This window comes from Dermacentor variabilis, chromosome 4 (genome assembly GCF_050947875.1).
Source record: "Dermacentor variabilis isolate Ectoservices chromosome 4, ASM5094787v1, whole genome shotgun sequence".
Lineage (NCBI taxonomy): Eukaryota > Metazoa > Arthropoda > Arachnida > Ixodida > Ixodidae > Dermacentor > Dermacentor variabilis.
The window spans coordinates 47,000,829-47,145,007 of record NC_134571.1 but is presented as its reverse complement, the minus strand read 5'-3'; the positions used below and the strand labels follow the sequence as shown (position 1 = coordinate 47,145,007).

Here is a 144,179-nt window from a genome sequence, read left to right as displayed (position 1 = left end):
GCTATTGGCTATGAGGAATGAGTAAGTCTTCGGGAATGCGACGCCCATGTACATCCGGCACGCCCAAGTTTTTTTGTTTCTTCTTTTCCTTCTTCTTCGACGGGAGAGTTCGGTTAGGATGTCTGGCCACGTGAACATCATCGGGAGCTGTTGAAATCCGTCTCATTTCATTGTAGAAATTTGATGCAAGTCAAATCAATAACAGGTTGACCTTATCGAAGACTACTTGCTCGCTCCCTGGTGCGAGAGATGTCGAAGAGCAAACTCACTCTCCCTCAAACGAGTCACTCACGTGGTCTGTTTTTCGCTGAAATAAGCAACATGGGAGCCACGTAGACCGGGATAATGTGAGCGTATCTATTGTAACTCTTTTCCTTTCCTCACTTCGCCAGTGCTCGGACCGGCGCTGCACCCATATCACCGCGATCAGCCGGCTGTGAATGCTGGATGATAAGAACGCAATAGATTCTCGAGCAATGTGAATCCTTACATTACGCCGGTCCTGTTGTCACTCGCTCGCGCTCTGTCTAATGCAATTAGAGAGAGGCTTGATCCACTCGCACTCTCCCACTCCTTCACCCTCTTGCACACTCGCGTCACCGTTACGCTATAGGTGCTCCCTTTCGCCTCGCTTAGCTTCATCGTAAGTGTTGCGCGAGCAGGCAGGCACGCACACCAAGCCGCTGAGCAATAAAAGACGCGCGGCCATTGGCTTTAACGTTGTTCGACGTGCTTCCCGGGCGGCTTTAACGACGTGCCATTAAGGACCCGCTTGGGGCGCTATAGGCCTATAGGTTTCGACAGCTGGTACTCTGTGATACCTTGCAAAAGTCGTTTGAGCTAATGGGTCACCAGGAAAAACATAGCACGCTTTTTGTTCCCAGTGAACCAAATGTGCAGAGGCGTGTGCGATGTACTCATTTTTTTTTCTTGTCTTCGTTTTCTTCTTTCTTTTTTTTTTTTTTTTTTTTTTTGAGCGTGGCCTATAAGGTGTCCTAATCGCCGAGAAGAATAGCGATCGCAAGTTCTGCGCAGATATTTCGCACAATGCCCTCGTCTAAAGTGGAAGCCGTGTTGCGCCTCAACTCCCTTTCAACTGCATGACCAGATTTCTGGACTATGTGCAGTATGCTTGTGTCGAATACAGCGATTTTGCAATGAAAACGACATTAGCACCGGAATATGAATGGCCTACTGTTTCTTGTTTCGTTTCTCTTCCTTTCTTTCTTTCTTTCTTTCTTTCTTCCTTCCTTCCTTCCTTCGCGCATTTTGTTGGTTTTTTTTTTTTCCTTCTAGAGACCGAACATTATGTCTGTGATTTGTTCTCGTTCTGCAATAGAGCCTTCCAGAGATGAAGGTCAGGTCATCAGCACAAGAAGAGAGGACTGGGTTAGTTGGATTACGTTTCTGATGTAAGCATGCGAAGTATGGACCCGGACGGGGAAGATGCGAGGCTTCAAATTGTAAAAACTTGCAATTTCGATGTTTTGCCTACATTTCTAGACAAGGATGCGTGCTAGGTGTATGTATCGAGATCAGTTAAACCATTTTGGATGTCTCTTCAGGGCATTCTCACATAGCAAGAAAACTGTTTGACACTATCGTGCTTAAATGCTGCACTGTCGAGATCATGAACCCGTACCATGCAAGTTAGTTTACTATGTGCAGGTGGAGCGACTCAGTTACTCTGGGATTGCCCGCGCAGTGAACGCGTGCACTTTAATCTATACTTGGGACACCTCAGTAGTGACCGACTGACGCCACACCAGCCCATGTGACCGCGTTGACGGAGCTTAACACGTCCCTTGCGCGCACTTCACCAGTAGAAGCGCACCAAGCCCAACCAAGGGTCGACGACATCAGCATAGCACTCTCACTCCGCCTCTCACCATCACACCAAGGCCCAGTAGCCCCGGACAAGGGGCTAAAATGAAATAAATGTTCTCTCTCTCTCTCTCTCTCTCTCTGTGTGTGTGTGTGTGTTTATCTCTTTCTCTCTGAGATATTGTTTGAAAATATAAAATTCGCTGGACGGAAGCACTCTAATGAATTCTTCCTTTCCCGAAATAAGGACAAATATGCAGTGATTGCGTACGTGCGCTCGGTGTCATACCGTCAAAAAAAAAAAAATGAAAGTGCCAAAAAAGTTGAGGTCTCCACCTTCAAAAAAAAAAAAGAAGAAAGGCACTTAGCCACACTTTTGCTTCCATTCAAAGAATGACTAAATACAGCGGGGTTGGTCAATACAGTGGAAGGTTTGCTAAACACTTTGCCAGCTCTACGCCCTACAGTGCCGGCGTTATCTGCAAGTGCCTGCTTTCTTGTGGTAAGGTGTACGTTGGGCCTGTCTGCGTGTTGCATTAAGGAGAGCACTACAACTCAGTAAAAGATACATCTCTCTTTAATTTGTCTAGTTGATTAATCGCTAGGGAAGTGGGGGAAGAAGGGAGGTCACAACACCCCTCGCTTCCGTCGGTGCGCCACAATTGTCAGGTCTGTGTTACAGTGTTCATCTGGCACAACTGCGGTTATTGCTTTGGCTGCCATGTGAGTCTCAATTATATATATATATATATATATATATCCTGAGAATTAACATCGAAATTTCTGCAGGTATACTTGCGCGTAGGACGGAGTTGCTCAGTCTTTTTCCGACGAAACTAAGTTCAGCAACATTAGGATTTCTATCAACGAAAAAATGTACTTGTGCTAGAACTGTTTGTAAAAGAAAGAAAGAAAGAAAGAAAGAAAGAAAGAAAGAAAGAAAGAAAGAAAGAAAGAAAGAAAGAAAGAAAGAAAGAAAGAAAGAAAGAAAGAAAGAAAGAGTACTTACGCTTCAAACGTTCGTAAGAGCAGATGCAAACCAGTCGCGATGAGAAGTGTATCATCACCGAAAGCGGCTTGTCAGTAGTAAACAGCTCCCACGGACGAAATGGTTTGGGAACTGGGCTCGTGGTTCCCGGGGCTCAGAAGAAAAATGCGTCCTCTAAACTTCTCACTGTCTAACGGCGTGAGTTCGTGCCGCGGGCTTCACCTATCTGAGCTGCCTCGTCAGCATCATCGTAACCAACTGAATTGAGCCTATTACGAAGTTCCAAAAGGCTACTTGAATGCGAATAATCCCCACTTACCCACATCTTACGTATAGTAAACCCGCTCCGAATTCTATTTTTTTTTCCTGATCTCATCTTTGTCTTCGACTTCGTTTCTCTTTCCTTAGCAGAAATTGCACCATTGCTTCTCGCGTACATCTCACAGTTGAGTTCATAAACGCAGAGCATAATTAAAATTTTGTCATCGTATTTATTCCTGAGCATGACATTTTTTTACGCGCTAAAAAAAAGAAGGCAAGGAAGAATTTCCGCTATGGGGAATTGCCGCACTTCGGGATCTCTTAATTGATATTGCACGGTGTGGACGGCGGGAAGTGCCTCGCATTATATTGTAAATATTTACGCTCATTAATAAACAAAGATGTTAAAATGCACTGGAAGAAGAGGACGTGGAGATTTCTTTTGCTTTTCGCGCTCTCGCTCATCATATGTCAGCGAAAACATGCCCACTTTACTGTTCCTCCACTCTTATTCCTGATAAATATGTCCGCTGTCTAAAAGTAAAATCCCAACAGTTCCTCACAACACAAACGTATTACTGTAATGCGATAGCGTGTTATGAGAACCGACCCACGTTTTACAAAACCAGGTTTGCGAGGACGCACATCAAGCAATGATATCAGAATTGGCCAACCCAGGTCTTTGATTACGTTTCCTTCGGAATACACTTGATATAGTTCGAGGCGATGGCAACAACGAAGTCCGGTAAATATCTCGCCTAATGCAATTACGTTATTTTTTTATCCATGTCCGACCTTGCTTTTTCTACCTCCCCTGGATGTCGTGTGAGTGAGTATAATTCACGCTGTATGACTCCGGTTTATGTAGCACAGACTTTTTAACCAACAATGCAGTGCTTGTGATGACATCTGGCTGAGCTCATATAAAAGGACGAGGCCAAACAAAAATAGAACACATACGACAGGGCGAGCACTGTTCATTTTGTTATTTTCGTACTCGTCACTGTCAAGAGAAATCAGCTCACTCAACTCAAAGTATAGTTGACCGCACTTCTGTTCCGCATACTGGAATTTCATGACCAGATGGCGTATTTGGTCGATCATTTCTATTATGAAACCACTGTTCATATTAAAACAGGTAATTGTTTAAGCATGTAGGATAGTAAAGGAATTTTATTCATCTACTACAGAGATAACAGCTTTTTCAATAAGCGATAAGCAAAATAAATAATCATACGATGCATGAATAAATATGTTTGGAGCCCCGTAGCTCTTTCCTGTAAGAAGTTCCATCAACTCGAATAGCCGTAGCAATATTCGACGCTTCTCTCTCTCTCTCTTTTTCTCTCTCTCTTTTTCTCTCTCTCTCCTTCCTTATTTGTATTCATAGTTTTAAGAATTCTGCTGAAACTTGTTTTCCGAACTCCTGTTCCGAGGACGTGCATGTCGGCATTTGTGCGTATAGCTTCGCGAATGCTCAACAGCAACTAAACGTGTGCGTCAGCAACGACGCCCCCAATTAGGAGCTAGGAAGAAAGCAGCTATCACCCACGCCCTTGTCTCACAAACTCCGCGAAGTACAGCGACGAACCGTGTTGCAAGCTTCTCCAAAGCTCACGTCACGTTCAATGCATGGATGCCAGAAAGGGCTTCTCATTCCTTTCAAGTTCCCAGTTGATCACCAACGATCTTTAGAAATGACATTCTTAAACTTTGCTCTACAGCATACAACGTGTAGCCCGCGGCTATATTTCGCTCGGAAGCAGCGATAATTGTGAGATGGCAACGTCGTGCGTGCAAATGATACTCACTGTGTCTGCTAATCTACTCTGGCTGGGCAAGTGAAGCTTGAAAGCGTAAAGCTCGGCGCTGAACCTTCACTTGTAGAGCGAGTGTAGATTAGCAGAGGCAGCGCGTATTTATATATATATATATATATATATATATATATATATATATATATATATATATATATAGAGAGAGAGAGAGAGAGAGAGAGAGAGAGAGAGAGAAGTAAGTGCACATTCCCCCCAGAAGAAATATATTGATAAGTGAGTGTTGGCCAACCTGTTGCCCATTGCCTCAGTGCGACCTACAATCGAACAGCGAAGTTTTACGTACCTCCGCTTCTATTCTCGCGACTACGCTAAGTGCAAGCGCGCTAATCAAATGTTCCACACATTGCACACACAGTGTAGCGATTTTCGGGTGGGCACGCATGCCCCGTAAGCCCACGCCGAGCAGGTCGAGCAGGTGTTCCGCATTCCGCGCTTATCGACGCACAGCCCGCGAACGCTCGCGAGACGCGCGAGCTGCATACAAAAGAGGTCGAAGCGTTTTGCGCCGCGCGTTTTCCTCCCCGCACCAGCCTCGGCGGTAAAGTGACCTCATTACGTTGCGCAAATAGACCACCGTGTCATTTGCGTTTATTCACTCGCTTGTTCATTACGTAACGCCTTACGCGGCTATTTTTAAAGTGCAACTGTAGTGAGTTTTCTTTTCTTCTTGTTCCGTTCTTTAATTTTTACACGCAACCGCATATGTTATACGTGCGTCTCGCGAGCGAGCGATCGTTATTATTATTACTATTTTTTTTATTTCCTTCCTTCGGTGAAATAAAGTATATGACGGGGCTCGTGTACTGAATATTTCTGGGACCACTGTGTGCGTGTCTGGCGTTCTGCGTTATATAAGCACGTTTGTCTGAGACGCGTACGCCTATCAGTTCTCTTAAAAGCACTTATACCGCATACGCAGCTGCATTACAAGGTGGTGGTGCTGGTTCAACAGGTGGTGTTACCTTGGCCCACTTGATAGCAATTCATTCTGCCTCTTAGTTACTATTACATATGGTATTGAACCTGCTAATGGTGTGCCCTCGGGCAAATCTCTCCAGGGAAATTAAAGAGCTCCTCTCCCTACCTCTCTCTCTCTCTCACGTTGTTAACCTTTGTGTTCAATCAACCATTGATCAACTCAGTTGTCTCGAAAGAAGGCAATCGACAGGCGTAGAACGCCTTTCCTGATTTCTCCACACGCTTCAGGTAACACTACGGCTTAGATGTCCGCATGGGGCAGACCCCCACCTCTGTATAGGCCTCGTACCGCGTCTTTAATTTCATGCTAAGCTTCAAGCATATCCAAATTAAGTATTCAGGTGCTCCCCACACTGGCCATTTGTCAAACTCGATCTGCGTTCCACCCGCCGACGTGGCTTAGCGTCTATGGTGTTGCGCTGCTAAGCGCGAGGTCACGGCATCAAATCCCGGTCGCCGCATTTCGATGGGGGCGAAATGCAAAAGAAAAACAAAAAACTCGCTCATTGGGGTCACGTTAGAGATTTAGGCATGTTGTATTTCTTATAAAGGGAGAAGCCACATATCGATACGGTTTAGAACTGTAGTTGTTCGTATAGGTGCGGTCCAAGCGGGCTACCAGTGCTCTTCATCGATTCGATGCCTTCCTTTTAGTGGATTAAACAGCTTACACGAAAATGCGTGTAGCTTTCACGCCATTTTTCGAACGACTGCCTACTCGTGACATCGAAATTCGTCTGTCTTATCGAATTCTATGCAGGAGCAAGCACTATCTTTTTGCTCGGAGATAATGTTCAGGACCCTTGCAAGAGAGAGAGAGAGAGAGAGAAACTGTTTAACGGCAGCTTAAGATGTCAGCCCTGCTATATGCAGGTCTAACGATTAGGAGATTATATCTCCCCTATTCTCGGTTGCAACCGGCCGTACCGTCATGTTTATCATTCTACTGCAACTTCGCTCACTCAAACTACTTCTATGGAGCAATCAAATGAGAGCGGAGGCCAATCTTCTGCGTCCTTTACTTTCAACGTGTTAGGCTGTATACCTCTCTTGTAAAGGGGACATATTGCGCGGCGTCACGTTCAAAACAATAACATCCAATTATATCACTCACTAAAACTTAGGCACATTTAGGTGTGTACTTCTACATAGGTGTGTACTTCTACATTTCGCAAACGCGACGGATGAAGGAAATTGTTCATTTTTTACTGTTTCTATTATTTTTTCTTACACCACGGATTACTCGATTTATTTATTTTTAGTTCGAAAGTTTGCCCTATTACGACATAAAACGAGTGAGTCATCTTATATGTTCTTGCATATATTAGAGAGCTTCAAAATAGGGGCCCCAAACGTTTTGGGGCCCCAAAGAGTGGCGTCGAATCCACTGCACATGCGTAACATGCAAACTGCGTTTGGGTTTTGCGTCGGGCACGCTATTTCACTGATTTAGCGGGAGCCCCAAAAGCTTTGCGTCAGCAAACTTGGCGGCAGCCATTGAAGCGATGACTCTAACCTAGCACCAAACTGGACTCGATTCGTGGTAACGTGTGAAGTTCTTAAGCTAAGAGAAGTGACTGCGGTTATCGCTTTCCCTCAACTAGCGTGTTATGAAGATTGATTCATTAGACGCCACCAATTCCAAATTCGATTGTAGATTTCATAGCTCGTTGGCGTAACACATCTTGGCTGGTGAAAGCGCTTAAAGTTGGTTATTCAGAACTAAGCCCAAGAAATTGCTCTCTTCCAATAGAATAGCCTCTATATTGTAACTAAACGCGAAAACATGAACATAAAAAAATTGCTGCTGTTATCATAAAATGTTGTATTTTATCTAATTATTTATAGTTGGTTTTCTTAGACGCTGTAGTGGTGCTGTAAGCGCAAGACGCTAACCGCAAACGAAACCCTATTCTGAAACTATTGGCTCCTGTATGCCCCAACGCTATTACCCGCAAAGGACCTTGGGGCCCCAAGGTTTTGGGCCCCCTATTCTAAAAACTCTCTGTTATTATGTTCAATAAAGGGCCGCAAGAGTCCAGGGTGTGAATGACGGATAACAGAAGGTAGCCCAATGGGGGGCTTGGATATAGCCTCCGTTTACTTATTCAGAATTCTGTCTATCATGCAGCGTTGATATGCTTAGATACGGCTGCGAACTGCGGACGGGGGTCTTTCCGCAGATACTTTCATCTGTTCGCCCTTATAGTACTTACAGCAACAGAACCTAAAATTTTAACAGCCGCAACATTACGAGCAATAAAACTTTCTGCAATTGGCGACACTTTTGAAAAAGTAACTGAGATAAACTCGCCGTATGTATTTCTTTAGATTTCCTTAGAGCCGTTCGAAATTTTATAAGCGAAGTAGAACGTATATTTTGCTCGCTTAGTAGAGGTATCATGTACAGGAGCATTGGCGTCTCAGAATTTCTCAAAATTGTCGGCGTTATCAGCGAGAGTGAGAAACGAAAATCCTTGCTCATAGAGAGACCATCTGTTTCGTAGTGTGACGTGCGGAGAGAAATGCATATTTTAAATCGAAGAAAAGTACTGAACACATCTCGAGAGCAGCGCGAGACGTGGCAGCCACGCGGCGGGTAACTCGTTACAACGAAATTCCTTCGTGCGTGCTATGCCAGTTCGCTCTCGCGGTTCCCAGAATGACAAGGTGGTAAACGTAGCACTTGCACCGAAGAGTTGCGCACGAAATTCCCCTTTTATCTGAAGTACCGTGTAATACATTTCCTTTCTTCGGTACCCGCAAACTTCGCTATTGCGAGGTTGCGAAGAGTCTCAAAACTCCGGTAGTTTGTGAAACGGGTGAGAAACGCCACCGCGTATACTTACGGCTGGCAACATCCTGGCAACGGCGGCGGCGATCCGACTGGACGTTTCACAACACGGTCAAAGGCAGCGAGTAGTAGTCCACTCTATAGTCCAGCAAGGTGGGCACGAAGCGAGCGGCGTATCGTCGCAAAGAAAAAAAGAAAAACGTCCGTGGGCACAGGATCGGGCGACACAAACGGAGGTGCGGGAAGAGAGCCTTCCTTCGCGAACGCACAGAGTCGAGGTCGACGTGCGAAACGTCCGATCACTGCAACGCGCGTCGGGGCGATAACCGATTCGGCGGCGGCGGTCCTCCTCCTTCGCCGGGGCGGTGAACGATGGCCCGCCGATGGTCGGCGGCGTCTGCTGCGAAGCGTCGACGACGTTGTGGCTCGTCGCAGGTCGTCGTGCGCCGCATCCACAGGGATCAATGCCAAGCCAGCAACTATTTCACCCTGAACTTGTTCTAGATTTTATACGACGGGCGGGCTCGGCCAGAGAGGAGGACTAGTCATGACCTTGTTTCCTTGTCTGCCGAGCCCGACCCCTCCCCCTCTCCTCTTACCCCACACCCAACCTTCTCGCGGCAACCGCCATCGCGCCGTTCGGCGCTGCTCGGGGCGCCGGCTGCCGCCTCGTGTTTGGGATGCCGGCTCTGAGTGGCAGCCGGAGAAAAAGAAAAAGAAATGTAAAACAGCCAAGTGAAAGATGGGCGCGAAGAAAACGCGTGTCCCGTGCCGGCCGCGGGTGAAGGCTCTGCAGCGGCGTCCCGTTGTCGGAAGGCGCCCGCGAGGACGCGCCGTCCCGCCGGTAACGGTTCGCTTATATCACCGTTCCGGGATCGGGATAGTGGCTCGGTGTCAACGGGTATCACCGTGCAATATTAAAATTGCACGCGGGGATTGGGTAAACGTGCCCCGACGACAGGGCCGCGCCTATAATTCCGCGCTCGCGAAATTGCATGCGCGCATCTCTTTGCTTTCGTTTTGTTTTCGGTGCGAGGGTATAGTGTATTCCACGGACGAGCATGACACGCCTGATGGAATTGCTTCTAGCTTCTCCGGGCAGTGCTTGAGTGATGGGTGGTCTTGGTTACGTGAGCGGCAACAAACGTCCTGTATGTTTATGTTTGTATTTGAGGACTACTGGCATCGGCCTACCGGTCTTTTGAAAGTATGTGATCAGAGTGAAGTGCAGTGCAAGAAGCGATCATGTTCTAATGAAGTCGTGTATTATAGTGTGAATGGCTGTTGTAAGCTTCTATCTCTTTGCGCCCTTACGCTATCAAAGTCTTACCAGATTGTAGTCCGCGTGATTTCTTTCAAGTATGACATAGAGTTGTACGAATAGGAATGTCCTCTTAATGAAATACTGCTCGTTTGCGTCTTTCCTTAAACATTATATTTCGCTCCCTTACACCGGACAAGGTGTATACCATAGCGTGTGCTGTATAACAGTGTCGTTTAGAGCTGTTCGCCTTTGTTCTGTGCCGAGTGAGACTTTCTTTTTGTCCTTCAAGTTTTGCCGGAGTGCACAGCTATTCCGGAGTGTAAACGAGCGCCGGCCTCACTCACCCCCACGCAGGAACACCATCCCCAACTACATACAAAAAGAAAACGTAAAGCAGACGCCGTTGCACCGCTTTATAAGCTTCTGGCTTAATACTGACGACTTCATTTCGAGAAGGCGTTTGGCGGCACAGCGTGATCGGCACCTGTTCATAGTTTTTTTTTTCATTTAGTATGTTTCTATTTGAGACGTCAGCAGCGCGAGTCACATCCGCAGAGCTTCTACCTCAGCAGGTTTGCTCAGGCTTTTACCTGCTTTTACTTACAGGATTCCAAACATCACGACGGAACCGGAATTCTTCCTGCTTTCTCTGAGGCACTCAGTGCTGAGTTGTCAATTGTAATCTGAGCGAACTACACTCACCGCTGTTTGCTTCATAGTTCAAGCAATGTGCGTATTCCTCGATCTTCTTGCTAGACGACCAGAAAATCCAAGATTATCGATTGTGCCGCAAGTGAAATTGTATAAACTCGCTTAATAGTAATAGTGTCATTATTTGACAATGGCTCGTTGCATATATAGGCAGCAACTGAGTGGCGTCATTGCTATTTTCCTGGGCTGCTTTGCTACTCTGACAAGTGCTCCTCCTGGTTTATGTAGAGATATTATCGTGCAAATACATAGCCAAGCAAGTGCGAAACTTCTACAACAAATTGTGCACTTCAAGGCCTTACAACTCCTGATGCGCACCAGTATGAGTTTCATATATATCGTACCTACTATAGCGTAGTGGGCTCTGTCAAACGCGACCATTTCCGATCGAACTGACAAACCGTGCTGCCGAGCTATACGCATCTTCGATATCCGGGCGTGAAGCTAAATGTAGCTCCGATTGCGTCATGCGTGGCACGACAGTGGTGCCACCTGCGCACGCGACACATGGATGATCCAGTAATGGGTTCTTTCCGTTACACAACAACATTAATGCCAAAGTAAGGCGCGTGGGTAGTACGGTTGTAAAGATGTAAGTGACGCTACTATAACACGTTTTCCCCACATGTGGTTTTATCAAGCGACCCCCCTCTGACCGACATTAATGATGTTTCACGTTTATGACGAAAAGAAAAAAATAATAAAAAGCTTACGGCCTAGTGGTTAGAGCATCCGGCTCTTTTTGGGAGACCGAGGTTCAATCCCACCACTGGACACGCAATTAACTTTATTAAGGCGAAAGAGGTGGCTTATGGGACAAAAAGAACTTCGATGTCCGGCGTTATGGCACCAAAATTCATAGGGAGTCGAACGTTCGATCTTTGGCGGGAGTCAAACCCACAACCATTGGTGTTAATTAGGGCGAATTAGGCCTTGAATTTTTCTATAAAAAAGCGTGACGCCGAGGCGAAGAAGAAGCGTTAGCACGACCTGTGGTGTTAATTAAGACAACCTTAAATAAGACACAGTTCGTTAACAGGGAGTTCATTAAGGCACTAGAACCCATGACCTTTGGTAGGAGTTAAACCCACTTGGAGATAGGGGGGAACCGGCCATTTCTCCAAGTTGGATTCCAAATGACATTGTGAAAAGGGCGAGAGTCCAACCCTCGACCTCTGGTGGGAGTCGAACCCACGATCTTTGGTGCTAATTAGGGCGAAGTTGATTAAGCCACGTGTACCTAAGACATATAGGCACCCGAACCCACGACCTTTCATGGGAGAAAACAAGTAATAGGAAGCAACAACGCATTAGAATGAGAAATGTCAAGTAATATAATGAATATCTCGTGAGCGGGCAGGCTTTCACCTTTATTCTCTTTAGCATACGCTAAAGTGACTGTCAGCTTTTTTCTGTGTATGAGCGTTGAGCGTTGCGGCAAACTCGCCACTATAGCTCAGTCGCTACTGTAGGCGTCGCGCTGCTGAGCGTGAAGTCGCGGGTTGAATTCCAGCCGCGGTGGCTGCATTCCAGTGGGAGACGGAATGCAAAAAGAAAGCTCGTGAACGGACATTGCGTGCACCTTAAGGAACATCAGCTGGTCAAGATTAATACTGAGTACCCAACTATGGTTTCCCAAAAAACATGATCTGGGTCATGGCACCTAAAACTCTCAAGTTTGATGTATAGATTGATTACTTATGTGCGAGACGCCACCAGCAGCCAGAGTCAGCAGAGTCCAGGAGGGATCGCTAAGGAATCTTCACCTCAAAGGAGACGGATCGTCAAAAGAACAACGAACACAACACAGGCTCCAGGGCGGCTATGGAAGGTTTCTTGTTTGAGGCCGCTCCACGACTGGTCGACCCTCAGTCTCCGCAGTATGATAGCTATAGGTTTCCGCTCGGTCAACTTCAAGCCAACCCGCCGTTATAGTGGCTTTGGTGTTGCGCTGCTATGCACGAGGTCGTGGGATCAAATCCCAGCCGTGGCGATCGCATTTCGAAATGCAAGAAACGCCCGTGTACCGCGCATTGGGTGCACGTTAAAGAACCCTAGGGGGTCCAAATATTCCGGAGACTTCCCACTACGACGCACCTCATAATCAGATCGTGGTTATGGCACCTACAACCATATAATTGCAAAAAAAAGACAAGCCACATTTTCGTAAATGAATGAAGTTTTGTTAAAATTATCACAGACATTCTATACTCTGATTCGTCGCCGTTTGCAGCAAAAGCAATTTCAGCGACGACCACCATTCAATCATGATAGTACACTATACGACGAAGCTGGTGTCGGTCAGTGACGAACAGGGATTTCAGATGCGAAACTTCGTAAATTGAGCTCCTGGTTCAATAACATCTTCCGCACGGGTATGCGGATAAATATAATCATCTTTACTTGCCAAGGCTATACGCCTGAGCTGTAAGGGGCCACCGCGGACCAGACGTCGAAATTATTCTGTGTGCCACATACAACCTACCCTGCACCTGAATCAGAGTACAGAGGGTCCACCAGGCAAACATCACTTCCAGCTTTTCATTAAGATCAGCATATCTCTCTGCTGTGCCTGCGCTTATGCTTTTCGAGTATGGCGCGCATCTCGAAAAAAAAAAAAAAGATGTAGATACGAGTCTTCAATCGCCTTTTGTTTCTGGCGTCAGAAGGAGCGTTAAAGAAGGTATCATTACAAAACAAAAGAAGGTTCGGGGTTGACCAGGGCCTCGATTAACGCATCCACGCTTTTCGTAAATCCTGGTAATTCGTGATTCCTCAGCAGCATGTGTTAGTCATCCGTCTATCGGTTTGAATGGCAGTGAAATTACTAACTTGCTCAATAACAGAAGATAGTGTGTCGATCATGCTGCATTTCTTAATGTTATCATGTGGAATGGATGCTCTGTTGCTCATGCACAGTGATCATGAGACGCTTCTCGAGGGTGTATACGTGCTGTCTTTAGGAATAAATTTCAGTTGTCAACTGCGCTGATCTTTGCGTCCTTTTCTTGTTGTCTTCGTTTAGTGTGCGCAAAAATTTCCATAACGAAAGTTGTTGTTTTGCGAGAAAGTAATGTTTTTTTTTCTCTCTTTTCATGCCAGTAAAGCTTTTTTTTATTATTTCAACGTTTCTGTAACTCACGCATGTCGCATATTCTATGGCGCTGCATGCTACTAGCGTGGACGCCGTGACTTAACGATTTCACGCAGCAAAGTGTCTTTTTTGTGCCGCCGTCCCGTTTGTCGCCCTCGTCTGGAACGACGCGTATTCACGCCTCCCTTCAAAAGAAGTGAGCCGCGCCTATCGTATACGTCTTTTGTGGCTGGAAGATGACGGAAGCGGCGCTTGAAGGAGACGACGCCCCCGTCTGTGTTTCGGTGACGCGAGGTGCGCGTTTTGCACAGCAGTTTCGAGACGCCTAAAGGACGAACTGCGAGTTGCAGCATCCCTTGCTGCAACATTGACAGCGCGCTCGAGCATCGGCGTTAAAGTGACGCGTACAGACGTTACGAAAAGGCCGGTGCTGACGGAACAACTCGTTTACACTGCAAAAGCACGCGAGAAGGCAACTATAAAGCTTAGCGCTGCGTCCCTAGAAGGCTCTGTGCAACTCCGTTTTTTTCGTAAGCTCGTTTTACTCGTACACACCCACAGACGTGCATACGTGAAAGGCGACGTTGCCTTCGCCTTTTGTTCAGGTAAGCAAACCAAAATGAAAACAAAACAAAACAAAAGCATCGGCGCAGCTTTGGCTCGTGGCTTTTCGCGTTCAGGAAAAACAAGGTGCACACTGTATTGTTTCGTTTTGTCGTGTCCCGCATAATATGGCGGATGGTGTCCATCTTTTATTTATTTATTTTTTTCTGCCCAACAAGTTTTCTTATTGATTACAGACATTTCGCCCATAGTGCTCCTTTACCGCTGCGCATATGCTCCTGGGTGTCCGAAAAATGAATGTGTAATGAAAATGGCGGTCTTAAAATTTGAAGTTTCACTTAAAGCAGTGCAGTTAATCCTGTAGATGCTGAAAATGTCTACCACCGGCTCGAAAACATGTCTGCACACGACGCTGCATACTGTTAAACATTGGGTGGAAGGTTGCTGAAGTTAGGCGATGTGCTGGCTAATGACTGCCCGTATCTACCGTGCACCCCAAAAGACGTTATGAGCCGAACTACAGGTCTCGCGCTGCCATATTGCATGTGAACCTGCGATATCATTGACAATTACGATTATATATATATATATATATATATATATATATATATATATATATATATATATATATATATATATATATATATACGCAGGAAAGAGACGACGAACTTTTTGGGAGACTTCTTTTTCTTACTTAACGTTAAGTAAGAAAAAGAAGTCTCCCAAAAAGTTCGTCGTCTCTTTCCTGCGTATTTTACGTCGGGTCCAGCGTGCTGAACTTTGAAGAAAACCCCTATATATATATATATATATATATCTTCTCTGGGAACAGTTACTTTCCTGGCAGGCACGTTTTGTGCCTTCTCTCTCGAGCAGAATGCGAACGTCGCCGGTGACAATCGAACCCTCGACATTAAGCAGCCATCTTTACGGTCAGCCTTGCTCGTGCACACCTTCCGATTCTGTCGCACAAACAGAAAGAAAGTAACCGTGGTCCGCGCCCCTTGGAGAGGCGCCTTCGCACTCTCGCATGATTGCCAAGCAGCGAGAACGCCACGAACCGTATAGAGGCTACTTTTCTTCAAGCGGCACGATGACCGCCCCCGTACGCAGAACAGTGTATCTGTTGGACTTCTCTTTTCCATCACTTTTACTCTTTCGTTCCGTTCGAGCTGGTTGATAAATATGCAGTTTGTTATTTTTCTTTTCTCTTTCAATTCGGGTGCTCCGAATAGGCAAGACGAACAACCCGAGGATGCTGGCAGGCCACTCAGACCATGCAAGTCCCATGCGGCAAGTCCCATACGAACGCCGAGGGTCACGCTCCAAGGCCCACGCACCCACTCGGCACTTGATGAGCGAAAGCGGCGCTCGAGCGATTCCCCGTTATCGCCTTTCCCTCTCTCTCTCTGTTTCGTTTCTTTTTCTTTCGCTTGTTTGTTTTGTCCAGCCTCTTACAAACTTTTGCTCTCTCTCTCTCTCTCTTAATCTTTCTACGCAGTCGTGTTCCCTCTCACACCGTAAATAAGGAATGAAGTTGTGGGGGAAACGAACGTGTGGCGTCCGCATGTGCGCATTCCAGGCAAACTGTCGCACTATGGCCATTCTTCCATCCCTTGCCTCGTATTGCCCTACACCCCTGAGTGACTGCGCCGTAAATCCTTGCCGCGCCAGTGTGGTATCCTTTCTCGGCTGTAGCCGAAGCGGATCGGGTGTCCGTGAAAGAAGCGTATGGGATAGCCCGGCGAGCCGGGACACGCCCGGGAAGTCAGCAGCCGGCGCACACGTCTGGCTTCCGCGTCCTGCCTCGAATGCATATAGCTTCGCTGCTGCCGCTGCCGCAACAAAATAAGAGCCAGGAAGGCGGTCAGTCCGCTGGTGGCGTTTCTGCTGCGAAGATACGGAGGCTGGGAAAGCAAGCTTCCGCACGGATCAGAGGCAAAGACTTTGGGGCATGGCTATGTAGCTTCGTGCGCATACGCGAAACCTTGAGCGAGACGAGACGTGCGCAGAGAGAGAGAGAGGGAGAGAGAGAGAGGGAGAGAGAGAGCCGCCCATTCGTCTTGCACCTGCTCTTGTGCATGGTTTGCCCGCTTCCCGAACAAAGCTCGGCTTACGCGCACAAGCGGGGCGCGACGGGCTCGAAGGCGGAATGTCTGCCCGTCCGTCTGTCGGCAGGAGCCGCTCTGTTAGCCGCCTAGCTAGTCGGCAGCCAATTAAGCAGACGGGCTTGAGGAAAGCGACACGGATAAGTGCGAGACACGCGCGCGGTAGCGTTTGTTTCCGTTTCCCGTAACTGCGCGCTGCAATTATAAAGTGAATTCTACCCTTGATAGGAGTAAGAATTCTATGTATAGCGCAATTAGTGCGGGCACGTGTTGAACACAAGAGGTAGGATATATAGGTGGATGTGCCGTGGACGTCGAGTTTGTAGTTTCCACCTTGGCTTAATGCGTCCTTTAAATGACTTCCCTGTAATGAAAGGACGTGTGCTAGAGAGCAAAACACCGGGTAGGAGTGCGTGCAACGCTTCCCCGACACCCTCGTGCAGCTGGTGCGAAAAAGAAAACAGTATCGTGGAAACGGCGCACGGGTTGCGGAAGCCTTCTGCGTTTTAGGACGGACGGGCGTTTTGCGGAAGCCCGTCTGTAACGAGAGTTAAAACAAAAGCGAGACGTCTTGCCGGGGCGTCGTTCAGTATAATATCCACGGGGATGCTGTGCTCACTCTTAGTTTTGGACATCCTAGGAAACTGGAACGACCCGCTCCCTACTGCGACGGCAAGACCCAGTTCGGCGGGGCGACTGCCGTTGTATATAGGGTCACTGATCGGCACATTTGAAAACCGCAACTTACAGTGCCACCTGTAGCCAATGTAGGCACAAAAAGGCGGCATTAGAAGTGGTTCTAGATTCTTGGCGAAGCACGTGAGCTGCACTGGGTTTGTCGCGGGCAAGCGAAAGTTGTAGATCGCAACGTTAGGTTTCTTGTCCTAACTAGCCGTGACCGATGCATTCCTCTCGTTTAAAGACGTGCTCGCATAGCGAGAGCGTGCCGCTGCGTGAGGCAATCGCGAAGAACAAAAAGGAAAGCATAAATCGAGACATTCGTGCTAGTTGCCGAAGACTGTGACGATCGCTCGGCTGGGCCCATGCGCTGTATAACCAAAGGTTTCAGATAAGAGGGAAAGTAGGGGACCCCACTTCGTATGGCTTATACAGGGAAAAAAGAAAAAAAAGACACATACACACAGCTCGAGGTGAATGCGTTCTTGCTCACTTTCTAAAACGGGCACTGTATAAGAGGATGCGCGCGCGCGCCGCAGCGACCGCGAACAGCGCACCTAGCAGAACAGCAATATTCCAGGTTCTGGAAGAGGTCGTCGCGCGCTGGCACAGCGGCGGTCGGGCAGGCCCGCACGCGCGCGCACCCGGAGCATATATATCTTAATCGGGCGCGCGATCCCTCGACCGCGACCCAAAGCGCCTGCCCGTTGACCTCGTGGGACTCGTGGGAAAGCCAAGCAGTCCTCGCCTTCTTTATTCGTTTTCTTTTCTGTGTGCCTTCCTTCTTGTGCAGAAGAAGCCGCTTTCTGCAATGCCGGTAAACGGAAAGCCGTGCCTTCGGCGCAGCTCGGGTGCCAGCGGACTCTTCGCTGGCGCGCAGAGGAAGAGCGCCGCTGTTGTGGCCTTTGTCTTCCCTGCTGGACGAGACCCGTTTTTTCAGCACCGAATAAACCGAACCTTCCTCTAACAGCCGCGGCAAACGCAACGGCAATGTTGAAGCAACCCTGATTAAGAAAGAAAGGAATAGTAACAGTGAGAAACGTTAATCAGGTTTGTGTCATGCTGGCTGTGCGTAAACACGCGTCGATGTAGAGAGAAACAACGTTGCACTCGCGCGACGTGTTGGGTATCAGGAATACATAGGCGCTCGGCTTTACAAGATCGCGGGTCGGCTCTTTCTCGCGTTCATCGCATTTCGGTAATCACTCAAGGCTCCCTTGAAGAACGCAAGTGAGTAACTAAATAAATCAATGAGGGAGAGAACTTGTCCGCTCACACCAGCACGAAGCTACGATACAAAAACGGGAAGAGAACAGGAGGGGAGGGTATTGCAAGCTGCCGTCGGAGACAGCCTCGCAAAAGCTGTCGCCAATTGCTCCGCCCGAGCGGCACTTTTAGAGTGGGATGGGTGACGTGCAAGTTGTCAACTGCGTCCAGGTTGAACTCCGTCCTGATCGTTGACCTTTCATATATGTATTGTGACGGGCTATGCAGACGGTACCGCGGCGAAAGAAACTCCATGTAGGTTCATCGGAAATAAAGCTTCGCAGCTGAGAGGAAAATATAATATTTCTTTAAAGTAATAAATGGGCTAAAATGATATTGCGAAATGTGATTTAGGTGGTTTGCATCATTGAACATGGGAACAGAGCCTTTCTCGGGCGGTCGCTCTACCATATATTAGCTAATCAGGTAGTAGTAGTCTAGCAGATCACAGAGCGAGGCCGTATCAAACGCATACTCAAAGCACAGATACGCCAAATATGGCGAATCCTTTCTGCGGAAATTTGCAAGGTAGATGAGTATTCATGAGCAGAAATTCATCATATAAGTTCATGGATAAAGATTGATAATAATGATAACAGATAATATAACTTCCCAGGTGCACAGACAGACAGACAGACAGACAGACAGACAGACAGACAGACAGACAGACAGACAGACAGACAGACAGACAGACAGACAGACAGACAGACAGACAGACAGACAGACAGATAGATAGATAGATAGATAGATAGATAGATAGATAGATAGATAGATAGATAGATAGATAGATAGATAGATAGATAGATAGATAGATAGATAGATAGATAGATAGATAGATAGATAGATAGATAGATAGATATGGTGATGAATTGAACTAGGCCGCTCTCACAGATTAAAGTAAAGGGTTTGTTAAAGTATCTTTATATTAAAGCCTTTTCATTAAGCACTCTCTCTCACTCCTTTGGTTGAAAGGTCTGTAGACACTGCTAGACACCACTGGAGATAATCCGTGTTCAGTCAGTGAAGGTTACCCGCGCACAGCGCCGAAGAAACGGCGGCTGCGCCCAGGGAAAGGGGTGGCCCCATACGCGGTTTCAGCAAGGAAAACGATGGAACCGGTTCGCCACTTTGACACTACACAGTGGCTACCTCGTTGCCAGATACTCCTGCTTAGAGTAATTTTTAGACCGCGAACATAATGTACTGTTGTGTACGGTCGTGTAACTACTTTGTGAACAGTGCCTGTGTGCTTCGAGCGTGTGACTCCAATCATGATGTCTCTATTCGCCGCGGCCAGGGCACTACTTTAAAAATATGTTCTACACTCTTGAAATGTTTGAATTAGTAAAGGCAAGCCGCAGAAGACCAGGACTCAAGAAGAAGAACACAAACGACACCGGTCCTGTCGTTTGTGTTCTTCTTCTTGAGTCCTGGTCTTCTGCGCCTTGCCTTCACTAATTCAAGCATGAACCAACTAGCCCAAGCAAGAGTTTTTCTTGAAATGTATCTTGTCACCAAACAATATTCGCCACCAATCTTGGGTAACACTTCCTTTACTTGACACTCTGCGCTACTTTCCTGTCAGAAACGCTATATGCCTCGCTGATACTCGCATGCCGTTCGTGACCTGGAAGCTTAGTGCGGAAGCGTAGCGTTAAGGAAAGATAATGTATACAAAGGGGACAAATCTTAGTGCGCTAAGCAGTTAAGCACTGGATATATGGGTATCCATGTTCCATCTCGGTTCCTTGTCGCACCAGGCCCAATGTTTCAGAAAGCAAAATAGAAGAAAAAAAAATACTCGCAAACTTACGCGGGTTCGAACCGCGAGCACGAAGATTTTGAAGCGTGCGTGTTCAACCATAATCACAAAGCCGCATTTCATTTGTGATGAAGAAATATTGTCTCATGGGCCTACTCTCCCAGTTCACAGACTGGCTTTAACGGGTCGCGATAATGGCATCCGAAAACATCAAGCTATTTCTTCCATGGATGAAATTGTGCCTCTAAAGTACCCAAGGGCCAATCGCCCAAGCAACACTTCGTGTTTTCGTGTTCTCCCATCATCTGAAAAAAAAAAGATTATTTTATAATGTTACTTCGCTATACAACATGCTTTTAACTGGTCACATGGCATGTAGAATAAAAATAATAAAATCCTTCATTATCAATTTATGTTATCCTTTAAAGGACACAAGGACAGAATAAACAATAAACAGCGTGCCTTTCCGTCTTCTTGCATCCAGTCATTCCAGGCTCAATATCGCATGACTGCCAGGTCAGTGTGGCCGATCATTTTATGCCTCCAAATTTACGTTAGCAAAGTTTCAGATGATTATTTGCTTCTCACATCACATTTGCTGTGTTCCAGCCGGTAAATTCACTGGCGTGGTAACTGGGGCGAATAAAAAGAAAGTAGCTGAACCTGCAGCATGATATCCCCCCCCAGGCCCCCGCTAAAGAGAGAGAGAGAGAATGAGTTGCAGTGTGATTGTGCTTTTATAGATCACTACATGGTGACCACACACGAAAAAAGAAAGCATGAAACTGATTTCGTGATTGAAATCAAGCTTTTAAAGCTTTGCTAAAGGAGCGCATGTACTACACGATCAAGCGGTGTGTGCCGAAGAGTGTTAGCCAGTTCCATGGCTTCCGAAACTTCGTCGTTGACTCGATGCTCGCCTCCCATCTCTGGCGTACTTGGAGCGTATACACATACTATATGTCTCCTTTCGATCCAACGTGTACAAACAAAAATATGTGGCCATCACAAGCTCAGCTGTATGTTCCGTTGTTGAAGAGCACTGTGCGGTCCACAGTTGAAGGGAACGCTGTTATGTGCGACTCACTCTGCTAGCGCTGTGGCTGCAAGTGCCTGCTGAAGCTACGTCAATGGTATGTATAAAGGTGCCAGTGCCACCAACGACAACTCAACTACTGCAAAACGGGGGGTTTGTACATCTGCCAGGGGCAAAATTAACACATGTTACACACTAATGTGCTCCACTTAACAGTGCACCGCTATGTACATATTTATCCATCTTTGAAGGAGTTATTCTTGACTGATGCACCTGACTGAACGGAGAACTGCAACTTTCGCCACGTCTCCGATACCCTGAACCTCATTGCACAGTGGCGTTCAAACGACGACTAATCTTGAGCATCGCTTATGTAAACATTCATTTCAGTTGCGTAAATATAGTGTTACTAGGTCACTGGAAGGAGTACAGCTCGGTGGAGCTGCTTAGCGCAGCCATTGACTGCCGAATCTGCGTCGTTTATTTTTAAATGTCGCTTTTCGAGACTGACTCTCTCGTACAACCAAGGAGCGAGAGCAGCTATCATGTAATCCTGTCGCCTATGACAGCAAAGCGCTTGCGTGTATAACTGAGCCCAAAGGGAAGTCGCCCGAGTATTTCCTTTATTTCCTTATTTTTTCCTTTATATATCTCTTCCCGCATCTACTTTGTCACCTAGCGACTTATCCCCGCTGTAATCAGTGTGCCACCGGTTTCAGCGAAGGCGGGCCTGGCAGGGCTGGCCGTCGTTCGGGGTCGCCGGAGGAACGCGGTGCGGTAACTTCCCGCCGCCTCGAGGAGCTGGCGAGGTTTGGCCCGCATCGCATTCCACGCGAGATTGGCATAGCCGGCTAAATAGCGCCGCGGGAATCCTCGGCCGAAGCCGAAACAGAAGCCGCCGCCGCCCCGCGCGCAATCCGCTGCTCGCTCGTCGCAACTGGAGCGCTGCTCGCCCTCCCGCGCGCACTTGGCTGCGTAAGTCCGCCCCGAGGCTGCGGCCGGGATGTGCGTGCGTACCGTTCTTCGACTCCGCAATTCGCCCGCGCTCTCAGGAAAAAAAAAGGGGGCCACGATGCGAGCGGTGGAAGTGTGTGTATATACATCGGCCGCGATGACGACGACGCCTGCCTCACGCAGCAACAGTCCGGAGATATTCTCGTTTGTCAGGAAAGCGTGGATGTAGTGAACGGAAGAGTGCTTCGAGTAAGACAGGGGGAGGAATAAACTTTATCTGTAGAAATGAGCCGACGGTAAAATTGTGCGAAGTGGGCGGCGGCCCTAGTTCAGGATGCCGTGGGCCTGAGCCGGTAGCTTGGACCTTCTCACCAGACGATACTGGTCTTCAGGGCTCGGGCTTGTCAGCTGGGCCTCCCACTGCTCCATGGTTCGTCCTGTGAAGGGTGGTGTCAAAGGGTTGTGTCCACACTTTCATACCATGTGGTAGATGGTATTGGATGCAGAAGAGAAGGTGCAGTTGTAGTTGTAGCTCGTAGGATACATGGCGTGCAGCATGGTGCCGTACGGGAACGCGCAGGTGTTAGTTTCGGGAGCATCACTGTCTCTTCTCTGGTCAGTTTGGGATGCGGAGGTGGGTAGGCCCTCCTACCCAGTCTGTATACTGGCTCAGGATGTCCGTGTATCTTTTCGGGACGCCATCGTGTGGGTCTACCGGGGCTCGTGAAACCGGTGGAACATCCCGGAGAATGTGATCTCAGGCAGCGGCCTGAGCCGCTTGATTACCCGCCAGGAACTCGTGTCCCGGGGCCCAGACGATGTATATTTCTTGAAAAATTTTCAATTTCTCGAGGATGTTCAAGGCTTGTTTAGAAACGCGACCCTTTTGGTAATATCTGCTGCGTAGCAGGCTCACAAAGCAACCTGGGCATTGCCACAGTTTCTGAAATCAACAGGCCTCATGCGACGGATGTTGCTATAATGTCCAGTCTCACGTGCTCGCACTGCTAATGGTTTTCGCGCTCACTTCTTCCCTGTCGTCCATGTTTCTTGTTTTTACCTATGCATTTTCCCGATGCATGGTAGCAAGCCGTACGCGCGTTTCGTTGGCATCCCTGGCTTTTCTTCGTTGTTTATCATCTTCACCTTTCTTGAGCACGCAAGTGATATATCTGTCTGTTCATCCGCCCGTCCGTCCGTCCGTCCGTCCGTCCGTCCGTCCGTCCATCCATCCATCCATCCATCCATCCATCCATCCATCCATCCATCCATCCATCCATCCATCCATACATACATACATACATACATACATACATACATACATACATACATACATACATACATACATACATACATACATACATACATACATACATACATACATACATACATAAACGCATGTATATGTGCAGGCCTACCGCACCACCGACAGTATTATCCGCGCTCTGTTAAAGGGCTACTGTAACACATTACATCGAAGCAGCAGTTTCCTTGTATCGGCGGCATTCCCACCCCTTTCCCAACGCGAGCGCGCTGGTGCAGCGGGTGCAATGACCGCGATACTTGGCCACTCATGAGCAGCCTTTCTAACCTTCTTTGTCACCGATGCGCATGAAAACGTTCGTTGCTGCTGGGTTCGAAACAATATTCAGACAGTGAAAAATTTGACATCCATGAAAATGAGGCCGAACTCTCGAAGCTGTTATAATTCGTAAGAGCTGTTTTCCGGCTGTCTTCGCTTACACAATTGGCTAGCATATATACTGAAAAGAACATCATGTTTAAGCTCATTAACCAACGAGTTCACCTTGATCAAAGGTACCTTCAATATTGGTAACACACAGGGATCTCCAGAGTGTGGGACTGTCGGGGGCTCCCATAGAAGAATAGTATAATAAAAAAAATTACGTGAAACAATGGTTGCGGTAACTTAACCTTCCGTCTGAAGATTTCGCTTCTAGCAAAGAAGTTTTAGCATAAGAACTTTTTTTGTGAATACTGGCTCTGATATATGCAGCTCACATTCATTGCCGAGAGCGATACATGGTTGGACCATATAGGGTGTCTCAGCTAACGTTAGTAGAGCTGTTCAACGAACAAAAAAATATATTTAATAAACATGATGCAAGACACGATTTCAAGACCTACGGTGCTCAGTCATAAGCACTGTAACGACCGAACGCCGTAAGTTTTATAATTGTATCATGCACGGTGTTTTTTTTTTAATCTTTACTTTCGTTCAACAGCTTGGCTAACGTTAGCTGAGACACAGGTTGTAGCCGGAAGTTTAAGGGATGGTAACGACATGCTCAGCAAGTTTTCTCTAATGGCGAAGAAACAATTTTCGGCTTCTCGAATCGCGAGAGAGTCGTGGAAATAACTGTACGCATTTCGCTAACCATACAACATTTCGAAAATGGTTAGTCGTATCAACATCACAGTTCTCTGCAAATTGTAAGGTAGCCAGGATTATTTCGCAAAGCACAGAATGTGAAGGCGGAGCTCGCATGTTTCGCAACGCGGAAGATTATTTGTGTGGGACCCGACACCACTTGCCAGTGTCGAGAGGTACTATGCGCGTTCAGTGACTTTTCCTCAATCGAATGGTGATCAGTTCCGCCAGCGTATTTACCGAATGTCTCAAGGACAGTGACAACACTTCGTTCTCCTCCTTAACCCAAGTCTCCCCAGCCCGTGTGAAAATGTTTGTATGGCAACGCATTCTTTGCCTCATATCAAGCACATTGCTCGTTTTGGGCCTCTTCAAGAAAAAATTAACTTCTCATCGGACGGTGGCCTTCAAACCATAGTCTCCCAGGACAATGGCCCGGCGCTTTATCACAAGGACACAGACGCATGCATTATTCTCCTGTGCCAATGGCAACTAGCGCTTTGAAATGATTGGCGAGTGCATGCGTGCGTGCGTGTTGAACTATGCACAGTTTTCTACAAAGCTTACTGGAGGGAATCTGGCCAGGCTCTGCAAGCATGTCGGTTCACCCAGCTTGAGAGTGATGGTTACTACATAGATGTGCCCAAACACCTTATTTGCGAACCGAACGTATCAACTCCTTACATATTTTCTTGTTACGAAGTTTTTGCTTCTTCCACATGCGAGGAACGAAACTACGTTCTCATTTACATCCGCTGGGACTTGACCATATATGTTCTGCATACGGTTCATCGTCATGGCTACAAAGAAAGAACAAAGTGTCTTTCACTCTTATTGGTTGTTGCATCTCCCCATCAAGGCAGTTTGACTGTGAACGGCTGAAATATATATTAAAAGAAACTGATGGCCCCTAGGTCATCACTGGGGACGTTAATGTGCACCACTTGATTTGGGGAAGCACCAAGATCAATTCCAAGGGAAGGAATGTTGTGCCGCTAGCCTCTGATTGTAACGTCTACATAATGAACGATGGTAGCCCGACGTATCTGCAGGGTCCTGCGTAGAGCAGCTACTTCGACTTGACCTTAGTGTCTCAGAGCGTCACGTCACATGTTAAATGTTTTTGCGACATCGAGACACACGGTAGTGATCACATTCCCACCTACATAAAGGTTAATAGGCTCACTCGGTCTTTCTCTCGTGGTGTCCTGAAGAGCACTGAATGGACTGTGTTTACGTCGCTTATGGAAGAAGCGTGTCGGGAAATTTCACCGGCAACGTCGACGACACCATCGCAGGAGCAATTAGAGCTGCGAACTGTTTATTATCACTGTCGTCAAACCGAACAAATTTTGACATTGAACTTGAGATACTTCGCGTGATTCGACGGCGTGCAGAGCGACGATACAGACACACTAAATCAATTCATTATCTCAGAGACGCACGACGCATTCAGAAGAAAGCGTCGCATCGGCAAACTACATAGTGAGCGATGGAAGACATTCTGTGAATTACTGGACCGCCGCAAGCCGCTATCACGTATGTGGAGGACAGTCCGCGGTCTTCGTTCATCCCCGCAACAACGACACCCATTCGCAGCTTTGCCCTCCATCTTGGCCGAACTGCACTTGGTGTGGCGGAGGAATTCTGTGCAAGAGTCACTGGCGAGCCTGTCAACACCAATGTTGATGTGAGTGACCTGTGTGCGACTCGGGTACCAGAAATGGGCGTGTCCTTTACCATAGAAGAACTCGAAACTGCCTTGGCCGTTTATAAACGACCACCCTATCGAGGCCCTGATGGTGTCCCCTATGCTGCCCTGGGAGATCTTGGACAAAAGGCAAGAAGAGCGCTTCTCAACAGTTTCAACAACTCATGACATAGAGGTACAGTTCCCCGGCAATGGAAGTTAAATCGGCTGGTACATTTGCTAAATCTGAGGAAATCTCCGTTGGACTTGGCAGCATATCGCTCTATCGCTCTGGCCAGATTCATCGGAAAGGTAATGGAAAGGATGGTTCTTGCACGTCTAGAATGATATCTCGAGCGTTGCGCTTCTATGTCAGGCTTTCGTCAGGGTCGTTCCTCAATTTACAGCGTCATTCACCTGACAACGTTTGTGCAACAGGAGAAAAGCCGTAAGCGCATATTAATTGCGCTCTTTCTCGACGTGAAAGGCACGTACGACAATGTTGCACATGACGCCGTCATCTGCACCCTGGAGACAATTGGTATCGGTGGCCGCATGATTCGCTGGTTATCCGACTACATAACTCACCGGCCGTTTCTTTTTTTTTTTGTGCCAACAGAAGATGGACCCACAGCTGAATATTACATCTGCTGCTGCGTGCCTCAAGGAGGTGTATTGGGTCCCGTGTTGTTCAATGTGACACTCATTGGACTAGCTGAAGGTTTACCTAAAACAATCTACCTCTCGATATACGTAGATGACATCTGCATTTGGACTTTTGCGGTCACTCGCCTTCAGGTTCGCGCGCGATTGCAGCGGGTAGGAACTTTGACATCAGCGTACCTTCAAACAAAAGGCTTGACTGGACCGAGAAATGTGCGTTCATTGCATCCACCCGTAAACCGACGACACCAAACCCAGTTTCCATTAATGGACACGTTATCACCTATGTAAACATCCATCGATTCTTGGGTACAATAATCGACCCGAATCTTTCCTGAAGCCCTCATTGCACGTACCTGAAGAAAAAGAACGGTTGTCGATTGGCCAGGTACTGAGATCCATGTGCGCGAAAACATGAGGCACATCTGTACACCCCATGCATAATTTGCACAGAGCTATATTCCTAGGATATATACGCTACAGCTTTCGAGTGTTGTCCAGTATGCGCAAGTCAAATATTCGCTCATTGGAGAGCTTACGGTGCTAAGCATTGCGCACGTGTTTAGGACTTCCTCGCTTTGCGTCAACAGCTGCAACAATCGTGTTCGCCAAAGATCATACCAACCAAACATATGTTGCTGTTGATTGTCTCAGGGCGCATACCCGTCATCTTTCCCGCGTATCCGATCATCACTTGGCGCTCTTGCCATAGCATAGACCTTGTGCAACGTTTTCTTAAGTTATAATCACCCATACAGATTGTCTTCCCATATGATACATACCAGCAGCAAGGCCTTCATTACCCTTGTGATGTCTCCAACAGCCTCAGGTGCGCCTAAGTATTCCGGGTGTAAACAAGAAGGCGAATCACCCAAAAATAGCTCTGAAACAGATGACGCTGCTATTAATCAATGAGACATACGGGGACCGAATACACATCTATACCGATGGTTCGGTCTCACCTACCAGCTCTTCATGTGCCATTTTAATTCCGGCTACGAAAACCACAATGAAATTCAAACTGTCACACATGAGAACATCAACGGCGGCAGACCTTGCTACCCTGCGTGCAGCTGTCAAATACGTCCTGCAAGAGACACCTCAGAAATGGGTCATCTTTTGCGACTCTAAGGCAGCACTTCAAAGCCTGAATTTTGCCCTATATCATCGGAGAAATGAGCAACTGACATATGCAATAAGAGAAGACTACAACCAAGCTAGTGGCTACCTGCAGGTACCGGTATTGCTCGGAATGGTCTCGCCGACGAAGCCGCCCGGTCTGCCTATCTGGAAGCCCGACCAGTTCCAATCCCCTTATCCAGAACCGACGTTGCAGGAAAGCTTCATATCATGGCTAAAGCTACGACACAGAAATACTGGTCTTCTCCCAGCCTCCAAAAGTGCCATCTTCATGGGCTTGATCCATCTTTAAAGTGCCATGAAAAGTTTCCCGCTCTGAGGCGACAGTATTATGCCGCCTCTGGCTAGGGGTGGCATTTGAGAAGGCCTACTCGTTCCGCATCGCAATGAGGGATATTTCCATGTGCGACTCTTGTAGAACTATAGAAGCAATTGAACACATACTATGTATCCGTCCCCACTACGACGTAGAACGTTACGCTCTCCGGACATCATTGAACCAGCTGGACTCTAGACAATTTTCGGAAATGAAGGCCTTTGGACCATGGCCGTACGCATTGATGGCACGGAAAGCTACGAAAGCGTTGCTGAAGTACCTCAAGTCGACTGGTCTTGGAAACCATGTGTAGACTCGGTGCGAACCTTCAAATGTGGACGAAACTGTGCTCTTTCTATCTATCTCCTCTCTCTTCGTCCCCATGCCCCCTTCCCCCAGTGCAGGGTCATGGAGGCTAAGGAGGTTAAGGTCATGGAGTTTAAATTAGGGAGGTTAACCGGACATGCGTCTGGTTAACCTCCCTGCCTTTTCTCTCTTTTCTCTCTTTTTTCTCTCTTCCGCGTAATGCGGAAACAATGCTGTGCCGCTTACGCTTGGGCGTCGCATTCACGAATGCATATGCGTTTTTAATTGGAATGGCTGATAGCGCCGAGTGCAATGCCTGCGGTGTCGAAGAAAGTATAGACCATCTACTGTGCTACTGTCCATCATTTGAAAATGAAAGACAAGATCTCTGCACAGCTCTCAACCAGTTAGATAGAAAACCGTTCACCTTGAACAAAATCTTGGGACCATGGCCTCGCATATCGCAGCTACAAAAGGCCACAAAAGCGCTGCTGCGATATTTGAAAGATACAGGATTGAGTCAGCGTCTGTGATCCGGACTGAGTGACTGAACGATATCCCCGGTGGACTTTCTCTTCTTTCTTTAATCTTTCCGTCCCCGTTTCTCTTTCCCCAGTGTAGGGTAGCCAACCGGGCTCAGTCCTGGCTAACCTCCCTACCTTTCATTTATCATTTGCTCTCTCTCTCTATGTCTCTCTCTCTTTCTCTCTCTTTGAACTTCATCCCCCCGCTTCAAATGGCTTTGTCAGTTAGCAGATTATCATATTCAACAAAATAATGCATTATAAGTTCAAGAAATCGCAAAGAATATGCATGTGCGCAGAGTCTTTGAACAACCCTGGTTTTTCGCCTTTCGTTTTACTGCCTCTCTGATTTTCCCTTCCCTCAATGCGCTACAGCGCCCAAGAATTCACGACGGTAACCTTCAGACCACAGGTTGCGTGCCACGACGGGACCACCGCGTTCGCGTTGCTTGTAATACTAGGACGGTTCGCACGCTCAAAGCTAGCATGCTTCCATATGCGGGTAAAAAAGTCAGCCGAGAACCTTCGACAGAGACCCTTTTCAGCTGTCAAATAGTAAATATGCACGCAACCTCTAAATTCCAAGCTTTCTCAGAGACATGCACTGTTTTTCCCACGACGACAAATTCGGCGGCGGCAATGACCTCTGGTGCGCCTGCAGCAATGGGCCGTAGCGTGCATGCGGGCGAGCCGCGATTTCCCCGCCCACAATGCAAACTCCAGCTGTGGTCCTAGCCAGCGTATGCACACACAGACACGCTAGGCGCCGTTCGCGCTCTAAGGTATCTGCTGCGAGCGCGCGGCACGCCGCGACATAAGTGCGGGTCCGGGGAGGACTTTCTTTCTTTCTTTCTTTCTTACTTTCTTTCTTTCTTTCTTTCTTTCTTTCTTTCTTTCTTTCTTTTCTGAGGAAGGAGTGGGCTTCAAGTAGAAATGATGACAATAATTGTGAAGATGGTGTTGCTGGAGGTGGGGGTTGTGCTTGTTACGGGGATGATGATAACAATCACGTTGATTGCAGTGGGGTGGGGATGATATGCCGGTTTTGATAATGATGACGATGATACAGTTGTACCGGTGGTGGCGGGTATGATGTGGTGGTGATTGCGGTTCAATTATGTTTACGTTATTGGTATAACAGTGCTATTTCTTGCTCGCATTGTACACGTCATTTTTCTTTTATTGAGCTTAAGGTAGATGAAGACGACTTGACACTTTGGCGCCGTGGGCAACGGCTTCTGGCCGACGCCGTGGCTTTTGACCATGGGATTTAGCAATGCGAACTGCAGCGAGCCCAGCACCAGGAACGGGACGTGATCATTGGTCATGTAGGTTTTGGTACCATCGGATGATAACGTCGGAGGCCGGTCGCCAGATTTTTTGCCTTATGGGGCATATAAGGCTTTTTCCTTAATAGGAAGTCTTCCTCTGAAACATTTGCCTCGAACGGATGTTCTTGTACACAGCCACCGCATGTACCCGGGCATATACATAGTGTGCGTGTATGTCATGTATGTGCTATTGCACGTGTAGCATGACAGGCATGTGGCCAGGCTAACATCTGGAACTAGCATTGGTTAAGGAATGCCTATATCTCTCTCCTTCTTTTACGGAATTTGTTGGCTTATAAAAGCAAAGATGTGGCAGGGGTATAGGGGCAGCGGTAAAGGGAAGTGGCTAGAGTTTTGTGGGTAAACTAAGCTATGCAGTACAATACAAACCGATGATACCATCAGACTCATTTAAATGCGTCCCTGTTCGGATCATTTGGAAATCATCCCTAGGCCGGCGTGTTAGTCCTTGAGCTATGCTTTTTCATATTATGCTTGAGACGTTTGAAAAGAAGGTCCTGTAGTGATAGATATACATGGAAGGGGTTTCAAGCATCAAGCTAGACCGAACGACAAAGTATTCCTCGAGAGATGAAGATAAGTTTGTTTCATTTAACGTTAGTATCATCACTGCTGATTCAAAATAAGAGCCCACGTGTCGTGGACCCTCAGTAGATGTGACCTGCATCCGCAGACGGAGGTAGCTTGAGGTTCGTTTTGGAGGGGACTGATAGCCTACGGGGTACACATTTCCGTAGAATATATGCGCTATTTTAGAATGCCTGTTGCAGTGCTTGCACTTCGATTGGGGGATCTGTTACCACAACCGCGTATAAAATTATTATTGGTTAACGTTTGGAAAATACTCGTGTGCTCTTTACGTCCTCTCGCTCAAAAACCCACCAATTTGTTTAGTAATCATATCTTTCCGTTCTATCTGCGCGGGCAGCTCTAAAAGCCGGCCGAAGGTGGCGGGGCCTCGTTTCTTCGTCGGCCGGACGGGGAGAGCCTGCAGCCGGTGAGCCTACCTACACCCCCCCCCCTCCCTTACGCCCCCCTTTCCACCCGCCTTTAACTTCTGTGCCGCCGCCCGAATGTGGGTCGGCCCGCAGCGTCGTCTCCCCGTCATCCATGCCTCGCGGCCGGTATGTGGAGTCTACGCCGCCACCGTCGCCGCGAACGCCCCGACAGTGTTGTGCTAGAGGTTCCTTACTGCGGTTTCCCGGTGCAACGGCAATGGTGGCGGGAGAGGACCAGTCGTTCGAAGAGGTTTGGCTTCGCCGCATTGAAGCCCGCTAATGCCCAAACCTCGTTCGCCCCTAGGGATACGTGCCCGGGGACTTGACAACGAACGCGAAACAAAATAAAGTAGAAATCGCAACTCAGAATTTCTGCACCACGCGCCGCAACTGAGCCCTCCCACAGTGCGCTCTTGGTTGCGCAATTGAAGCCTTGGATTACAAATATCGAAACCTCGTTCATATGTAAACACATCGCTGCGATATCGAACGAATTGTCCTGCCTGGCGTTAGCAAAATGTTTGTTTTGCACCCGAAGTTTTTTTGGGGCTTAAAGCTTACCAACCCATAGTCATTTGTATCTTTCCCTTCGATGCACGCGAGGGCCGCCGCAAAGACATACGACCCGCGAGCCTGGGACGGACGGCACTGTCATGAACGTAGAAACACGTATGTATTAATATGAGTTGTTGAACCTACTTAAGTGAGTCTGACGCATTCAATGGTGAAATAAGTGCGTAAAACTAAATCTCTAATGTCAGATATGCTCACTGCTTCTTAGTCAAGGAGTGAACATGTCGCATTAGATCGCCGGAATGAAGGAAACCAATAGCTATACCTCTATATATCTATATATGAAGGTAAATAACATCTATGCGACTAGCAGTTAGAAGCATCATCATCATCATCATCATTTCATCAATTTAAGACCACCGCATAACAAGGGATGCTCCCGTTGATCTCAAATTTTCTAATCTAATGAAACCTCCTAATCATCTGCGGCCGCCGAGAGCATTATCCTTCTCTAGGTAGTGATCTTGGCATTTTAATCAACCACCGATTATCTGTTCGCCTGCTCACTGCATAACCAACCCAGCTCTACTTCTTCCTCATGTTAACAGCTAGAATATCCGCTGTAGTCGTTATCTTTCTAACTCATGCTACTTTAGAGCCCACGCAGTTAATTCCTTGTGTCACTGCAGATCATATATAGCCATAACTAGGCGATAACCAAGTTGCTTAGTTCCAGATAGAGCGCTGTTAAAATTAAATGCTGGAGTTTTAGGTGCCAAAATAACCATCTGATTTTGAGGCATGCCGTAGCGGGGGCTACAAATTGATTTGGCCACCTGCGCTCTAAAAAGAAAAAAACTTCACTATTTGGGGCGTATCTTTGTCCTACTGCAATCTTGGTCCTACTACTACTCCTACGTCGTAGCCGAAAGAGTGCGTCATGTTCCCATGACGAGCCCCGACTCCCCCTCCCCTTTTTTTGTTTTTTTTTTCTACGTTTTTGTTCAGCTGCGCACTTATAGGGGCGGCATTTCGCGTTCCGCGTTGGACGATTTTCCGAAGTCATGGTCAGTGACGTCTTAGGGAGTGCGTTTTACGTAGAGGCATTTGCGCGTGTGACCTTGGCTCTCTGGCTGGGACGCGCCTCCCTCGAGAGGGGGCTCGCAGCGTTTGGTTTGAAATCTCTGCTGTCTTCGGCACACGCAGCGGTATAATACTTTGCAGGCAAGCTCGTCAGCGCCTGGATTATGTGCTGCGCTTGTCTGTTTCAAATAGCCAAACCTTGTAGAGACCCATTAACGTGCACCCAATGCACAATACATGGCCGTTTTTGCATTTTGCCTCCATATAAATGCGTCTTCCGTAGCCGGGATTTGATCCCACTGCATCTTACTTAGAAGAGCAACGTCTTAACACTAGGCCGCCCGGCGGGTTTTGAACGGAGTTATCGTTATACCTCCATTGAGCATCTCGGCGACGTCTACAGATGCTTATAGTGCTGCAAGTGCTACTGTGCTGTGTGGTGACAGTATGCGGTGACAGTGACCGACTGTGATTGTATGTCTATGCTCCTTTCTTTCTTTATCTCTACTTTGCTATCACTTTACCTCCCCCTCCCCTCTCTCCCCAGCGTAGGGTAGCAAACCAGATCTTCCCATCTGGTTAATCTCCCGAAGTTTCCCCTTTCCTCTGTCTCTCTCTCTCTCTCAGCGACGTCTAGCGTGACTTTTCAATGCAGGTCTGTAGTTGTGGACAGTCACCTTCCTCTTCTTCCTGTTGGCCTGGTATAGTGTGGTGTAAATCGATTAGTCTGCTGGTCGTCAGGCCAGTTCAAATACTGCAGAGTTGTACCGTGGCTACCCGACCTTATACAACACGAATACGGCCATTTTCACAGACGTCACCTTGTTCAGCATTTCTCTCTCTTAGCCATTCCACCTTGGCAGAGTACGTTGCATCTTCGTAGCCTGAACATCAGACATAAAAGCCGGTTATTTGCTCTAGTTTCAGTAGCAAGAAAGAGTAGCTATTAGGCCACATGCTGCACTGGCAACACTTTGGTCATTTCATCCATGTTGAAACAACATGAGCCTTCAACAGCCATGACCAAGCAGGAAACATCATCGCCCATGACAAGCCTCGTCTGTTTTCACATTATGATGCAGACAGAGCTTCTTTTTTCTGTGATTGGCTTCCTGCTGTAGCCTTCTTTTTTTCTTTTTATTGTCTGTTAGAGATCAAACAAAATCCAAGAAACTAAATTGGTAGGGGTCACGTTTGGAAAACATCAGTCATTGTTCGGTTGGCGCGCACTATTAAAATTCGTTCAAGATAGTTAATTATCCGACGGTTGGCAATCATTCCTCTTTATACTTGAGTGTCTTTTACTCTTACCCATAGTTTCTGATCTCGTGCACTTGATTTGCAGAGGAGAAGCGACCACTTTCGATACCGGTAGCGCCTTCCTTTCTTCGAACGGTTATGTTTCATTCTATCGCCATCGTCATATCATAATTACGATCATTTCGGCTTTGGCACACAGTACTGTATAAACAGCTGTTCGTGAATAAGCTTCATCAAAAGACATGATTATGATCATTACTTTTTCTGGACGTCTGGTCGCAAGCGGGGCACGGCTGAACAGCTCTGGTACGGATCTAGCGTGGCATCAACAGCTGTTTGCTGCAATAGAAATTGCCGCAGGCACTGTAGTACGTAGCGCCTTGCAGAGCAAAGTACACTGTTCAGCTGCACATCCTCGAGTCCAGTGAATGTGCTGCCCGGCATAGCATGAGGCCCTTCCTGCTAACGCACCGGTACGTTGTTGTTATCACCTTCATAAAATTTCATCCCTAAAATTAAACAATGGTTACTTTCATCTAAAGCTAACTCAGAAACACGCGGCATTTTCGTTTCGTTTGTGCTCCCAGCGCATTCCACCGACTAAACCCACGTTCCTAAAAGTGTCAATGACACCTCGCGGAGGGCGTGGGCTTCCCGTGCATCGCGAGCGTTTCTCCGTTAACCTTGTTATGCAAAGCCGGCCACGTCTTCTTTCTCTGGACCACCTGGCGGCTCTTCCGCGCCAAAATGTTGCGTGCCCGCTCCGCTCAGCGCCTGTCGTGTATGTGTGTGCGTGAGGGCTCGCAGCACCTCGAGGCATCATCGGGTTTCGCAACAACGCGGCGCGCATCGCTCTCAAACTCTCGCCTTCTCGAGAGCGGCTTCTCACGTGCTGTGGCGGCGATTAATTTGTATATAATGTCCGTAGCAGCAGCGGCAGCAGAAGTAACAGGGCGTAGGCGTTAGAAAAGGAACGGTGCGCACCGAACGGAGCAAGAAACAACGGCGGGTGGTTCGTTGCTGCTGCAGTGGGGAGAGGCTTCTTCTCCCACTGGGCACGCCATACCATGCGCCCTCGGTTTTGCACGCGCGTCGGGGCATTAAGCAGGGGAGTCACGCGAGCCGCTGCTGCTTCTCCTCTGCAACCGCTGCAACGGCGGCCAGCGCACAGGTGCCTAGGTATGCGGTGAAGTGCAACGCGCAGCCACACCACCAACCCTGTGAACTGGGCATCGAGGGCTCCCGGCGGCGGCGACGGCGTCCGCCCCTGAAAGCAGGCGTTGCGTGAAATCGGGTGTGAGCCGGCCCAGAGGCTGCCGCGGGGGCTGCGTGCTGGACGGAGCGCGTAATGGGATAGCTGGCATGTTTGGATGCCGCGCGAGGAGAGAAGGGGGGGGGGGGGGGATGCACCGAATTCGCCTTCGGCATCCGCGGGCGCACCGATGGGCTAACGACTGCGTCCGTTTGCTGCGCCGGCGATATCAGCGCGAGCGAGTGTCCGCTCCCGCATCGTCGCGCTGTAGCGTACGTGCAGTCTTTATCGAAAATACCTGGGCCACTTAGGGCATGGTCGACGGAGCAGATATCCGACAACCCCTGAGGGCTTCTCTAGAACTTGCTGCATGTGCTACGAATTGTGGAAAAGTGAGGAAGAGTGTTTCAGTCGCCATGTGTGTGTTGTCCAACATAGAAATGCAAGGACGCACGCTTTGGAAACGTGACCTCCTTGAACCAGCCCATGGCCTGCTAAATATGCGTGGTGGAAGATAAAGATGCAATAAACAGTTCTTTTTTATATATATACCGGCACTAGAGTGCGAATTTTCAGCTTTGGACATGTCGTGCTGAATACGCTAGATTTTGTCACATCGTTGAAGCCTCAGAGCACTGTATACAGTCACTATTAAAGAAGTCGATTACCTGGGAATACTCTGCGCTGATGCCTTCTTTCCACCAAAAATGTGGTTCGCGAGTCCGCCATGCAGTTACGTAGTCTGCGGGGAGGGATCGCTTCCATGGTCCCACCCAAGGCAGCCGTTTCCAAAGCACGGCACCTCCATCCCCTCCATCTGACCTTCGTATGCTCATCAATCGAAATGCAGACGCATCCAACACGTTAACTGCCGCCGTGGCTTAGTGGCTATGATGTTGTACGGTTGAGCTCGAGGTCATGGGTTGGATTCAGGTCGCGGAGGCCCCGTTTCTATTGCAAGCCCCATGTGGTCAAAATTAATACGGAGTCTCCCGCCAGGTCTTACCTTACAGTTAGATTAACGAGAAGAAAGTGGGTTAACCGAGGGGCCCGATTTTTATTAGTCATATCACTTGTTTGTTGGCTTCTTCTGTTGTTGGCTGTCTGTTGGCATTTGTTTGTTGGATATTAGTCATATCATGTTTGTTGGCTTCTTATGATCTTACAGTTTGATTGTATTGTTGGCACGTAGAACCCCAGAATCAGATTTATTTTCAAACACATTGTATTTGAAACAAAACCACCCGGCTCCTAGAAAAGAAAAATGAAAGCACAACCAGCGACAACCATAACGTGCAATTTATGCGTGGGTGTGTGCGACGGGGACGAAGTGTAGAAGGCAGGCCGTCAGCGCTTGCTGAAAATGTCGGTCAAATGTACAGAACGCTTGAGTGTACGAGCACCCGCGCGCGTACTTTCGCACCCCAGACTTTTGAGGAAGAGGACCGAGGAAACACCTGAGGTCAGGCGCGCTCAATTCGAGCTGAATAACAACTGCGGGAGCGGTATGCCTCCGCGAAAGTTCACTAAGGTTAGTAGGTGCGACATTTTTTTTTCTTCGTGAGTTGAGAAAACGAACGCCAGCCAACAGTGAGAACCTGAATGGCGTACGTTTGAAGAGGGCTTGTGACAAGAAGCGTAGGGGGAAAGTTCTCATTCTTCCGGAGGGAAGAGGAAAGCATCTTTCCCAGCACGATGTGTGTATATATATATATATATATATATATTTATTTATTTATTTATTTATTTATTTATTTATTTATTTATTTATTTGCGTCCTTCCTCTTGTTGCCATTTGCAGATCCCTAAGCAAGGATCATGTTTACCTCATGCTCATTAGAGAAAGACATGGCGACTGAGACGAAATAAAATGCACCTTGAACCTTTGCACTGACGTTGTCAATTCGATATGGACTCGAGCCCTGGCGCCTGCCCGTAGTCGGCGCCTATGACAAGCAGAGTTTCAATGACCTCTCTCCAGGATGTCCAGCACTTCGTAAAGGCGAGTGAGTAGGAACAGAAGCAGGGCGTCGCTTTGTATTCATTCTGCAACGTGAAGCGTGTAAACGGTAATTTAGAAAAGGCACAAAACCGAACAAGCGTGATTTTCTTGAACCACGTCGTTCCCGGTGCGGCACACGCGGTAGAGCGCGTCCACGTGTGGCGTCGCGCCGCACCGAATGCGCATGCGTGGCCGCCTAAGAATGTCAGTCTGTCCGTGTAAAGTCGCCAGGTTCATAAAGCTGCAACGAAGGTCGCTCGTGTCTTCATTTCGTATCTCTAAATTGCGAAAATCTCACTCAAAACATCCCTAAAACATCGAACCGGCTGGCCGGACGGGTCTTACACGAAACGACATTGTTTTACGGCTCGCGACAAAAAAATCCAGCATGGCACACGTGCATGCGGTTGAAGGCGCCCGCCCGAGGCGCCGTGCAAAGAGGAGCACTACGGGAAACGAAGAACAAGAAATACCGCTGCACATAAGCGAAAGATCAAAAGGGGAGCAAGTTCGCCCAGCGAGGGCGATGTACTACCGAAACGACGTTAACAAAAAAATAAAATAAAAGAAAGCAAGAAATCGCAAAGCGGCTTATCAGCAGACCGAACTCGCGCGCGTTCTCTGATGCGTTTCGAGCGGCATGCCGCGCGCTGTCTCGCGACTCTTCGCCTTGCCGTGCCCTGCGGCTGCTCCCCCTTCCATGGCGGGCGAAGGCAGCGGCGAACCGTTTAAACGGTGTACGGCCGAAACTGGCGCCCAGCAGCAGCAGCAGCAACAGCAGTGGCGAGTAAAAGAAGGCGGCAGCGTCGAGAGCGGTGCAGATCGGCAGCACGCGCCGGCTCGTGCACTGCCGTGAAGCTGCAAAGCGCCCATCGCGAGACCCGGAGAAAGAGAAGGGGCCCACGCTGTTCTGCAGCGTAACTGAATCGTCCCGAAGAAGGCCTCCACATAACCGATATTCTAGTTTCCAGTCTCTTTCTGCAACTCTCCCCCCTCCCTTCCTCTAGACTCACCCCCCCCCCCCGCTCTTCAGCTTTTTCTTCTGTATTTCTTAATCTTCGTTTTCTTACTTGGCTTTCTTCGCTCACAGCAGCCACGTCACTGATTGTTCTTTCAGCCTCTTGCGGCCGTATACTATATACCTCCGCGAGCAGCGTTAAAAAAGAAGAAAGAAACAAAGGAAGGAGTTCTGGGAGCAGTGCCGGCGCTTACACCGCGATGCTAGCTGCGTGCCGGCACTGTTTGTTTTCCTGAGCGTCGCCGTTTTCTTCGTGCTCTTTCTCGGCGCCGGCCTCTCCGTGTCTTCAGAACAAAACGACGACCGGACCTGCTGCACTGCTGCGCGGTGCAGGTGAATGGGCGGTGCAGTGCTGGAATTGAAAAGGCGCCTCTTAGCGGCGGAACGTGCGAAGGAGTTCGCGGGAAAAAAGCAAGATCCGCAACAGTGTTCGAGGAACTGGGCCGCCGTAGTATACGTGTAACGCGGTCGAAATGGAGTAACGCTGCGTGCGACAATAGGAACAGCAAGACAAAAACAACATCGACACAATATGTGGCTGCATACTTGCGATCCTCGTGGCACTCGATGCGCGATCAATTGGCTACAAGCAGGATTACGAGTAATCTCCAACTTACAATGGAGTTGTGCGGGAAAACTTTGCTAACGTCGGCCCAATTGGAGCTGCTTGTCCCGCGCTGAGAAACCTGACGCACTATAGGTGGCTGCGGCATTCCGCTTAGTGGGCACGAGGTAGCGGTTTAGATTTAAGACCGTGCTAGTCTCGTTGCTGTGGTGCCGCGCAATGCGAGAAGACGATGTTGCTGAAAAATTGACGTATACGTGGAAATAGTCTCCAGGGAGTCATCCGCTACAGCGATCTATGGCGGTGACTCAGTGGCTATGGCGATATGCTGCCCAGCGCGAGGTCGATGGTTCGAGTTCCGACAGAAGTGACCGCATACCGTTGGGGAGTGGAACGCGTAGATACTCATGTTTCGCGCTTTTCGGCCACCTTAAGAACGCGGGGTGACCAAAATTAATCCGGAGGCCCCAATTAAGCTTTCTCCTAATGTAATTTGTGATAGAAGCACTTTCAGTCTTTCTGTTTGTCTTCTTGTTGCCTTCTGTTAAGACGCCCTAACTTTACCCTATAGCTGGAGCCAGCCTACCTTTGATACGCAGTGTTGGACTAAGCGAGGATGAGCAGCCGTCATCCCCCATGATGCCAAACTCACTTACGCGACGCATAAAATATTTAAAGCTAAAAAGAAAGCAACAGAATATCATGCGCTACTTTTGTAAAGTTCTTTTGTAGATCCTATGTTGCTTTCAGACGTTAAACCCATAAGAACTTTCATGCTCGATTTGGATGGTCACATAAAAAAATATAGTCAATAATACTGCAAGCAAATGCTAAAATATGTAATTATCATCAAAGTAGGTCTGATGAAAACAAATACAAACAGAGAGAGAGAAAAAAAAAATATATATATATATAGTGTGTGTGTGAGAGAGAGGGGGGAGAGGGAGAGAGAGGGAGAGAAATGAAAAAAGAGATGAAAAAGGCAAGGAGGTTAACCAGAAGATAGATATCCAGTTTGCTACCCTGCACTAGGGAAGGGGTAAGGGGAGACAGGAAGATCTTTAAAAAAATTCCTCACAAGCGAAAAAAAAACAAGAAACAAACAAACAAAAATATAACATAGTAGATACGATACCCCGAGCAGCGTAGCTAAGAGAAGAATCAATGAATCTGCGAAATGCAGCTTGAGTTGCCCTGTGCTCAAATGAACAACTCCAAACAGTAGTGTATTAGGGACAGTCGACGAGAGCCCAAGATGCCCGAGTAAAATAATGCGCAAGGTGGTAACATGGCGGCAAGAAAGACGATAATGATGAATTGCTTCTTCTTTGTTGTAAAAGAAGCTACGGTTTCAGATTGAGAAGCCGGGCCGCTAAAAGATGATGATATATGATTACAATTACACTGCGGAAGTTTGTCAGTGTCACCTCACTTTAACGAGGAAGACATGCATTGATCCGCGTGTCATGGAAATTATAGATATTGGAAACAAACCTAAAACATTGAACAGACGTTGATATCACAGTGGTTCTTGTCATCATCCCTGTCGAAAGTTGGCGATATGACTTCATTAATACAATGGTACGAACCTTTTAATGGCCTATACAAAAGCACATAGCCTTTTACACAGCATGCACCAATGATTACCGATTTTCTCTATTCGTTGCAACTTTGGCTGTCCGGTAGTCGAATGTGCCACATAGTGCCCTGCTCGTTCATGAAACATGCATGATACTATTGTCACATGGTATTTCTAGGCCAGCTTACGAGAGGACATCATACGAAAGACATTCGGGCACGACTCTAGGAGATAGTATCTGTCGCTGGCTCCTGTATTTCTTTTGTATTAGATGCGCTCTGGTTAGCTAGCCTAGAAACATCTGGTGGAATTATTCTCCCACCATACGCAGCATCGACTCGATGTTCAAAGAAAAAAAATTATATGGCGTAATAGTTCCGCGGAAACCCGCAAGGTGGGGTAAGTAATTAATAAAGGGAAAATGAGACATCCACCCAATCGTAGCAGTCGCTACAAAGGAAACCAATACGGGTTCCTCGAAAGAAAAGCCTTGCCATCGAAGAAAAATTCGTCCTGGTCTGGGACACTCTAGCTAATGTCTGCGTCCCTGACCAGGACGAATTTTTCTTCGATGGCAAGGCTTTTCTTTCGAGGAACCCGTATTGGTTTCCTTTGTAGCGACTGCTACGATTGGGTGGATGTCCATTTCATTTTCCCTTTATATATAGTTCGCGTCACTCACACGCCTTAAGACTTCATATGGTCCACTGTACTTGTTCAAGAGTTTGTCGCCGAGGCCTCGCGGTCCGACTGAAGTTCAGACCTAAACTTGGTCACAAGGTTGGTAGCTAACTTGCCGGCGGCGAAGATTGTATACCGTTGCGCATCTGCGCGCTGCTGCTGTCCTGTGTGCACGCGGGGCAGTTGTCGCGTTTCCTCGGCGCACTGACCGTTACTCGTCGGTGTCAGGAGTAAGCTGGTCGAACCGGTCGGCGCTGTCACAGGGAATCATGGAGTCTAGCATCATTCGAACATCTCGACCATGAACGAGATGAAACGGCTTAAGGCATGTAATTTTCTGCGTGGCAGTGCTGTACGCAAAGGTTACGCATGTACGGTAAGGTTTCGTCTAAGGTTTTGCTCTGCGCATCCACATACACAGAGATCATGTCTGCCAACGTTTCGTTTAGTCTTTCCGTCAAGCCGTTAGTCTGCGGCTGGTATGCAACATTCTTTCGGTGGCTTGTGCAGCGCAGTTTAAGATGTCGTCCATGAGCTTTGCTGTAAGCGCTGTCCCTCGGTCAGCGATGACGAATGACGAGGCGCCGTGCCGAAGCACAATGTGGTGCAAAAAAAAAAAAGCTGAGCAACTTCTGATGCTATTCCGCGCGGTAGTGCTTTCGTCTCGGTAGAACGAGTCGACTAATCAGCACCGACAATGATTGCCTTGTTTCCGAAGGAAGCCAATAAAAACAGTCCAACAAGGTCCCTTCGCACTTGGTCCATTTCCACTTAGTCCCATGGGTTGGATTAGGCCTGCTGGTTTCAAGAGTGGGGATTTCCGTCGCTGACATTCGCGGCAGCCTTTGTCATAACGCTTGACGCAGGCACTAAGTCTAGGCCAGTAGTAAAGTTGACGCACTGTAGCTAATCTCGTCTAGTAGCCCATTTGCCCGGATGTAGGTTCGTCGTGGTGATGTGAGAACGTGAGCTCGTGCTTGCTTAGGAATGAAAGACTTTCCTTAAAGTGCAATGAGCCTTGCTCAGAGATAGAAAAAGAGGGGGGAATGAAAAGCAAGTAAGTCAACCAGACGGGTGCTTGCTATCAAAAAGAGAAGGGTAGCAGAGGCGTAAATAGAATGAGCGGTAATCACACAACCTGCAGACATTTTTGTTGGAATTAATACACGCAGAATAGCTAGTTCATTGCAGTGCGCTTTGAGGAAAACTTATAATCCAGTTATGATCCAAAACAAGCTAAGCACACGGGCTTGTTTGACTTATACGGTACAAGTAAACAGGCCTAACACCTGAAAGTAAACCAGGCCTCAGAACGTGAGTGTGTAATCAGTAGTTGGGGTGAGTAAGCGTCGCGAGAAGAGGCAGTACGCGCTGACGTAATTGCCACCATCGTATCGTTTGCGTGTAGCACAATGAATATCTGGGAGTTACACCAGCCGACAACATGGCGCCCCCCCCCCCCTCCTCCACTCGTCCTGACGCCAAGTGAATACTCCATACTACCTCAGGGCCGTGAAACGCCAGTAACAAAGTTCGATTCATTTTCGTTTCCTGAAAGGAAAGTTTCCCGACATGCGCCCTGAGCACCGCTCTCCGGAGCGGTCTTCAAGGTCTCACGCCTACAGGCAGAGAGAACGGGCCGGAGTTTCCAGAGGACGCGCCAGCCTTAACACAACCGCACGTGCGTGAAGAATCCAACGGGCCCAGACGCTTTCTCCCCAGAGCGTCGCAAGCGCATGTAGAAAGCGTCCTTCGCTCTCGGGGGCGTGAAGCGTTTCCGCGCTGCATCCATGCACGAGCCGAACCATGACAAGAGATATCATAGCTCAGTTCTCTCCCGACCGCTTTGATATGTGCGGTGCGTCTCACCCTACCTCTGTTCGTTGACCCCGCGACGCGTATGAGAAGAAAACGAAAAAACGAGGGAAGCGCACAAATCCTCGGTGGCGCGACCCGTTTACCTTTGAACAGAGCCGCGGCGGCCCGCAGCTTGACGTTGGCGCGTGCTCCCAGAAGAACTCGGTTGCACTGTAGAAAGGAATAAGAAGCGGGTTTTTTTGCCCGCAGAGCCGAGAAAACCGGCCTCTCAAAGGCAATCCTTGTCGGCACTGCCGTTTTCAAGCTAGCGTTGCTCTGAAGCGTGAAAACCCGGCCCGAGTTCGCGCCGCCAAGGTACGTGAAGTTTGTGTGAAGGATGTGGCTGTGACTTTTGAGGAACCCAAAAAGGGCCCAAGTGTGCGGGTTTACTCAACCGTCCTGGGAATATATGCGCATGCGTCGCTTCGGTGACAGTCCCGAGGTAGCGGGAAAGTCGAACAGCGCTCTAGGTAACTTGATCACAGCCAAATGCGAAATATATGCCATACGGCATAGCCACGATGTTGAGAGCTTTTTTTCTCATTATATTGGCAGGTTTAGGCTATAGATAGAAATTATAATCATCATCATCAACTTGATTTATGTCTGCTTTCAGAACGAAGGCCTCTTCCATGCGACCTCCAATCACCACTGTGTTACGCCTGCTGATTCCATCATATGTGCGGAAGCTTCCTAATTTCGTCGCATCAACTAAACCTCCGCCATACTCGGAAGCCTTTTCTTTCGCACGGCACGCATTCCGTTACCAGTCTAATAGGCCACCGGGTCTCCGCTGTACACGCTATACAGCCTTCCCGGCTCTAATTCTTCTTCTAAATTTCAACTGGAATATGAGCTGCCCATGTTTGATTTCTAATCCACATCGTTATCACCCTACCTCTTGATGTTACGCCTATCACTTATCGCCCCCTTCGCTCATTGCATGGCGCTAAGTTTTCACCTCCTCCTCCCCTCTCTCGCCAGCGTAAGGTAGCAACCCGGATCTTCCCATCTGGTCAACCTCCCTGCCTTCTCTCTCTCTCTCTCTCTCTATCAAGCTTCTTTGTTGTTCATCATAGGTAAGTAGCGAAAAGACAACGCTCTAGTTACGAATGCTAACTCGATGGTACAATGTAAACACGATCGATAGCCGCGGTCGTTTGTCTCAAACCAGGTCGCACAATTGTCGCACGCTCTGGCGAATGTGTAAACGCAAAAGTGCGTTCCAGATTATTCGAATTATTGACTCACCAGTTTGTATAGATGCTACAAGCGTGTGCTGGTGCTCTGTGACTTACATGTAACATGAACTGTATACTGTCAGCGTCTTCAAGTGGAATGGAGGGCTCGAAAGGAAATATATATGATGCATTGCAAATATGGTGCCTACACATTGATTCATAGCCTCGGGAAGATTAGTCAACCTATTGAAAAGTTGGCGCCTTGCTGTAATTCAGCCTTGCAAGTTTCAGTTATAGGATAGGGATAACTTTAATAAAGTGGCGGCAAACGGTGGTTTAACGCGTCGTGACGCTGGCCAAGCGTCGGCCGGGGTTATACCCTACTCTGCACTAGCCCAGTTGGGCCCGTTTGTAGTGGGTCATGAGGCTTGTGCTTTTCGAGCGCACCCCGGGCCTGCTGGACGGCCCATAGTTGTGAGTACTTGTCTGCAGACTGCAGTGCACCTTGAAGTTCGGGCGGGCAAGTCCTTGAGGTAGCTGCCGTCGGGAACCTGGCACAGTCCCACATGATGTGCCATTGGTCCGCCGGACCAGCTGCACAAACACCGCACAGCCCATTCGGATAGAGCTCTGGGTGAAGCACGTGCAGCATCACGGGGGCGAGGAGTGACACGGTCTGTATTTGCCTTAGGATTACGGCCTCCTCTCGACTGAGTGCCGGGTGGAGAGGCGGCATTGTCCGTCGAGCTAAGCGGTAACACTCGGTTACTTCGGCATAACTGGTCAATCTGTCCTTGGTTTCGAACCACCACACGGAACGGTCACTCTCGGGGGCGCAGAAGGTAAGCGCTCGCGCCGCCGAATGGGCCGTCTCGTTGTGGTTCGGTGAGGATGCACACTCGCCGGCGTGCGCCGGGAACCGCTTCACACGGACGGTGCTGCCGCGGTCTTGAAGTTGGAGCTTGCCGATGATGGCGGCCGCCGGCGCGCATATTCGCCCCTTGGCAAAGTTGCGCACGGCGTTCCTCGAGTCGCTGAGCACGGTGCGACACTCGGCCTCGGCGATCGCCAGAGCGATGGCAACCTCCTCAGCGTGGTGTGTATATGGTGCGTGTAAGTCGCTCAGTGAAACCGGCTAAAGTGCTTTTCTTTTTTTTTTTCTTTAATGTTACTAAGGGTGTGAGAATATTCGATACTTTCGAATAACGAATCGAATAGTCACTGTTCGTAAACGCGAATATTGTTCGAATACTTTTCGAATGTTTTAAAGCGTCAACTGCGCCCAAACACACATAAAGTTGGAGCAGAAGTACGGTAAATTTTCGCCCTGGCGGGCTTAGTATAGACATAAAACATGAGTACTTGCGTAGTGGAGCAGGCTTCTTCACTTGGATAGCAATACCTTACAGGTTGTACAGGGATCATTCGCACTCTCTGAAGAGTCCTGTGCATGTGAAGAACTACTTGTTTGCTCCTAATGCCGGGTTTGTGCTTTTGACAAACAACGCTTCATAATGTACTGTGTAATGACAGAAACTTGCTAACGCTAAGAATACTGGTATGTGAACATCGCTTTATATTAATTGTTGTAACATCTTAGTTTTATTCCTTAAGGGCGCCTTTTTTTAGGGGCATTACATAAGCTATCCATGGCGTTACATTACGTTACATTACATTACATAAGCCATTCATTGTTAAAAAACTATTCAAAAGGTACTCTATATTCAATTCGATTCGATTCGCATGGGGCAATATTCGATTTGTGTTTGATCCGGTCTGAAAAATCACTATTCGCACACCCCTAAATGTTACAGAAGGCTCTTATTAAATGACGGAGGCCTCACTCATAATTTTTTTTCCCTCACTGTATCGGCTATCATTTTATTCTGTTGCAAGGGTGCATAGTGCAAAGTAGTAACAAGGCACGCATTTTTCACACATTCTTGGTTAAGTTTTGTCCTTTAAATCGCATTATTTTATATAGAATTCTCCCTGTACCACCTTCTGATAATCTGTACGGTGACCGTCTTTTCACAATAAAGCTTAGTTAGAAGTTAGCACTCGCCCCTGTCTATTATCGACCTGTTGTTATTGTTTCGCGATATACGGGCTTGCAACATAATAGAATGCCAAGTAGCACAACCTTCTTGGCCATCATTTCGTCCCCTGCAGAAAGCAAGTTTTGGCCAAAGAGAGACCATCATCTCTATTTGTCTTCTATATACTCAAAGCTGCAGAACACCTACGAAACTGACGCCATTGTCTCCCCAGGCTACATTTTAAGGAGCTTCTTTTAAAGCCAACTATTTTAAGCACTTGTCCGCAAAGTCACTGGCTTCCGACTATTCTTACAATCCAATTTTGCGTCAGTGAATCGGATGCACGCTATCTAAAGCACTATCATAGTTTGTGTTGGTGGGATGCGTATAAAAAAACTAGTTAATGCTCGCTTTGTCTTGTGACGGGAACTTCAAAAGATCCCAGGATAATATTGAGCCATGCATTATATGGCTTTTAACATGTTTCTAAGGAGCTGAAAAAATAAAGCAAATGGCGATAAGAGACGGGAGCCAGGTTCATTAATGGGGCGACCAGTAAAGAGCCATTTTCTGCCTTATATAGTTGCCGACTCGCCGTGGCGCAAGAATCTAAAGCGTACCAGAACAAGAAGGTGGCACGGTTGCTTAATTCCGGCTAGAAAATGGAACGGCCATACACATACAAGCGTTCCTGTGGGCCTTATTCTTGTTTCTTGCACAAGTAGCCCATCAGTTTCTCGAGAATGCTTAATTACAGCACTCGTACGGAGGGCAGGCAACGTGCAAAGATTCCTCAGTATTTTTTTTAATGTTTCTAATTTTCCTTCGTAAACAGTGTGACAACCTACGCGAAAGATTCAGCGGAGCATTTGAGAAAGAGGGAGAAAAGACTCCTTCTTAGTATACGAAGAACAATCCACTAGCTTGTGCAGAGGGACATTTATCAGCACTCGGGCTCCTGATACTCAATGAGAAACGCAAGCAAGACGCATAACGGCAACGAAGTTATCAAATCTGACTTTGACAGAAATCGCGAGGTCTCTTTACACTTTGCATTTTATTTACTCACGTAGGCTTAGTTTTCCGCGTATAAGCTTCGCAGTCCTTTCTATGCTTTGCCCAGGTTAGTGCTCGCACCCTCAGCACTTTCGTATTCGCACGAGAATTACGTCGCGAACACGTTAGGGTGCGTAAACACACCGGGCATTCGTCGGCATTCGACACAGACGCCAACGAAGCGGTGGTGGTGGTGGTGGTGGTGTTGTAGCAGGAGGGGTTAGCCTGGCATACATAGCCGGCAATTGTTCCGCCTGAGCCTGCTATGAGTGTCACTTTGTGTGTCACCAGGTGTCGAAGAGCCCCGTGTCTCGCATGAAGGCGATCAGCAGTCGTTGTGCCCTCTTCCTGATTGCCGCAGGCCCTCCGAAGAAAACGACGTCTTCAAAGGTCCTGTGCGAAAGACCATTTTTTTGCAGGCGGTCGACCATCACTTTCCTTTCTGTGTCGAACTGCGGGCATAGCCAAATGAAATGTTCGATTCGGCAATATCACCACAGAAGGCACAGGACGGGCAAGCGCATCGTCCAGTCTCGAATTACCAAGCCGGGGTGCACGCGAAGTCGGTTCGGATGCGGTACAACAGCGTTGCTTTTTCCCCAGTTAGTCCATGGATCACACAGGCTGAGTGCGGTCTGGTGGATCGCCTTGATGTGAATGCGGATTGCATCCTTAGGGCTCTCAAAAACCTTTGGCACTCTTACTTTTGGGACACATGTCAGTGCCAGGCGTGCAAGAGCGCCAGCTTTTTCATTTCCTTCAATTCCTACGTGGGATGGGATCCATTGAAATTTTACATTCAATTCCTTGCTCATTAAAGCTTTGATCAGTGCCAGAGATTGCCGTGTAAACGTGTCTCGAGGTAGGCCACGGTGTAATTGTTGTAACGATGATTTTGAGTCCGTCAGTACCACGACGTCACGTGCGGAATAATCGCGTCGTTTTCTCAAGGCTGCGGTAATGGCGCCACTTTCTACTGTTGTAGAGTAAACAAGGCGATCCAGGCGGCCAGACCATGACACATCAAGTGAGGGTATAAAGAATGCCGCTGTGAAGCTGTCGGCCTGTGCAAACACCAGCCTGTCTGTGTACACTTGTAGGTGGCTTTGAAACCATGTTCTCAAGTGTTCTAGCACGAGAAACTTTGCTTCGGCAGTTGAAATGGTGCGTTTCGCCAGTAGGTGGAGTACACCGAGGCTGCACGTAACGTCTGAAAAAGACCATGGCGGGTCGAGGCGACTCCGTTTAGGCCACTCCAATCCTAAAAATCGAAAGGTGTTCAGCGCCGCATGGAAATGGGAGCGAGTTCTTGCTCTTAGCCGCCGGAGAAGCGCCGCGCATATTGTTGCGTGTGCCGAGGTATGCGTGGCCGGCAGGAGGTCTGGACCCCACTTCACGCAGAGTCAGAGACGAGGAGAGCTTTCTCGGCGAAGAATTCTTTATACAGTATGTACAAGTTGGCGTGGATATCAGGAGAGAGCCCAACCGAGCAGCTCCAAGCTGCTTAAATAACACTTCCCGTCCCCAGATTCCCCAGACAGTCCCTAAAGACGAACAGTTTCGAGAGAGAGAGGGTCCGAGCAGCCTCCGTGGTCCCAACGCCGCTTTCAGTGGCCGGCGCCTCCGGGCACCGCGCTGCGCCGTCAGGCCAATCTGGCGGTCGGTCGGTATGGTGCGCTGGGCAAGTTCAATGGCCCGGCATACGACAAAGGGACCACTCTGCAAGGCAAGGTGTTGAAACATAGTCCTTGGGTGGTCACTAAAAGGGTTGCCCCTGGGCGCCGCCGCACAAAGGAGGGAGGGGGTGCATTGCTGCCCGCACGAGGAGGGGCCGAATAGCAGTCGGTGAGCCGGCGGCCGCTTCCGTAGTTGACGCCGTGCAGCCGCGAGGACACCCAAGCCGTGCACTTAGTCGTCATGTGCCCGAAGCGGGCACCATGTGGGGATGAAAGCTGCCTCCACGGTCGACACCCCACAGCACTGGCCTCGCGTCAGGCAAATCCCAAGGCACAAACATAACAGCTCCTCCGCCGACGGGGAAGATCTCGTACGGTGAGAAGTCTCAGCTGCTCGACGGAAGAGATCTGCTTCGCCTCCTGTCTCTTCATTTTCTCCTAAATCACGTAGAACGAAACCACTGGCTCGGCAGCGCAGGCCGTACTCCCCAAGCGACCAAGCTGACATCGACAGTGAAAACTCCTATACTTCGTTAACTTCTGGCAGTCACACAAGTGTTCTCGCTTCTTCAAAAGGCAAATAAACAAAGTATACAGTTGCAGCCAAAAGAAATTTAGTACAAGCCGGCAAGATAAACTAAAAGGCGCGGCTTAAACCATCAGCATTGGCATTAGCTGCTCCGTTTCAATAGCGCACGCTGAAATTCAGCTCCTGAAGTGCTAGACTCCACCTTAACAATCGGGGATTCTTGCCTGACATTTGAGCCAGCCACTTTAGCGGGCAATGATCAGTCACAAAGACAAATGTCGTTCCGTAAAGGTAGCAGGCTAGGTTTTGAGATTCCCAAACAAGGCATGCACCTTCTTTTTCCAATGAGCTATAGGCCTCCTCTCGTACCGTGAGCTTTCGGCTGGCGCATAACACTGGGTGCTCTTTACCATTGTCACCCTCCTGACACAACACAACCCCCAACCCACGATTGCCTTCATCGCACTGTACAATGGAGGGTCGGTCGTAGTTCGGTGCACGCAGCACGGGAGAAGCCGAGAGAGCCGCTTTGAGCCCCTGAAACATGTGCTCCTTGGCGTCATCCCAAATTACTCTTTCGAGAGCCGATTTTCTTAGAGAATCAGTCAGTGTAGCCGCTAGTTCTGAATATTGGTGAATGGGACAGATCTGATCTTTGGTTGTCGCATTCAGCTTCCGGTAATCAATGCAAGGTGGTGGGTCTTTGCCCGGGACCTCTACAGGAATGAGCGGAGAAGCATAAGCGCTCTCGCAAGGCTCGATTATTTGAAGTTCTAGCATCCGCTCCTTAATTAGAACCTCTCTCGTCACTTTTGCTAGCATGCTATCTAGCGAGCTAGAGCACGGGAGGACAAATAACCTGTCGACACATTCGACGTCCTTCATCAATGCGCTCTCGAACTTGGTTTGTCTGGTTGTTCTGCCTGATTGCCCAAGAGCCTTCACCTCTGTATTTTCTGCAATCTCTCTCTCATGCTTAACAGTCTCTCCCTCGCTGCTCACAGATATTGAAGGGTTCTCTGGCTTAATTTCGCACTCATCGCCGAGTGTATTGCTTACTTCCACGTCGGTATCCCGTTATTTCATTTCTAGCTTCGCAGCCAAGGCACGCGCTTTAGATGTCGTTAGAGCCGGAACGCTACCCTCTACCCAATCTTTACCCTGGTCCCTCAGTAAGCGATCGGTGCGGTTAGAGAACAAGTAAGTGCACTGCGGCGGCAGCTTGTTAGAAACAGCCGCCTCAGCACACACTTCACCGAACGGCCCGCTGAGCACCACATCAGCGACCGGAAGGCAGACACTCACGTCCTCTAACACAGGCTTTATCCAAGCGCATTTGCCATTGTGCTGCTCCTGCTTCACATAATCTGGGTGCACCAAGTCAATGGTTGCTCCACTGTCCCGCAACACGTTACAGTTTTTCCCATTCACCTGCAGTTTAGACAGGTGCGGTTTCAGCAGCTCATCATTAATCTGCGTGTCAGAAACGTACGCGAACACAACTTTTGGTTTGCGGCAGCCGACAGCTATGTGACCGGTTTCGTTGCAATTAAAGCACGTCACCGGCCTCCGTTCTTCGAACAAGCTCTTCTGTGAACGTTTCTCACGAATCTCTCTCTCTTGTTCCCCTACCGGCTGCTCGTGAACCTTCGGCTCCACTTCTTTCGCAGCATCCTTCCCATTACTGGGCTTAGCCGTACCCTTCCAGCCTCTCATTTCCACCGCACCGGCGATCGTAGCCTCCTCTTTAATTCCTCTGCGTGAGGCATACTGATCCGCCAGGTCAGCGGCTGACTGCACCGACTCGACACGATCCCTGTCTTGGATCCAAAGTTTCATTGCCTCTGGCATCTTTGAATAAAACTGCTCCAAGGCAAACACTTCTAACGCCTTTTCGAAGCTTCCAAAAGCTTTGGCGCCCTTTAACCACTCGGCCAAATTTACCTTTAACTCATAAGCAAACTCAGCAAAAGTCGCGCCCTGCCTTTTGTTCAGACTTCGAAATCTCTGCCTGAATGCCTCTGCTGACAAATGAAACCGCTTCAATAGGCTCTCTTTTACCTGATCATAGTCGTCAGAATCATCCGCAGGCAACCTCGCAAGCACATCTGCTGCCTCGCAGGGCAACAAACTAAGCAAGCGCCGCGCCCAAGTGCTGCGAACAAATTTTGACTTTTCGCAAGTTCTCTCGAAATTTACTAGATACAGGCCTATGTCTTGCCCAACCTTGAAGGGCTGCATAAGTTTATATAGATCATAGGGGTCATGTCTACCTGCTCCCTCTGATTCCGGAACCACACCTGTCTTTCTCAACTCGACTTCAAGTCGAAGTTTCTCTATCTGAAGCTCTGTTAGCTTCTGCTCGTCCGCCTTGCGCCTAAGGATTTCGTTCCACATTTCTACGATTTCCTCTTTCGCAAGATCCGTGCTCTCAATCGCTTCAATGATACTTGCTTTCGTCATTTGAAGTTGAACCTCAACGCCTAGCTCCTCGCAAAGGGATACGAGCTGAGTTCTAAGCAACCGTTTGAGATCCATCACGGAACACTGGTGTGACAATGCCTCGACCTCTACCCAGAAGTACCAAAACACACGCTTCTGCGGCAGGTCCCTACCAGCGACTAGGATTACACCTCTATCCAGTCAGCCTGGTCACTCAAAAGAGCAAAGCCAACACTCACCAGCCCTGAGCTCTGTCCGTCCCCGTGATCTCGGTGTGCTGTCGTCCGTCATACTTCAGGCTCGATCCCACCGCTCGCCATCCAGCTGTTGCGTGTGCCGAGGTATGCGTGGCCGGCAGGAGGTCTGGACCCCACTTCACGCAGAGTCAGAGACGAGGAGAGCTTTCTCGGCGAAGAATTCTTTATACAGTATGTACAAGTTGGCGTGGATATCAGGAGAGAGCCCAACCGAGCAGCTCCAAGCTGCTTAAATAACACTTCCCGTCCCCAGATTCCCCAGACAGTCCCTAAAGACGAACAGTTTCGAGAGAGAGAGGGTCCGAGCAGCCTCCGTGGTCCCAACGCCGCTTTCAGTGGCCGGCGCCTCCGGGCACCGCGCTGCGCCGTCAGGCCAATCTGGCGGTCGGTCGGTATGGTGCGCTGGGCAAGTTCAATGGCCCGGCATACGACAAAGGGACCACTCTGCAAGGCAAGGTGTTGAAACATAGTCCTTGGGTGGTCACTAAAAGGGTTGCCCCTGGGCGCCGCCGCACAAAGGAGGGAGGGGGTGCATTGCTGCCCGCACGAGGAGGGGCCGAATAGCAGTCGGTGAGCCGGCGGCCGCTTCCGTAGTTGACGCCGTGCAGCCGCGAGGACACCCAAGCCGTGCACTTAGTCGTCATGTGCCCGAAGCGGGCACCATGTGGGGATGAAAGCTGCCTCCACGGTCGACACCCCACAGCACTGGCCTCGCGTCAGGCAAATCCCAAGGCACAAACATAACAATATGGGGACTCGTCCAGCCTTAAAAAGCTGCGTCAGCAATGCCTGAGATGCCAAAAGGGCGAGTGGAAGAGACTTCGCTTCAGCACTAACCTACTTGCTTGAAGCCGCCTGAGAAACTCCCATCGGCACGTGAAGTCCCTTTCTGTGCACTGACTCCAAGTGCTCGAATTGGCTCGGTGATGGTGATATCAGCGGCAGCTGATAAAGAATGCGGCTTGTTATTGGTGCAGCGTTCAGTTTAAGCATAGGCATAGGATTGTTTCCCAACGTACACCTCCTGTGTGACCAAGTGCGCTGACTCTTTGCACTGATACAGCCACAACACTTTCAACTGCGAGTCTCCATAGTAGCTTGTTGTCGATGGTGATGCCCAGGAATCGAACACTAGTTTCATGGCGAATTGGGTGGCCTCTAATATTCAACGACAGGCGAGTTTACTTGCGCCTCACTCCCGACAAAAGCATTAAAGTAGATTTTTCCGCTGACAAAAATAGTCCAAGCGTCGGCAAGCGACGATTGAGGACGGAGATTGCACCCTAGGCTATCCGGGCCAAACGTTTGTGTTGCTATCCCGAGATACAAATGCAGATGTCTGCATAGATGGACATTTTAACAACAGTCCAACCTACCTTCAGTGCGTCTGGAAGGGTGACCATGGAAACGTTAAAAAGCAAGGGAGATAGGACACTTTCTTGTGGGACGCCGAGGAAGATGCGTCACTTTTCGCTCATTATATTTCTGAGCTTAACCTGAACATGTCGCTCTCTAAGAAATTCATGGACAAATCGAATAGCATTTCCAGAGACACCCGTGGCTTGGAGTCCGTTGATGATGCCGGTATGGAGCACAGTCGTATGCTTTGGCAACGTCCATAACGATGGCGAGTGTCGAAAGGCCGTCGACGCCAAGGTACTCGATGTAGCTTATTAAGTCCAAGACACTGTCCTGGACACTCAAACGTGGACGAAATCTGGTCATACACGATGGCAGTCCACTTCCTTGCTCAAGATATTAAGTTAACCTCGTATATATTAGTCTTTCCATCAAGTTAGATGCGCATGATGTTAGTGATGCTGGCTGAAATGGCAAGGTTTGCAGCATTCTTTCCAGACTTGAGCACTGGCACCCCCCATGCTGTCTTCCACGTTTCGGGGATCTTCTGAGCTCCAGACGCGATTAAATATTTCCAGAAGGGCTCGCCTTCGCTCGTATGGTAGATTTGTCAGCGTTTGATTGCTGATAAAATCGGGACCCATAGCAGAGCATGCTTTTAATCTGCGAAACGCCAAATCCAACTCACGAAAGGTGGATGGTGTATCCATCGCATGTAATGATTGAGATGACACAGGCTGCGCCATTCCTGCTGATCTGCCAGATGTGTATCTATCTGCAAAATCTTCTGCAAAGATTGGTAAATCATTTTCTTGCTTTAAAGCAAGTGCTTCGAATGGCTTGTGCAGGCGAATCTTTCCGGATAGGCTACTGATTGCTCTCCATATCCTTGTCATGGGAGTAAATGCTGACAAGCTCTCACAAAAAGCCGCCCATTGAACTCACCTTAATCCTTTTTTGTGCAGACCGATGACAACATCCTGTTATATTCAGTTTTCGCAGAATGAGAGAGAGAGAGAGAGAGAGAGAGAGAAATTGAACTTTAAGGAGCACCAGCAGTTTAGTCGACTGGGCTTCCTACGATGGGACGTCGAGGTCTTGCCTCTTCACCGCTTCGTAGGCCTGCTGGGTCGCCCAGTGTTGGTCGTCGAGATGGGAGCTGCGCAGGGGGGCGTGCCATCTCGACGAGAGGGTCACGGGATTAAGGTCTGGGTATTGATGCTTGCACTCCCATAGCATGTGGGGGAGTGTTGCTGATTGAGTTTTACAGACCTTGCACGTCTGGCTCGGGTAGATGTCGGGGTATATGGTGTGATAGCGTGTGAGGAAGGGGTATGTATTGGTCTGTAACAGGCGAAGAGTGGTTGCCCGTGCTTTGTTTAACTTGTGGTGAGGGGTGGGGAAGGTTCTTCTTCCGAGGTAAAATGACTTCACAAGGTCGATGTACCTTGTAAGATAGATGGTCGCGTCCTGCGGGTGCACCTGCATCGTATCCGGCCCAGTTGACTAGTCCTCGTGCTACGGAGTGTGTAACCTCGTTGAGGTTGGTGAGGTGCGGGTGGACAACGCCGACGTGTGCTGGGATCCAGACGAGGGTGATTTGATTTTCGCAGAGAGTTTTCGCAGAGAGATTTTTCTTTTTTTTTTCATTAGTTTCCGCTCCGCTCTCCTACGCGCTGCACAGTGATTCTTTAGTTTCAAGTCTGGAGTAGGGAAAGGACCTGGAAGTTTCAACACTGAAGTAGCCAGTCCGCAACATATCTGCGAACAGCTCACCACGAGACTCATCTAACGCTTCTCTGTATGTGTCCGAACGTGTCACAGCACAGAATTGTGGACTAGCAGCCTGAAATCTTATTGTGTTTGTGAAGATTGGGAAATGATCAGTGTCCATCTTGTCTGGGACCGTTGGCAATGATACAAAAAGGTCTGTAGGTCTATGGCCCTCCATGAATCTGGTGGCGTGAAGAAAGTGGGTTTGCCATCGTTCGCCACACATAAGTCAGCAGCATCCGCAGCAGTGACAAGTTCTTTGCCGCGCAAATCTACAGTCTTATCTCCCCAAGGCGAATGATATGCGTTAAGGTCCCTACAGATTATTCTAGGCGAGGGGCAACGATTGCAAAGTTCCTTTAGAAACGCCTCCATGGAGACCTTCCTTCGTGGATTTACATACACCGACACCACACTGAGCTTGCGGTTTCCTAGGCACACTTGCGCAGCGGCGCAAGTGTGCCTAGGAAACCTAGGCCTAAGTTTAACTTACAAGGAGGTAGAACAAAGGTCTTTAAACTAGCAAGGTGACGTGAGGTATTTCGTGCTTGATGTATATCACTGCACTGCCATTTGCAAATGGAGGTATACTCGGATTGCCGTGTCTAATGTACCCCGAGATTGTCCTTCCATTTGGGAGACCAGCCTTCGAGAGGGCTAGAATTGGTTTAGGGATGTGTCGAAGGAAAAGTCCAAATTCGCACAAACGCTGTAGAATGCCGACGCAATTCCATACTGCATTATTAAGGCCACTTCTGAATGACGGAATGGACCAGGTGGGCGAAAAAGTGCCAATATGTTATTAAGCGCACGCGGAAGTAGAGCGGAGTAACACTCACTCATGAGCTAGCACTGCTCCCAGCACATCCTTCGTTGAACTCGCAGGCATCTTCGCGACGTGTGAGCGTAGTGCCGTGAACAAAGCACGTATCACATGTTGGGAGTTTTCCTGCTTAGTGCTTCCAGGAAACTGGTACTTGAGGTTGATTCACTGCGGCTGCATAGGTGCGCTTTTCGGACTCTTTTGGAACGTGTTCTCCAGCGGCGTTGACCACTTGCGTTGGCTCAATAACTTCTTTTGATGGTGTGAGACGCGGGAGATTCGATGGGTAATTCCGGTTCCAAACCACTTAGTTGTGGCGCGCCGGACGTCTTCTCGTTCGATGGTGCGCTTGCATCCTTTGGGCCCAATACAAACATCTTATTCCTTCGCTGAGCGGCTGTCCTTGAAGGACATTGGCCGTAGCTAGCTGGGTGGTCGCCGCCACAGTTGGCACACAAAAGATTGTCTTTACTTGCACACGTCTTCAAGCCATGAAGCCCCTCACAGCGCTTACATCTCTGCTCCCCACGACAGTACTTAGCTACACGTCCGAAGCGCTGGCACTTAAAACAGCGGGGTGGTGTCTCCACGTAGTCGACAAGCTACTGTCTCGTAAAACCAAGGTTAATTTTCTCCGGGCACTGCGAATTTGAGCAAATGTGAGAACAACAGGTCAGTGCGCGTTGACTCCTATTCATATCACGAGATTTGAACCCGACGGATGAGGTAGGTGAGCAGCTCTTCATCCGAGTACTACTTTGGGACTCCCCTAGCAATGCACATGTTTTTCATATCACTATGTGGAACAAGGGCAGATATGGCTATGCCACCGATATTCTTGGTCTCTTGAAGGACGTTAGCTTGTCCTTCTGTCTCTATCCAAGAGCAACGCTCCCTGCGCTGTGAAATGACTCTTGACTGGGGCTCCACCGAGAATATGTATATATATATATATATATATATATATATATATATAGAGAGAGAGAGAGAGAGAGAGACAGGAATATAGGAAGGCAGGGACGTTAGACAGTCAAGGGTCTGGTTGGCTACCCTACACTGTAGAAAGGGAGAAGGGGAAGAGAGAGAAGGGGAGAGAAGGTGTACTCCACCGAGAATCGTTTCAATCTCAGAATATAGGACAATAGAGTTCACTTGCCTTAAATCATCTTTTTCTGACGCTGCAGTGATTAACACAGGATGCCCACCATCCTGTCTTTACGATGGCGCACGATTCGGAAGCCAGCCTTGTCCATATCTAGGTCTGAAAAGTTCGCCTCGTCGTGGTCTCCGATTATTTTTTACTTGTCCTCAGATTCCCCAGTGTCTTGTCGCTTGCAGTCAGGCGGGCTTATACAAACCAGCTGGCGTTTCTGTGTCACCCATTGTGAGGTCATAGCGGAGGGCTCGTCGGAGCCAGCTTAGTTCCTTCTAGCACCTTGCGAGGCGACGGGTGGCGCAGCATCCTTCGGTCTCCGGTACAGAAGGTATCTTTTCGAGTCGTCCGACGTGTTGAACAGTTCCGACCAGTAAGACGACCAGAAAATAACAATAAATACAGGCAGAGCTATCTAGATAGGCAGCAGCAGCTTCATCGTCTTCTCGCTCTCCCAAGGTGCCTTGTTGACAGCTTGCAGACAACGGCCGCGTTTGGTAGTGCGTTCAGACATTTCTGGCGTATTAATTACTGGTCCAGCTTTCAGTGTGGCAACAAGCTCCCGACAACTCGTCTGCGTTAGGGTCACACGTGCTGCTCTATCTCTCTTTCCGTAATTGGCCTCCCTCCCTATAACCTCATCTCACTCGCTATTTCCTCACTGATCTAGCCCTACGTATCTCGCTAAATCTGTGCATCCTCTCGGAAGTAGCGTGTTGCGCGGATACAAACAAGAAAGTCGCACTGCAAAAAAAGAAGCAATAAAGAAAAACAAAAGAAAGAAATATGCCACTTGGTTTTGCAGGCGTACATCGACGGCACTACGAGACCGAAGGGGCGCGTATTCAGCAGCGTTGCTTTCGTCTGCCGCACGCAGCAGACTACGTACGCATTCTATATTCCAGAGCCTATGTCAATCGGTCAAATTAGATGGTTGAGAAAAGATGGTCGAGTGGGGGGTGATGCGGGCTGGAGGGAGGGCGTTCCGAATGCCACAGCATGGAGCTTCACATCACCATGCACCTAACATTTTGGACGTCCCTGCTTTCCTTGTGTGTGTGTTCAAAAGGATAAGGCCTACATTGTCTGCAGGTTGAAGTCGGAATCTCAGCCTGAAGTGCTGGCTTCAGGCTGAGGCTTCACTGGTTTGCTACGGGTGATCACTAGGAGTGAACGGCAGCACTCGCAGATCTCAATTGCTCCCTGCATTCAAGTAAATAAGTAAACAAAATCACAATAATGGTGTCTGCAGAGAAGACTGGTATGTGTGCTGCAACACTTCTAGAATCATTTGGCCGCAATGTTCTCAAGAGTGCAAAAAGAGTTCATGGCCTCTGCTTTCGAAACTTAAAAAGCGTGAAGACTGTCATGGAAACCCCGTTATGTGGCTAACCAATAGATAGTTTTAGAAATAGCGCGCCCAAGTGGCTTCGCCTACCCGAAAATTCAAAACTACATTTTGTACGCCTTTTGGTTTCTTTTGTACTCTGCGTTCTTTTGTCCATCTGGCCGGTAGCCAGGCGTTGGGCCCCTTCCGGTGGCAGTTGCCAGCGTGCTCCTCACTTTCCCTTTCCTGTCTACCGTATATATGTTTGCAAAACAAATAATAATAATAATAATAATAATAATAATAATAATAATAATGATAATAATAATAATAATAATAATAATAATAACACTCCCCAAAAATTGGGTTTCCTATTTCTAAAACTGTTTATAGCACGGGTGCGCTTGCACAGGTATACGCTATCTATCGCTCACTTTTGGCTGCGTATACTTTCAACAATACCATTTATTGCGTGCTCGTCTTGTATTCCACGGCCGGCTATAACTCCCGTAGTACTGCAGGCTTTTAGAAGGACAAAACGCAAGAAGGGTTTATGCGAGCTTTATTTATGCGAGCTGCTTGCGTGGCGAAAAGGGAAAACACGGCGCTTCGACTAACCAAAGGGGTCAGCAACGAAAGTCGCAGGATTCTTTCGCCTCGCACGGCGCCAACTTGGCACCGCGCAGTGGACACAACCCGCGCAGGTCTCGACGCCGCGTTCCCTAGGAAGGAAGTCATCGCGCCCTTCTTGCAAGGACAATCCGAGGGTTGCCCTCGGCGCCGCAGCCGGCGATAATAGCGGCCGACGAAGGGCCTTCATAGCAGCCCCATTGTTAGTAGTGAGAAACAGTCGAGAAGGTGGGGAGGGGGGTGAGGGAGTTGCATGCGTTCAGGGCCTCCTTAGGCTTCAAATAAGTATAGCCCCATTTGGGAGCGCGCAAATTAGACGCTCTTGGCGAGTATAGCCAAGCCGAGCCACCTGCTCGAGCAGCCAGTTTCTGCGACGGGCCTTCATATTCAGCCACAAAGCTTCATTCTCTCCCTCTTTCTCTCTCTCTTTCTGCCAAGCGCGGCGCCGTAGCAGGGAGAGAGAGACTTCCCAGTCACCTCCGGTGCAAAGTTCGAAGCAGTTTGCTCATTAATAGCAGCTGCGGTCATGTTCCGAGCCCCTTGGCTTTGAAAAGCCTGTTTGTTTGCTTAACGAGAAACGTAGTGCTGCTATATACGACAATGAAGTGTGCGTTGCGCGCCTGGGGTTCTGCATCACCGAGCACGTGACGTCAGTTGTGTGTTGGCGTCAGGTGCACTGAGAGATGAGAGGATGCTGTGGAGTTGCGAATAGCAAAGGCGCGAACTTGCCAGGTTACAATTTTAGCCGGGATAGCTGTTGTGAGAACTGTCTAGGTGCATTCGCGTCATAGCCGTATACGCGCAATCACGTTCTCTAAAACGCCCGTAATTTACCGGTGCGCTCTCTGCACGTGCTTCCTTGCACAACACCATCGTTGCTGCTATAGTTCCCCGGGAGCTCTCGTCAAAATATTTCTTTCTCGGGTGGAGGAAATCTCTCTTCGGAGAATACGGGCTCGGCTAGCTCTTACACCTTCCGTCACGTGGGCCTGGGTTCGAACGCGTGAAGACTCGGCAAACCGTCCAAAGTGTGTTGCTCCGGCTTCTACAGCCTATATCCCCCCCTGTTGTTGCACTGCTCAAGAACGAGGGTTACTAAAAAAAGGATGCTAAAGGCTACCAGGCTTCCGGTTATAGGCGCTGGCTTATGGAAAGCAAGTTCGCTAAGCCAATGCTGAAATATGCGCATAAGGAGGGTCTCCGCGCTCTTGCTTAAATAAACGTCTGTGCAACAGGCGTAACTTCAGGAGAAGAGAGAGAAAGAAACGTTTATTATTCGAAACAGTGTCCTGAGCGAGCCTAGCCTCACGAAGAAAGAATTTAAGGAGTAAGAATTTTTTCTCCTTTGTGCATGCCACTTAGATGTATGTATGTATGTATGTATGTATGTATGTATGTATGTATGTATGTATGTATGTATGTATGTATGTATGTATGTATGTATGTATGCATGTATGTATATGTGTGTATGTATGTATGTATGTATGTATGTATGTATGTATGTATGTATGTATGTATGTATGTATGTATGTATGTATGTATGTATGTAATCAGGCACGTACCCAGGATTTTTTTTCGGGGGGGGGGCAAACCAAGGTAACTTCTATGCAAATGAGCGAGGGGGATGTATTTTACTAGTACAAATGTGGATAATGTCTACCATTCGCCATACAAACGCGTAAACCCACAAAATAGAAACGAAATAAGGTGTATATTACAGGTACGCCTGTGCGATACACCTGTCCTTTACTTGGCAAACAAGGCACTACGTCAAATGGACTTGCGCAGGAAAGAAGCGCAGGAAGAACCCTGCCAAGAAGAAGTAAAGAAGCCAAAGTGTAAAATAAAGTTTGCTTTACTAGAATAAAACTTTTAAAAAAACAGCAGTCGGCAATTAAGGCACGCAAACCGCACGGAGTTGTGTTATTTCGCCAGTCAATCACAGAAGCAAACAAAATCGTCGTCATACGGCCTTTTCTATATGGAGTCGTACTTGATACCTCCGGAGAATCTGCTATTCTTGAAAAGTCTTTTCGTTGGCGGAAGCAATGAGGTGTGCAACAGACATTGACAAATTGTATGGAGTCTGAGCAGTTCACTCTTCAAAAGTCTGCGGTGCCGTTCATTTCACTGCTGAACCCGTTTTAATCGTGAAACTTCACTGCCAACTGAAGTGAAACTTGACAATAAATAGTTGCAGCAAAACAAGCATGTTATTTCAGTTCAGTAAAGAAATAGGCTTTCGCCATGCCACTATAATAGGTGAGGCAAAAGGTATAAAATTACGCGCTAATAATATTATTTTTGTGGTTACCGCCTAATTTGAATAACAGGAAATGTTTGAAGTATGAATTGTTTGCAGCCTCGCGGAGGAACAGTGGCTGGCGGTTATGAGGGCGTGGGCGGGGATTCACTGCAGACTTAATTTGTACCCGACTATAGTAGCGTTTTTGAATTTGCTCTGGAAGAATTATAGAGAAATATATATCTGGGGAACAATCACAGTTCTTTTGGATCCCTCTTGTATGATCTACGAAGTGAAGTGCCACAAACGACTCGTATTGTTATTTGAGAAGTTACGTAACGATGCGTGGCTGCCATACCCGTATAACCGCGTAGGGCGCAGGACGCTGCAATTCTAGACGTACTACGCCCACCGCGGAAGGTTAGAAAAACACCTACATAAGTACAGCAGAGAAGTGTAGCCGTTAGGCGGCTCGAATGATAACTGTAGAAGCGTCCTACTGAATACACGGAACTGTTCTCCACTTCCCTTTTCTGTTCTACTTCTTTTTCAAATAAAAAGATGTTGATCCATAAATATTTTCATAAACAACGGTTAAATTTGACAATTTTCGTTTTCCCTTCCTCTTTCGCTGTTGCATTGACTGTCTCCCTTAGTACATCGCCTCATTTCTCAACTCCTTGCGACTCTTGCTTCCAGTTGGCAATTTTGCACGAAAACAGCTCTACAATTAGCGAAAATCCAGACGAGTTAACGGGTGACAGTCATATTTCCCACGATTTTAAGGGTTATGGTAGGGTTTGATGATGGGCGCTATCTCGTATTATTTTATTTTCCACCTTATCTAACCCATATCGCGGGTATATGGTTCCGAGAATCTGTCAGCGTCGCGGAGAGCCGTTACTAGAGGAAATAATGAAGTAAAAATAAAAGTTAAACGCAATTGGCGCTTTCTCTGGCCGCAACTCGTTCCACGTGCATACAGACCAGCTGACCACGAACCGAATCGCTTTCCTGGTGCCCGAATAAGTCTAAACAAAGAAGGTTGAACTAACGAAGCAACAGCGATGCGGGTGACCGTCGAAAAGACGATGACAACTGAATGCATCTCGAGTTAATCGCGTGGGCACCGAATCGATGAGGAAACTGGCCTTCGCACCCCAGGAGATGCCGATAACTACCGCTATCCAAAAGGAGTGAAAAGGGCAGCAGAATGTTGACCGCCGAATAGCTGTCAAGTTTCAACATTGATTTGGCGGCACTTTAGGAATGCGTGGGAAAAGTGATGGCGTGGGCGGGGATGGGGAGGGGGGCATGCGTCTTAATTTCGGGGGGAGGGGGGGGGCGGACCCCGCCTTGGGTACGTGCCTGGTATGTATGTATGTATGTATGTATGTATGTATGTATGTATGTATGTATGTATGTATGTATGTATGTATGTATGTATGTATGTATGTATGTATGTATGTATGTATGTATGTATGTATGCTTTATTTCCACAAAAACTAAACACAGCTTTGCGGGGGTAAAGTGGGGGAAAAAGCTGCTCGTAGCAGCTTGACCAGCCCCAAATACCCTTAATACAAAAAAAAGAAGGGAGCAGCAGAGCGGAAATACAGTTTTCCCAAGTAGTTATATATTCAAGCACTACAACATATCATGCATACCCATCGCAAATCAGGCGAGGAAGAAAAAAAAAGAAAATACAACAAAAGCAAGATGTGAGCAAGCAAGCAAGCAAAAAAAGCACAAAATCTAACTGCACTTGAAAAGCATATATGCATTGTACAACTCACATATGAGATAAAAAATCAGGAATATCAGGAGGACAAGTTGCAATATCATTTTTTTAACAATAAGATCATTTAATAACCAAGGTAGCCTGGAGCACAGCATTTGTGATCCATAGTTCATGCTCGATATTGGTACGTGCCAGTACTCTGGCTTTCTCGTACTGTATGGAGTTTCGTGTAGCTTTAAGTTAGCCATAAAATTAATGTAGTTTATGTTCTTTTTCTGTTCATTTTTATACTCAAACATTAAACGATACTTTAAAAGGGCAGATAGAAAGGCAGATGTAGAAAGGCAGATATTATAAATATGGGCTAGTACTGGAGCGATTATATCTATTACAAATTTAACAGGCTTGATATTAATGTTATCAGCATCGCAGGAGTTGCTATTACTTAGTGCGGAGAACAGTAAAATTACTTCTGAAGCGTTTGTTGGACGCAAAAGAATTGAATGCACACAGTTTGTTGTAATGAAACCGTATGCGTTGTCATTCACATTGCATTTAGGTAGATTAGTGAAATAATTATTAAAACAGTCGGCCAACATCTCGTCAGGTATGTCCGCTCCATCAGAAATTATACGCAACCCTGCCGCTGAATTGGGCACTTTTATCAGCAAAGAATTAAGCCAGTGCCATATCATATTGCTGTCATGGCTGCAAGATGCGAAGGATTGCTTATAAAACGTAGTTTTCGCAGCACGTAATTCCTCAGTTAAGCAATTTCAAAATGATTTAAATACTCCTAAATAATCAGGATCCCAAGATGTGATGAATTTATTGAATAACCTGGCTTTTTCTTTTATCTTTTTAAATTATTGAATAGTTACCCAGGGTTTACGTATCCTTGATGGAGCGGATACTTTACGAACGGAAGGAAAACGTTTAACATAATAAGAGATGAACGTTTCCAGAAAAGCACCGTAAGCGCGATCAGCACTTGTAGCAGCAATAACACTGTCCCACACTACGTGGCTTAAGTCATCGCAAAACACATTAGCCGTTCTTCAGTTATAATTTGCGAGAAGCAAACTCGTTCTGGTGATCTTTTATCTTTGACAGTGAGGAATACCGGCATAGTATCACTGAAGCTGTATGAAATGGTGCCACATTTAACACTGTTTGATCCGTAGTTAGCAATAAACAAGTCAAGGCATGTGGACGTATCGCAGGTAATTCTGGTAGGAGTATTGATAACAGTGGAACACCCAGACGTTTTTAAAAGCAATTCAAAATCACGTGTGATATTGCAGTCAACCAGCATGGCTATATTGAAATCGCCACCACAAATCAATTTATACTGTACTTCCTTGAACTATTTTCTTTTTACGGTAATTAGGAGATGTTGTCGCCTTTAATTGGCGCCGGCTACTTCTTTTCTCATAGGGAATTAAAAAAAGGAATAAATCATAATAAAAATAATGAAATCATAACAGCACAAATTTCAGTCACATAAGTACACTAATGTCACACTAACTGAAAGTCAACTCCAAATCATAAAAGCACAAAGTCCAGTCAGGTAAGTCCACTAATGCCACACTAAAACTGAAATTCAGCTAAGGTACACAGCAACACAAGTCCATTTACATATGTGCACTAAAGTAAACACAAAGTCCGGTCACTTAGCTTGACTAAGATCAGGGCACATAATAAATCACAGATGAAATTTTTCTTTACGGTGGCAGCAGTTAAACGCCAGAAACTTGGATTCCCTGTGTCCATCCGTATGTCCCTTCTGTTACGCAGCAGTCATTGTCATTGTCGCGTTGTCGTCAGGCCACCTCTGCGCGATGATGATGATGATGATGATGATGATGATGATGATGATGATGGTGGTGGTGGTGGTGGTGGTGGTGGTGGTGGTGGTGGTGGTGGTGGTGGTGGTGGTGGTGGTGGTGATGATGATGATGGTGGTGGTGGTGGTAATGGTGGTGGTGGTGGTGGTGGTGGTGGTGGTGGTGGTGGTGGTGGTGGTGGTGGTGGTGGTGGTGGTGATTTATTGGCATACCATTCAAAACCGGGCGGCGACAAATAGTCACCTAGCCCGCTTGAACTAATCAAATATTCTATGGATATTTATCAGCCTACATTTTTTTCGTTTGTCTCTTACTGAAAACCTCTATTTCTACCTTGTACCTTCCCCTCTAACGGATCTGGTACTATCCCTTTCGTCCCTGTTTGTTTTTCCGCCAGGGCTCTAAACGTGCTTTACTTATCTCAACTGCGCTTATCCTTATCCCAGTGCTTCTAGAAGGTGGGCTAAGATATCGCCATTAGCTTCACCTACGCAATCTGGCAAGCAGAAACAAAACTTCGCATGAACCCTACTGATGCAACATGCCCTGTTTGTTGTTAGTGCTAAATAACTGTTGAAAAATGGGAAGGTATAGGCTACCTGAGAGCCGGCTATCCCTATGCACAGATAATAAATGGTAATTAAAAGATAATCAAATAATATCTTGGAACTGTGTATCGCGCAAAAACTGTGGCAATGCCTCTGCAAACTTACTGTTGCCGAACGGGCACTAGTTTTCAGGTACATTTGGCTTCAACACAGCCTTTCTTAATACCTTAAGTTTGATCACCTGCGTTCCAAGGCACCGGCAAAGCAGTTGTCGAGCATCTATATATATGAACCTGCGTTAATTGAGATTCGCGCACACTGCATTAAAAACACCGTTATATGTGCACGCACGAGCGCATGAATACGGCATTGTTCTAATAGTCCTAAAAGCGAACACATCATGTCGGAAGAGTTCCCAAAAATCCAGAAACCAAAGCAAACTTGAGTTAGCTTGTTGTCCATAAGAAAATGGCGTATTATTTTATTTTTTCTTGAGGATATACGCCATTACTTGAGGAGCAAGTAAGCATGCCGCGTAGCGGCGTCCGTTGTGAAGGCCATGGTCCTGCCCCCGTATAAACGCGTTCAGAGTGTGAGAATCGCTGAAGTCAGCTCTGATTTTTGTTTTAAAGCGAATACCTTCCTTTGGCTCTTTCGGCCGTTTTCGTAGTTGGTCGGCGGTCGGTCGATGGTCAGCGGTTGGACTCGGTGAGGAAAGCGTTCGCTTCCTCTCTCGCTTTCTCCCTCTCGTTCGCTTGCTCTCCTGCTCATTCGTTCGGGCTATTCGTTTACATTGATAAATCACTGTCGATGGTATCTGCACAATCTTTTCTTTTTTGTTTACTTTTTTCCCTTTTTTTTGCCATGTGACCTGCTTCGTGCAAGAATTTGCTAAGGTACAGACGTATAATCTGCCTGACAGAAGGATGGTGAAACGACCTAAGGCGGGCACTGCAAGTGTACCGCTGAATGCTGACACACGAACTGTGCCAAGACATAAAAGACGCTAACAGCCACTTGGCGTTCCCAGGCGATTTGCCACCTTCCCTGGGAGTCTTGCTAATCAGTGCCACTTCTGCGATGCGATGAGAACCGGCGTGTTCGTGGTGGCCGACAAAGACAGGGAAGAGAACGTGATAAGGTAATTGATAGACGTCGTCGTCTCGAGAAAGTAAGCGCTGGCAGCCATTCGGCGATACAATAAAGGAAAATGTAGCAACAGCGACCGAGAATTATTGTGTGTGATAGTGAGGACAGGCAACGAAAGATAAATGGGCAGCTGATTTGGCAGTCAAGCTATACACAGCCAAGATAGAGCTTCGCGTCTTTCGTGGCGAGATTTCATTCGGGGGGGGGGGGGGGGGGGAGCTAACAGGGCTTCATCTCACGGCGTGTCCTGCAAGAACAGTTGCGAACCGCGCAAGCGAATCCCCGCTGTATCAACAAATTGCTCAATCAGCGTCATTCAGCAGTTCAATCACAGCTGAATACTACTTCCTCGTTGCGATAAACTCATTACGGTATTTACATTCTAACCAACAACTCAGTCGTGGGTAGAAAACGCGGAAGTTTGGCGATCAGTTGAAGAAATTAAGTACGCAGTAGGAGAACGGCGCTTGCGATCCCGACGGAGTCAGTATCAAAATGTTTGCTCTTTCCTGTTGTTCCCTTTTTTTATTCTCCACGTCTGTGGGAAACGTGCGGCTCGTGGAACAGGACACAAGAGAAGGCACGATGAAAGACGTCCTAATTTGAAAGTAGAATTTATATTGTTATCGTAGCATAATTATTTAGGCAAGAGGCTTGAGCGTCATGTTTCAAAGCACACAGATGATTTCGAAAACACTTGGTGCACATTTAATGGGGAAACGGATGCATGCTTGACGGTTAAATAAAAATCTGCTACGAAATAAGAATTCGTTTCTACTGACAGAAGGTGGACATTTGAATCTGCCCTGGAGAAATTTCTATTTGCGGGACAGTTCGCACGAATGAATATTTATTGCTCCCTCTTTTCGCACGCACACAAAGAAATACACTCTCTCTTTTTTGCACATCGGCAACCAGACTCGTATCCTTAAATGACTTTTCATGTGTTTCCTCACGCATGACTGTGGCATGCTTACAACGCAAACACATTGTGGGACAGCTGATAGCGTAGTTGTGACTTAGTAATGTGCGTGTGTTAACTGTAGTCTTCCTTGTTTGTTTAGATGGTTGAAAAACAAAGAAAATATAAATTTAGTCACCCTACAATAGTGCCGGCTTCCCCTCTTCGTTTTCTACTGTCAGTTACCTATTTGTTTTTTAGCACAATAGTTATCCTAACCATGCCTCCAGCTCGCTGGTACTCATATAGCCAGCGTACTCGGTTTGCTATCCTCTAACCAAGAGCAAGCTTCTACGAAGCTTGTGTTCTTACCACGGTGTGTACAAATTGAATTGTACGTTGAAAGTACAGCTACCAGCCGAGGCGTGGCGTAGTGGCTTCGGCGTTGCGATGCAAAGCCCGAGGGCGCGGGATCAAATCCCGGCCGCAGCCGCCGCCTTCCAGTCGGGGCGAAATTCAAAAAACGCCTGTGTACCGTGCATTGGCTGCGCGTTGAAGAAGCCTAGATGGTCAAAATTGATCCGGAGACCCCCCACTGTGGCGTGCCTCGTGACCATATCGTAGTTTAGGCCCGTAAGGCGCGTAATATTAAAAAGAAGAATAAAGTATATCTAATCATTCCGTCATGAGCCCGGCGGCGACGATCCAATGTGAAACGCTCCGGGAGGATGCAGAAGGGCCAGTGTTCCTGTCAAGCAGGTGCGCCACGCGTCCAAAGAAGGTAGCGCCACGCGGCGACCATGCGCAGAACGATGCGCTCATCGGGAGCTACTATACCTGCTCTCCATTCATTGCACGCGTTGCGCCACCGTAAGTTTCCAGTCGGCGACCTCTGGTCCTGGCGGCTGGCGGCTGTGGCATACGTGGTTGTGGCTTACGCGCTTTCACGGCCATTTCGTTTCTTTTTCTTTCTTTTTTTTCTTTTCGCTAGCTATGTTAAAGGGACACTAAAGCGAAACAACAAATCAGTTTAGTCTAATAAAGCATTGTTTGAGAACATTGTAGGCAGTCATCTCAACATAATAGTTTGATTATTAGACGAGGAAATGAAGGTCGAAGTATCAGTACTTGAATTTCGCGCCATAACCCCGGCGCCGGTACGTCAGTGTGACTTTAGGGATGCCAAAGTATGTTTTCGCATTTGGGCCGCGTCGTCTCAGTAATGGTTCCCGAAACTTGCCATGTTGAATATTTTATTCCTTTAGAACACAATGTAGTCAATCTGTACGGCTATATAATTAAGTAGGCCCTAGAAGATGCCATCAAAATCCATGACGTCACAGCGACCACGTGCGGGAACTTCAAGGGGCGTCGCCACCCGTCTTTCGTTCTTGCGCTTTTTCTGGCTTACCAAGCGTCTTATCGTGGTAAGAGCGGTGTTTTTGGTGTAGTAGAGAGGCAATTTACTGATCCAGAACAAATCATTTTTCTCTTTAATGTCCCTTTAAATTAATGGGAGCCCTCGGCCTCGCCGTCATGGTACGTGTCTGTAACCAAAAAAGCCGTTTGCTTCAGAATCAGCCCAGTTCGCTGGCTTTGAGAGTGACTGATCAACGAATATATGATGGATCGCATGTGGCCATTGTTCAAGTGCCTTTGACACTGCGAATAATCTTGAATTCAGGTGATCCAACGTTGATCTAACTTGGTGCGTAGTGGTAGGCGTTGATCTTCTTAGCCGGCACAGATGCAGAGAAGCTCGAAAGAGTCCTCATACCCGAAAGGTTCGTAAGAAGGTGTTTGATCTTGTTCCAATGAAGAACGAACTTATTTATTTATTTATTTATTTATTTATTTATTTATTTATTTATTTATTTATTTATTAGGTCTGAACCGGCCCAATGAAGGGCTGGTTCAGACATGAGGGGTTGAGTGAACAAATTTACTGGATAAGGTGGACGATAGTTTCATTGAATTTTCTGGTTGGAGCAGTGTGTACAGCATCGGTAGGCAAAATATCTCTTGCTGATAGGACAAAGAAATAATTAAAGTGGACGGAGGTGCGAGCTGACGGGAAATAGACGGCTTCGGGGTGACCGATGCGTTTAAATAGATGGTTTGCAGGAACGATATTTGAAATAGCGTGATAAAACTTGGGATATAAACAGAGACGGGAAACATTACGCCGTTAAGCTAATGGTTTTCGATTAGCCTCGGATTTAAGAGCAGAGACACTAGTGAAATAGGAATAATCCGAGCCAGCAAGTCAAATCTAATGATTCCGAACGTCATCGAGGATGTCATTACGGTTGGATTGGTATGGATCCAGGATAGCACTGGCGCACTTTAAATTAGCGCGAATTAGAGTTGAATAAGATAAAATTTTAACTGATGGATGGGCGAGCCCTACGCTTCTGCGTTATTAGCTAAGAAAACGATTAGCTTCATTCGTAACGTGTGCTACATGATATGACCAAAACAAATCATACGGCAGGTTATTGCCGAGGCATTTGAAAGCTTCCTAAGAATGGACATCAGAGTCATTGATGGTGTATACACTTTTGCGATTGTTAAGATAGCCTGCGATGAAATAAGACATGTCCGGATTCTTCTTCTTTTTTTTTTTACGCTAAAGCACATTAACCACTTTTCCCAGCGGGACTACATACGGTTGAAATCAGACTGCAAGACTCAGAGATCCAAGCTGCTGTGTACATCACGATAAATAACGCAGTCGTCTGCGAGTAGGTGGATGTTGGATTATATGGAAGAAGGTAAGTCATTTATGCAAATCAAGAAAAGAAGAGGGCCGAGGACACTTCCCTTTGGTATAACTTAAGCGCCCGTCCTTGTTCCCTTTGTTCTTTTGGGCCGCCGTATTAATTTGCGCTAAATTACCATAATTATAGCACAATCCCAACTAACCCAGCAGTCGGTACTCCTTGAAGAACGGGAGACAGAGGATATCAATGAATATTAACGAAAACATATTGGGGACGAATGGTTAGCAAAGCTTTTATTCAGTCAAGAACAAGAAGTTTGGAATTAAATTTAAGTATAAAATTTAAATTAAATGTATAAATTTAAGTCTGAGATTAAATAGATATTTGTGAGCGCCACACCTCCAGCTACAAGCGACACAATAACGCTGCACCACAGCGGGAGATGTTGTGTAGCTGAAGCTTCAGGAAAAAGGTCGAACATTCGCGGGCAACAAACAGTTCTAGAGAGTGAGATCAGTCAGCTATGGAGTCGAATTACGAGCCCTTAATCTGAGAGCTGTTGTTTTTCCTGTTCTTTTTCTTCACTTCTTTTTTTTTTTAGCATCCGTTTCTGGGCAGTGTCCTGGGTAAGCCCAGCGGACCTATCTGTGAACTCATTACTAACTATGTTCCAATTACCTTTCAGCAACTTAACAATCATGTTGGGATCAGTTTCGAGTGTACAATGGCGAGCATCCTGGACTTCGGGCACTAACTAGTCATGGGTTCCGTTGCGTAAGCTTTACAGCAGGTTCTGAAGGGCTGGCTTGAAATCACAGAAGATGACTCACTTTCTCAGATGGTTCTTCAGTGACATAATCAATTGAGCAAGAAAACCCCGCTCTTTTTTGGACTTTATGCGGGAGCCAGAGCTTCATAATTATGTGCATGATTACTTTTGATGCTGTAGGGAAAACTAACGTAATAAAAAGAAAGAGCGGCAAGTTGAGTCGCTGTCGCTATCATCATCGGGGGCAATACGAACTTGGACGTTACTAATTTAACCATGATGGCAAAGGGGCTTGGGCAGCTCGCAGATAAAACAAAGTCGTTCGCACAAATTTGCATAGTCTCTATACGCATTTTGCAGTAAAGATAAGCACATTTGCCTCAAAGCCAAGGCAGACACCTAGGCACATTTTGCGATATCCCTGCCGCAGTTGCCATCAGTCGACCTACAAGAAGGGAGGAACGCAGATTTCCTTCATGTGTTGTGTCTGTGTTTTTTTTTTTTTCATTAGACGAAGTTATTTGTAAGTTTAGGCCACAACTCTAAACGGAAGTCCCCCCTTCCCCGAACGAACGCCGTGATTACTTTTCTCCAAACACTATCACCGTCGTCGTCGTCATCGTTATCGTCGTCGTCCTCGTCGTTATCGTCGTCGCCCCGTCGTTTCATCACCATCATCATCATCGTATGTCACCTCTTCAGGCCTCTTCACGCCGTCTCCGGGCATCTATGTCTCGCTTCACCAGACCATACTGTGCCGCTTAACGTCGCCATGTCGCTGCCATTAGCACATATAGTGTGTGTTTTTTGGCATGAATTATGGACGTACACGTCATGAACCCAAAACGAAACGTATAACAACAATGCAATCGCAAAGAGAACGCAGGAACAAGAGCGGCAGTCATGGCACTTTTTACCGACAGAGATTTTGAATGAATAAGTAGATCTGAAAGCATTTATTTCTCGACATAATGGAGCGCTTTCCCAGCATATGCTCCGAAATAAGACTGTTCTAAGCGAGAGATTCAAGAACAGAGCTTCATTTTGTACGTAAAATAAGGTTTATTTCAACACTGTGATCAGGCACATAGTATCACGCACACGACATACAATTTTTTTTCTTAGGATGTAGGCTAAAAAGAAGTATAATATGCCTCACGAAACAACAAACAGCTGCTGTGATTCACCCTCATAAAAATCGCGTGGGTGTTTCTGCAAAGCACGCAAGCACGTAAACATGACAGCAGTTTTCTTGTCCATAACCACAACATTACACACTCTTTATGATTGAAACTGCCGTTACACACCACAAAGAACAGATACGGCACAGATAAACAAGATGATAATCTATATACAGCAGATGGAAGGACGTTTCAAGTTGCTTCAAGCATAGGTGCACTTATAGGAAAACAGGACAGCACGCTCTGCACTAAAAATATCACGACCTGATTTTGCTTCTAGTCAAGATTTCTTGATCGACAAGCATTCAACACTCCTACAACATCTACGATTACGGAAGAATGGCTTTTCAATATAACTTTCTTGCGTTCAAATTAAACAGGCAAAAACTCGAGTACCTTAAAGCAGCTGCGCAATATCACGCAATAACCCTTGCTATTCCTTTTGTAGAATGGGGCATACTGAGGCGATGGCGTGTAAAACATGCTTCGCAAGTTGTACGACTCTCCGATGCGGATTTTATATTATTCTACATAGTTACGAATGGCGCCACTGCGTCTTAAGTTGTCGTCATAAAACATTTTACTTATTTTAGGAGCGCGCGAAAATGCACTATTTCGTAGGAATCTTTACCTACTGCGCAGGAGCTCACTAACATCTTCACACCACAAGAAGGTGTTTGAAGCATTGTCCTAGGTCACATATACTATCTGTTTTTCCGAACAACGAAAACATAAGAAACATCCATTAAAAGTTATTTTCCTTTTTTTTTCAAAATGTTCTTTGACACTCTTGCGCTATCGTTCCACACGTAAAGTTAAAGTTAGGAAACTAAATAGGAGTGCATGTATACATTTGACGTTTCATACGATTCTGGGGACTCCGTGCACCCCGGTCATCCTCCGTGTTGGGAAACGAAACTTGCACAAGATGAAAATGCCTGCAAGTTCAACAGGATTGCAGGAGCGCAGCTTTACTTGTTTGCAGGTCACGCAGGAAACATATTTATTATTCCCTGTCAAATAACTCTGCAGGCCGAATTAAATCATTTTGACCTTCCTCAAAGCAAGTCATGAAAAGTTGCTCTCGACGGCGTCTCCACGGTTCTTCAGCAAATTGAACGTGCAGTTGCTGTCGTCAAGTCATCGGTAACTTCTGCTTTGTCCTTGTACATCAAGGGCTACTTCGCGCCATTTCCAAGTCAAAGTAAACGAGTGGACGATTTGCAAGATCAGTGCATCTTGCGACATGTACTATGCCAAAGATTAGCTGGAGCAGCAACTTTTCCGCGCTCTACACGGGGCCCCTGTCGCTCGCCGTATGACGGATCAGCGCATCTTATCAGACGCTTCGCGGTTGCACAAACTACCATGGTTTTGGCGTATTCTTTCTTCCTCGTCCTCAATGTATTTCGCATGCTAATCGTGGAGGTTGGGCGTAGATGTCGTTCTGCCGGTCATTGGGATTCGCGTCCATATTTCGCGAGAGGCGCAACGAGTCTTGTTCGCGGCCTAGAAATTGAAGCATGAGTATTCTACCTTTTCTTTTTATTCTTCTCTTTACTAGCAAAGGAATCTCGACGCGTATTCGAACGGCACGGCGTCAAGGCGTTTGACTGCAACGGTACGCCGCGCATCACACGAAGGTAAGCCACTACGTTGTTGCTACATCATTTTTGCACGTACCCGCGCCCGCCCACACACGTACGTACGTGTGAGGATAAGTAATGCGTCCTGAATGGCAAGCGAAGAGACCATCAAGGCTTCGCGCCAGCAAATAAAGATGAAGGCACCGGTTCTTAACACAACGAAGCCACACTTTGTGAAGACACTTTCATCTGGCCGTTCACAGTTGCACTCTCAGGACTTCTAACTCTCCATCTAACAAACGGAAGAACGTTAAGCGAGGTGTTGTTAGCTATTCGTAGATTAGTCGCTACCATTGAAAATTTTTTTAACGCTATTCAGTGTTACACGGCTATTAACGAGCAACGTTACAATGCATTCCTGAACAGGGTGAACTAGATTGCCACCCATCGTAATACGTTCGCGCATCGTCGGCACTGTTTCAGTATACTCTGCCAGATATACTTCCACCCACTGCCCCTTACGCCGTGCAATACAGCCAATGTAACCAAAACGAGTACTTCTTCTTCCGGAAGCTTCATGACTGGAGCTATCCGTACCACACCACCGCTTCGAGCAACGCTGCCCGCCTGACAAAAGGCCAGTTAAGTTCACAGCCGTCGCGCCACACTATTGCGCCGATGGTTCAATCGCAAAGTTCCAAGTGCTGAGAATGTAAACGCACATGGCATCACTGCCACCGTGCCGGCGCCTGCGTTCGAGCGCACGGGCTGTCCAACAGCCAGCGCCACGTCGAGCACGTTTCCAAGCTTTCAGATCTTACGGCATTGAGGAGACCGCCCAAACCACCCAAACGCTTTATCGTCTCCGCCCTAGACGGCAGCCACACTAAGTCTCACCGGCGATCCTTCCAATCCCGTCACGGAAGCAGAACTTCAGCCAAAGAAAATCCGCTCAATAACCCTATAGCGCTACTGTCCTGTCAGAAGGAGTACTTTGTCGCGACACAACAAGGGGGGTCCACTCGCTTTCGCTCTCGCTATGTTTTTAACAGGAGCGAGAACGGCGGCAAGATTACGGAAGCGCCGAAGGCGAACACCGTTATAGGTTGATCAGAAGAAGAACCCCGCCATCTCCCCGGCCTCAGGGAAAGGCGACTCTCTCGACTCCTCGCCGCTCCGGGAGGTTGCGAAGTCAAAGGGTGGCAGGTGGTCGTCCTCGAGTTGGGAAGGCTGCACCGGCGACGCTTCGTCCTTGACATCGCCGCCGCCGACCGACGAGCCTTCGATCTCGTTCTCGCTGCTCTCGCCCTGCGACCGCCAAGTGGGCCTCGGCAGCTGCTTTTGCTTCTTGGTGGCGCTCGTGTATTTCTGGCCGCCCTGCGACTTGCTTTCGTAGATGCTCTCGTAGGGCTTGACGAGCGGTTTGCCGTAGCGGCTGTTGCTGCCGCCCTCGGCGTTCAGTCGACTCGCGTAGTCCAGCACCTGCAGATGTTTTGCAAATTTGTGAACACGCTTTCTCATAATGTCCCTGCGTTTCCGAAGCTGTACACCTCGTTCTTTTTTGCGTTAATTTCGCCCGTGCGTTTATTTTTGCTTCTGGCAGAGAAAGTGAGTGATACCGACAACCTTCGAACAACTCTCTTCGTTTTTAACAACCTAGAACACTCAAACAGCACTTGATTGCGCCCAATACCGCGCAGACTTGCTCCGATCGCGCACTCCGTGCGAAATCACGTACGCACGAAATCGGTGGCGCTGTTAGAGAACTGTGCGGCTCCACGGGCACATTTCTGCGAAGCTTATTAACAACTTGATGACATCATGTAGCGCAAGTGCATAGCCACACACAAAAAAAAAGAATACACACACAGAGAACACGTCGCCAATGCCCGGCTGATGAACTGAGCTCAAAGCACTTAGTAACAACGCCGAAGCACGTATTCTTCCATATCTCCTGCAATATGGCGGGCGTATGACTACTAGCACAAGTGTTGTCACTGTTGAGGAATCAAACGCTTGAGCAGCGACAGTTGGGACTAGCTGATCATCTGTGAGCTCTTTATTGCTGTTGCTTTTGTTAACACATACCCGCTTGCAAACAGTGCGCCGCCCGTTAGTTCATGCGTTTAAATAGCATTGTTCAGAAGTGCACAAAGTTGCCACGTGTGAACGTGCATGCAAACGACAATTTTGTTAACGATGTAAACTGTACCGCTTTCCATCGCCGAGTAATATAGGCAGCACACAGTACAGCAGATTTTTAAGCCGACAAAGATGCGAATCCCAATAAGGCGCGCTTGCACATCGGTCACGGACGCTGAACTAATCATCGCTGCTCCTTCGGTGCCGGCCCGTAGTTGGTGCCGAATTTGTGACGACAAGACATTCGAAGCTGTACATAGCGCCAATGAAGTGAACGAACGTATCACTTGGATGTTAGTACTTGATTGTATTGTGCCGTCGTTAATAATATGCAACGCAAGCAATGCGAGTGGCAGTGCAGTGGCGAGACACTATCCTGTTGGTATGCACTCGTGCATAATGAAGTCAAAACAAAGACGCTCAGTAACGCTTTCATCTTAGTTTCAGCTGTCAGTGAGCATGCTTATATGCAGCCAGCCATCTTTCCGGTGCGTATAGGCATGCTGACTTCAGCAGGCGGAGTCAAGTTAACTGTAATTACAAAGCCTTACTGGATTTCCTGCAGGATGCAAGGTTGCGCTCGTATATATAAGTTTTCTTTTCTTTGCTATGCCGTAATGTACTGCGCCTCGAAATTAAACAAAGAAGGAAAAGCACACTGCTTTCTCATTTACATGCTCTGTGTAGCTTGCACAGACTTTCCTCGCGATCGACACGTGGCATTGATCAGCGCAGTTTGCAGAGTGTAGTGAACAAGGAAGTAATAAAAGACCAGCGGTAATCAAGCTAACGACAGTGCGCTGGTAATCGACTAGGTGAAAGTTTCTTTCTTCTTTTGAGCTGCTTGGTATATATATATATATATATATATATATATATATATATATATATATATATATATATATATATATATATATATATAGAGAGAGAGAGAGAGAGAGAGAGAGAGAGAGAGATTATTCATAGAAGGTAAGACGGGTCACGTGCATGCGCAGACAAATGTTCACTTATGTATCACCGCAAGTGCTCACAGAATCTATTTGCCTTCAAGGTGCACACAAAGCACAGAAGTGATCTTTCATGCAACATGAATGGCGTTGTTAAAGGCAATAAAATACGGTTAAGTCAAAGTCGCAAAGTTGTCTGATACAACTCCTTCAACGTGCCTGGATCTTTGATGAAATCTATTACTTTTTTTATTTGTTGCTGACAATGATGTTGCTATCACGCTGCACGTACGAAAGCAATTCATTCCTCTGACATTTACATGTTTGCGTTGATGGCCCCGATGCTGTTCTTTAGAGGGTATTACAGCACATAAAATCATTATTTTTCACGGTTCTGTGCTGTAACTGGTTACGATGCTCAGATACGTCGAGATGCCGCGCTCAAGCGTATTAGCAATCATTTGCCAAATCGGCCAGTCAAACGCATCATTAATCGATCCCCATCCCCAAAATTTCACGCGAGCCCCGTCAACCCCTAATTATACCAATCACTTTTCCGAAGACATGATGGATATAATAGCGGTCGGAGGACCAACCACGTGGCCATTCATGTCACCGCCGCCGTAAACGTAGTAAGACAAATCGACGTAAATACCGCAGGGGAACAATAAAGAATCGGCACGTTACAAGGCCGAGTCGACATCAAGCTCTCAGCTCGCATTAATGATAGGTTAGGCCACTGCGATCGCTGGCTGTCAGCGGGAAAAGCCGGACGACCAGGAAGCAGGTGCGATCACCACGTGTGCGTGTGCGAGCAGGAATGGCGCTAAGTGGAAGCCTTGTGCAACGGGCACGCGAGCGAAGGGTTCCGATATAGCACGCGACTTTGAGGCACGCAGGAGCAAAACAAGACCGCGATTGATCGTGAGCAATTATCTCCCGGAACAAGCACTCCAGAAGCACCATTGTTTCAATCTCCAGCAACAAAATCATTACGCCCGTAAAGAGTTATTCGCCGAAACGACGTTCAGCGCGCCTTCCAGTAGTACTATTGGCGAGAAAATTGCGCTATAACACTTGTAGCAGCGGTATTTGCATAATTGAAGCGAGTACTCAAGTGCCCGTGGCAAGCCGCGATCACAAGTCGCAATAATATGCAGCGAAGTGACCACCAGCTTCCAACCGTGCCAACGGTACACACCCATCCTATCCTATTGTTCGTTCTGCGTGCGTACCGTCACGCTACTAGTCGCAGTGGAACTAGTCGCAAAGGTAGCGCACACCTGTCATACACAGCTGTATTATGTAAATGAGTTCTGCGGAATTAATCCGGAGTCTCCCACTACGGCGTTCCTCATAATCAAATAGTGGTTTTGGCACGTAAAATCCCAGAATTCAATTCGTGTTCTGTGGAAATCTGCAAGGTAAAATAGGTTCCGTGTGATATAAAGTTGGCACACGCTTGACGATCGCACCACACTACAAAGGAAAAAAACCCTTTGGGGTTCCTCTGCGTTGAGAACCCCCCTGAAGGAAAAAGAAGGTAGAGATGTCAACAACGTCAGGTTGCTTATAGTCCAAGTGGGCTTCCCGTCTAGATTCCTGTTATCTTCAGGTGAACGCCAATTCTTGCTTGCATTTCACCTGTGAAAGGACGCCGAACCTGCACTTGCGTTAACCTTTGAAGTTTTCGTTAACCATTGTATTTTTCAGTAATTGGGTGCAACTTAAGAAGGCAGGAGAGGCCCCGCTCAGATGACCGAAGTGCGGCACCCGAATGCCTCTGCGACTAAAGAGTCTCGCTGACGCGATTCGCCCAGTTCGAAGAGCGAGCTTCCATCTTCTCCGTCGGTGGGCTCACCGGCAATCTGGCTCATGACGTCACTCTAGAGCGCGCCCATTGGTGGAGGCTCGTCTGCATCCGGCTTTCAGGGGCAAAAGCTGCTGCCTTCTAAAGTTGTACCCGACTATAGTTAAAACGTGACCGTCTCTTTCGCCGTCCTTGCGTCAATTATTCCACGCCTCCACGAAAGAAACCAAAAGCCAACGTGGCATTTTCTTTTTGTCTTCTTTTCAATGTACAGTCTTCTTCCCTTATTCAATTCCTTTCTCTTGTATAAATTGGTCATTTGTGCTGTATAGACGGGTACCCACCGGTCACATATAGTTCAGCAGAGGCAGATAATCTTGCGGAATATATTTCGTCCCGCGATTCCATTTTGTAACTCGTGTACAGACTGTGATGACGGACGCTGAAGATATTATTCCTTTCTTTAATGGAAGCTGAAGAAATTAATCTGGCCGCAGTCTTTCAACGCTTCTCCACTTTAAAAACTGATGAAAGGTGACACGAAACGCAGCTTATGAACATTCATGCGCACAGGATAAAAGCACGCACATATATTCACAGTCAAGTACAAAGCCCTCATTGCATTTCGTGTCGCCTGAGAAGTAACGCCAAAAACCACTTTGTCGGCTGCAACACAAAGGTTTGTCCACGGACCGAGCACGTCCCGCTGATGAAGGCGCAGATATGAGGACTCAATTTCATCGCAATATGAATTTTCTGTTTGTGACGCGTCATTGCGCATAATTCGTCGCACTGTGCCTTGCGCACCGCTGTCTATCACTCCCTTCCCCTACACTTGCCGGATATTTCTGGAACATCCCATTTCATACTAGCGAAAAGGTGGATACCTTGCTTAACTTCTTGTTTCGCACATTGCATGTCACTCACGAAAATTGCCAAGGCTAATCCCTGCGAAGGCGCTTCGTTCACAGTACTGGCAACGTGTACGTGCCTTGTACTAGCTATGTACACTTTCAGCACTACACGCGGCCTTAACAAACGCGACAACATATGCCTACACCGTGACCACATGAATTTCGCCCGTGCGAACCACTGCTTAATTAAAATTCAGCCATTACGATCGCCAATGTGCCATGCGTGCGATGCATAGGAGCGAGTACAACACACTTTCTGTATTGTATTCTCTGTCCTTCTCGGTGTATGTCATGTCAATTTGGGTCCCTCTTCTCATAACTATGTTTCACAAACTAGTCCGACAAGAAATACTCCTGAGTACGTCACACACCTTGCGGTTGCAGCATCCGCTAATCTTCCAGTATTTCTCTCAATCCCGACGTGCATTCGTGCCGCGGACATTGTCATGAGGTGTGTGACGTGATTGACACTTGGGACAGCAACGCCTATGCTTCTTTGTTCTCAAGGAGGGTGGCTTACATAGGACACTAATGTTAAATTTCGGTGCAGTTATAAGTGTTCGCCCATGTCGTATGCGCGTACGGCTTCGTATGTCGTCGTTGCTAGAAGCGCACCATGCCAGACTTACGACCATCAATCTTTTGCGGGTTCCTTGCAATCTCTCCCTCGCCTACCTTCACTTTACCCACGGTGGTGGCAAGTGGGCCACCGAAGTTCAGGCTGCTGCCGTAGTCCAGCGGGTGTCCCACAAAGTCCCCGCCGGGGGACTCCAGGTTGGGCACTTCGACGAAGCTTTCGGCTCGGCGGCTGGTCGAGGGCTCCACGCGGAACCACACGGGGGGCCGGATGCTGCGGAACGCCGAGTACGGGCTCGGCCGCCTCGGTGGCGGCGGCGGTGGGCCGTGAGTGGGCGCGGCCGCTAACGTGACGGACGCAAAGCAGGATACAAGGGCCACCTGCAGAGACAGCGAAGCCAAAGGTCCCGTTTGTGCCTTCGTATGTCATGTGGTCAGACGCAAAATTCCGGATACCGCAAGACATATTTCTCTGGAACATTCCCACGTCAAGGAGAGAGAGAAGCTTTATTGACACGTCAAAAAGGTTCGCTGAAGAGCGCGGCACATAGCTAGAGGCACATACCGAGTGACCCAAGTTGGCGTCAGGTTCATTGAAGAGCTGCACACGCCAAGGAGTGGCAAATACCTACTGCTCCAAGTTCGCATCAAAGAGTTCCATTGAACAGCAGCGTGTACCACTGCCACACACTCAGTGATTCAAGTTGGTCTGGCGGTTGATTTCGAACACTTCCCTCAGCACAACAGCCCGACGCGCTTTCCATCAGACCGCAAACTACACACTCCCAGTGAGCCAAGTTGGCAGGAAAACTGTTGGAGACAGACAGACAGACAGACAGACAGACAGACAGACAGACAGACAGACAGACAGACAGACAGACAGACAGACAGACAGACAGACAGACAGACAGACAGACAGACAGACAGACCCCGGAAAGTACGTGAAGTACCCTAAGAATGCTAATCGCCGGCCCAGCCCCCTCCCCCCCCCTCGTGAAAAGATCCTTCAAAGTTTATTCGATGCTCGGCAGAATCGAACCCGCGCCACGCGCGGACTTCGCGGCGGCGCCGTTAGATGACGCCACGTGTGCAGTGGGAAGCACGACAGAGGAGCCCAGCTGCATGCACGCTTCGACGTGGGCAATACGGTGTGTCGCTACGTTGCTCCAATGCTAATCGCATTAACGTCTCGTCGTGAAATAGGTTCTGCCGGATTTTTTTTTCATTTACGAAGTCCGTATTTAAATGCAAAGATTCGATGGCCACTAGCTCAAGCGACCAGTGATGAACCTTTCGTGTCAGTATAATATGAGGATGGTGGGAGCTACGGGCGGATCTAGCCTTGTAAGGACATGTCTGCAATGGTATATATATATATATATATATATATATATATATATATATATATATATATATATATATATATATATATATATATATATATATATATATATATATATATATATATATATTGTTGAAGCTTTAGGGACGCCCACCGTATCACATTGTGTCCATTATACCAATGTCTATTACACTTACATTAGGAGCACGAATATGTCAGTACTAGATAAGCAAGGCTTACGCCGCAACATCTACACACTCTCTATGGACCATCATGTTCATCTAAAAGGCCACGTCGTTTTCAAAGGTGTGTATACAGACAGCAGTGCTATATAGGAGTCGACTAAAGTGAGCCTATTCACACCTCGCAAATGAGATATCCCTGTGTCGTCGTAAGCCTTCACGAATCTTTCACACGGTTCTACATTTTCCTGTTTCCTTAGTTTGTTTCTTTATTAACTATAAATCAATAGCCTCAATATTGCACTTCCCAGTCCAAGCCTTCTTACAGCCTATATTCTCGTTCCCTCGTTTATGACTTGGCGCTGGCGCAGAATCTCCAGGCATGTTTAATATTTCTTAAAGTATGCACAGGGGCGAATTACATCTTGAAACATACGCACTCACAAGAAGCCTATGAACTAAATGCATTCGCTTGAATTAGGCAGCTGTCCTTCACGCGAATCGATTTTTATGGTCGGGCATATTCAGAAGTCGATGAACATTCCGCCTGAAACCCGAAATCTTCGACTTCTTTTTCCAACTGTTTCCCATTAATTCCACGCGGTATCGCTATTTCTCATTGCCCTCATTCACCTCGTCTTTCTACCCTCGCCTTTTGTCCTGGATGCATATCTCACCATCATTACCGAATGGATGTATACTAAGAAGGTATTTTGTTTTCGTGCAGGTGTCGTGCTTTGTAACGGACATTCCATCATTCCGAAAGGCACCGCTAATTCTGCACAATCCGCAAACTTTTTTATGCTGATGCTGTTGACGACCCTGACCCTAGGAATATCAAAATAACTTCCAGATAAAAAGGAACGTCATGTAAAGATCGTCTGACAGCTCTTTGCAAGCCCGGCACAACAGCGAAATCGTTAAAGGATGCGCACAAAATAGACAGTTGGCCTAATTCTCGAGGTCAAAAATCACTCCGCGTCGTTACCCCCACAGCAAATCGCCCCGAACAAGGCCGGCTTGTCAGCGCAATTAGCGCTCGAGGCGAACTCCGTAAGCGTGACACAAGGGCCCACGCGCTCTCTCACAGTTTCATTACGCAGGACAAATAATTAGCGAATCTGCATACAGTAGTTATATATACGCCAAGAGCCGCTGGCATTACGTGCGCGTTCCGTAACTCTCGCGCAAAAGGATCAACATGATGAGCATGCACTACGTCCAAGTCTGCTGAACTTGTACTGAATATTTATCTGCTTCGCCCTTGCGGATCACATCAGAATGATGCTAAGCCGAGCCAACGCGATTAGCCATGGCTAACCGGGTGGCCTGGAATGAGAGGGGGGGGGGGGGGGGGGGGTCTCGAATGGATGATATTTATTTTATTTATTTATTCGGTATACCTACATCGCCTGTACGGCATTATCGTAGGGGGGTTAAAATACAGGTGGTCACAATGGAAACATATTCAGCAACATCAAAAGAATACATCAGCAAATAGAACATAGTTTAAGCACTGAAATTCGCAAAAGCGGAATAGAAACTAACAAAGTACATAACAAAGTGAGTGACAAAATATACTGACGTTATCATGACAGCACCCTTCATGGTACATGCGGTCATTGAGAGTGGCGTTTATATTAAGCAGGGCGGGCGCTAATGCTCGACCACTCTCTGACGTGCCCGCTTAGGCGTAACGACGAACCAGTGAAAGCCAGTTTACCGCAACCACGAGCGCATCCTCATACGCGAAGCACGTGGACTAACGATACCGTGCCATAAAGGCAGAATGAAAAAGAAATTACTGTCGGCGGGGGAAGACCTCGGCACACGTGTAACCTTGAAAGCGCTGCTTCCCATAGCAGGTTCTCCAGCGACCGCGACTCCACGGTTACGGCGCATACGCAACCGCGCGTCAGTAGTCGATTGTCTCGAGGATGGGTAGCTGTTCGTCCGAGGCGTACACCATCAATCGCCGACCGTATACACGGGCGTAATTTCGCTCAAGTCGATCTCCATCGTGATCATTTACAAGCGCGATCGGACGTCGGCGCTCGAGAGCATTGATTATACGCTCCCGGCTGCCCGCCAGGTGCCCGCGTGGAGAGAAGCGCAGGGATCACGCGAGAATTCCTGCGTGTCTCCGAGAAACGTGCTGTTTGGAGTGACACAACATACGCGACAGACGCGTCTGCACACACGGGTCACTTCGTCTGGCACTTGGCTAAGGGGTGCGGCTTAAACGCGCGTAATAAATATGGCAAGCGGCGTTTTAACTCTTGTGCAACGGGCCCGGCCGCGCCCCCCTCCCAAGTTGAGCAAGGTGGAAAACCAGCTGAGCTGAAAGAGCCCCTCCGGCTCGGTCGTGCGTTACACCAACCATCGCAAAAGAGCACGCCAAACACAATACGACTCCTACGCGCGCGGGTCATGCGACCTCCCGCGTTGCTGGACGTCCGCCAAGCGCCAGGCCCTTCTTTCAAATATATATAATTTTTTTCTTATTTGCCTAGAGCTACTTCGGGCCGTTGGTACTACGTGTACCCACAACAATTCAAGCATCTGCAGGTATCTGCGCTCATTACCTTAGTGTATTTGATTTTTTTGTGACCCTAGGAGAAATTACCCGGTCATTATTCATTAGAGTATACTTAAATGTATACGTGTGTACATGCAGTCACAGTAATCACGATCAGTTACGTACAGACAAGCGCAGCTCGCCGCCTTCAGTATCGAGACAAGCACGCGATGATCACGCAATTGGGCTTTTTGGTTTTGCAGTAATGCTATGCGGCAAAACACTTGCCGCAGGACCTGTTCTCGTTGGGTCTTTCAATGAGTTGACTTATCGCCGTTCGCATCGTGAACAAACGTGTCATATGATGGGTTGCTAAATGTCAGTCGTTCCTGATTGCGCAATCTGTGATTTCACGAGTGTGTCAGACGAAGCACTGCTGAAGTTCAAGCAGATTCTCATCGTCGAAATCAGACACAGCACCCTGTCCGGCAGTAGATGGCAGAGGGATCAACTAAGACGCGTCCAGAGGAAATGGCGGGAAGGCAAAAGAAGAAACTTAAAGAATTAGAAGCGTTTAACCTAAAAAGGTAACCTACGGCGAGTTCCGGAAGCTCAGGCTCGCTGATTACTCGCGGACAGCAAAACAACACTCGATGATGAAACGAACTCAAATCAGCAATGAGCCAGAATGTTATAGAAGACAGACCTTCGCGGCCGTCACAACGTTATAAAACTCATATTAAGCCATTTATTAATTTAAGAAGTTCCCAACACCTCAAATATATACGTAGCTGCGTTATTGCGTACCACTACTGCCCACAGAGAAAGAAAGTGGTGTTTTTACGGCGAGCGTCGTTGTTGCTCACTCCACTAGTCGTTTTAATGCCCGATGGTGTCAGCCGCCGCCGGTACTCATCGCTGACATGCCAGATTATTTTGGCCCAGGCTTCGATCAAGAAACAAAGTCGCGCGGCACCGCAGGAGCTGAATTCAGCAGCCACTGATTACCAGTTGAAGATTCTACCTCTCCGCCACTCCGCCTATTTTGTGCCTGTACAATACTGCGCATGGCCTCTCGAGCTCTCGTTACCAAGGTTGGCTCAGGCTACGCTGTGCAGCCTATTCGTAAGCCAGCGCCGAAGTGCAAGAATTTCAAGGAAGCAAGTGGCAACAAGCGAAAGGAAGGGCAGGAAAGAGAAGGAAGAAAGAGTCGCTTCTCTCCGCTTCTCCAAAGCCTATACACAAACAAGTACGACTCAGGATAGAAGCACTGCAGACTCGCGTTTCGTTCTTCTGCGCAAAAGAAGGTTTCTCGCACGCATTTTCGAATGCTTATTCCAACCGATAAAGGACGAAACAGTGCAGAACCTGCGCCAGCTATCGCGTCACTGGTTCGCGTCGTTGGCGAAGCTGCAACTCTTACTGGTTTCCCTCACAGAGTACACAGCGCAGCGCTTTCCAGATATCGTACGGTGATGTTCCGCCGGTTCTCTCTCCGCGCGCATCAGCAACACGTGTACGCCCGTGGATATCGGCAGGCGAGGAAGACGCGGTCGCATCCGCGTTAAACCTTTGCTGACCCTCAACGCACGTATAGCGCGCCGCGGGAGCTTCTTACGACACTGCGTTTGAACTGCAGCGGAGTTAGGGAGGGGGCGTGTGCACATTTCGCCCTTGCATCTCGTCACGAAGTCCGAGCCCGCAACAACGCCTGCGCGAGCGTCCCCCCCCCCCTTTATTAGATATGCAGAGACACGATCTTTCGCTCGCTGGCTGACGCCACGGCAGCGGTGGCAGCAGCGCATCGGTGAAGACCGCGAAAATCGACGCCCGTTGACCGAGATACGCAGCGCGCCGCGTATGGTGCGGTCAATCCGCAGTTAATTGGCGACGCTTCCATCGGTGGTGCTCGCCGCTAAGCAGGTTTAGGCGCAAGTTTTGCGAGTTAGGCCCGCTTCCGTCCGCGGGTGGTTTTCTTGGGGGGGCGGCGATCGTGTGTCGAGCGCGCGCGGAAGTCGAAGCGCGTGCGCATCGCGCGGCAGGCGGTGAACAGAACGACCCGTGTTCGGTACTGGTCGTGACGCTCTCTCGTAGGAATAAGGCCAGTGAATGCGTGGAAGCAGTGGCTCACAGAATGACTTCGGAAGACCCCGAGCGGGGTTATGGACATAGCTAGACGTAACAGAGTGGCCACGAGAGCTTTGCGGCGGTTATACCGTTAGACATTGGAGCATACTCGCTATACTGCTTTATACAGCGAATCCCATAGTTTACTCTATTTTAGAATTGCCCTCGTAGCGCCCGGGACAGTGTATTTCTTGTGTTCAGTGTGCCCACTCGTTTTGTACGTGCACGCCATGTAAAGGTACGTGAATTTTTGTAGATGCCGAATACAGAATATGTAGATATTTTTACAAAATGGGTTTTGCAACACTCCATCTCATCCCACGGTGTACTGCCAAGGCGGGGCATCCAGTAGTTTGAGAATGCACGAGGCATCCTAAATGCATGTGATGCTGGAAATTAAGAGTCACAAACCTTATTGGATTCATGCATGATGTATTGCGCATAAGAGGGAAGAACACACAATTCATTTATCAGCACGGTGTTTACTGTAAAGAGACGACGACAAACTGGGCCAATTTTCGACATGCTCTGGCAAAATATCGATGTTGACTAAGCTAAGCAACTCTGATCATCGTATGTGTGCAGTGCCGCGTATTGCCCACAAGCGCGGCTTTGAGCACTCGAGCCTCCACTGATTTTTCAATTTACAGACTCTAACCTCCTGAACAGTCGCATCCTAAAGAGAAAACTTGCAGGCAGTACTTGGAATCAGACAGCGCTAGCCAGGGGTAATTAGAACTGAGGTGAAACAGCGCGAAAAAGACGAGGACACAAGGAAACAAATACCACAGACAAGCGCTTGTCTGTGGTATTTGTTTCCTTGTGTCCTCGTCTTTATCGCGCTGTTTCACCTCAGTTCTAAGTATGAACCAACTAGCCCTCATCAAGATCTTACTAAGGTAATTGGAGATCGTTCGAAGAGGCATTCGTCCTGACAGTGGATATAAAAATTAGATTATTATTATTATTAGTAGTAGTAGTAGTAGTAGTAGTAGTAGTAGTAGTAGTAGTAGTAGTAGTAGTAGTAGTAGTAGTAGTAGTAGTAGTAGTAGTAGTAGTAGTAGTAGTAGTAGTAGTAAAGAGTCGAACGGCATAGAGGAATGACGTAGCGTAATTGTCCGAGTTAATTACACTCAGAATCTTAGAACACGGGTATTTCTGTCCCTGTTCTGTCCCACTTAAATGCACCCGCCACACCAGCCTTGCGGCCGCGTTTCTGCGTAGTTTGAAAGGATATCCGCACCCTAAATAAGTATAGGTTGGGGTCATGGCCTTGCTCAAACATGGTCAGCCAGTTAACTAAGCATACGATAAGACTGCAGCTTGGTTGTAATTGAAAGAAAGCGCGACAACGGCAGAACGTCACAGCCACTGAAACACCGCGGCACGTCTCTTTATTATATGATATTTGATCACTCGATGAGCGAGTTTAAATAACTATTTTCAGCCTGCTTATGGAGGCAAGATATTAAACCCTTTTCCTTTCACCTTTCCTGTCCTCTATCCCGTTCCCCTGTGTACAGTAGCAAAACAGGTGGAACCTTGCTAACCTCCCTGCCTTTCCTTATCTTTATTTCTTACCTGGTGTTGAGTAAACTGGGGCGATCACTTTATTTATTTATTTATTTATTTATTTATTTATTTATTTATTTATCACTTTATTTTCTTTCTTCTTTCCTTTCTTTCTTTTCTTCTTCTACAAATAACTCTCCGCGTTACTCAGGTCAGTTTTCATTAAAGCACACCCTCCCTCCCCCCCCCCCCTACAACGCTGGTCGATTTCGTTGGGAAGCCTTGGTTCCCAACGATAAATAAGCATAAGTTGTGGTCATGATCTTGACAAAGCACGGTACTGAAATATTAAGATTACGGTAAAATCTTAAAAATCATTGTGCTGTATATTCGCAGGATGAACTTTATACTCGCGATGCGAACGGTGTCGTGATAACACGTTCAGTAGCCACTCACCGACAACCTTCGCTATACTGACCGGGGAGTCGCACGTGAAATCGAAAACGTGAAAAAGAAAAACACAGGAAGATAACAAAGTCGGAATTAAAGAGAACGAGTTCACAAACTAAAGGCTACGGCTTTCGAAAGCGCGCGCTCGATCACCTTCGATGATGTCCCTCCCGCTAAAAGAACGCGTCGGATCTGTGCGTGGTTGAAAAAGAAGTAAAAAAAATAAACACTCAAACAAAATCAGTAATGCAGAATCTCAACAGAGGTCGACGAGATCAGCCGGCAGTGGTATAGCTGCAAGAACGACCGCACTTCATTTGTTAAAAAAAAAAAAAAAGAACGCCGGTGGCGCCTCCCGCTGGACTTGTCAACTGACGAATCGCAGCGCGTCCATGCAGCGTCAAATGCGACGTTAAAAAACACCAGCACAGCCGCCCGCGTCGGCACAAGTGTCTACGAGAAATCGTGATCACTTCGACAGTGTTGCGTTTCGCCTGCGACACGTGGTTTTGCCGGCGCGACGGCGGCGGGGCGGCGGACATTTTGGCCCGATCGTCGTCACCGCAACACTCATCGCCAGGTGTTTCCAGGCGCGTCTGCGGCGATGCGACCGCCTAGGGATTTCGTTCCAGTCATTGTGCCCGAAACAGGCGAGGCCAAAGCAGGGATCTCCTTCCAGTTATTGTGCCCGAAACAGGCGATGCCAAAGCAGGGACCATCTTCTCGTTACAGTCATTGTGTCCGACCGGCAGCGCCACGACAGTGTGCTGCGCAGCGCCACGACCAGGTGCTACGAGATCGTGCGCAGCGCCACGACATGGTGCTACGGCATCGCTACGACAGTGTGCGTCACCATTAGCCCATTGTACATTCACGTGCTCGTCTTTTGAGGGGTTCCTTCTTGCCCTCAACTGCGAGAGTATAAAAACAGCTGCCCCCGGACGCCAGAGGAGGGCTCCGATTTCTTCTGCTGAGTGAAGTGCTCTCCCGTCTCTCTACTTCGGTCAAACCTGACCGCCAACTCTTTGCGATGTTAAAATAAACAAGTTGTTTCGTTGTTACCAGTCGACTCATGCTTTGCCGGGACCTTCGGATGCTTCGAGTTGTACCCCAGGCCGCCAGGCCAACGCTACCCTTGGGGCTTGCGACCCAGGTACAACCACGGGCGTCAGCGCCGAGTTCCCAACAGATCGTACCAAGTGTCGCGATCCAAATATCTGGTTGCCAGCGGTGAGATCGCCTACGACTTCAAACAACGGTCTGCCAGCGGCGAGATCGCGACAACGGAGGCCAGCAGCAAAGAGATGCAGTTGACTGTATGCTGAGCAGCTCAACGTCGATCCGGGAGCAGTGCAACGAGCCCTGTGTGACGACTGGTTGCCTGCAGCGGAACGACTGCGCGGAATTCCTGCCTGCGAGGTTTGGTGAGTGCGGGACTTTCTTCTACTGAGCTTTGCCAGGCTTTTTGTTAGTGTCAGAAACAGAGCTGGTAATTGTGGTTGTCGTTGCTGCCGGGTTAGTTTGCGGCAAGACAATAGTAAGCAGTAGAGAAAGCAGCATTCAGAGCAGCCATGGATTTGAAGTCGTTGCGCAAACCGAAATTGTTGGAGCTTGCAAGAGAGTTGGGTCTGGATGTCTCAGACAAACTAAGAAAACCGGAACTGATAACGGCTATTCTTGAGTTAGAGGCTGAGGATGACGAGCTGTCGGAATGCCTTGAGACTATTGAGGAGAGGTCAAAAAGACAGGAGCGCGAACTTAAAGAGCAGAAAGAAAAAGAAGAGCGCGAACACGCTTTGGAAATGAAGCGTCTCGAGGTAGAGATGGAACGCGCTCGTAATGGAAGTCAGGCACACGGTGCAGGAGAACGCGTATTGTTCAAAATGACTGACCTGATGCGGCCGTTTAAGCTTGGAGAGGACATTGGTTTGTTCATGGTTAACTTTGAGCGAACGTGCGAGAAGCAGGGGTTCTCTCGGGAAACGTGGCCACAGCGCTTGCTCACTTTGTTACCCGGCGAGGCGGCCGACGTAGTCGCTCGCTTGGATAGAGAGGAAGCAGAGGATTTCGACAAAGTAAAATCGAGTCTGCTAAAAAAGTACCGGCTGTCTGCGGAAGCGTTCCGTCGGAAGTTTCGGGAAAATGAGAAAGGCAAAAGTGAGTCATATACAGAGTTTGCGTATAGGCTTATGTCGAACATGCAGGAGTGGCTCAAAGAAGAGAAAGCGTTTGGTGACCACGATAAAGTTCTGCAGTGTTTCGGGCTAGAACAGTTTTATAGTCGGTTACCGGAGAACGTGCGATACTGGGTCTTGGATAGGCCAGACGTGAGTACGGTGGCTAGAGCCGCTGAGCTAGCCGAGGAGTTTGTGACGCGTCGAGCTCGCGGAGCTAAGGACGGTCAAAAGGGTGAATTTGGCTCCAAGTCTGAGAGGCCAAGGTTCACGCCCATGAGATTTAAGGGGGACACGCGTAGTGAGGATGCGAGTGAAAGCAATCCGACCAAACGTAAAGAGACGGCAGCCGAAGCCGAACGCAGAAAGCGGTTCGAGATGAGGCGAGCGGGCGTTTGTTATACGTGCCAGAAGCCGGGTCACTTTTCGGCGCAGTGTCCGGAAACAACACCAAAAGTTGTGTTTTTTTCAATAGGCAGCACTGACGAGAACATGAAGCTTCTTGAGCCTTACATGCGAGACCTCCTCGTAAACGGGAAAGAGTGCCGAGTGCTTCGCGATTCCGCAGCTACGATGGATGTAGTTCACCCGTCTTACGTAGAACCCCATATGTTCACGGGCGAGTGCGCGTGGATCAAGCAAGCCGTGGAAGCTCATAGCGTGTGTCTGCCGGTAGCAAAAGTGCTTATTGAAGGACCTTTCGGAGCGCTTGAGACGGAGGCGGCAGTGTCATCTATGCTGCCACCCCAGTACCCGTACCTATTTTCAAACAGGTCCGATCACCTCCTGCGCGAGAAGGGGCTTTTGTTTGGTGAAGCTAGTGTTCAGGCCTTAACCAGATCGAAGGTTCGGGAGCTCGCTGCAAAGGCGATAGTTGCAGGGCCGACGTTATCAAACAACGAAAAAGGGTCAGAGGCGCAGCAAGCTGATATTCAGAGCACGCCCGAACAGAATAAAATTGAGTCTGTAGCGTTGAAGGCGCCAGATACTGGAGAGGAAAATCCCGACGCGGGAAAGTTAGAAGAGCTATCTACTGATTTGCTCATCGCGCCTACGTCAGACGGACTTGATAGGTTGCTAAAAGTCAGCCGGACGGCTTTGATAGCCGAGCAAAAAAAGGATGGCAGCCTGGAAAACGTGCGCTGCAATGTCAAAGAAGGTATCGCCAGGAAAACTGCGCGTTTTGTGGAAAGAGGTGGAGTCCTGTACCGGAAGTATCTAGACCGCCGAGGAGTGGAGTTCGACCAGCTGGTCGTGCCTCAATGCTATCGTCAGGATCTGTTGCGCTTGTCACATGGGGGTTCGTGGTCCGGACACCTAGGAGTTAAGAAAACTAAGGACCGTCTCTTGCAAGAGTACTATTGGCCAGGGTGTTTTCGGGACGCAGACCATTTCGTGAGGACATGTGACACTTGTCAGCGGGTGGGCAAACCAGGGGACAAATCGAGGGCGCCGTTGAAATTGGTACCTATCATTACGGAGCCTTTTAGACGGCTCGTTATTGATACAGTGGGACCTCTGCCGGTAACAGCCACGGGGTACAGACACATTTTGACTGTGATCTGCCCAGCGACAAAGTTCCCTGAAGCAGTGCCGCTTAAAGAACTCAGCTCAGTTGAGATAGTTAATGCACTACTGTCCATATTTGCGCGAGTTGGTTTTCCTGCAGAAATTCAATCAGATCAGGGCACAGTGTTTACTAGCGCTTTGACGACAACTTTTCTCGAAAGGTGTGGGGTAAAGCTGCTACACAGCTCAGTGTACCACCCACAGTCGAATTCCGTTGAGAAGCTCCACTCCGTCATGAAGCGCGTGTTGAGAGCCTTGTGTTTTGAACATCAAACTGACTGGGAGCTGTGTCTGCCTGGGGTGATGTTTGCTTTAAGGACCGCGCCGCATGCGGCTACGGGGTTTTCGCCAGCTGAACTGGTGTACGGTCGCTCGCTTCGATCTCCGCTTCGCATGCTTCGAGAATCATGGGAAGGTAGGGGCGACGACCCAGTCGTGGTGGAGTACGTGCTTAAGCTCCTCGAACGCTTAAGAAGGGCACAGGAGTTGTCAGGTGAAGCAATGACAAAGGCCCAGCAGAGGGCCAAGGTTTATTATGATCGGACAGCCAGGGCCCGTCGTTTTGAGGTTGGCGATGAGGTCATGATATTGCGCACATCGCTAAACAACAAACTAGACGTGCAGTGGGAGGGCCCAGCGCGAATTGTTCAGAAACTGTCGGACGTTAACTACGTGGTAAGTCTGCCAGGAAAGCGGAAAGCACAGCAAGTTTACCACTGTAATCTGCTCAAACCTTATAGACAAAGGGAAGCAGTGGTGTGCATGATGGTAAACGTTCCTGAAGAGCTTCCGGTCGAGCTTCCGGGACTAGGCTCAGTGACGAACAGGGAAGACACCGGTCAAGTCATTAGTGACCTTATCAGTAAAGCACCGCTGTCGCCTGAGCAGAAAACCGAACTACACCAGCTATTACAAGAGTTTCAAGGTCTGTTCTCTGAGAGGCCTGGTAGGACTTCTGTACTTACTCATGATATAGAACTTACCTCCACAGAGCCAGTACGATCCAAGGCGTATCGGGTGTCACCCCGCCAGAGCGATATTATGGAGGCTGAGGTAAAGAAAATGCTACAGCTCGGTGTTATTGAGGCAGGTGAGAGTGATTATACCTCCCCTTTGATTTTAGTTGAGGTACCGGGCAAGGAACCTCGTCCTTGCGTCGACTACCGCAGGCTTAATTCCATCACTAAGGATCAAATTTATCCGATCCCTAACATCGAGGAGCGCCTTGAGAAAGTTAGTAGCGCTCAGTTTATTTCCACCCTAGATCTTGTCAGGGGTTATTGGCAGGTTCCACTTACAGAAGAGGCTAGTAGGTATGCGGCGTTCATTTCACCAATGGGAACATTCCGTCCTAAAGTGTTGAGTTTTGGTTTGAAGAACGCGCCATACTGTTTTTCAAGTCTCATGGATAAAGTGTTGCGGGGACAGCAAGAATTCGCTTTACCGTATCTAGACGACGTAGCGATATTCTCCGCATCCTGGTCTGAGCATATGACACACTTGCGGGCAGTGCTAACCCGCCTGCGCGAAGCAGGCTTGACAGTAAAGGCTCCTAAGTGCCAGTTAGCACAGGCCGAGGTTGTCTACCTCGGTCACGTGATTGGTCAGGGTCGTCGCCGCCCCTCTGAAATAAAAGTGGCCGCTGTGCGAGACTTTCCGCAACCGCGCACAAAGACCGATATTCGGTCGTTCTTAGGTGTCGCCGGCTACTATCAGAGGTACATCCCTAGGTACTCTGATATCGCGGCTCCCCTGACGGATGCTCTAAGAAAGACAGAGCCTCAAACAGTCGTCTGGGACGAGACAAAGGAAAGAGCTTTTAGCGCCCTAAAGAGTGCCCTAACAAGCCAGCCTGTGCTACGATCGCCAGACTATACAAAAGGGTTCATTGTTCAGTGCGATGCTAGTGAGCGAGGCATGGGCGTTGTACTGTGCCAACGGGAAAATGGAGAAGTAGAACACCCCGTCCTGTATGCTAGTCGTAAGCTGACCAGTCGTGAGCAGGCGTATAGCGCCACCGAGAAAGAGTGTGCATGTCTCGTGTGGGCCGTTCAGAAATTGTCATGCTATCTAGCCGGCTCGAGGTTTATCATTGAGACAGATCACTGCCCTCTCCAATGGCTGCAGACCATCTCTCCCAAAAATGGCCGCCTCCTGCGCTGGAGCCTCGCTTTACAACAATATTCCTTTGAGGTGCGTTACAAAAAGGGGAGTCTCAACGGTAACGCCGATGGCTTAAGTCGAAGCCCCTAACGTAGGAATCAGCCTCAAAATTGTTTGTTACTGATGTTTTTCTTCCTGAGGCAGGATTTTTTTTAACATATTGCTTTTGTTTAGTGTTTCAAAGTGATGATATGCTTTCTAGTGCAATTTTTCAATTTGTGGACGCGTTCTGAGTGATGCTAGACTACTGTAAGGAACTAGGCAGTGGTATAAAAAGGGGAAAGAGCCTGGCGGGGCTTAGTGAGGGTTGTGCCGTGCTTGCTGACTGAGCGGTTGAGTTTTCAGCGTAGTTCTAACGCTTGCCGGGAACGAGAACAAAAATGTGAACTCTCCCGAAGTCACTTTGCAGTGTCCCGTGCGAACCTGAACGAGAGAACGAGGCCTTCTCTGTGCGCTGCGCTCAAGAAACGTCAAGGGACGCCCGACTTCGGTTATGAGCATCATCGAGCGACATCCCTCCGGACAGCGGATGCAGTCCCCTGTCCATCGGGATCTCCTTTCCCCGGCGGGGCGGTCTGTTGCGTTTCGCCTGCGACACGTGGTTTTGCCGGCGCGACGGCGGCGGGGCGGCGGACATTTTGGCCCGATCGTCGTCACCGCAACACTCATCGCCAGGTGTTTCCAGGCGCGTCTGCGGCGATGCGACCGCCTAGGGATTTCGTTCCAGTCATTGTGCCCGAAACAGGCGAGGCCAAAGCAGGGATCTCCTTCCAGTTATTGTGCCCGAAACAGGCGATGCCAAAGCAGGGACCATCTTCTCGTTACAGTCATTGTGTCCGACCGGCAGCGCCACGACAGTGTGCTGCGCAGCGCCACGACAGTATGCTGCGCAGCGCCACGACAGTGTGCTGCGCAGCGCCACGACCAGGTGCTACGAGATCGTGCGCAGCGCCACGACATGGTGCTACGGCATCGCTACGACAGTGTGCGTCACCATTAGCCCATTGTACATTCACGTGCTCGTCTTTTGAGGGGTTCCTTCTTGCCCTCAACTGCGAGAGTATAAAAACAGCTGCCCCCGGACGCCAGAGGAGGGCTCCGATTTCTTCTGCTGAGTGAAGTGCTCTCCCGTCTCTCTACTTCGGTCAAACCTGACCGCCAACTCTTTGCGATGTTAAAATAAACAAGTTGTTTCGTTGTTACCAGTCGACTCATGCTTTGCCGGGACCTTCGGATGCTTCGAGTTGTACCCCAGGCCGCCAGGCCAACGCTACCCTTGGGGCTTGCGACCCAGGTACAACCACGGGCGTCAGCGCCGAGTTCCCAACAGATCGTACCAAGTGTCGCGATCCAAATAACAGCCAGCGTGATGGCGCCGGTCTACGACCACTCCACAAATACTGTGCAGTGTACGGAGGGCAAGATGCGCTCTGCCATGCTCGCTACAGTTAAATTTATTCGCATACAACCTATTGCATACTTGGCCGCCGTGGTTATTTTTGGCCCAGCCGCGCGTATTCAACTGTAGCGCATATTTTCGTCGTGCCTCTATTTAAATAACAAATGCGAAGTTCGATCGTTAACTAGTAATCATTCTTGTCGACATAACTTCTTTTTTAAATCGTATTAATACCGACATCTCCTTTCCGCTGCACTGACATAATTTCACATCACTTAACCTAGCGTTTATACAAGGCATTACACTATAACTCCGCAGTGGCCGGTTTCGCAGTTTTCGCTTCTTTGGACCGTCTTCGTGCTTTAATTATTTATGATGTGTTGCGAACGTTGGCAAAAAGTACAGTCGACAACGCAAAATTGTTAAATGAATGAAGAGGGATGAATGTTTCATATCTCGACAACATAATCTTAGATAATGAGGCGCTCAAGAAGATACTAAAAGAGGTATTCAAGAATTATCTCAGTTTTTAATAAAGAACCTGCAAAGCGATTAGCTATTTGACCATATCAAAGACAAGTCAAGGGCCCAGGACCAAATCTTTAAATATCTTCCAGTTTCTACTGAGTTTCAGGTTCTCACTTTATTTTTTTAACCTCAGCCTTTCAGCATGAACTACCGAATAAGATTTCACGAAAGCCACGCTTATGACTTATCCAGCCTGAAATCCGCCAGATATGGCACCCCCCCTCCCCTAATTGAGGCTATACATACTTCTCACGTGACCTCACGTACCCAGCCCTTTCACCATGGCGGTCAGTGCTCAGAGCGCACGTTCGAGCTGCGCTCCGCGCGCGTAATCAACGGGATCAGCCGACCGTGAACGGTGAATGACGATAAGAGAGGCATTGAACCTATCGGAAGGAATCGCAACGTTATACCGGCCCTGCTGTGCGTTTCCTTTTTATAGCAGCCGCGCTAGTACCACAACACGGCAACCACTTCGATGGCGTGGATATATATATATATATATATATATATATATATATATATATATATATATATATATATATATATATATATATATATATATATATATATATATATATATATACGCTATACTAGAGCGTGACACACCAGCGCTGTCTCCTATCGGCGCTCCTCCCCAAGATCAAAGCCACGCGCTGCACCGATCGGCGCTCCGCGGCATCAGTGACAAGCGCGGCGTGCCTCCAATCGTCGTCGGCGTCGCGCGAGCGCGCACTCCGGCATGCGGAGGACGCGCCGCCGCTCGGTTCGCCCGCGTCGTGCCGTTCGACGTCGCCGTCGCCTTGACCGGCAACGCACGAACGCGAGAGTTCGGCCGTCTCGTCGATGGGGGCCGAGGACGGCACGTATACAGGCGTCGTGAGAGAGCGCGCACTCGCTGGACCCCACGGGGACGGAAACGACGACGGTCGTGCCGATATATTTACCCGACCGCACCTCGCCGCTCGTCTCGTTCTGTCCGGCGCTCGGACGTCTGCAGGGAGTTGGGGTATCGGGGCGGCCGACCAGCCGCGTCACGACCCAGAGTGAGGCGCGGGCACGTCGCATGCCTGCTGCGGACTCGGCGTGGTTGGTGAGCCACCCGATCACTGGGAACGAGTGGCGAACGGAAGAAGAAAGAAAATATATACAGCAGGCCCTCACGTTTAAAGAAAACAATGTGAGCGAGCGTGTGCGCAGGTGCGGACCGTTTGGTTCGCGTCGACTGTGCATACTTGCACCAACGATGATGTGTGCGTGTCCCTGAACTGCATCCTGAAAGGCAGTTCTGTATCACGTTCTTCTTTTTCGGCTTCATTTGTTTTAATTTCGAACGGGGGAAGGGGGGTGGGGGGGAGGCGGTGGTCATCGACATCGTGTGGCGCCATATATCATTGTCAAATGCTAGGCGTTGAACGACATCGCGACGTAAAGGGTCGGTCGTACGTGCGGGCACAAGAAATATGGCGCGACAAAAAAAAAGAAATAAAGAAGAAGAAATACGCGGGCAAGGAAACACACATTGAGAAGACGAGCGCTAATTACCAACTTACTTTAGTACTGGAAGAAAGTACCCCTGATAACCATAGTGCCTGGGAGATATCAAACACTGCCCCAACAACAAGGGTAAAACCATATTAGCAGACCGACACAACACGCTTGCCGAAGTTTAGTCTGGTAGGATTGTCTATCTCAAATTATTGGTTTAGTATTTGATATCACGTGATTAATGTGGTTTACAAGTAGTTCTCTTTCCAGGCTCAGCTCGTAGTTGCCTCTCGTGCTGTCAGTGCGTCTTTCTTTGTCGCCCTCCCCCCCCCCCCACCCCCTTTTTACATTTTTTTTTTCGCCGTATATCTCGTTCCAGGGCATCGAGTCAAGCGTTGTTCCACATCCGTGAAAAGCCGCCGCAGAAGCTCTAAAGCAGTATTTCATTAAAGCCGAGTTTCAGACAGCTGTTGTTCTTATCGTGCTTTGTATTCTAAACTTCTTGTAATCGAGAATTCATTTCCACAATTCCTATTTTCTAGCAGCATAAGCCAGCGTGCTGTATATTACAACACTGAAGCATGTGAAAAACAGTCATTCATTTAGGCATTGCCAGTATCAGCCACAATCACCATCGATACTTCTGCGTGTTGATTATTCCGTTATATGCACTGGATGCCTTACCTACGTTCAATTCATTCTCTATATTTTTTTTAGGTGAAGCCCGTACAACCAAGGAAGGAAAGAAAAAATGGAGAAGGAAGGCAGGGAGGTTAACCAGTTTAGCTTAACCGGTTTGCTACTCTACACATGGGAGCAAGATGGGGGGGGATGAAAGATGGGGAGAAGAGATAGAGAGCACATAACACGGCACACACATCGTTGGTTAGAGTCTGTCACTCTTGCGCGGTACGTGACATCACTGTCACAGCCGCTTGTCCAAGCCCGTCTCCTTCATAAACCGAAGTAGTCCCTTCGTCACCTCGTACAACCAAGATATAAGTAACACTAGTTATGCATATTGAGATCTAGCCCGGGTATCCTTGTAAGGTGCCTGGGCGCAAGCGCGCCGGCTAAGCAATAGGAACCGTCATACATTTCTTAACGCATTCTTTATCCTGCGCTGCGATCGTGTGTCCTGTTTTGTGCGCTCGTCTTTTGCCATTTCATTCTTATCTTTCAACTCCCCGTCCCACGTCCCCCGTTGTAGGGTAGCAAACGAGATTTTTCGGTTATCGTTAACGTCCCTGCGTTTCTTCTCTCTCTCTCTCTCTTCATCCTTATACCCCTTACCTCAGTAGTGGGTAGCAAACCGGAAGCGCGTCTGGTTAATCTCCCTGCAATTCCTCTCTCTCTCTCTCTCTCTCTCTCTTGATCATTATTGATGCCACCATGGTAGCTCATTGGCTGCAGCCTTACACTGCTAAGCTCGAGAAAGCGGGTTCAATCCCAGCGGCGTTGTCTACGTTGTGACAGGGCGGAATGCAGAAGCGCTCATGCACCGTGCATTGCGTGCACGTTAAACAACCCTGGGCGGTCAAAATTCATGCGAAGTCACGCAGTACGGCGTGCCTCATAAACAAATCGCCATTTTGGCATCTAGAATCCCGGAATGTAAATAATTAAACGTACAACTCGCATCACAACGTTTCTTACGTCCTGCCATATCATTTCTTGACGTGCGTCACAGCTGCCGGCACAGTTACACTACCGTGACTTCATTGGGCTTTGGGCTTACACACAGAAACCCTTCGGCGCTAAGCCAGTGCATCCCCACTGCTCTCGGGCGCGAACTCAAAGAGAATGGCAAACCATACAGCTCCACGTCTTGGACGTAACGTGCGCGACCAGAGTCGCGGTCATTGAACTTCGTGCACCCCAGACGCCGAAAGGACAACCAACGATCACGTCGGTACGAGACCAGTGGTCGCATCTTGACCTTACACGGCCTCCACTACATACGTTGTCGCGCTGGCACGATTAAGTTTCGGCACGTAACCGCCCTTGGACTGCGAAGAGAAAATAGCGGTCCGGAAGGAGGCGCGATAAGGAAGCGATGCCCGATAGTTTCGCGACGTCCGCGAAGTGCGCTGCCTTTTTTTTTTTTTTTGTCTTTCACGCTTCGCGTCGCACAAACGTGTGTGGATTAGCGAGTGGAGCTGTACGGCGATTTCTACGGGACAAGTCACCTCACGTTATCGGCACACGTTCCAATAGAAAAATAAATATTACAGCAAGAAAAGAGAGAGAGAGAGAAAGATAGCTGCGAATCGAAGAAAAATAAAAACAAAAAGAAAGAGTCGTACCAGCCACCATGCTACAAAGGGCAAAGAAAAGCCTGACCTCTTTTGAGGAATGACGCTCACTTCGCTGGGGAGAGGGGCTCCCCATACTGAGACGCTTCGATAATACGTAGAGAACAAGAAAGAGGTACACGCTGTCGAAGCAACATAAGTGCGCTACTAGGTCGACAGTTTTTAGTAGCTTCCGATGTTTAGCGCGAATTCTCCAGATGTGTGCACAAAAGGAGGGAGAGAGAAAGAACGAATGAAAGGTAGGGAGGTCAAGCAGACGCACGTCCGATTTACTACTATACATAGGGGAGAGGGTTAAAGGGCCCTTAAACCACACTGACAATTAGAGAAGACAAGCACGTGCTCCTCTCCGGGCTTTTCCTGACACTTCGTGTGCCGTCTTCACAGGTGGTGACGTCAAAATGATTATGGTTGGTCCGTACACTAGGGACATCAGAGGGAAGGGTAGTCAAGACAATATAAAAACCGCTCGGCCGATTTCGGGCTCAGAATAGTTTATGGGAACAAATAAGGACGAGAAAGAAATTATGCAGATTCAACGCACGTGTTGGAAACTTCGTGAAAAACAACTTCATACAACAACAAAATATACACGTGCTGACGTCTTCTGCGAATATAGCTTCAAGCAAGATGCCTTGTTAGCATGACAACTTGAACTGCGGCATCATTACAGCTTGAGTTATACAACTTCATTTTCGGAATGTTTTAAAACTAGCTTAGGAATAAATTGAAACTAGAAAGTGTGCAGTGATTTGCATAACCCAAACAAAAATTTATCATTGCAGAAATCATATTCATGAAATGAAGACATTCTGCGAAAACCTAGGAAAATCTGGGAAATTTTTTTATCTTAGGGGAAAACTGGCTTCGAAGAGTGGCAGCACTGGCTCCTTGCCATTGTTCGGACGCCTTTGCTAATAATAGGTCCAGTACCAGGATTGGCTGTAATTTCTCTCTTACGAACAATTCTGGCACAAGAATTTTTTTTAATACGGGCCCAGATGTTTTACTTTGAGGCTAAAATCGCCTCGCTACGCCAGACATGGAGTCATTGATATTACCGTGCCACCATGACATAGGGCAATATTTGCTGACGTCGTGCCGCAATAAGGCTAGTGATAAAAAACAATAATAGCCTAGAGTGCTGCTTGTGTTTCTTCAGTATCTACTTGCGTGTGGCAGCCGCAATGATCGCTGGAACGTAGCAGCAAGTGAAATCACAACGTACCCACCTCATGGATGTCGAAATGGGAAGTATGGTTCATAGAAATAAGTATCATTGTAAATTACTCCGGACGCTCGTATGATTTCAAGTATTTCCCTCAAAATTTCGAAGGTTTCTACTGAAGTTTTTAAATATTTACAAGTTATATATGTCTGTCGGTGCTCCGTTAAAACTCATAAGACAATATTATAGAATATTTTATAAGCTCCCTGGCAAAAGTTAGCCCGCGGACCACAGGAAACTTCAGGGCCAGTGTCCTGCAAGCAGAGGACACGTAAAAATCATTTGCCGAAAAGGAAAGACGTGTTTTCAGGCTGACGTAGGAGATGCCCCGTCATACGCTTTCGAATAAAATAAACGCTTATCATGGTTCCGGCACAGGTAAATTTATTTATTTTTATGTATTATATTGCAAAATGGAACTTGCGCATTCGTGATTACCTGAAGATTACCTTTGCTGAAAATATGCGGGGTTCTGTTTTGCCGCACAGGCGCCGTTCGTCAGTCTGTCTTTCTTGCCCGCTCTATTTCAGTGTTTAAAAATGGAAGTCTACCACAACTGTTTGTAGCCTACCTACCCTGTTTGTAAACATCACAACAGCCTATAGGTGACACGCTACATTACCAGTGCTAACACATACTCTTACTCAGAATGGTTCATCGTTTAGACACTTCAATGTGCGCACGGTGGCGTCATCATCGTCGGTGTGTCCGGTTTCTGTTTTGCTGTAAAAATAGCAAGGGCTACGAGTAAGCACGAAACGTTAGGCCTATTGCGCAATTAAATTCGGGGTTTTCACCGGTGACGACTCTCAGACATCTTCCCGGAATTCAAGACGGACCTTTATATATATATACTGCCCGGGACGGGTGCGCTATCAGATATGGTAGCGGGAAGAAAACAAAATAGCGTGGTTTTTACCGTTCGTGAGCCAGGACATTGCACAGTTCAGACACACAAAAAGGGGTCAAGAAATAGATCTCGACAAACGACATTTCGAAGCTCCAAAGGCCTTTCCCTAAACGTATCTAGACCAATCGGGGCATACATCAGTAGGGCAAAATGAACCCGCCCGGCATCGAATCATTCAGTGCTTGGTGAGTGAACGCACTTGACTGTAGGTTTCTGGGTGGAACGCTAAAAGCCAACTACAACATGTTAGCCACGGATCTGTAGAGCTACAAATTTAAGATTTTGTTCCAACATTCTGAGCTTGAGCGATCCACAGTGGCCGAAGAGACGCCTCTATATCCCTTGTTGTAACACTGGTGATCACATCAGGTATCTATCTTTTTGTAAACGTTCCCTGTGAACCTTCCTTTCTTCCCTGTTTGGAATTCTAAGCTTGAATCATCTACTGCAATACACGAATGAGACAATGCGATCGTTCATGCTCGTTGGTACCCAAACGAATACGTAACTTACACTCTAAATTCATTGGTATAAAAAGCACAAGAAGAACACTAGCCACAAGAAGAAGACTGTGGGCAAAAAAGTTTGGAAGGGGTATAATGCCAAGCCCTTGTATTTGATTTCTGCCTCACGCTTAGCATCATCGGATCTGGAAAATTAAAATTGTAGGCTCCACGGGAATGCCCCCTGCCTGCTTCCGAGCCTGTCAGCGTCTAACATGTCACAAATATTGTCTGTACCCGCGATTGTTTGACTTCTCAATTAACGAAGATCTAATGTCCTTTACTCCGAATAACTTACGCGACAAAAAAGCTGCTTCGGTGGGGCGTGTTTCTATATCTGTACTGTCTCTTTTCTGTACGAAAACGAATTTTATAAAAGAAAGAAATTAAATAAAAAGTTTGCACATTCTTATTGCGCTATGTACAACACACTAACGCGGACAAGATGAGCACTGACTCGAAACGAAGGCAATTCTTCGCGTCTAGCGCAACTCGTCGCTCTGTTGAAACGTTCGTAATTCGGCGGAATAGCTAGACGCCGATGAAGAACCGCAACGGTTGTTGTTTGAGTCTCAATTTTTCTTCTTAATTTCGCCTAGGGCACATCTCCAACCCCGTGTTCGTTCTCTCCCCCCACGCTCCTCTGTTTAGGAGTCACAGGCCAGAATAAACGGCTGTTTCCCCTCTGATTCCTGTGTCGCGCTCCGTTGCTACTCATATGTATGCGCGTTTGCTGTCCGGCTTGTTCTCACCACCTGGGAAGACGCACGTTCGTTCTCACGCTTCGATTTGGCGCACTCGTCGACAGCCGAAAAGACAAAACTTAAGCAGAGTAAGAGGAGGGGGGGGGGGGGGGACCGCGCAACAAGGATTAAAATACTTAGTCTATCTCCCACTGACGAGCCAGATGCAGCTATCAACGAATATTCGTCGCTGTGCGTTCAAGGCTTGCCTTCACTTATCTCTATCACGACGACGGGACAGTGGATGCATAAAAAAAAACTAGGACATCACGAAGTCGCCACCACCTGTAAAATAAAGTGTGTTGTCTGAGCTTGCAGATGCGTGCAAGCAGGCACGCACGCCTGCAGTCAGTGTATACGTATATGAGGACGACCACCGTGATTCGGCTGCTAGTGAGTGCGCGAACTTGATTGAAAAGCGTAGTTATAAGCAATCAAAGGCTGCTTCAGACCAAGCTGCGATTCGATTCGGGTAAAAATAAGAGAGAAAAAGGAAAGGGGTGAGTGAGCGAGAGAAACATGAAGATATCCTATCTAAAAGCGACCAGTTTCATTTCGTAATACGCTGTCGACTTTAAGTGTGCCCCCGCTACCTCGATTCGAAGGCACACACACACTCTGTGCGTGTTATCGTTTCTCCCAGCCTGGCCGTCGCCAGGTTTCAATCCCCATCTTTTCTGTTCTTTTTCTTTCATATTCACTGACTTTGTTTTTTCGTTACCGGATTCTTCACGCACAAGTGGCTTGCTTTTTCAGTCTATCTCTTTCTTCCTCTTTGGACCCACTGGGAAAAACCCGGTTGGATGCGACGAGGTCAGCTCACTCACGTACGCACGATGCGAAAGAACGAGAGAGAAAGAGAGAGAGAGAGAGAAGGCGCTATATGGGGAACTGCAGCGACGACAGTAGAAGTGGTAGTGGAGAGTTTCGTCGCCCCCTCTCCACCTTTCCGAGGACGCCTCATTATAGTTTTCTCACATAACGTCTCCCATTGTTGGTCGCCCGGAGTCGCGCTGGGGGCTTCCCGGATGCTCCCGCAGTAGACGAATGCAGCTTTTTAAAAAAAAGAAATAACCAAGAAACGACGGGGCTCTGCCACGAATTTTGCATAGCGACGCGGACGCCCTTTGGCTAATAACGAGAACGTTCTGTCGCGAGAGCACGCCGCTCGGCTGGTTGTCGCGGCAGTCGATTGCTCCGCGAGGCAGCTACATTCCCGCTGGAAGCGGGAGAAGCCGTGGCCCGTGTTGTTTGAACACTCTAGTACAACGACGCTTGTCATGCACTGGCGCGTTAAAAACACATGAAGAAGAACACCGTTCCCCTTTCCAGGACAGACGCTGCAAGACAGCTCCGTCACCTAGCCCGCAAGCTATCTTTAACAGAGTGGGACACCCAAATATAAGGTGCACCAGGTTACACGAAATGAACCCTTCGTTCCAGCTCCTATACTTCCACCCGGGCTTCACCGACGTGAGGCATCGCTTCTATGCCGGCTATGGCTGGGAGTGGCTTTCACGAAGACTTACACTACATTTATCGGAATGACCTATACAGTGCTGTGTGCGACTTCTACGGCAGCGAAGAGAAGCCGCTGTCGTCGATTTCAGTCGGAAAGGCGAACACTATCTATCGCATCGCAACGACTATATGAACTAACTAGCCCTCATCAAGATTTTACTAATGCAAATGACTGGGCGATTGGCCGTTGTCCATGCAGGCTCTATTTGAAGACCGTCCTCATCGCTCCTCGACCCGCAAGGCTGTGAAGGCAGTTTTGTCTTTCTTGAGGGCGAATGACCTGCGTGAACGTGTTTGGCTTGATGGGACCCTCCGGGCGCATGCGCGAACTCACCGCGTTTATCCTTCCCCCATCCTCTCTCCACCTCATCTTTATCGATCCCCATTTTCGTCTCCCAGTGTGGGGTAACCAACCAGATGCATTTCTGGTTAACACATACCTGCCTTCTCTCTTTCTCTCTTCCTCCACCTCCTATTGCAGCCAAGTATTTCGATGTGTCTCGTGAATCGGTCAAGCAATAATTGCCTGCTCGTCATCTCATCTCGAAACACTTAAATATGGGAAATTCATCATGTTCTTGAGCGTGTTATCGCTTTCCTTTAGTCTGTTATCAATGTTTCATGGTCATTCAAGTTGCTGCTAAATTATGACAACGTAAGGAAGTAGGCTACCGAAGAGGTCAGCTTTCCAGGAACTACATAAATTAAGCGGTATATAAGGAAAAAGGAGCAGAAATTTCTAAAAATCACTAAGGTTCTTCAAGTGTTCTCAATGGTAGCGTCATTAACATTTAATAAGTATATTTTCTTGACAAAGGTTTAACAGAAAGAAACGAAATGCTCCCTCTACCTCGCTTCCTTTTTCTTTTCTCTATACTTTTTTAATGACAGGGCTCATGCAAGTATATGGTTTATGGGAATAGATTAATACTTCCTTAGAAAACCACGCTTTATTCCCAATTTACAGGTTTAACTTACTACAGCGATAAATAAATGATAAGGTATGCTTCCACCAACTATCGTAGCATACTGTCACAGATATTATCGTGTTCCCTAGGCAGAAGTCGCCAAGAAAGGAAAAGCTTTATCTATCCCCAGACACGATGCGATGCCGGGATCACTACTTGTGAGCTGATGTCATCTTCTGAGAATGAGAGAATAATTCATTTAAGGCAACACTGGACCGCGACAATTTAACTTGTGTGCCGCATGCTCTTGTACGTTCAGTGTTCTGCGTGTGTGCGCGTAGATCTCTAACACAAAGTGCATACCATTTCATTCCATCGCACCCATCTGCAGCAGCACGCTAGGAATGCCGCTAGGTAAACCTCCCCAAGATTCATTAAAAAACCCTTTCTCTCTCTTTCTTTCTCTCTCTCTCTCTCTCTCTTTGGTCCGCGCCACGTTCATGAAGAACCGGCGATTGTAAACATGCCGGTGATTTCCCATGGACGTGAAGGCAAATCCAAGAGCACACGCGGGTTGTCTGTCCAATGGAGAGTTGTTCGTCTTGTCTTCATCGTTGTCTTCGTCATCACTACTGCCGTCGCTATCTTCGCAATCGATATCGTCATCGTCGCTTTCGTCCTCGTTGTCATCTGGGCAGGTACAGTCGTTCTACATGTGTCACCTTTCCTTCAACTGACTCTACGTGTTAGTCTTTTCTATTCCGTACCCTCTTCTTGCGCGAGGTTCACAGGAAGATGAAGATTCGAAGTGATCAACAGAAGTCGAGCACAAGGAATGTCTCTAGAGTCAACGTTTCGATAAGCGGACTTGTCTTCGCAGGAGGAGAAAAAAAAAAGAAGAGAGAGATGGAGAAATGCAGGGAGATTCACTTGTATCCCTTCGTCTCATCGAACTGTTTCAAATAAGGCGATTAGCGTTTCGCGAGGAACAAGAGCTCCCGCGTTTCTCGGCGTCGCGGGTTTTGTCTCGCGTCGTCTCTCTCGACTCCGGTGGGGTTTTTCTTTCTCGCGCGCGCGGCAGGAAACGGGCCACGATGGGCAGCGCTTCTCGAGCGCGCTCCACAACCGGTTGATCGGCGGCGCACTCAGACCGCGCATCGCACGCCGTGCAAAACCGCACGGCGCAGCGCGACGCGCGCCAGCCTTTTTAGCCGCCGCATCGATGGAGCAGAGAGGCTGCAGCCACCGCCGCCGCCTCTATTCTGTGACCGCGCCGTAGGCATCCTGCTCCGTGGCCCGGCGTAACAAGGTCACGGTGCCGATCGGCGTCCCGCGCTGGCCGCACGACGAGAGGCCTTTTTTGAGCGGCGGCGCGATTCACCCAAGCCGTTCCTCTCCTATCGCTGCATTTTCCTTCGGTTCGGGTCGCTTCTTCACTCTTTGTCAGTTTACTTTTCGGGTACGTGCGTAGCACGGAGGGCGTCCGTGAAAGAGGATTTCGGTTTCATTTTAATTTTCTCGTGTTTCTTTCATTTTTTATTTTTTTTTTGTGCCGAGACACTATTCCCTCTTGGCCAAGAAAATCCTGCTTCGAACGCTTCACAACACGCTGGAGTTCCTACGCGCCGTCATACATACTAGCTGCATGCCTGCGGGGACGCGCGTTATGTAGGCGGCGCCGGCGTAAAGGAAATTTCACGTAAAGCCTCGAAGGCGCTCCTGCTTTGCTAGAGATCCACCAGTCAATATGACCGCTCTTGACCGACTGAGCGATAAACGCTTGTGCACGTGGCTGTGCGCGCATACTGTGAAAATTTCTTCCCTCATTCTACTAATCATTTAGTCCGCTTTCCCAATACAGAGTAGCCAACTGGGCTCAACCATATATATATATATATATAACCTGCATTAAATTTTCGTTATTTACCCCAAAGAAGAAGGAGGCAATAAAGTCTCCACGCATTGGTAGCCGTCACTTCTTTTGAAGTAGCTGCGAGGGAGGAAAAAAGTGACATGACAAAGGAAGAGACGTTGCAAGTTCAGAGGCGTAATCTGATAATGCCGTACGAAATCTGCTCAAAAGCACAAAGCCGTCAGTACAACATGCTTACATGCTTACATGCAGTACAACAAAAGATACCTTACGTTACAGGAACGCGTAATACGATTTGTATTGAACTCAGTTGGCGATTCTTACTACGATTTGGTCAAGTGGCTGAGTGGCTATAAGATTAGCACCACGTCTTCGATCCCTCTAGTGGCGGCGGCCGTATATTCCGATAAGTGAGCATTGCAGGGATGTTGAGTTTATCTGCGTCGTCAAAGACAGACAAAAGCTCCTCCCCTTTGGCGTTCGTCATGGCTCAGGTGTTGCCTCATAGGACGTTAAGTTGAATCAACTAATCAGTCTAAACATTCCTGGCTGGCACTGTCCAATAAGAAGGCTTCTCTTATCCCACATTGCCTCTGCTTATTTTTATTATTTCCTTATAAATTGGGTGGAATTAATGATTTACTAAGACTTTAATTAATCTCTGCGTCAGTTACGTTACACCCTTTAAAAAATGCCGTCTTCTTGCTTTACAACTTATCCGGCGCTTCCATTCCGGTTGTATGTGCGACGCCCATTGAAATTTCACAATACATGGAAGCTCGGTGAAAACGTGAGTCGTTGTTCTATGTGCTAACGGCATCCCTTTGAACGTGGTTGCCTTGTCCGCGGAGTGAACAGAGAAACAAACGTCCAGACAACCTACGAGCCTTCCTTCGTTTCCGGACACAAGCCGCAGCGCAAAGGATATCGCTTTACGTCGATGCAGGTATACAGCACAGGCCCCGTCGCAAAAAGAAAAAAAATTCTAACCGCGCACTTTTGTGCTGCTTCCCGGGTTGCTGTGATCCATACTTGTTTCGCATTGAACCAAGGTTTACGCACACCAGACGACAAGAAAGCGATCATCCTCTCACTGCCTGGCATGTTGTCATTCCGGAGACACGTTTAGGCTGGTGCCCCGAGCATCATGCGGCAATTCCAGGCTATAGGGAAACTTCGGCAATGAAGAATAAGAAGTCGCGCAGGATACATGCAAGTCTTCAGTGTTGATGTTATCAGTGCACTGACCTGTACACCGCACCGAGAGTACTAAACCTTGTTCATAGCCTCGTAGGCGTTATAATGGCCCCTTTGGTCCAGTTGTAAACGCAGGTATCAAAACTGAGTACTTGTATTTCGTACTTAGTTAAATTGCAAGGGCTTTGTTCTTCAGAATTAGAACTCGAAATGACAGCAAAAATATAAAGGAATAAAAAAAAGTGAACTTGAGCGGCGCGTAGGGCGAGCTCAGCATCAACACCAACAGACTGGTAAAACCCGAGTCACACTGATTTTGGGGAACGGAGAGAAACGCTGTTCACAGAAGTCCCTTCACAGAACTGGCACGTCGCTTCTCGTGCGCCGAAAAAAGAAGTGCCGAGTGACGTGAGGTACAGAGAATTTCACAGCCCACTGACCTTGTATACACTTGGGTGCAAATGACGCTCAAGTCGCTGTTTCAGGGGGACAGTGAACTCGACGAAGAAACGTGGGATTAGGAAAGCGCGCCGGGTCGGGGACTCTCTCATTTGCATACCCCCGTGAGAATCACGCAGAATAATGTAAACGAGTTCGCGAACAGGCTTGTTCGCAGGCTGCAGTAGCTCTTGGGAAACGGATTGAAGAACAGGCCGCAGCGATCATACGCGAAGGAGCAGCGCAACAATCTGTGTCATTAAACCGCGGTGGTCATTGGAGCACAACGGGAGAGGCCGTAATAGCGTCATAGAGGTGGACCTGTGTTCGAGAAGCACATCAGATCTCACTGCCTAATAGTCGGAGAGGCGGGTGAATTTCTATTTAAGGTACTGAGGAAGTGACAGGCGCAGAGATGTATAGATAACAGTGGCTTAAGCTTAGATAGTGTGTCCTTTCTTTTTCCTACTTATATATGCAAAACAGATCATTGAAATAATCGTCCGATCCTTGAGTTAGATGAGAACTGAAATAATAAGTGAGAATGACCGCAATAATGGCTGGTTTATAGGATGCAAGAGAATGAGCAAACTACACGGGAACAGAATTCCTGAAGCGTTCCCACAGTCGCCCTCACTATCGCTGCCTATGCCATTACTAAAGGGATTCCGCGTTCCCACGTGAGTCTTCTTGCCTCCTACTGATATATAATTCCCAGGGGAATCGGCTTATTTTCTTTCGTGACACATATTGGCGTGTTTCCTCGTTTGAAACTTACTTCTCGTCACCGTAAGTGTAAGTATGAAGCCGTCTCTCTGATTGCACATTTTTCGTACAACCAACAAACAACCGTGCGTCAGCCACGCACCGTGCCGTGTAATCGTGAACTAACTGGTTAGGGCCTATTCACGATGCAGAAACGTGTCACCGCTATAAACAAAGCAACAAAGCGTCGAAGCGTAAGCCGTCGACGCTTGTTGACTGAGGACCACGTGGGCCCTAACAATTGTTGCTCTGACGGAACACGTCTGCCGACAACGTGCCGTTGTTCGTCGATAATGTTTGCCAGTCAAGGGGACTAAGCGATCAATACAGCCCGCCTCAGTATGAGTCCGTCTAAGAAACGTCGCGAGGTTAAAAGCTGCGTGTGGGCTGCAAGTTGTCATGCTATAGAATAATGCGTCAAGTAGTCTGCGAAGTATTTGTTTTTCTATACAGTCGAAAGAAAGCGTGAAAAGGGGGGGGGGGGGGGGGACTTTTGACATCAGCTCCGAAGCCGCAGAGGAGCTGGACTCTCCTCTCATCGCACTGATCGGAGCGTCGCTGTCACTACGCGTTATTACATATTCACACCGAGGGAGAGAGCGCGATCACGGCGCGATCACGGCGCGTTCTCGGCTTCAGCGCGCGCGCCGCTTCTTCTGCACACACGTTTTCGTGCTCCGGAGGCATCGACCGCGCCGAAGCCAGCGCGTATACGATCGTCTCGCGGACGAAGAGGCTGCAGCATAAGGCGGGGGCCGTTGGCGATCCCCATCGGCGCTGCGACGAAGTGTCGCCGCGACGAACCGACGCCTGTCACCGAGGCGCGCTGGTGGGCGTGTATGGAAGGAGCACGCTGCGTGCCTCGATCGGCTCGACCGTCGTGTCTTCGGTGGCGGCGGCGCGCCGTACACAATCAGAGTCAGTGTGCCAGCGTGATTGCGCGAAGGTGCAACGACCAGAGACCCGAAGGCGAAGTGAAGGGGGGGGGGGGGGGGGGCATCGCGTGGAAGCCGGAACCAGAACATAGCTTTCGCTCGATCACTGTCACGCCGACCAGCCAATGGCCGTCCATGGCGGAGGGCCGAAAAGAAGTGGAACGGAGTCCGCATCACCACCCCCGTCCTCCACCGCCCTCCACTGCAACGCAAGTATACAAGTGACAGAGGGTTACAAGCACTGCCGTGCCCCCGCGTGCGCGCGCGCGTGTATATGCCCTGCTATCGAGGGAGCGCGAACGCAACTCGTGGTTTTCGTTCCCCGGACTGAAAAGGAGCCCGTACCCATGCAGAGGACAGGAGGGGCTCGGTCGAAGAAGGTGTCGCCTGTGTACGCGGCCGTACACGACGCAGCCAGGTGTTATTTCTTGAGCCCTTGCGCATACCGGTATTTATCCGGGCTTGGCGGATCGAATTCTGCACCGTGCGGTAAAATGTGCGGTTATTTCTATTTTCTTTTTCTTTTTTTTAAAGGCTACGTTGTACAAGCTTGACAGCGAAATGTGACGCTGGTAAACACAAGCCTCCTCGGGAGATTATAGGTGTCTGTTGACTGCGGTTTCGCTGGTCTTTCTGACTATTTCGCAAACTACACGAACGAAAGGGGGATATTTTCTTTCTCTTTCTTTCTGCAGGCGTCATCTGGAAAGAGAGCGAGGGATTTTTTCCTCCAGTATACCTGCCAATTGCGCGGTTTCGCGCAGTTCTTCCAGACAAAGTGTAGTTGCGTCTTCTGACGCTGTAGCGCAGGTCGAAGCAGCTGCCCTTTAGTATCTGTGTCGTCAATACGTGATACCCCAGAGGTGTAATCTTAAGTGTACAGGGTTGTCTAAAACCCGTTTCCAAGTGAAAAAGTCAAATATTCAGCATGTATTGAATGCCACGTCTATTCGCCTACCTCTGTATTGTGTCGTCAGTGATTTAGTGCGTTGGATCTGGTGCACCAGTGAGTGCTAAGTGAAAAGACTAGATTGAAAGGCACTCTTGCAGAATTTCAGGGCTGTGTAACGATAGTTATATGAGCTTAGTAAAATAGACGGACCGTAAAGGTGTATGCAAAAAAGTATATATCAGTTCAAAAATCAACCTGAATGGATGAAGCCAACAGTCCTCTCAAAGATAAGTACTAGAAATATGCGTCCATTTCTTTTCTAACTTGCTCATATGTCACATAAACCACCGTTAAATAGTGAGCAGTAAAAATTATTCACACGCAGTATAGCTTAAGACAATTGACAAAAATAAGGAGTCAGACAGAAGGGTGTAGTATTGGGCTTGTTGGTGAAACATGCTTTAAAGGTTGAATAGCCGCGCAGCGACAGCAGAGGCGACAGGAGAGAGAACAGAGCGCTCTGTCCTCTCTTCTGTCCCTTCTGCTATCCTTGCACTGTAATATAATGTACACCCTAAAAAGTGAAAAAGGGTGTAAATGTGTCTATAACTCACACCCTTAGGGTGTCCCTCATATAGAAAACACCCTTAGGGCGTGAGTTATATACACATTTACACCCTTTTTCACTTTTTAGGGTGCAAATTATTTTACAGTGTGCCCCGTTATTCTAACTTTAAGCGGTCAGACAGCACACAGCGCTCTTTTCTTTCGTTCTTCAATTCCGCAATCACATAGTCCCGAATCTTATGGGTTAACCTAATTAATTAAATTACGGGGTTCTACGTGTCAAAATCGCGATCTGATTACGAGGCACACCGCAGTGGGAAACTCCGGATTAGTTTTTACCACCTGGGGTTCTTTAACGTGCACGTAAATCTAAGTACACGGATGTTTTTGCATTTGAACCCACCAAAATGCTGCCGCCATGGCGCAAAACGTACTGCCTATTTAGTTTCAACGATTCGTTTTTCCTGTGAGCTTCCCCTTTCTTTTCTCTCTCTCTCTCTCTCTCTCTTCTTGTTCTTCATTTCACTCCTCCTTTTCTTTTATTTAACTTTTTGTTGCAATTATAGTTACCTATTCTTTGGTGTAGTAGACCCATCGCTAAGACAGCGGAGAAGCAATTGCTTTCGAGAAACAATGCCCATTGTGAGAAATAATATTCTGCAAACTAAGTTCATGTTTGCTTGCTCGCTTGCTTGCTCGCTTGCTTGCTTGCTTGCTTGCTTGCTTGCTTGTTTGCTTGACTGGTTGTTTGTTTCACTAACTTCCCTTATCGCTCGATAGCTCAATAAATCACTGCAAGTCATTTATGGTGGAGGTGGGACACAATTGCCTGCATACTCTGCAAATGAAATACACGTGACTGGGTTATTTCTTTGTTTGCTTCAATGACATTTTTCTCTATCACTAACTCAACGAATCTCTGCACGTTCTCGACGGTGTCGGTCAGGCGCCTTAGGCTCTCGGCGAACTGTAACATTATCGTGAGAGAGAACGCAGCAAGAGCTTCCACGTGTATGGAACAGCGGGCGAGCAAAGTGGCGACGACCTCATCCTCGAGCAAACGCCCACGTTGACCCAAGACGCCGGGAATGATCAGCCCCGCACGAAGGTGCATTCTTCTTTATGTCGAGTGTAGGATGGTGCAATTACCGCGCTTACGCCCGCAACCTGTCCCGCGTGATGGCCCGACCACCGCTACGCGGGGTCTCGACAAAAAGTGCCGCGGGGACAGTGTAGAGGGCCCCCGAAAAATCATTGAATTTAAATCATTGTAATCATTGAAAAATCCCTGAAAAATCATTGTATTGTAAAAAAAGTATTGCACTTATTCACAAGATTCTCTGTGGGCTCCTCACGGATAACCTCCATGCATGCGAGTATATATATATATATATATATATATATATATATATATATATATATGCTAGCCCCCTGGTTAGCTCAGATGGTAGAGCGGCTGCCCCGGAGAGGCGGTGGTCCCGGGTATGATTCCCCGGAACAGGACGAATATTTCTTCAACTGCGAGGCTTTTCTTTCCCGGAACCCGTATTTAATCATATAAAATGATGTTCACACACTAGTATTCACAAAATTAGCAAGCTTTGGCCATTGCGTTGCACGTTATCAAGTGTTAGTTATTAAACGCACAAATTAGGTTCTCGGCACAAATAAACAACTCCTTCGCATACGCTACATGAAGTGCGAATTATCCCAGTTTAGGAAGAAACTTCTAGCTCCCTGAAAGAGAGAGCGAGAAGGATAAAGGAAAAGGCAGGAAGGTTGATGAGATGGCAATCTCCGATTTGCTATCCTGTGTTGGGGGAGGGAAAAAGAGGGAGGATAAAGGATGAAGAGAAAGCACAAGAACATCACGGCGAGCACAACACATGCGCGAAGTCAAAACACTCTGAAGTGTTCGTTATCAATCGCCAAGGCAGTTGTTCGAAGTGGGCGCGCGATCTTCTGTACTGGCAATCGGTGAAGCCACTTTTGGATTTTCTGTGCACGAAATGACGGTAGCTTGTGGAGCATTCCGCTACTCAAGGGGTGCCAGCACTGGACTCAGTGAAGCCAATACGTGCACCACGCATTTAGCAGATGTAGTGTGCTAGTAGCGCAGATACGTTCATTAATGACCATAGCCCGGATACGGCTCGTAAATCTGCAGCTGGCACTTCACCAGCGGGTGTAGTGAGTGTCAGAGTAGGGGCACTACGCTGCGACTGCTAGACAATCTAAGAATAGAGCCTACCGCGCTCCATTACGTAACGTTTCGTGACTGTCACCGCCGGGACGAAATTTATCGTAATATCGTTCCAATTTTATGCTTGATCGTGCGCACTTGATGATTCAAAATATTCAACAAAAATTTGAGAAATGTTCGTATTTACGAAAACTGACTATCTCATTCGAATATTGAATCAAATAGGACAGTATATGATTGGTTGTTCGAGAGTTTCGAACATTCACACTACCCTGACAACAGGCAGTCTGTGACCTGTATCTGTACCTAAACCAAACTGCCTATAAATCAACAAATGATGCTTGGATAAAAGGTTATTTGATATGTAACCTTGAACCTTGTATGTTGTAGGCTAGACCCATTCAAGAGCTAAGGATTAGCCGGCGCCTTAAACTGAGCGTCAACATCTCCTTATATGGTATCAATAAAAAAGAATCATAGACGTCAAATACACAATTTGTGAACAAATATGTCTGTATAAAAAAAACTATCTATGGTTCATGAAATTGATACCTGCAGAATACGGCCTCGGAAGATTGCACAAAGGCAAACTTCCTACGGTTCATCAACTTCAAATAGAGATAATAGAAACTAAAAGTCGATATATAAGACGTCAGCCAAGAAATGCCTAAATATAGTTCATAGACTCCCCGACTAGCACTTTTAACCAACTATATCTCTCTTACCTAGGTGACTGTAGGTTATCTGAAGACTAAGGGAAATTTTTAGGAAGACGATGTGCTCTATCGGTCGACTGTCTATACTGTAGTGCGCCTAAATCTAAATAATTTTTTAAATGGAGCGCTCGAAGCACAGGAACTCCATTCAATAGGTTTGTTGACTACGCGATTTCACTGCGCGTTGCCAGCAGCATAGACAAGATACGTAGTCGTCAACGAAGAGGGAACTGCAACGAGATATGCTAGCGAAATAGCCATACCTGCGTTGACAAAAACGGTCTTAACGCTATAACTGTTCGTAAGAGAAGATGTCAGTCCATCGCGGTATTGGACATACGATTAGGGAAGGCGGCTGGCCAATGGTAAACAGCCCTTACTAGAAAAACACCTTGTTAATTTGACCTCAGACGCGATTACAAACACTTGGTGATTTGTTGTTGTTGTCGTTGTTTACCTGAAATAATTCGGATGAGAAAAAAGTGAACCTTACCCAAAGTATTCGCGAAAAAATATATATATATATATATATATATATATATATATATATATATATATATATATATATATATATATATATATATATATATATATATATATATATATATATATATATATATATATATATATATATATAACCTCATAACCTCGAGCTCGAGCGGTTATCTTCCCTCCTAATGAGGAGGGAAGATAACCGATGGTCATTAAGGGTTACGGACTGCATTCCAAGGGAAGGGAAGCGTAGCAGGGGGCGGCAGAAAGTTAGGTGGGCGGATGACATTAAGAAGTTTGCAGGGACAATATGGCCACAATTAGTACATGACCGGGGAAGTTGGAGAAATATGGGAGAGGCCTTTGCCGTACAGTGGGCGTAACCAGGCTGATGATGATATGGATATATATATATTTATACATATATATTTATATATATATAATTTTATAAAAGTGGCACTTCTTAATGTATTTTGGACACAATGCCAACAAGCTTTATACGGTCACTAGCCAGCTGTTGTAAGCAGCCCCTATAGCGGCAGCACCGTCGCCGCCATCGTGACTGTGTCTCTACGGTTTGTCGACCGCAGAAATACCGTGATCGCCAACCTCCCGCCTACCACGGACTGTTGTTTTGTTGGGAGAGCTTTTTTTATGTTCGTGTTCTTGCGCCCGCATTAACAAAGTAGCCGGTCGTACGCGGGAGTTGTTCGTAAGAAAAGACGTCCCCCAATCGCGATATAACACAGACCATTCGGGAAGTCGGTCCCGATCAATGGGGGATAGTTATTACAGAGCAAAGCCTTCGTGAATTCGACTGCTGTGTCCACCATCCCAAAGCTCCTCCCTATAATTATAAAAAATCAATAGCCCAAGGGCGTTCCTTCATTAGCCATCGTGTGAGTGCGCGCCACTCACGATGCCGATTGGGGACGTCGATTCAACACAGTGACCTGATTCGGTCCCTGGTACCTAGATCACAAAATTTATCCTACGCAACCATCGTAAGAGATTGGCCATGAACGAAACGACCGTCTCTTTATATCGCATCGATCGCACTTGAGGAAACAACAGGCCAATGAGGAAACAACACTTTGACGTAAGATAGGTTGCGTTTCACAAGAAAATTGTTACGCAACGACTACTGTTCGCAAAACTAGACACAAGCCAATAGCGATTTTAGACATACTATTATATAACGCGCGCGGTCAATTGCAAACATATAAAGTCTTGTTAATATTTCTGTTTAGCATCAGTTATTAGGTAACATTTTTTTCTTACATGGCAACTTCTTCTTTCGTACCTTGCGTCCGCTTCTGCTATAACCCTCTAGTGTTGCAGTGTCTATGAATAAATAAAGAAACTGTCACAAACTGAAAGCTTCGTGAATTTGTCCTCTGGGCCAGTATTCACAAATAATGTACTTACAAGCTATTCGTAAGAGCAGGTACCAACAAATCGTGATATTGGACACCCTACCATCGAAGGCAGCCGGCCAATGGCAAACGCCTCTTAAAATTGAATTATGGGGTTTTACGTGGCAAAACTGCAATCTAATTATGAGGCACGCCGTAGTGGGGGACTCCGGAAATTTGGACCACCTGGTGTTCTTTAAGGCACACCTAAATGTTTAAGGTGCACCGCCGTGGCCGGGATTCAATCCTGCGGCCTCGTGCTTAGCAGCCCAATACCTTAGCCACTAAGCGGCGGTTTGACGCCTCCTAAAAAAAAAAATATCAGTGAATTGTGCCCCTGACGAGTTTCCGCAGTGCTGCGCTGATTTAGCGAGGCACGCAGAAAACGTCGGGCGCTTCGCAACCTATAGATGCCACGCAAGCTTCTGCCGCGTTGTTCGCATCTGCGACAGGACGCGAAAGCGCGCCCCCTCCCAGCCAGTGCAACTTATCTCTTTTCCTCTCGTTCTTGCCTCGTTCGCTAAACCCTCATTTCATTTGCCGCCATATATTTCGTGGTTCTCTTCGTTGTTCCATCAGTTTCCGCGTGGCCCCCCAACCGGCGCCTGTCCGTCGCCGCCGCGCGCACAATGGAACGCTCATCCCCCCGCTCCACGCGTGGTGCCGCTGCTGTCTACCGGCGGAAAATGTGGGTTAAGTGAAATCACCCCCCCTCCCCCCACCCTCTCCCGAGCCCGCGGGCGCGTCCGGACGCCGCCGAAGACGCGCCTATCCGGGCGCGCACAGTGCGCGACTAAGCGCTGGAGCACGCGCGCCTGGCGTGCTCCAGCGTATAGATGGGCGGAGGACGAAAGACAAGTTATCCGCATTTACGAGGCAGGTAGTGCGGAGCCCCCCCCCCCTCTTCCCCGTGTTATGCATACGCACGTTAAAGGAAGGCACACAGCAGCAACCAGCTGTAGGATACATCTGCGCGAGCAAGAGAAAGGCGTCCGCGCTCCGACTATGACGTCATCTGTATTAATGACCAAATGCTCCCATCGGAAACAACGCGAAACGTGATCGCGCTAAGAGTCGTCCACGTACCCCACAGAAGAATACGGCATTTCGACCTCGTCGTCATGACGTCACAGCTGAAAGCGCGCAGATCTTACGTTTCGAAAAGGCATCGCCGTGATTAACAAGACCACTCTGCTCGTTTCTGAGCGTTAAAATTTGCCCTGAAACGGTGACACCTGTCAGGGTTGTCAGGCTCGCTTAGTCTGCACCAAATTGGCTAGTTCAGGGGCCTGCCATCTACAGAATTTTGGGCTACTACGTTGTTAGGTTACTTTTTGACTGCTTTTGAATTCGATATCAAGTACTTCAACAGGTTCATAAATTATCTTGTTTTCCATATAAGACAATCGCGGTTTGCGCTAGAGAAGCTGGGCGTCCTATGCTGGGCGACGTAATTCCGACTACGAAGCCAGCGCTAAAGCGTATACCCCTCAGTTCCGGACAAATCAGACGCAAGACCTCGCACTCTGCAGTTATTGGCACGTAGTCTGAGAAGCAGAGGTGATGATTATTTATTCACAGTTTAACTACTTTCCTCAGTCGTGTCTGGATATATATATATATATATATATATATATATATATATATATATATATATATATATATATATATATATATATCTGCTAGATGGGGAGAGTTCGACATTATTTCTTTATTATCTGGCAACCTTTACATTAAGCATGAAAAGGGGAAAAGAGTGCGGCCGCACCACTTTGTTGCTTACCGATTGCCCGCGTCAAGATACGGCCCGCGTTATACGCAGCAGCCGCCGGAGTAGAACGCCCCCAACCCCCCCCCCTCGGCTCCCAGCTCCCTCCTGTCCACTAAGTGCCTTGCGCGCGAAGGAAGACTGCGCGCTTGCTCCCCGCTTTCCTCCCTTCCGCGCACGAGATTGAGCCGCCATCGTCGACTCACCCTCGCACGGTTCCACTCGCATGTGCAGCATAGGGCGCGCGGGGACCATGTTATCACCCTTGTACTTTATACAGAACATCACGGCGACGCCGATGGCAGAAATACGCATACAGTGTCCATATAATTGATATCGCAATAAAAAAAACAGCTCGAGAACGGGAAAATAAAGAAGACAGGCACGCAGCACTAACTATATATACAGTAGTCAGCGCTGCGTCCGTGTCTTCTCTTTTGTTCCGTTTTCGTGATTTAGCGTGCGTGTGCGTGTGTGTATGGGTGTGCGTGTGTGAAAACTACATCGTTTTGAAAGGCTTCCACCTCGTTGCGTTGCCTGTGCAGCAACGGTATCACTAAACCAGAATATTCCCTAGCGCTTGTGGTATTTCTTATATGTATAGGCCTCCATGCAGCTTTCTGAATAATTTAGTATGTGCGTCCATGCATGTGCATGTATCTGCTGTTTCCGGTATATTTGTTTTTTTTCCCTGTGTATAACATTTCTTATCCATCACCTGGAGTTGCATATCAGGCTTTCCCGACACTATCCCACCTTCGCATTTAGAGTGAATGATAGAGGCATTCACACATGGCAACGGATAGGGAGGAGATAGATACAATCAGAGCCGGCAGTCCAGCTTCCTGTTTACTACAGTGCAGCAGATACAGGGCTCATTTTCAAAAGGTAATTCTGGCCTATTGCTTTTTGCGCTGGTGGACAATTTTCGAACTCCCGAGACACTCAGCTGCATGGTGCAGCGTTCAAAGCTTCCCCTCCCTTTCTTTTCCTTTCATGTTTTTTCCCTTCAGCTGTTATTTTATTCGTTTGGCAGCACTTTCAAACGGCAGGAGACTCGAACGCGTACTACTACGCGAAACGCTATACAGCGCTCGCACATGAGTGACAAAGATACATTATTTACTTCCCAGTTTAACTCAAATGTGCATGAAAGATGAGTTTATTGAGAGGTGCATAGTCACTGTGGCAACACTAACTTGATCCTTTTGTACAGAGAGAGAGAGAGAGAGAAATAGAAGTGAGGAAAGGCAGGAGGTTAACCAGACGCGCGCCCGTTTTGCTACCCTGATCCTGGGGGAAGAGGTATAGGGATGAACAGAGAGAGAGGGAGAGAGGACATAGAGATAGCACAGTTTCGCACACTTTTAAAGGTTCGTACCGAGTCTACACACGGTCGCCAAGACGTGTCGACTTGAGGTAGTGCAACAACGCTTTCGTGGCCTTCTGTGCCATCGACGCGTACGGCCATGGCCCGAGGATCTTCGTTTCCGAAAATGGCCTAGAGTCCAGCCTGTTCAACGCTATTCGGAGAGCTTCGCGCTCGACAGAAAGGCTTCGGGTTATGTGACACCTCCTATTTGCGCAAGGCTCTTAGTAAAGTGCTTTTCAGTACTCTTCATCGCCACATGACACTCGCTAATTCAGCAATGGAGGCTTTTTTACATATGCGGATATAGAATAAGTAAGCCTGACGGCGAACTCCTTCTACTTCTTGTTGTGATATAGCAGTCCTATACGGTTTACGGAATCCTATCCCCGTTATACCTTGCTCGTAACTGTGAAGTATTTGCGGCATTCAAGTGAAATTTCTTTCGCGTTTTCTTTGCGGATGAGGAAGATTTCTTGTCGGCACAAGCCGTGACACGGAACACGCCAGGAGGTCGCGTGCTGTGCGGCTTCTGCATTGTCTCCCATTCCATTCTTCCCGCGTGCCTACGACCACACACACCAACTTCACGCTTTTTAAATCGAATCAGCGGAAGTTCTTTGTCCTCAGCTCTGTGGGCCGGGCATAGGACGAAACGCAGGGGCGGCGGATGCAGGCATCACGCAAGAGCGACCCATTTAAGGCGACTCGCTACGCGCTATCTGCCGCGGCGTGCCGCTCTGCGCATGCCACAAGGGGAGAGGGCCGGACTCCTCAATAATCTCCGAGCGCGATCTCACGCGCAGATGTAGGGCGCCGCTAAGCGACGCCGAAACACGGTGAAGTTAGGTTTGACGAAAACCATTTGGCGCGCAAACAGCGCAGCACATCCCGGCACCCCGTAACTTTGCCTCCGCTGTCCGGTGTATAGCTTCCCGTCAGGACGTGCGCGTGTATACGACGCGTCGGCCGTCATCTCGCGTCGTCCGCTGTTTCTCAAGTAGCCGCGTTTCGTGTTTGACTCCACGTTTTGCGTATCCTTTTTTTTTTTTATAATGTCAAGCCTGCCAATGCTGTGGGCCTCCAATTTCGTTGCTAGTCGGCAAATCCCTGCATTAAAATCAACCGATTCCTTTTGAAGCTGTTGTAAATTGATTTCCGGCATATAAATTAAAATTTCTGAAGACGGCATACGGCTTACTCTGGCGGATATAACTTCCGCGGCTGTGTTCACCCTCGCACGCACACAGTGTGTAAAGGCAAGAGATGATAGAAAGGGCAAACGCAAGGAAGGAGATATCAGCATTGAATGAGATCGGTTTCACCGACCCTGAGTCAACAGCGTGTCCGCGCGTTCGAGGGCTGCGGAAGTCGGCGCAACTTTGAGAAGCGACCGAGGCTGGCAGACCACAGGGCGTTCAGCGAAGCGCACGGGCGGCCGTCTTAATGGTCTTTTGTGCTGCGGAATATGGCAGCGTTCCCGAGCTGGAGATCGCGGTCTCTTATCGGCTCGCACTGGAAGGACGGGCCAAAAGGTGATCGCAAACCGAGCTCCGAACACAGATGCAACGCCTCCGATCCGGTCGTTAAATGATCTCGATAGCCTGGGACTGCCTCGCTTTTTCTGGGAAGTGTTATGCACACACCGGTGCGGCCGTTCCGGTCCTTGACTAACGCGTACATGTGTACGCCGCTCTGGTTTGCCCGCTATATACAAATGCGCGGCGGCCCATTGTTCGTGTAAAACTGGTGCTGCCGTTTGGGCTGTTGTGTGTGACCGTGCGCCGCGGCGTCTGTTAACTACGTTCCGAGGCTTCGAGCCATGAGAAAACCAAGGGAGGTCGTTGGAATCACGCTTTTTCTAGAGCGTTGAGGAGAGCGCTGGCTGCCCGAAATGCGAGCACAGGTGCAGCGCAATTTTACAGCGGCGGTAACCGGAGAATTAAACAACGGTGGTAACCAGGAAGCGGAAGCAAACGCGACGTATCAGGCACACACAGAAGGATAAAATGTTCTGAACCCCGACTCGGGCAATTTCCTCGCGCTGTGCCACGGAATACGGTATGAATGTTTCCCGCTGAGCCCACTCTAACCAATATTCTCTCCAACCTCAACCCTCCGATCCCTTACTTTGGGAATTTAGGACAACAATTGAGTACTGAGGGCTAATGACTAGTGACCGTATTCATAAAAACCTTTTACGCCAAAATCTTTCGTAAGAGAAAATTTCAGCCAATCCTGATGCTGGAAATATTATTAGCCAAGGCGGCCGGCCAACGGCAAAGAGCACTAACGAACGCAAAGATTTGTGAATTGAGTCCTTGGGCCAAAGTTTTAGTTCGCAAGGTCATTTTGTGATTTACCAATCATATTTCGCTATCTCTATTGACCAGCGCTTACTGTTAAACACTCAAGCACGTAACGCCTGTGTTGTGAAGATGGAATGAATTGTTAAAGAGCTGGGCCCGTATTCACAGAAAGCTGTTAGGCTAGCATTGTTCATAGGAGCGAAATCTACCCGCCGTGGTTGCTCAGTGGCTATGGTGTTAGGCTGCTGAGCACGAGGTCGCGGGATCGAATCCCGGCCACTGCGGCCGCATTTCGATGTGGGCGAAATGCGAAAACACCCGTGTACTTAGATTTAGGTGCACGTTAAAGAACCCCAGGTGGTCTAAATTTCCGGAGTCCCTCACTACCGCGTGCCTCATAATCAGAAAGTGGTTTTGGCACGTAAAACAGCATAATTAAAAAAAAGGAGCGAAATTTATGCAACCTTGATGCTTGACTTTATTAATGGCATGGCCAGCCAATGGGAAAGAAGAACTTGCAAAAGAAAAGCTTTGTGAACTCGGCCCCTTGTCATTTTGGGCTGTCAGAAACTGGGACAGTGTCAGCCTGATACGGCCGAACTGCGATAGCTCTCTTTCAGAGGAATAGTTTAGGTTTGTCTTGAGCAAGATATTTGCGGTGTCCGATCCCCACAGACAAGTGAATAAATACCAGCTATAGCGCGCAGCAACGCAACTTCGCGTCGCGTTCGACATTTTCTTTCCAAGAAGCAAGCACATCCGTTATTGCAAAGGAGGACTGGGTGACTGTTGCCCCAATCAAGGGAGACGTCTCATATGAACGGTGTCACCGGCCACATACATGACTTGATGTGTCGAGGGGAACAACGACCTGGTTAAGATGTCGAGCCTGCAAGGACAATTCGCGCGCTCCCGCCGTCGCTCCAGCCGCTTTCGCAGACGCGACAAAGGCTGCTTCTGAGCAAGGGCGGAGACCGATGACGTCGCGAGCTCCGAACACATCGATGGAATGAAAGGCGACCAGTTTCTAAAGTACGTCTCGCTAGAATACTGTGCAGTATTCTGAATGCTAGGTCTGGTGTCAGTATAGCAGGGTTGGTATGTAATGTATAGCAATCATTTTCACCTGCTGTTATTTCGTTTTCATGATCCGTCGTTCTTGACAGGCCGACTGCTGCGGTTTCGTATAAGCTGCGTCATGTTACGATTCATGCGATAACGTACCTTTAGAATTCTCACGACCCGTTTCTACGCACGAACGGTTTTGCGAACACAAGGTCAGATTAAAAGAGGCTTTCGTTCCCATTGCGTTTCCGTGATTTGCCTACGACTGACACGTATCGTTAGTTTAACAGATAAACAGACGTCTTCTTTCCAGCACATTCAGTTGTTCTTAACCTTTCGTCTAATGTCGTGCGGCGCGCTTTGCTACAATTTCTGAGCTGCTGCCAGCCAGTCGTACAGCATCTGCACTGCTGCACGGTTTTAATGGCACTAGACATGCCAGCCTGGCTCGCCGCGTTGACGGCGACTAATCACGACGAAACCGCGCGTCACCGCGCCTCATACTCGGCACATGTGTGCGTGTGTGCGTGCGTGAGTGCCACCAGGCAAGGTCGTATCGTCCCGTCTCCCGCGCCATCGACAACCCATCAAGGCCTGTCTCCTAGTGGCGGCGGCATTGCCACCGTGTGTCAGGCGCGCCGAACGAGAAACAATGGTCCCGGGTCGCGAAGAACGGAACGCTGCTGGAGGCGGCGGCGGGGACGACGTATCAAGGTTTTGTTTCCGAAGGACCCATAAACCGAGACGAGAGTAAACTGACGGCGGAGGAATGACAACGCGCTTTCCGGACAACAACCCAGCGGTCAGACACATGTAGCTATAGCTAGAGAAAGGACGCGAGCGTCTTTGAAAACTCAGTGTCCCAGTCTGTAGAAGGAAAAGAAATTAATAACTGCTTTGAACGCTTTGAACGAAGTTAAAGCGTCACGCATCGGAGATTCCGACAGGGTCGAACACAGGAGAGGCGCACGAGATTGCTAAGGCCGAGATCGCGTATAGTGTTCACGCGTCACTTCTTCCACGGAGGTCCCTGAAAAGGCACCCCGCGTTCATTGCAAGGTGACAGGTGACGACAGCGGCGCCAATATAAACGACAATTACTACGACCAAACGCATCCCGAAACGAAACGTGCTGTGTCCTTGACATGTGTCGGCCTTTCTCGACGTCCTCAGCGCAGCTGCCAGCGTACCTGCTGTTGCCACCGTTATCACTCAGGTATGGCTTATTTTTCCCAGTATGAAACCTTCGTTTACTTTCAATAAGCATTTCATGCACGGAAGTATCCTTACTTTGATGGGCCTGCTGAGAAGATAGGGCATAAGGCGTGCGTACGTTAATTAGAGCCTTGACATAAAACTCTAAAGCTAAGCATTCTTCGTAATTTAATTTTCCTACATGTGCCGCATTCCTCTCCCTCCCCCCGCTCACCTCCCCTCGTTACAAGATCGCGTATTGTCTTAAGGATAAAAAAATATCCTTTTGAGGAAACGTCCTTCCGTGTAATAAAGGGGAAGTAGCGATGTACCTTCTCGAACAGCATATGCGTGCATATTTGAATACGTGATTGCTTCGGCACCGAAGCCCGTCAAAGTTGGCACAAAATTGGGGTGACACTGGAAACAGCCGAGACCGAAAGTACGCGCTTCCATACTACGGTCACTGCACGAGCCGGTCTAGTCGGCGTGCTCAGTTAAGGTACGTCTTCCCTCAGGTCAGACAGTTTCAGGGACGTGGGAGCATCTGGAGTCCATACTCATGTGCTTGTATAGTCGTCTTGTCGCTGTTGCTGACGTCATCGTCGTCGTAGTCGGCGGCGCCTGAGAGAAATGGAACGTATCATGGAGGAAAGATTTGGACTTGCTTGAAATCATGCAAGGACTTCTTTTTCTAGCTTAGTGGCAGACACGCGAAGTCTGAAGAAAAGTTGTGAAAGGGATACTGTATCCCTCCGTCGCTACATCTCTCACTTCCGACGCTGTTATTACAAAAATAGTCAACGCCTAAACTAGAGGGGCTTTTCTGCACAGCACACGAGGTGATGTTATGTGAGAAAGCCACCTCAACGTTGCCTCAAAAACTCGTTTACCCATTCTTAGCGTTGCTTACACTACAGAGTGAGACCTTGGTTTTGGACTGTTCCGAAAGACGGATGGAGAGCTTTTGGCTTGTGCTGACGGAGTGCCTCACTGCAAACAGCATATACGCTCTCTTGGGGTGGCACGCGCCGAACCGTACTTGAGGGGTCGAATCTCTTCAGCATAACATTTTAGCGCGAGTTTGACCAGAGCGTCACTGGACGTTCGCGCAAAGTTCCACAAGAAGAAAGGACGAACGTCCGAGAGAAAATCACCTCAACCTGTTCAGACTCGTCATGAAGCTGCCCCACAGCCGTTAGCCTAAAACGAAGGCAACCACGGGCACGATGCCAAGACGTGAGATTCAAGCGGTTGGGTACAAACGCTTCCAGAGAAAAGAAGTGGCTTGGGAGGAGGGGGGGAGGGGAGAATAAAGGAGTTGAGTAGGGTTCGAGAGATGGTACGTTAGGACGAAGCCGGTGCCACTCCGCTTCTGACGCCGCCACTAAACGCCTAATCGTCGCTATTCTTCTTCCGTTCGGGGCATTAAAAATACGCGCTCGTAAACAGCCACAAAGCATGTGCGCCACTCATTTCGCGCGGCCCTTTTTTGCTTGATTTGTTTCCTCCTATTGTTTTCGTCGTCACTTTTACCCTCGCGTCATAGGCGCGCTTTTCCGACAGACACCGGTGCATGGCGCGGCAGACAAAAATTGTCGCTGGTGAATCAACAATAATTATAGAAAGACAAATCGTCCAGGCGCCAGTCACCCGAGTCCCGCGGTGTACATTAGCTTTTTCAACAGGTGGTGTTTACATCAGCAAGCAAGAAAAAGAAAACATTAAAGCGCCGCGAAAACATTAGCGCCGACCATCTCGTTACGTGAGCGTGACGCACTTGTACGGCCGTTGCGTTAACGGAGAAACCTCGCTTGATTGTCGTTTGGTAGCCGTTTGGAGCCAACGCTCTTGTCACACGGAGAGTTTAAAAAAAAGAAAAGATGAAAGGAAGCTTGTGTCGGCGTACAATAGTGCACGAAGGACATTATCATTACCATAGCAACGGAGGATGCCGGTATCCTTATTGTCTTGTTAGCGGCGCGTCTTCGTCAACTCACCAGCACCATTACGTTCTTTGGGTGCTGGCCAGCTGCTAACGGAAGTTCTTGCGACAAAAGATTTGACAACACACTTGCGCCTTTTCCTATGGTACGTCGATACCGCGTCTCACCAAATGGCGACGCTGCTATGGAGGCACCATACGTTTTCTAGTGCGTTTTGCGCCTTCCAATAGCCAGCGTCGTTGAAGTTGGCAGAAACTTGTCTCTCGTGTTAAGTAAGAAATTACAAGACATACACACGTTGTTGTCATTCACACTCCCGATCACTTTCTGAGAAGGCTGCAGGGAGAATCACTCTATGTCGGAGGAAATCAACCCTCCAATTTTCGCCAACGTCTCCCAAACAGCTCCAGGTGGTTGGGCAGTGTAGCCAGAAATTGAAGAGTCTGTGTACCACCGTAAACTATTATGTCCTCGCCGGTTCGAAGAGTTAGGTTTTCATTGAGCAGTACATACACAAGCTATTGGAACTGCAGGTAACAACACCCAGAGACTATCCAAAAGGTAAATGCAAACTTTGGCTAATCATCTGCCAGTCAGGAGTAGCTATATCATTAGCGTATAGGATGATGACACAACAGCGCTTCAGCTTGTCGCTCGAGAAACACAACGTATACCAGAATTCACGCTCCGGGCTTGTTGCAACCTACATGCTCACATCATGCGCTCTGAACACGCTGCGTTTATCACTTTGAACAAGATATGCACTGCCCCTTCAAAGAACAGAAGCCATGTGGGGAAGCCCTTGTGGACGTGCCGTCTCACAACTCCTTCGTCTACGGGATTCCTACGTCACTTGTCTGCCAAAAAGTGGGCATGAACCTGGCAGAAGCTGAAAACCGCGTTGTACATAATCCGACTCGCTTGGCAGCCAGTGACAAACAAGTCCATGCTTTATTCGGTTGCTTCGTTGTCGTGCCTCGACGTATACGCCTTCTCCGTGGAACGCCAAAATGAGCTCGTGTAAGCGTTGCCACACTGAGCTGCCTCAGCAAGGCTCGCAAGTGGACCCGCTCGCGTAAGGTGCACGTAAACGGGAGAGAGAGAGAGAGAGAGAGAAATTTGATGGCAAAAAAACCAGAGAGGTGGGCCTGACGTGCGTTCCTCTAGCCATTTACAGCGGGCTGAGGAAGGAGGAAGAGGAGAAAATATAGGAACAAGATCATTGACAATGACGATAGAGGGAAGACTCAAAGCACGTAACGGGCAGGTCTACTCGTAGCCTTGAATCTAGACCCGTAGTTTCCGGTATTTCGTTTTTTTTCAGTCGAGTAGAGAACCTGGATACGGCGAATGAGATTACTATTGTGTTCAGTGCATTGTTGCTGCTGTAGATCTATGGTAACCTGAACGATACGTCTGTTCTGTTGCAGCAAGAATGAAAATTCAAACGGTATTTAGACAACGCAGAAATCCCGCGCGATAAATGCCCGTCACCATAACCGTTGCTTGGCCCCTTTGCCTACCACTCGCCAAAGGTGTCACGTGCTGGCGTTGGTAATCTTGCCACATGCACTTCGTGGGAACTGGTTCTATGTGGTAAGGTGTAGACTCAGATCTCCACTCGTTTCCCAATGCGCGACAAATCGGATAGCGCTTTTCAATCTGACGACTCTGCGACATGTTTGCACAAGCGTACGTCATGTGTAGAAGCGTTTAGCGCATACAGCGTAATGCTTCTTTGTGTCCGCACACACAATTCTTTGCAACCACGTAACTACAGGTAGCCTTGGCGGTTCCGCGCGGCACGAAAGCGATGAAGCCCATGAAAGAAATAATAAAGAAAGATAGAAGCAGAGTAAACAGAGGAGACATGGATGGGTCGACAATAGAGCATCGCTTAGTCGTTATTCACCGTGACCATATCGAATCGGAAACACGTTTCGCGGTGGCAAAGGTGGCCGTAAAACGTCCTTGCAACAGAAGACGACAGGCGGCGGCCGGTGCCAGCGATTTGTGTTCCGTATGACCCGCATTCGGAGAGAGGGGCACTGAAAGCTGCCGGTGCTGTCGGGACAGAATCATCGATGGCGGCGCACTGATCGAGAAGAATCGGGGGGGAAATTGAGGCTCGACGTTTTAGACAAGTGATCACCACAAAGAGTGTACAGAAAAGCCAATAAAAGCACAGATAAAATGAACGTATAAGTTGCTATTATTAATTTCCTGGATTTGGCGCCCCGGAGTAACACCAACGCAGTTGGTTTGCATTCAGGTCTTGGGACACGTAACACAAAGGAGCACGAGTCCCGTACGTTCCTTTCTTTGTCATGCCAGCCTTGCGCGCCATTCCATAAAAAGCGTGTGCAGGATATAGTGCACGCGCACAGAACGTCGACCGGACGCTGTATCAATACTCGTGGATCTCACGAAACGCTTACAACGCTTTCGTAGCCGGCACTATACATGAACTCAGCGGGGGAGGGGGACCAACGCCCACGTTGGCAAGCTTGCGGTTCTGCACTCCTGCTACGTTTATGCGATTATCCCAGGCGTATCGTTGCAGTGCGTTCCGGCAAGGAAGAGGTAGCGGCAATGTTGTTGCCGTTGTACCAGGACTGTAGAAACCAGTCTCTCGTGTCTTAAGTGCTCGACGAAGCGGGAAAATGCAAGTAAGAACACAAAGAGGGGATCAAAAGAGAGCGATGAAAACAATGAAAGCCCGTCTCCCGCTGCGGTGCAGGTGTGACAGGCGGCGCGCGCCGCGCAAGCGGTGCGGATCGCGGGGAAACCCGCCCAGGCAGCGCGCAGGAAACGCCCGCGTTTTACGGTTCCGAGAGCGTGCGCCGGCGACACGCGGTTTTCCACGAGCCCGACGACGACCGCAGCAGCGGAAGTTGGGCGCAACGAAAGGGAAAGCGCCTCTGTGTACGAGACTGACCCAGTTGGGACAGCCGAACATGTAGAGCGGTTTGTGGAGCACGCCGCGCCTTGCCCCGGCAATATGCGAGCACGGTCAGTGCAAGCGTACAGCTATAGAAAGCACGTTACTCTCCGTACACGACGCCTAATTAAACCCCGACTCGATCTTAAGACTTCAGAATGAAGCGCCGGGCTTGGAATCTCTCCTATAGTTTAATTAACAGAACGCCCTGACGAAGGCAGTAGTATACACTTCAGGACGACGAACCATGCGCAAACGGTCATAGCCTTAATGGGTGTTCATTGCGCCGCACGTGGCCCTGTGATGTGATAGCTCCCTGCCACGATCGTGAACGGCTGTGATCATGTGTGCCTGTGCTGCCCATAACACTCTATATACTATACTTTATTTGGTTTCTACCTTCCCTTGCCCTCGGTCTCCCACTAAGGGTAGCGAACAAGATTTTCCGTTCTCGTTAACTTCCTTTCCTGCTTTTTTTCGTATATATATATATATATATATATATATATATATATATATATATATATATATATATATATCACAGGCCGAAGCGCCATCCCTAACTCGGTCTTTCTCCCTGTTGTAGCTCGAACAAAAGTCATGTTTCCTCGTTTCCTTGTGCATGTGACTGCTGTGAGTGTGGCACAGCGAATAACCTCTATGCCTAAAGAATATTTCACCTTATCTAAACTTTTCATTTATTCAACATTTAAACGTTGTTGAGGAGGCCGTTGACATATTCTTTGAGATTTCCAATGTCACAATTTAAATAACTAAATAAATAAATAACAGCAGACGCAGAAGAACCAGCACTCCGCGGAAGGCGCGACAACAGCATGGAGTGACAAGCCGTGATTACGGGCTCACTGGCTTCGCAGCGAGAAGGACTCGGCGCTAGGAAAAATTTGTTTTGAATATGTTGTTCATTCCCGAGTTTCAAAAACTGTGTAGATAAACGAATTAAAACGAAGCTTACTTTGCCTTTTCCTTTCCCTAGGAAAGAGATAACGTGGGAAGGCAAGGATACGCTACTATACTATAAACACGACAGCGGTGTTTGCAAATGCAAATGCAAATGTGTTAAGCTGACGACTGACGCTAGGCGTGCAGACTCCAAAGCTGCATTAAGACAGCATACGGTTCACTACGGAAGCGGTCGCACGTCAAATCAACACTTCTGTGCCCACCGCGGTAGCTTTGCGGCTATGACATTGCTCGAGGTCGCCGGTTGGATATCGGTCGCGGCAGCTGCATTTCGACTGGAACGAAATACGAAAACGCTCATGCACTTAAATTAAGGCACACATACGTTAAAGAACACCAGGGGAGTCAAAATTAATCCACAGTTCCCCAATACGGCGTGACTCGTAGTCCTATTGTGGTTATGACACGTAAGCCCCATAATTCAATTGAAGTTTAATACCTGTGCCTCGATGTGATGTGCCGTGTGAGGCAATGACAATACTAACCTTCTCGGAGGTTATGAAGAATGGCGCGCGACGACTCAAGCAAACACATCTCGCTGTGTGTTCTGTGAACTACGCAGACAAACAGCTATGGTATACGTAAGGCAATGTTTAACGTCAACTCGTCACTTTCGTATTAGACAAAACATTTAGGAAATTAAGCACTCACCGTCAACGTCACGGCTATTTCATCATCATCATCATCAGCCTGGTTACGCCCACTGCAGGGCAAAGGCCTCTCCCATACTTCTCCAACAACCCCGGTCATGTACTAATTGTGGCCATGCCGTCCCTGCAAACTTCTTAATCTCATCCGCCCACCTAACTTTCTGCCGCCCCCTGCTACGCTTCCCTTCCCTTGGGATCCAGTCCGTAACCCTTAATGACCATCGGTTATCTTCCCTCCTCATTACATGTCCTGCCCATGCCCATTTCTTTTTCTTGATTTCAACTAAGATGTCATTAACTCGCGTTTGTTCCCTCACCCAATCTGCTCTTTTCTTATCCCTTAACGTTACACCTATCATTCTTCTTTCCATAGCTCGTTGTGTCGTCCTCAATTTGAGTAGAACCCTTTTAGTAAGCCTCCAGGTTTCTGCCCCGTAGGTGAGTACTGGTAAGACACAGCTATTATATACTTTTCTCTTGAGGGATAATGGCAACCTGCTGTTCATGATTTGGGAATGCCTGCCAAACGCACCCCAGCCCATTCTTATTCTTCTGATTATTTCCGTCTCATGATCCGGATCCGCCGTCACTACCTGCCCTAAGTAGATGTATTCCCTTACGACTTCCAGTGCCTCGCTGCCTATTGTAAATTGCTGTTCTCTCCCGAGACTGTTAAGCATTACTTTAGTTTTCTGCAGATTAATTTTTAGACCCACTCTTCTTCTTTGCCTCTCCAGGTCAGTGAGCATGCATTGCAATTGGTCCCCTGAGTTACTAAGCAAGGCAATATCATCAGCGAATCGCAAGTTACTAAGGTATTCTCCATTAACTTTTATCCCCAATTCTTCCCAATCCAGGTCTCTGAATACCTCCTGTAAACACGCTGTGAATAGCATTGGAGATATCGTATCTCCCTGCCTGACGCCTTTCTTTATTGGGATTTTGTTGCTTGCTTTATGGAGGACTACGGTGGCTGTGGAGCCGCTATAGATATCTTCCAGTATCTTTACATATGGCTCATCTACACCCTGATTCCGTAATGCCTCCATGACTGCTGAGGTTTCGACTGAATCAAACGAAACAGTGAAACAATTACCTCCTTAATATTGAGGTTGCTCTCGCGTTTGCAAATAATAGAGGTTTATTTTTGTTGTTCTTTTCTTCGGGGGGGGGGGAGGGGGGGGAGGGGGGGGAGTGCTTTTTACTTTAAGAAAGACCTGTGATGCTTTTGCATAGTGACCGATTTTCTCAGGTGAAGGTCACGACGATGACAGAAAAACGGAAGTCACCGGCGCTGTGGTTTAGAGGAGAACCGTAACTCGGAAGCAAACGCTGAGGCATTGAGGCCATCCTTTCAATAAAAACACATTCTTTCGCTTCTACTCTTTGAGTTGTAACCCCCCTATAGCGCCTCGATCACTCGACCCCTGCAGTAATCCCTACGGCCACACTAGACCACACCTAGCAAGCGATATGAACTCGGCCCAAAGTGGCACATTTTACGCCGAAACGATGCGCATTGCATAACAGCACGCATGTAGACGCAGCCTACGGAGTACTACGATCCCTGTATATTATGTTCAATAACGCCGGGGACTAAAATTGGACCTCTACCTCACGATTTCTGTGATCGCTTTATATTTTTTTCTTTTAATATGCGCATCATCATAATCGCGTCGACTGCACTTATATCCTCCTTAATCGTGTGGCTAATCTCAACGCGCTTATTTCGTTTTGCGCACGATCTGAGAGGCCATTAATTTTGTCCTAACTAGGTAAACAAAACAAGCAAAACCGCACGCACGTACACCCCAGAAAGGAACACGGAACACCGTCTTCGGCAGAGCATACACATGCTCGGTGGCGCAATCTAGTCCGGCCACACCGCAACACGACGCTGCGCGTCAAGGAGCCCTGCTTCTCTATCTCGTCGCCGAAAATACGCGGAGAGCGCGGAAATCTGGAAGCGGCCGAGTGAGCGCCGTCTGCACGTCGGCAAAAAAACGGACACCGTCTGCACGTCGTTAATCAAACACCTCGCCTTCCTATATTCCCACAGCGTGCTTTGCACGAGCACAACCGCCCGGCCCGCTCTGTGGCACCCTATAAATATAATGTACACAACGAACGGTGCAGCGATGACCCGCTGCGCTGGTTCAGCTGCTGTGGCTTTCAGCAGCTACTGAGGTTGAGGGTTCGATTGCCGGCCTTCCAGGAGTGGCCTCATTTTGATGGGGGCAAGCGTACAAAGAAAATGGGGGCTTCAACAATTGCCACGACTCTGATATCAATTTCTGCGACAGCAGCAGAGGTTCTCAAAGTGACACACTGACATAGCTGTATGTGAACACGGTTCGTTTAGACCTCCGAAGTGTGGTCATACCATTGGACAGGTTAAAATCAATCGCGTTATTACTCTAGCCACCATAGCGTTATTATAAACCCTTCCTCGACCACCGTTCCCTCTCTTTATAACGGACGTTGGCACTCGAACTCACTTCATTTCTCCACGATGGTCGTAAGCTGTGGCCAGCATCGTCTGCTCGCGAAGGCGCAAAGCGGACAAAGCTGTACTGAGCATAGCGTGACACGGGGGCGTTTTTTACGAGTCTACATCGATAAGTAGACGTTCCTCGCAGCTAGAGATTAAGTAATCTGCAGCACACGTAACTATGACCACTTTAAAATCAACTCGCACATATGGTGGGCTCAACGAATAACTCTGTGCTTTCCAAGCGAGACAGCGTATAGCGATCTTTTCCGTTCACCGTGTCTTTATTTCCCTCGAAGCACAAGCATGACGATTCATAAATGGTCTCGGCAGCTACGCTTAGCGGACTCGCCGATCACCAAAGGCCAGTCGTGCTCAAAATATTAGATGAGCTCTCCTCACCGCTTCCAGCGGAACGTTGCTACCGGATGTATGCCATTCCCAACCTTGCACAGTTAGGCAACTGCTACACAGAAGCACCTTCTTAGGTCATTTCTAGCCTGTTCTCTTCTTCTTTTCTTTCGTGGAAAAAAGAAAGAAATGGCGTCGACGCATTCGAAAAGATGCGCGTTCTGGATATATACATTGAGCCCCTAGGGCTCAGAAGAAACGGAACGAGATTGAGTCACCGTCAGCGCTCTCGTTCAACAGGTTTTCCACACGAAATCATAAGAAGAAAATTAGCAAACAGAGTAAGCGGTTTCCACTTGAGGTCAGCTTCCTGTCGCGTATTTTACTGATTTCGACCTACATTATGCTTCGTCGGCGTACAAACTAGGGATGAAGGAAGATGGTATATAGGAATTCTGTTGTGCGTAATGGCTTACGATGTGGCAGGACATTTCAGTGGCGATGTGGTGTTGAATCGCTGTATAGTGCATGAGTGGTGCCGAGTTACCGATCGCCAGCCCCATCTGGCCGTCTTTGCCCTAGCACTTCTTAAATCCCTTGCCTCGCCTTGCCGCGAAAGCCTGCTGGTTGCTCAGTTATTCTCTGTGTGTTCGAATTACGCAAATGGCTGCGCTTTTAGAAAACCAGAGACCGTACTGGAAAGACGATATCGGTTTCCCGCGCAGTCTGTATCGGATCAACTCATCGATATCAGATCGGTTTCTCTCGATCTGTATCGCATGTATCGGCCAACAACGTTCACACACCCGCATGCGCTTGTCCAGTTGAAATGGGTAATTTTCAGCGATTCACAGGCGGCTCTAACATCACTCCGCAGCACAAAGGGGGACAAGCGCACGACAAGCGCACCTCAAAGATGATACGGCTCCGCTCCCAATATCAAAGAATGAATTACGCTGCATTATAAGGAGAACGTCTTTCAACAAGTCTAGGAACACTTGGTTTGACCAGAATTCTAAGAGCTCTGACTTATACCATATTGATCCATTTATTGAATTCAAATTTTCATTGTCATTAGATAGAACTATGGAAACGCTTATTCATCGATTAAGGCTAGGCACTGCCTACAAAAAGCATTTCTTACACAGAATTGGCCGAGCGGAAACCCCCGAACGTGATTGTGGATTTGTAGATGAAGATATATATCACCTCCTTCTAGATTGCCCACATCACGATACACCAAGATGGCGACTTAAATCAGCGCTAATTAAATTAGACCACAGACCTTTTAGTTTAAGGAAACTTTTGGGCCCTTGGCCAACAACGGCCTTGCAGAAGAGTGCTTTAAAAGCACTAAAGACTTTTCTTGAAGACAGCGGCATTGTTGGACGTTATTAGCGCTTTCATTGTTCTGTTCATTTCAATGTCACTCTATATATGCACCTGTTTGGGAATTATGTTATATTGACTGTTCTGTTGTGACTGTATGTGATAATAGACTTACACGATGTATGTAACACCCGCTGACTAGACAATGTGTTATTAGGCGACAGTATCGTTTGTACTTTTGAGACTTTGGACTACACAAGTGTGGAGACATTTACCATGTATATTGTATGTACCATGTGTTCCTTACGTCATAGCCTTCCTGTGGAAACGTTGCGTGATAAGTCCTGGTGCTTGTGTGAAAAGATTATTTGATATGTAACCTTGAACCCTGAATGATGTATGAGGGAACCACCCAAAAGATAAGGAGTAGCCGGCGCCTTAAATTGCGCCCCAACATCTCCTTATATCATATCAATAAAAAAAAACACGTGGCCCAGGTTGCGCATTCGGGCACACACCCAGTGGTACACACCCCGTGACCCAAGTTGTATAATCGGCAGGAAACCTGGTAGCCAGCGCCAGCAAAATGGGAGAACAGAGGCAAAGAAAGCTTCGATTTAAAAAGAACATTATCGCATACGGTATCGCCGGTATCGCGTTTTTTGCCCCAAAACGAAGAAAGGAGTCCTCCTTTTGCGCGACAAAATAATAATAATAATAATATTGATAATAATAATAATAATAATAATAATAATAATAATAATAATAATAATAAAAGAACACATCAACTTCGTCGTTTTGGCCAATGGCTACCATCCACGGCTATCGCATCGCCGCTAACGCAGTCATCCGTGCGCGGTAATATGACGCCAGCGAGAAATCGTTGCGCGACCACGCACGAACAGTCGCCGCTGCAGGTCGCGCTCCATAGCGCGACCACGGAACCGCATTAAAAGGCACGGATGAATGATCTGTCCAGGACTCGAAGTATATACCGGAGCACGTACACGCAGGAAGAGAAAATGAAAAAAAGAAAATGATAAGGAGTACAAAAGCAATCGATTTACGCAGGAGCACGACGCTTTACGCTTGTGCATGCACACGCCAGCGGTGAAACATTGTACAAGACACCGTTGGAGCAGAAAATTCCTCCCCGCGTAAGAAAGCAGCGCTGGCGAAAGACGTCGAGAGGCAGTGATCGGTCGACGCCAACGGACGCGGCGCGACTGAGCTTGACCATGCGACACCGTTGTTGCGGCGGCGGGAGGGCCTCAGAGAGTGCGCGTTTTGTTTTACGACTCATCGCATATATAATGAGAGGTATCGCCCTGCTACCGAGGCTAACCCGTAATGTCCAGACGGAGATGATTGCTGCTGAATCGGTGACTATGCGGTAGCGGTGGCACGAAATGACGCGGCCCGAGACGAGCGTGTGTCTATTGATCGGAACACGACTTTGTGTTGAGCACAACGTATACTAACAGAGACCTTGAGGTTTTTCAGACGTTACTCCTGACTTCATGTGGTCAAGGGGGAGGATTGACGACTTGCCACCTATTACACGTATACGCCGCCTGCGTCTTGGCGCCGCAGATAAAATACAAAACAGGTACAAGCGGGTTGAGCACGCTCTAACATTCCCCATTGCTTCATCAAGGCAGGGCTATGCGATAAACACCGATTTTCATTTCATGGTGCGCGCGTTTATCCAGCAATGACTCGTGTTTCGCGCAAAAGCGAAACTTGTTAATCATGACCATCGTTACTATAGCGAAAACTCCTGACCTGTACAAACACCCCAGCTTGTAGTGACATACGTCACTACGATCTGTTGCTGTTGTAGGCCAAACCCTTACACAAACGACATGGCGCTGTAGCTATCTTATAAAGATCTAGTGGGGGCCTGGTGGTGGCTGGCAATCATGGCTGGCAGTCGCACCGCCTGTAGCACCTCTTTCACAGATATGAATTCGTATCACCATACACTCGTAAACACTCACGGTCACGATGAAATACAATTAAGCAGGAAGCGCGAGACATCCCGTCGAAGAATCTCGTGACCTCCATGACGCAACAAATACAGCACACAATCTTGTGAAAATCATCCTCTTCGCAGGGCACAGAGTAGTAAGCTTCTCTCCGTGATATAACGAACAGCAAGGCAGTGCGAACTGCTCATCATCGCCAGTCTCTTCGCAGTCTTCACAGATTCGGGAACGTTTACACGCCGCCTCGAAAGCCGAAGCTGGCGAGTACGCCGATCCCCTTTTAAAACTCTCGCACATACCACTCTCTCCTCGCATTTTACACGACCCTTAATACTTGGAAGGTGAATATCAGGTATGGCAGTCCCTACTACACTTCACAACGCTGCAGGTTTGTTAAGTGGCTCGTGGGTTTCTACAGCCTTGACGTCCGTTTCGCTAGACAACTTGATAGGACATCGTGCGGTCCTGTGACGTGGCGTGTAAATCACTGTGAGTTAATCTAGAAATAGACCTAGATGGTGAATAGAGTGCTCACGGACATTACTTTATGCGTTCCCATGTACATAATTCTTTAGCCTTACCCTAACCCTACAGTCACCATATAGGCAACATTTGGCCAATGGTGTAAGGCTGCAAGTTAACATACCCACAAGCGATTATTTGCACCTATGTGATCACAACCGCCATGTTAAAGTGCCAGTTGTCGAGAGGCTGGACCTTAATATTACGCAGTTGTTTACGGCTTATCGGCAACAGTGAACTGGAACATATGAATGGGGTGTGAATACGGCATCCGTGAAGTCACGTGAAAGCTGTCTATAGACTGCCTGAGAGCATGACCTTGTATGTACTTACATACATACTATGGCACTCGGTGTTGTACAACCTACGGCCATATACTACCGATAGTAGTATACGGCTACATACTACTGATAGTATGTAGCCGCCTACAGAATTTGGCCACAAACAGTCCGCGAACTTAACAGGAACAACAGGGGCTTTTTATACGGACCGGCGAAATGGTTTATAACGACTATAGCGTTGGCGATGTACCGCTCTGACATACGAAAGCCCCGTGAATTCCGTCGCAAGTTATTTCATCGAACTGTGGCTTCTACTACGCTGCACTCTTATAATGTGGCACGGCGCGTAGGACGTGACATCTTAAAAACGCGGTACGCGCAGCGAAGAAAGGGTCAGGGCGAGAAGCGACGTTATACGGTCGCGCCTCGCCCTGATGACGGCGATCTTCCGGAGCTGAAGGCCGCTACCGAACGATTCGGATCGCATGCGGTACATTTGTCCTGCAGTATAGCGACCGATTGCTTAGTCGACCCTCCCCCCCCCCCCCTCCCAGCGTAATCACCGGCCTCATTTAAGCTGAGGATACGACGTGAACCGCACTTCTATTGCTACATACATTATACAATGTGAAACACGGACGTAGTTCCCTACCACTTTCTGTACACGAAAGCCGTGAGGGGCCCTCGCAGATATCTAAGGGTATCTTCGGCTGGAGATAACGCTGGTATTCAGCAACCGCGCAAGCTTACAGTGGGAAAAAGGTTAATCATGTCTCGAGAAGTTGCACGGTACGGAAACGCAAGCGAACAAACCACAGACATGTGTATGGGAAGATCGACAACACCGAATAGAAGTGGTGAATATCAACTTAGGTGTCGCACAATGACGGGGATAAAATTGATATCACAGTCACTACATGCGCATGCGAAGGAAGCACCAACCCGTCAGTCGACCCACCTGGCCGCTATCGAAAGACAATAATTTATGGATGACAATTCTTACGAAGGTAATATAGGAGTGGCTTACGCACGCGCTACAACTATTGCTGATATGTCACGCGTCGACCACTGAAGGGTTAAGGTAGCTGCAAGTTTGAAACGCAGCTTAAGAAATGGAAGGTTAGACTGCACATAGTGTGACACGGTGATCCATCCTTTATTGAAGAATGTACTTCCTCAACGCACGACGTTCGTGTCAAAATTCAGGGAAGCTTTCGCGTATTTTTTTTTTCCATGCAAAAGGAGAAGGACAGAATTACTTGCTAGTCAGTTGACCTAACTAATGCGGCACAAGAAAATTTACCTTACCGCTTTGCAGATCCAAAAAGAATCAAACGGACAGTTACGCACGTTTTCTGGTCTTCGCTAGGTGGCGCATGCCACATGAAAATTCCTCGTCATATGAACGCATTTTCCCCAGTGTATGAAGTTGCGCTAATTGCTTTTATCATTATATAAACGGCGCAGAAAACAGGACAAAGGGAAGCGCACAACGTAAGTGCTGAGTATCAGCTCACGCTGGACACGCTCTCCAGGCCGACCTCTCCTCCTTTCTGTTCATTAAAATCTACTCCTCCTCACGCTGGACTGACTACCAAGCTAGCAATCCAGTTGATAGTCAGCAACTGAGGAGTCCGCCTCACGTGGCACTTACTGTTTTCCCAACTGTTTGTGTAACGTTGGATATTATGCAAGTATTACATCCGTGTCCAGTAATTGAAAAGAACGCGTGTTGTTTGAGACTAATAAGGCAGCAGAAGAGCATTTGAGATGCTTAAGCTAGCAAAACTTTTTTTTTTCAGGTAAGCCCAAATAGGCCTATCCTCCAGAGATCCACATTCCTTTCCGATAGATTCCCCGAACAGCTTCGCCGTCCAACGCGACCGGAAGATTTTCTCCGATTAGAGGCGGCCAAGAGTTTGCACGAGCCATGTGTACTCGGTCATTGTGCCCCTAAATTTCAGCCGTTTCTAACGCTGCGGTGTGTTGGGCATACTGTTTAGATGATTAATACATAGGCATAGCTTTTCATCGATATTGAGAAAAAGAGACCCATATGGCCAGAAGTTCTATTTTTAGTATTAATATTTAGACGAGTGCATGTTTTATTTCACGTTTGTTGCTTCCTCTGCTGCAGTTTAGCTTCTGCCAAACACTGGACTATGTTTCGGTTAAAGTACACTTGTTCAGCGTACTAAGAATCGAGCAAGCGAATCAAACTTAGAGTAAGACGAGTCGACCCCTAGCAAAAATTTCGAGCTTAAGTTTCAGCCAAATCCCTACGCTTAAGCTGCTCGCTTAGCACTTTGTGAAACTTTTTATGCCATTAAATCAGTACTCGTTGTTTTGAGCCCGTATCAAAATGGTACTAGCCGGGATTTCTATTACTATAGTTGCCGGTAGTGAAGGCAAGCAAGCGTGGAATTCCGACGCGAAACAAAGTAATCGCGAAATTTACATTTCTGTCGAACTCGATCGGTGCTGACCTTCACGAGAATTGCCAGAAGTATCTCACTTGCAACCTTTACAAAACTCTACGTGCATCTCTAGTGGGGCAAGACGTGAGGAGATGTGCCAGTTGATAAGTAGAAAGAAGAAGAAGTCAGGGAAGAAGTCAGGGAAGAAGAAGAAGTTTCGCGTGGATATCACATTCATGAACGTCGACCAGTAGGTGGCTCTTACTTGCAGACCCTAAATTAGGCACAACATTATGGAACCTTAAAAAAGAAATGATAATAAAACGGAGCTAGCAAGAAAACTACGAACGAATCCACAAAATATTTCGTTCGTAAGTGCTACCTGCCATTGGCCGAGTGCCTTCGCTAATATGTCCAGCATCACGTTCGGCTGGCATTTGCTCTTGTAACTATTCTATATCTTAAGAGATTACTGTAAATACGTACCCGTATTACTTCGAATTTACTGCTAGTCTATGTCTTTCTTTGTCATGAATACAGCGCCATAAATAGTTACTCTTCCTACATTTTGCCTGCAATTCAATTCCAATTGTTGAGGAGCAGGAGGAAGAGAAAGGGCGTTGCTTGCCGCAGGCGGAACCTTTCAAAAGTTGCCGGCAATTGCTCCGCCTGAACGCCACCTACCAACCGCGATACGATCTGAAACACTTCGAAGTACAACTGACAACACCAGTTTCCAGAAAGAAGTTGACTCGGAGTCCAGTACGTTGCGCGCTTTCCGAACCTCGACGGCCCATACTGCTCACCATTTCCTTCCCAACCCTGTATCAAGGAGGAACTTTAGGAGGAGCCTAAGCACCTTCCGCTTAAATATCACACCAAAGAAGTGCGCAATATAAAAAAAATTGTATTTGCGCAAACAGAGTCATCTATTGTCAAAGGGCAAAGGCACAAACAAAGTTGTGGACAACACACTCGCTTCAGTTCAACGAACCAGCAGCGAACGCACTCCCCCCCCCCCCCCCCCCCCCCGAGCTTTGTACAGACATCGTCTCTTGAAGATCTGAGCATGCATTCACAAAACTTGTCTTACGTAAGATTGCTTCCTCCGGGGCCAGCGTTGAGGCGCACCACACTAAAGGCAGCGATTAACGTGGTAACGAGACGGCGATGGCCCACCACGCGCAGCGCTTACGCGACACATTATGAATGCTGGGCGATCCCAATACTTTTCCGTTCCGCGATTCGTCAGTTGTTGAAGAGGCGCCTGCCTTCCTATGTTATCGCCACCAGGATCGACCAGTCGTGAAAGGTGGATGTCAAGAGAGGAATAGAATTGAGAGAGAAAGGAATACGTAACGATTCTATTCCAATGTCATTCCTTAATCTCGCGCTTCGTCACTGATCCGAGTAAGGCTCGGCCTACGGTATCACAAGGATCAGTAGCGGTCATGAACGGTATCTGATGAGAAAGCAATGGAATCGAGCGAAATGAATCGCTACAGTGTGCCGGCCTTGTCGGTGCTCGGGGGAAGCGAGGGGCGAGTGCACGCATGAACGAAAAGAAAGTTATCGCACAGAAAGCAACCCTTTCCAGCATTCCCTGAAAACACCCCTTCCATCCCTCGTCGTCTCTTCCGCAGTAGTACTCATCGCACCAGTGTCTCCACTGGTGTGACCGTTGTTTGCGCACGCGTGGACACGTGAGGGTAGCAGCAAACGTAAAGAAAAAAAAGCATACAGGAAGAAGCAGCAGTAAGGAAAGCACGATAGAAAGAAAAGGCGATAAATATAAAAAACGAAAAGCAAGAAAGGAGCGAAGTTAAAGCGTCCGAAACGAGGCAAATGGGCCGGCGGTCGGGTGGCGGCACTCACGTGGAGAAGCATCGCCGTGGGGAGCATTTCTCTGCTGAGGGTGCCTTGCCTCTGGCTCGCTGGCTGCACGTATGTGCACGGGTTTTGCCGGGCCGAAGAGCAGCGCGGTGGTTGTGGACAGAGCACGGCTCTCGCTCACTCGCTGGAGGGTGACGCTGGTCGGTGGGGCGCTGCCGCTGCCGCTGAGCGATGTCCGAGCGGCGACTGGACCGGCGCGCTTTTTTTCCACCGCGCACCACGGACGGACGGCGGCGACAGCTCTCTCGGAAGGCAGCAGCGCCGCGCGGGTGGAGCGGGGAGGGAGGAGAGAGGGGTGTTGCCGAGAAAGGACGATGTGCCGGCGTGGTGCGTGCAGCGAGAGAAGAAAGGAGTCGGCGGCAGCAGCGACGTAAGAGCGCGCCGCGCGAAGTCGTTCATGACACGAGCCGCCCGGCGCGAAGGTCGGGTCGGCCGATTCGCCCACCCTCCACGACGATGCTGGCAAGCATGTCCGCTCCTCTCTCTCTCTTCCGTCCCCTTCGAAACGACGACGACGACAACAAGCGTGCGCGCGCGCGAGACGCCGTCACCGGGTCGCGTTGCAAAACGCTAGGCGTCAAACGCGACCGACCGACCGAACGACCCGACGGCGAAGCTTCGCCCGGCTTTTCCGGCGCGTCAGTTTCCGAGCTGAAGGACCCGTCCTCAACGGATCCTTCAGCACCCGCGGCCGTCCGTCTGAGCTTGGCAGTTTGTCAGAGGGACGTAAAAGCGAATGTTGAACCAGTCGGGATGTTAAATTACCTTTCTAGGTATCCTCGCAACGGTCTCCCCGTAATCTTTTCCTTCCCACAGTGCAGGATAGCCAGACGGGCTCAGTCCCGGCTAACCTTCCTGGCTTTTATTTACCATCTCTGCCTTTTTACCTCTCTGTTGGTCAGTGCCAGGAGGCGATTTAATTGCAGAAGGAATTGACGACTGAAGGGACTAAACAATACTTCCGCAGCTCAAA

The 144,179-nt window shown here is 48.1% G+C and overlaps 1 protein-coding gene across 1 annotated transcript; it reads right to left on the bottom strand.

Annotated features, from left to right (window-relative positions):
• Nucleotides 1–73,096: 73,096 nt before the first annotated feature.
• Nucleotides 73,097–143,649, bottom strand: LOC142579063 (uncharacterized). The gene is made up of 3 exons (XM_075688886.1): nt 143,189–143,649; nt 80,735–81,016; nt 73,097–75,728 (listed from the first exon to the last, which is right to left on the bottom strand). Exons 1-3 carry the CDS (start codon nt 143,213–143,215, stop codon nt 75,357–75,359), a joined length of 681 nt encoding a protein of 226 aa, XP_075545001.1. The 5' UTR covers nt 143,216–143,649; the 3' UTR covers nt 73,097–75,356.
• Nucleotides 143,650–144,179: the final 530 nt, after the last annotated feature.

What these genes read in the sequence shown, in the direction of transcription:
- LOC142579063 (XM_075688886.1), bottom strand. Translation starts at nt 143,215, where the DNA reads ATGCTCCCCACGGCGATGCTTCTCCAC. An exon ending in CCACGGCGATGCTTCTCCAC is followed by an intron (nt 81,017 to 143,188) that starts GTGAGTGCCGCC and finishes CTGTCTCTGCAG; the next exon opens with GTGGCCCTTGTATCCTGCTT. An exon ending in CCACCGTGGGTAAAGTGAAG is followed by an intron (nt 75,729 to 80,734) that starts GTAGGCGAGGGA and finishes AAACATCTGCAG; the next exon opens with GTGCTGGACTACGCGAGTCG.